This window comes from Acomys russatus, chromosome 14, assembly GCF_903995435.1.
Source record: "Acomys russatus chromosome 14, mAcoRus1.1, whole genome shotgun sequence".
Lineage (NCBI taxonomy): Eukaryota > Metazoa > Chordata > Mammalia > Rodentia > Muridae > Acomys > Acomys russatus.
The window spans coordinates 15081120-15201345 of record NC_067150.1 but is presented as its reverse complement, the minus strand read 5'-3'; the positions used below and the strand labels follow the sequence as shown (position 1 = coordinate 15201345).

The 120226-nt window shown below is 50.5% G+C and overlaps 3 protein-coding genes across 4 annotated transcripts in view; 2 read left to right on the top strand and 1 right to left on the bottom strand.

Annotated features, from left to right (window-relative positions):
* Positions 1 to 13512: 13512 nt before the first annotated feature.
* Positions 13513 to 20549, bottom strand: Rdh8 (retinol dehydrogenase 8). The gene is made up of 6 exons (XM_051155781.1): positions 20447 to 20549; positions 16692 to 16853; positions 15948 to 16127; positions 14678 to 14771; positions 13819 to 14002; positions 13513 to 13728 (listed from the first exon to the last, which is right to left on the bottom strand). The coding sequence occupies exons 1-6, from the start codon at positions 20547 to 20549 to the stop codon at positions 13513 to 13515; spliced, it is 939 nt and encodes a 312-aa protein (XP_051011738.1).
* Positions 20550 to 24019: 3470 nt separating this feature from the next.
* Col5a3 (collagen type V alpha 3 chain) lies at positions 24020 to 71929 on the top strand. The gene is made up of 67 exons (XM_051155963.1): positions 24020 to 24264; positions 29925 to 30080; positions 30186 to 30375; positions 30444 to 30600; positions 31999 to 32103; positions 32665 to 32811; positions 34152 to 34265; positions 34355 to 34489; positions 36308 to 36355; positions 36430 to 36471; positions 36929 to 36991; positions 38117 to 38191; positions 38283 to 38366; positions 38844 to 38900; positions 38993 to 39046; positions 39939 to 39992; positions 41010 to 41063; positions 41145 to 41198; positions 41373 to 41426; positions 41970 to 42014; positions 42125 to 42178; positions 42936 to 42980; positions 43100 to 43153; positions 43275 to 43319; positions 44524 to 44577; positions 44665 to 44709; positions 44840 to 44893; positions 46847 to 46891; positions 47087 to 47140; positions 47284 to 47391; positions 48865 to 48918; positions 53040 to 53093; positions 53701 to 53745; positions 53973 to 54026; positions 54145 to 54189; positions 54898 to 54951; positions 55050 to 55103; positions 55642 to 55695; positions 55820 to 55927; positions 56076 to 56165; positions 56629 to 56682; positions 58196 to 58303; positions 59237 to 59344; positions 59428 to 59481; positions 60076 to 60129; positions 61733 to 61840; positions 62874 to 62927; positions 63058 to 63111; positions 63194 to 63247; positions 63379 to 63432; positions 64657 to 64764; positions 65419 to 65472; positions 65633 to 65686; positions 65895 to 65948; positions 66301 to 66354; positions 66477 to 66584; positions 66736 to 66789; positions 67294 to 67347; positions 67507 to 67614; positions 67871 to 67924; positions 68009 to 68044; positions 68829 to 68882; positions 69726 to 69930; positions 70028 to 70140; positions 70666 to 70734; positions 71032 to 71271; positions 71369 to 71929. Exons 1-67 carry the CDS (start codon positions 24177 to 24179, stop codon positions 71513 to 71515), a joined length of 5214 nt encoding a protein of 1737 aa, XP_051011920.1. The 5' UTR covers positions 24020 to 24176; the 3' UTR covers positions 71516 to 71929.
* Positions 71930 to 89893: 17964 nt separating this feature from the next.
* Positions 89894 to 120226, top strand: part of Olfm2 (olfactomedin 2) — an 81559-nt gene continuing 51226 nt past the window's right edge. The window contains exon 1 of one of the 2 annotated variants that reach the window (XM_051155962.1): positions 89894 to 90013. In XM_051155962.1, the coding sequence (XP_051011919.1) occupies positions 89945 to 90013 (69 nt within the window). In that variant the 5' untranslated portion in view covers positions 89894 to 89944. Of the gene's footprint in view, positions 90014 to 111389; positions 111874 to 120226 lie in introns of those variants that run through there. The other variant, XM_051155961.1, reaches the window with a different exon arrangement.

Genomic DNA, 120226 nt, shown 5'->3' with positions numbered 1-120226 from the left:
TTCTGTTCATTGGTTTTTTTTAATCCCGCCTGGATTTCTGAGAGATTGCGTGCACTGACTCCGGGCTTCGAGATCCTTGTGATTAGCCATAGGGGACACTGGGAACCGAACTCGGGTTGTTGGGTTCTCTGCTATAAAAGGCATGTTCATAACCTCTGAGCCACGTCTTCAGCCGTGAACCTCTGTTAGTCTGTGCTTTGTTTATCGGTCGCCATGATCCAGGCCCCTAAACTGTGCCGGAAAGTTGGGAGATAGAATATAGAAGATGACTTCCTGTGCTGCTCCGCTTTGAGGGATACACGAGGCTTTTGGGGACCTGGGGAAAGATGCCCGTGTTCCTCAGGTTCTCCCTCCCTGGGAGCAAATCGTTGGGCCAGACCTTGGGAGAAGAAGCTGTTAAGGTCTCTGTTGTTGGGGGCAAGGCTGCCGTGTGCGGTTGTGCAGGTTGCCCCGTCACACAAGGACATTCCCCGGTAGAGGAATGAGGTACAGTTTACACTCAGTTCCCTAAAATACCAGCAGAGGGCGCTTCCTACCTGAGCAGTTTCAGCAGGTGGAAAGGAGACTTCTGTCTGGGTTCTTCTGCTTGCACGGGGGGGGGGGGGGGGTGTGCTTTTAGTTGTCCTCCGACAGGGTCTTGATGGCCCGTGCATCCAGCACACAGCTCAACTCCAGCTCACAAGACCCCCTTCTCCTGTCAAGGTCCACCTTGATGTCCAGTGTGAGCTATCTGGATACAGGATCCATTCCGTGGTTCATAGAAGTAAGCACTAGGACTCAGAGAGACTGGAAGACTCTGAGTATTTGACAGAGGACAGGAAGGACAGAGGTCTCAGGGGAATGGGGCAGCTCCCTCAGAGTATGGGCAGAGGAGGGAGAGCTTGGAAGCTGGTGAGGATTTTAGGGTGTTTGAGAAAGAGCTGGTGGCAGTTTGAATAAAATGACCCTTAAAGGCTTAGAGGGAGTGGCATTATTTGAAAAGATTAGGATGTGCAACCTTATTGGAGTTGTGCTACCTAATTGGAGGAAGTGTGCCATGGGGTGGTGGGGGTGGGATGGGGTGGAGGTGGGGGGATTGGGGGGGTGAGGAGGAGGCTCACTGTTTGTTCTTGCTACCTGCTGATCCAGAGGTAGAATTCTTTTTTAAAGATTTATTACTTACAGTGTCCTGCCTGCATGTACACCTGCCCACCAGAAGAGGGCACCAGATCTCATTACAGATGGTTGTGAGCTACCATGTGGTTGTTGGGAATTGATTGAACTCAGGACCTTTGGAAGAGCAGACAGTGTTCTTAACCTCTGAGCCATCTCTCCAGCCCCAGACGTAGAATTCTTGTCTTCTTCTCCAGCACCATGTCTGCCTGCATGCCACCATGCTTCCCGCCATGACGATAATGGACTAAATCTCTGAGCTGTAAGCCAGCCCCAGTTAAATGCTGTCCTTTATAAGAGTTGTTATGGTCATGGTGTCCCTTCACAGTAATAGAAACTCTTAGTTAAGACAGAGAGGGCTTCTGCCTGCAAGAGCCCAGCAGGGGTGCAGGTGGTCTCCTCTGTCTGTCAGCATGGCAAAGCTCTAACACCATCTTTTGTATGGATGAGGAGTCGGAGTTAGGAATCCAAGCCACTTGGATGATGACACGTTGTTGTCCATGTATATGTGTGTGTGTGTGTGTGTGTGTGTGTGTGTTACACCAGGCTCTCAGGGAGCTGGAGAGAGACACCCACTTCCCTCAGGTCCTGTTGGGAGTTCTCCCTCCCTATGGGTAAAGGTTTTTGCCATGTTTTTGCAAAGGACTGGGGAGATGACCCAGCAGGTAAAGTGCTTGCTGTGCAGGCATGGGACCTGAGGTCAGATCCACAGCACACCAGCAAGCCAGGCATGGTGACGCATGCCTTTGATCCCAGCACTCAGGAAGCAGAGGCAGGTGGATCTCTGTGGGTTCAAGGCCGAGCCTGGTGCAATGTCCGGGGGCAGGAGGGGCCAAGAAGATGGTTCAGTCACTAAAGTGCTTCTTGCAAAAACCTGAGGACCCGAGTTCAGATCCTGACCTCCCCACCACTCATGTACAAACCGGGCATGGTGGCGTGTGCCTGTAGTCCAGTGCTGGGGACAGAGACAGGTGGATCCCCAAGGGTTCACCATTGGCCAGCTAGTTAGTCTAAACATATCAGCAAGTCTCGGGCTCAGTGAGAGACCCTGTCTCAAAGAATGAGGTGGAGAGCAGGACGTAAATACATGTATATGCATAGGTGCACACACATGTGCATGCGCGCACACACACACACACAGGGACACACACAGACACACATACACGCAGACACACATGCACACACACAGACACACACACAGGCACACACAGACACACAGACACACATGCACACACAGACACACACAGGCGCACACACACATAGACACACAGACACACACACGCAGATACACACAGGCTCACACACACAGACACACGCACACAGGCGCACACACACAGACACACGCACACGCACGCCTCCACACTCAGCTCTTGCTGAGCTCGCCTTCAATTTCTGCACCCAGCGAGCACCCACTGGGCTCCCCCTCCTTCTAGGCAATGGTTGCTCTTGGTGAATCAGGTCCATTGTCCACTGTTCCTGACCTACTTTACCCTCCGTTTCCAGAAAGCAAATGATACATATTAAAGGCAGGGAGGAATGCACAGCACACTGGGCACATTCCTGGAAGAAGGCTTGCTCTGTCCCCAGTAAGTCCCACTGGCTGGTGCGTGTGTTAGCGAGAACGTTGATTTGGCTTAGACACAGCGGGAGTTGCAGAGAATTTCTCTCTGAGGGTTTTGTCCGGCAACTTGGAGAGTTAACTACTCCAATTATTATTTTAGTTTTGAGACAGCCTGTCATGTAGCTCAGGCTACCCTTGAACTCACTATGTAGCCAAGGATGACCTTGAACTCCTGATCCTCCTGCCTCTAACCTGGAGTTCTGGGGTTACAGGCACATCTGCTGCAGACGGTTTGTGGTGCTGGGGGTTTAACAAGGGACTTGCAGCATGGCGGGTGATCACTGCCAACTGAGCTACAGCCCAGCCTCTGCTTGACCTTGCCTCATGCATGCCAGCTGATGTCCACAAATGACTCTAATATACATTTGTCTAGGAAGCAGTTTCTCTGAGGCACACCAGGAACACGGTCATGCGTGTGACAAGCAAAATCACTCCCCTGAGCGTGGACAGTTCTTGAGAATTTAAAAGCCTGAGATGCATTTTTCCTCCTTAAATCTTACAGTTCACAGTGAGTTGGGTAAGGTGGTACAAGACTGGAATCCTGGAATTGGGGGCAGAAGGCCAGCCTAAGACGCATAAGTCCCTACCTGAAAACGAAGAAACAAACAAACAAGACAAAACAAAAAAGCAGGGCTCTGTGTGGTTGGCGTTTGCCTTTGTCTCAGCCCTCAGGAGCCAGAGGCGGGGTCTCACAAACAGAAGAAAACAAGCAAACAAAAAATTAAAACGGCATATATAAAAAAAAGAAAAAAGAAAAAAAAACCGGCATATATAAACAGGGAGCTGGGAAGATGACTTGGTGGGTAAGAGTCCTTGCTGTGAAAGCAAGAGAACCCAACTTCAAATCCTCAGCACATGTGCAAAATAGCTGGGCATGGGGCCACCCAGGTGGCTCATCAGATAAGACACTTGTCAGCAAGATGGTGAACTTAAGTTTGGATCCTGGAACTCACAAGGTGAAAGGAGCGAATCAACTCTTTTTTTTTTTTTTCAATGAGGTACTCGGTTGGTAGAGTACTTGCCTAGCCCACAGAAAATCCTGGCTGTGGTTTTGTTCTGTTTTGTTTTAAATAAAGATTTATTTATTTATCATGTATATGGTATTCTGCCTGCATGTCAGAAGAGGGCACCAGATCTCATTATAGATGGTTGTCAGCCACCGTGTGGTTGCTGGGAATTGAACTCAGGACCTCTGGAAGAACAGCCAGTGCTCTTAACCTCTGAGCCATCTCTCCAGCCTGAGAGTCGATTCTTGAAAGGCCTTCTCTGACCTCCATATGTTTGTGGGCCAGCAAGATGGCTCAGTAGGTAAAGGTGTTTGCCACCAAGACCAACAGCCTGAGGTCTGTCCTTGGGACCCTCAGTGTAGGAGAGAACCAGCCTCCACTAGTTGTCCTCTGACCTCCACCCATGTGTGGGCGTGGTTTCTCTGTGTAGCTCTGGCTGTCCTGGAACTCACTCTGTGGACCCGCCTGGCCTCGAATCACAGAGATCCGCACGCCTCTGACTCCCTGAGTGCTGGGATTAAAGGTGTGTGCCATCACACCTGGCTGCTAAGACAACACTTCTTGTCAGTTATTTTATTACAACAATGAGAAAAGTTAAGTAAGACGCCCACTTTTGAGTCACTGGACAGCCCGGAACAGGACAGAAACAAAGGGTCTTGTGGCATGGGCATTTCTGTCTTTGATTGTATCAGTCACCAAATGGAGGGGAACATCATTACCTACTCATTTTGCAGATGAGAAAACAGTGAGGCCTGCATGGAGGAACTACTCGCCATAAACTGTGTATGTGAGAAACAAGGCACAGAGAGGCTGAGCGTGTTATACAGCGTCACACAGCACGCTTGGTGATGACACTCAACTCCAGTTCCTGGCTTGAGGAGGGGCTTCATGGAGTCCAGGTGGGTAGGTGGCCTGGTCTGTTTTCTGTGCCAGGACCAAAGCAACTTTGGGAGCAAAGGGTTTAATCTTTTGGGCTACAGTCCATTATGATGGGAACGCAAGGCAGGAACCTGGAGGCAGGAACTGAGGCAGAGGAGAAACGCTGCTTAATGGCCTGATATCCATGGCTTACTTGGCCTGCTTTCTTTCTTTCTTAATGGGGTTTTCTTTTTTTAAAAAAATAATTTATTTAGTTTTATTTTATGTGTATTAGTGTGAAGGTGTCAGATCCCTTGGAACTGGAATTACAGAGAGTTGTAAGCTGCTATGTGGGTGCTGGGAATTGAACCCAGGTCCTTTGGAAGAGCAGGCAGTGCTCTTAACCAACGAGCCATCCCTCCAGCCCTCGGCGTGCTTTCTTATACACCCCAGGACCACCTGTACAGGCATGGCGCTGTCCTCAGTGGGCAGGGCCCCGTCATATCAATCATTAATCAAGAAGATGCCCCACAGACTTGACCACAGGCCAATCTGACGGCGGCAACCCCTCTTCTTCCTAGATGACTCTAGCTTGTGGCAAGTTGACAAAGCAAAAAAAAAAAAAACAAACCCCACCCAGGACAACAGTACAGCAGGAGCCTGGGAGAGGAAGGGTATAGGCTCCCCTGAGTCAGACTAAAGTCCAGGGTGTGAGCTGGTATAGAATTACTGTTTTAAAAAATACCACCCCTTCCCACCGCAAGACAGGGTTTTCTCTGTGTAGCCTTGGCTGGCCTGGACTCACTGCCTCCCAGAGATTAAGGGCGTGGTGGCACATGCCTTCAAAGAATACATTTAAAAGGTGTGTGCCTGGCCTGTGTGTGTGTGTGTGTGTGTGTGTGTGTGTGTGTGTGTGTGTGTATGAGAGAGAGAGAGAGAGAGAGAGAGAGAGAGAGAGAGAGCATGCATGTGCCACACTCATGTGAGGATCAGAGCACAGCTTGCAGGACTTGTCTTTTTTCTTCCAGCATGTGGGTTTAGAGAGCAAACTCAGGTTCTCAGCTTGGCAGCAGGTGCTCTCACCATCTTGGCCACCTCACCAACCCCTCTTTTTGTTTTGTTTTGAAGCAGGGTCTCATGTGGTCCTCAAACTCACTATCTATCCTAGGATGACCTTGGACTCCGACTCCCTGCCTTCACTTGACAAATGCTGGAATTACAGGCTGGCACTGCCTGGCCCAGTTTATGTGGTGCTGAGCATGGAACCCAGGACTTCCGGCCTACTAGGCAGGCTGTCTACCGACTGAGCCACAGCCCCTATCACCTACTTGCTGGAGTTTTGATTTTTGAGAGAAGCCTCCGCCTCTCCAGTGTTGTCAGGACAGGTGGGGGCTACAGACTTGCAAATGGTTAAGTCCAGCTGTCTCACATGCGGCCACCAGGAGGCGCCAGCGAGCCGATGACTGGTAGGGCTTCCCGCTCCTGCGCCCCGCAGGAATGCAGCTGGTGGAGCGAGGCGGCCGTGTTGGCCTCCATCCCGGAGCAGCTGCTGCTGCGGCGGCTGCCATCCAGCTCGCCTTCCCCTCCCTGGGACCTGGGGATTTGTAGCGCAGAGGCACAGGCGGGAGGAGCGGACTTGCAGGGACTTATCTGAGGCGCGATGAGTGGTCTGGAGCCTCCCGCCTCCTCCAGGGCACTCAGCCCAGGGCTTCCCGGGAAAAGGCTAGGCAGGCTTCAAGAGGCCAGAAGATATTACCAATGTCCATGTAACTGACAAGGGCTGATAATTGATTAAACACTTAGCCGGTCCAGCATGGAGCAGTGGAGTCTTCCCTAGCGACGCCATGAGCTTACAGATGAGGAACTGAGGCCAGCCTGAAAGGCTCTGTTTCTGTCCAAGTGGACCCCACGGAAAGTGCCTCAACACAAAGGTACCAAGTGCACAGTCACTCCCAGCGCCAGCCCTGTAGCTCTAAGGACATCGCCTACCTTAGGCTGGCTAGCCGAGAATGCTTGCCTCTGCCTCTACCTCTTGAGTGCTGGTATTACAGGTGTGTGTCTGCTTCATTCCTGACTTTTTAAAAATAAAGTCTTGCCGGCCCACTTTCGGGTCTTGACTCCAAGATAACCTTGCACGAACTTCGAATACTGAGTGCCAAGAACAAGGCCACTAAGGAGTTTGTCATTCGGGCTGGGGCTTGGTGGTACATGCCGAGGCAGGCCGATCTCTGTGAGTTCGAGGCTGGTCTGATCTACATAGTAAATTCCAGTATATCCAGGGCTATTACACAGGGAGACCCTATATCAACGTACAGGGAAAAAAAAAAAAAAAGAGACGTTTGTCATTTGCAACATTGTAAGGGCTGCTGTCAGGGACATATCCGAAGCAAGTGTGTCTTCAGTGCTATGTGCTTCCCAGTCTCTGTCATTCCTGTGTGAGCTGTGCCATTCATAGCAAGGCAGTCAGGAGTGATCTCGTGAAACTGGGAAAGACAGGACACTACGACCACGATTTAGACCTGCTGATGCTGCGCCTTGGCTTATCTGTGGTGGTCAGAGGTTACTGTGGTGTAGGGCACACCTCCTGCCTTGCTTTAGACGGAATCTCCTGTTCTTCATCAGCTTCTAGGCCTGGGCCTTCCATTTCAGTGAGGACTGAGGACTGGGGACTGCAGCTGCTCTCCTACTGCACCCGGCATCCTGTGGATTCTGGGAGCTGAACACTGGTCTTCAGGATTTCAGCAAGTGCTTTCTGAGAGCTGAACACTGGTCTTCAGGATTTCAGCAAGTGCTTTCTGAGCCATCTCCACAGCTCTGTTTGTATTCTGTAGCCTAGGTTGGCTTTAAACGCACCATGGAGCCCCAGCTGGCCTGGAACTTGCTATGGAGTCCAGGCTGGCTTCAAACTCACTATCCTCCTGCCTCAGCTCCCGCTGCTGGGATAACAGGAACCTACAGTTATAATGGTTCCCAGAGGGCTTTGGGTCACTGCTGCAGATGCTGGCCTGGCTTCCTCCCCTCTCTGGACACCATATGTCTCCCTGCCTCCTCTGCAAGGGGCCCCATCTAGGCCTCGAGGATGTCCATGAGGGGCTGGTGCGAGGAGAGAGGGAGAATGCAGAAGCTGACTTTGTCTGTCTGTCTGGTGTTTGTCCTTTTGGGCGTGAAAGCCTGGCAGGAGGACAGAGCTTCTCACTGCATTCGAACTGAACTTGCAGGCTGATGGTCCAGGACAGCTGTGAGATGTGTAGCAGTGGGGGCAGGAGGGACCTGCCATCTTATTGCATCTGGCCTGTCAAGGAAGGCCTCCTGGAGGAAGCAGTATTTCAGCTGCAATCAGAAAGTCATCTGCAGGCAAGTGCTTGTGGGCCCAACTATTCAGAAAGGCTGAGGCAGGAGAATGTCCCGAATCTAGGAAGTCAAGGCTATACTGGGTAACATGTGTGAGCCTTGTCACTTGGGAGACATGTTGGGAATGAGGAGATGCCTACTGGAAAGTGCTTGCTACACAGCATAAGGACCTGAGTTCAAATCCCCACAATTGACATCAAGCTAGCTGCAGTAGGATGCAGTTGGAAAGAGAAGAAATATTGTGTTATTTCACAGAGGTAATGGAAAGACCTGGAAAAGGGCTGGATGTGGTTTATTGTGAGTGCAAGGTCAGCCTGAGCCACATAGTGAGACCCTGCCTCAAAGCAGGTGGGGCTGTGGCTCAGCTGGCAGAGACTTTGCCTAGCACGCTCAAGCACTATCCTCCACACTGAGTAAACCAGGCATGGCTGTGATCTCTAGAAATGGAGGAAGGAAGATTAGGAGGTCAAGGCTATCCTCAACTATATAGTAAATTCAAGGCCAACCTGGGCTACTTGAGACCCCTGTCTTACAAAACAAATGAACAAACAAACATGCCAACAAACCTAAAGCGGGGTGGGGGGTGGGGGAAGAAGAGAGGAAAAAGAAAAAAACTGGTGTTGTGGTTCACACCTTTAACCCCAGCACTGGTGTATCTCTGAGTTTGAGGCCAGTCAAGTCTACAAAGTGAGTTCAGTGACAGCCAGGGCTACCCAGAAACACAGAGAAACCCTGTCTCACACAACAACAGCAACAACAGCAACAACAACAACACCCCCCAACCCAACCAACCAACAACCAACCAACCAACCAACAGACCAACTAAAACCAAACCAAACCAAACCAAACCCAAAACCCTAGGACCAGGGAGATGCTTCATCAGGAAAAAGCACTTGCCTTGTAAGCCTGAAGACCTGAGTTCGAGCCCCAGAGCTCATGTGAAAATCCAGATGCAGAGGTGCCCATCTGTGCTCAGCACTTCTCCGGTGAGGTGGGAGGCAGAGACTAGAGAATTGCCCAGAAGTTCACGGAGCAGCTGGCATGGAATATTCACACCACAGGAGCAAGAAGATGGAAGGAGAGAAGAGACTCCTGAAGTTGTCCAAAGACCTACACACACACACACACACACACACACGACACATACCACACACCCTCATGTCCCCACACACTTTCCCTCACACCCCACATCTCTCCACCCCACATCTCTCCACCCCACATACCACACACCTCACACCACACACACACACACACACACACACACCACACACTCCATACACACACCACATCCCTCCATTCCCCCTCACACCCCCACCCCCATACCACACACCTCACAAACACCTCACACACACATACCCCCCATACACTCACACACCACACACACACCACATCCCCCCACACTGCCTCATCCCCCACATCCCCCCACCCCACACATCACACACACACAAATCTAAACTCCACTCCGCGATAGTGTTTTTCAGAAGAGATTTGTTTTGTCTGTGCGTGCAGTGACGCAGTACCCTCGGTGGGTAGAAGAGGATGTGGGTCCCCCGAAGCTAGAACTGCAGTTCATTCTGCATTGCCTAATGTGGGTGTTTGGAAACCAACCTGGGTCTTCTGCGAAAGCAATGAGTGCTCTTAACTGCTGAGCCACCTCTCCAGATTTTGTTTGTAATTTTAAAAAGTAACTAAAGCTGGGGGCTGGAGAGATGGCTCAGTGATTAAGAGCACTGGCTGCTCTTCTAGAGGGCCTGGGTTCAATTCCCAGCACCCACACGGCAGCTCACAACTGTCTGTAACTCCAGTTCCAGAGAATCCAACATTCTCACACAGACAGACATACAGGCAAAACACAAACACATATAAAATAATCATTTTTTTTAAATGACTAAAAGCTGGGTATAGTGGTGCATGCCTGTAATCCCAGCACTCAGGAAAGCAGAGGCAGGTGGATCTTTGTGAGTTCAAGGCCAGTCTGGTCTACAAAGTGAGTCCAGGACACCCGAGGCTACACAGAGAAACCCTGTCTTGAAAAAACAAACAAACAAAAATGATTGAAGCTGGCTGTGGTGGCTCAGGCCTATAATCCTAGCATTTACAGGTAGAGGTGGGAGGACCAGGGATTGGAGACTAGCCTTGCCTATGTAAGACCCTGAACTCAGAAAAGAAAATTAAGATGGTAAATTTTTTTTCAAGAGAATTAAATCATTTATTGATTACACATGATAATGGATGATACACAAGCTTCATTCCCAACTGTTATTTTATCTGATACCATTATTCAATGTTGGTATTTCATAGGGTGTGCCAACACCATTCTATAAGCACACTGTGACCTTCCTTGGATGACCTTTTCAATAGTGAAACTATTGTAGACACAGCAGTAACTACACCAAGGTTTCTGAAGACAACGGCTTCTTTCCCCAAGCCACCATAAATAATTCCAAATGGAACTCGGCATCACCCTGAAGGGACTCTAATCTCACACTGTTGGGGAAGTTTACCAAGATGGCTTCAGAGTAGACTAACTTTACACAGCACATTACAAAAAAAAAAAAAAAAAAAGACACATTTATTCAGCGTCATGATCAGACTATTACATTTAGCAATCAACAGCACAGGTGAAAAAAGGTCTACAGTAAAACCCTTCATTGGAATGCTTTCCACTTTCCACAGAACAGAAACTAAAATAACCTGTTATATAGTTAGTCACAAATACAGTCCGGGAGTTCTTTTTGCCCATCCACATGAGTATTGTCTAAAAACGTGTCTTCTTTGTAGCGGCTAGGCCCTGTCACCACTGTCCTTGGCTGCATTCACAAATCTGTTGTAACCTGTAGCGTCCCTGTCACTTCTCTGGCTCTCCTCTTTCCTGCTAAGCTTTGTTTCCTGGCTGTCATGTATGTAATTTAGAACCTCCTAAGATGGTAAATTTTACACTGTACATATTTTACCATTAAAAAAAATTAGGACAGGAGGTTTTAATAAAAAAAAAAAAAAAACCCAAATATATCATTATTTTACAGCTTTTCACTGAAAGTAGCCATCTTGTTGGTCTGTTGAGTGAGTTCTTGAATACCATATCTTGAAGTGTTTTCTGCAGAAACCCAAACAGGCTTCCTCATTCTCTTTCAAGCCTGCAATGCATTCCGTCGTGTAGAGAAATGGCCATTTCTGGGGCTGGCTTGCTACTGACAGATCCCTGGGCAGTCTCCAGGGTGTATTTTGCTGTTATATAAACACTAGAAGGAATACATCATTTCACACATGTGCCAGAGCTCATGAGATAACTTGGCCGCAGTGTGTGCCTTTGTGATTACTGTATGAGCGTCCTCAAGCCCATCGCCTTCCTGAAGGGCCGCTGTCTACATGCTTGCTTGCTTCCCGGAGCATCATTGTGGGTGATACAAGACTTCTACACTGACACCAACAACTGATACCACTAGGCTCATCGGCTAAAAGCACTTGCAACTCTTACAAAGGACCTGGCTTGGGTTCCCAGGACCCTTAACGGTGGCTCAGCCACCATCTGTAAATTCAGTTCCTGATCTGGCGTCCTCTTCTGGCCTCCTCAGGTACTGCATGCAATTTGTGATCATCTACATTGTGGAAAAAGTAACAGCAGGGTAAGTGGTGGTGCACTCTTTTGATTTCAGCACTTGGAAGGCAGAGGCAGGTGGATCACTGTGAGTTCAAAGCCAGCCTGGTCTACAGGGTGAGTTCCAGATCAGCCAGGGCTACACAGAGAAATTCTGTCTCAAAAAACAAAAACAAACAAATGAGTAAAACCAAAACCAAAACAAATGAACAAAACCAAAAAGTAAATAATAAAGGATGGTAGAGTGCTGCTCAGCGTTAGAGCACAAGATTGGCACGCTGGAACCTCCTGGGAGTGGGAAGAAAAAAGAAGAGTAGGGAAAGTAAGAAGGAAGATGGGCCGAGTGGTGGTGGCGCAAGCCTTTAATTAATTAATTAATTAATCCCAGCACTCAGGAGGCAAAGGCAAGCAGATCTCTGTGAGTTCAAGGCCAGCCTGGTCTACAATGAGAGTCCAGGTCAGCCAAGGCTATACAGAGAAACCTTGTCTTGAAAAAAAAAAAACCTCCAACCTCCCCCCCAAAAAAAAGAAAGAAAGAAAGGAAAGGAAAGAAGAAGGAAGATGAAGGGAAGAGAGGAAGGGAGGAAGGAAGTCATAGCTGTACTGTCAAGATAGAAACTCAGGTGATTTTTAGCCTGAGCAGCTGCAGAATGGTTTGTCCTGGCTGAGCAGGGGACGTTCAGGGTGCAGCAAAGCAGAACCAAGTGTGGGCCTGTCTCCAGCATCGTCTGAGCTTGGGCCAGTTTCCCCGTCAAGTCAGCAGTAACATCCCGCCAGTGTCTAGCACCAGCCTCCACTTGCTGTGTTTGTTTATATAGTTACCACTCTTAACGATGGGGGCTCTTTCTTCTATGCAGCTGAGTCTGACTCAGGGTGATTTCAGCAGCCTAGGAATGTATGGTGAGTTCAGGGGCTCCCAGCCTCAGCCTCGGGAAATCCAGAGTGAAGCAAAACTGTGGCCTGAGCCCCCTCACCCCTCTCTGCCTCCCACTTGACCCCAAACTGCAAGTAATTACTCTCCCCCCCCCCCACCCCCGCTCTCTCTCTCCTTCACCTCCCACTTTCTCAGGTGGAAAGGCACAGCACACTGAAAATGGGTAATGTGGGGAGTGACGCAATCAGATGAGGACAGGGTGGAGGGACCCTTAGGGAGATGATGATGCTCAAATGGAGGTCTCAACTCCAGCTTTAATTGAGCCTAAAGATCAAAGGAATAGTTCTGAGTTCCTGGTCCTCCAGCCTCTGCATCCTGGACTGCTATGGATGGAGATGAGCGGCAACACACCTAACTCATGCGCTGCTGGGAGACCCCGCCTCAATGTGGAGAAGGAATAGAAGGATCCAGGAAGATGCCCAGTGTCAACCCCGGGCCTCCATTTGTACCCAGTGCCTATGCACATACATCCACACATAGTCATATACGTGTGCACTGACGCACAGATGAACATGCACACACACACACACACACACACACACACACACACACACACACACACACATACACACACACACACCCCTTCTCCCCCCAAAAAGGTTTGGGTTGGAGAGGCGCCTCAGTTGCCATTACCAGTACTGGGCAGTTAGTTCACACAGTATTCCAGCTCCAGGGCACCTAATGCCCCTTTCTGGCCTCTGAGGGCACCCCTGGCACCAGTGCAAACACACATATCAGCAAAGAAAGTTAGCTGGGTGTGGTGGTATATGCCTTTAATTCCAGCCCTTGGGAGACTGAGTCAGCCTGATGTCTGTGAGTTTGAGGCCAGCCTGGTCTGTAGATCGTGTTCCAACGATATATAGTGGGACCTTGTCAAAAAAAAAAAAAAAAAAGTTTCCCACTGGCCTGGCTGAGTGGAGAGGTCAGTCTGCACAAGCTAGGGGCAGAGCCGTGCTGTTCAGGCTGGGAAGGAAGGTTCTGCTCACTCTGTTTATCTAGGCCGCACACGTGTTGGGAGGCAGCCGCAGGCTAGACATCGGAGACCAAGGCTGAGAAGGCGAGGCCAGCGGAATAGGAGCCGGTGGGTAGTCCTCACATACAGGCTTCCAGAGGGGTCGATGGCCTTAAGCGCCGTCAGTGGGCGGTAGCGATGGTTGGTCTGTCTGCGGAGTGGGGGTTTGGGGGAACCGATGACCTTGGCAATGACCTGCGGGAGCAAGGGCAGCACTCTGAGTTCTGGGACTTACAGAGCTCTCCGACATCGACATCCGGAGCCACAGTGCTTGTGTCCACTTACCTGGGCCACATCCCGCGGGCTCTGTCCCACAGAGCGGAAGAGCTCCCCGGAGGCTGGGAGATACAAGTCCCGGAAGTAGCCAAGGGTGTCAGGGTCAGTGTCTGGAAACTCTGTGTTCGATACCTGAGCCAGGAGTTTTTCTTCGAATTCAGTGGTGACTGGGCCCGGCTCCACCATCGAGATGCTGGGAAGGGGGTCGGTGTCATTGTTATTGTTGTTTGTTTGTTTATCGAGACAAGGTTTTACTGTGTACGGCTGGCTGTCTCAGAACTTGCTAAGCAACTCAGGCTGGCCTTGAATTCACAGAGACCTGCCTGCCTCTGCCTCCTGAGCGCTGAGACACGCCACAACACCTACTCCCTCCTTAATACTTGTTACTGTTGTTGTCTCTATTCTGCAGCACTGGGATGGATTGGCCAAAGGTTTGAATACTCCACTGCTGAGCTGCAGGCCTCTGTGGTTGTTAGTTCATCTTTCTTCACTCCCTCTCCTCCTCATGCATTAGCATACATAACGTACCTTGATCATATGCACCCCCTCTCATCCCCTCCCACTCCTGCTGACCCTTTCCTCTTCCCAACCAGCCCTTTTATTTTCCTGTCTTTTCTTTCTTTCTTTGTTTGGTGACTCAGTGAGTTTCCTGGGGTTACCTACTATAGAGTGGGTGAGGGGCTGTTTGCAGGGCTGTGAGTTGCTCGCCAGTGGCCACATCTCTGAAAAATGTCTCTCCCTCCCCAGCAACTGTTAACTGCCTGCCAGTCCTCAGAGAGGGGCTGGTCCCCTGCTCTATTGACTTGTCTTCCATACTGTCTCCTTCACCGTCTCTCCTTCCCCCTGGCTGCCCAGGTGCCTGACTCACAAGATATTGAATTGTCTTAGCTGGATAGCCAGACTCTCGAAGAATCCTTCCAGGGCAAACTTGGAGGCCGCGTAGACGTCGTTGAACATGATGCCTGGAAGGGGAGGAGTGAGGAGGTCTCAGGGGTGTGTGTGTGTGATAGACTTTGTGGGTCCCAGGGTGATTTGGGCATCTGAATGAAGGGGTGCTCAGGGCCAGAACCACAATGTATGGAATTGTGCAACGGGCACACATAGCATCAGGACAAGGTCATTATGCACAATGTGTCACCCCTTTTCAGCTCCACCTGCCTCCAGGAAATTCCCCCATTGCCCTCCATGTATATCTGTGGTTCATTTACTCATGGCGTCCCAGGGCCCGTGGGCACAGTGATTGTTGATGCTTCCCTACAGCAGATGCAGTTGGAGGAGGGTGCCTGAGGAAGGAGCCAGATCACAGACACTGTCAGGATGTGGAAGGGAGTCTAGAAGGGTTTGAGGAGGGAGAAGATACCAGGGCCATAGATGGCATGTAAATGGCTTTTAGAGTAGGTCCACGGCAGACATCACAAATAGATCGCCTGTGTCTTTCCTGCTGAATCACCAAACAATCCACCACACATCCCTATGGCATTACAGGGCTTTTTACAAGGAGAGGGACCTCTGATGGTTCATTGGATTCCAGGGGAGTGAGTGAAAGGCTGTTTCGGGTATATCCAGAAGTGGAGTTGATTCTGGGATGTGGATGGCTGTCGATGATATGCATGCCACTGCTGCCTACTCTTACACCAGGCAGACAAGGTAAACTTCCCTTCTGAGCTTCAGAGTCCCTTTCTTTCTTCCTTTTTTAAAGATTTTATTATATATACACATATATATATATGAGTGCTCTATCTACATATGCACCTGCACACCAGAAGAGGGCATAGATGGTTGTAAGCCACCGTATAGTTGCTGAAAATTAAACTCAGGACCTCTGGAAGAGCAGACAGTGCTCTTAACTGCAGAGCCATCTCTCCAGCCCCCCAGAGTCCTTTTCTTTTCTTTTTTTTTTTGTTTTTTTGTGACAGGGTCTCTCTGTGTTAGCTTTTGCTATCCTGGACTCACTTTGTAGCCCAGGCTGGCCTCGAACTCACAGTGATCTACCTGCCTCTGCCTCTCTAGTGCTGGGATTAAAGGTGTGGGCCACCATGCCCAGCTCAGAATCCTTTTCGACGCAAGTTCATTTGAACTATGAACTAAAACCTACTTTACAACCTTCTAATCCTGGATGGGGTGGTCCCCAGACTTACCTTGGAGCCCCATAACACTGCTGACCACCACAATGTGGCCCTGACGCCTCCTCTTCATGCCTGGAAGCACAGCTTTGACCAGACGGACAGCCCCAAAAAAGTTGGTGTTGAACACGTTCTGCATAGTAGCTAGGCTGATTTCCTCCAGGGGCCCCACAAGGCCTATTCCTGCATTGTTCACTAAGGAGGTGCAAAGAGAGTGTTGTTTGAAGTCACCTCAAGATCCTGAGTCCTTAGAACAAGCCTAGGAGGAGACACGTGGAACCTAGGTGGTATTAGACAATTTGGTTTTTGAACAGGCCTCTGGTCCTGGGAGAGTGGGTGGAACAGTTCCTGGAAACCAAATCTTTGTCATACCATACACGAGCGATTCCCATCTGCCCCCAAATTGCACCAACATGGCTAGACCCACCCACCTTAGCAGGCTCCATTAGGACATGAGTGGCTGCTTCATCATCCTCTTGTCTTCAAGTGACTCACCGAAGTAATTTTCCCAACCACATATGGTTTTCTCCTTATGTGAGGATGTGTCTCCTCTGTAGTCCCTCCCCCAAAAGTTGGGCATCTCTAATTAACAGATTGGTACTTCTGACTCTTGGTCAACTGGTCTACCCTTTTATCCAGGGCTACAAATTGTCATCTTCTGATAGTGTATACTTAAGAGTCAGTGTGTGTGTGTGTGTGTGTGTGTGTGTGTGTGTGTGTGTGTGTGTGTGAGAGACCCCAGGGCCTGCCAAGTCTTACCCAGCACGTCCACTCGTCCTCCCTCGATGTGGTTGAGACAGTTAGCCACTGACTCATCACTGCAAACGTCCAGCTGGGCGACGGTTAGAGTCTTTCCAAGAGTCTCTCCAGCAGCTGCCTCCAATGGCTCCTTCTTCCCGAGGTCCCTCATGGTGGCCACCACTGGAGTCAGAGAACAGAGCTGGACAGGTGCTGGCCTCTTCTGCCCTGTGTGTTTCTTTAGGATGTGTGTGTGTGTGTGTGTGTGTGTGTGTGTGTGTGTGTGTGTGTGTGTGTACAGACCACTGGATAATCCTGGCTGTCATTTCTTAGGAGACAACTGCCCCCCCCCATGAAGTCGTGAAGTGTGTGTTGTGTGTTTATACTTGTTCGAGCATACATACACATGCGCACACACCATAGCACATGCATGGAGGCCAGAGGACAAGTGAGGAGTCAGTTTTCTTTTTACACCGTGGGTCCTGGAGTGTAAACTAAGGTTGTCAGGCTTGAGAGGCAAATGGTTTTACCTGATGAGCCATCCTGTCAGCCCCCTCTCTCCTTTGAGAAAGTCTCTCCGTGAATTTAGAACCCATCAGACAGGCTAGAGTAAGTGTCAAATGAGCTTCAGGGGCTCCTCCTCCCTCTGCCTCTCAAGTGCTGAGATTACAAGGACATGCCACTGTGCCTGGCCTTTTTACCTGGGCGTGGGATTAGAACTCAGGCCCTTGTGCTTGTATGGGGAGCACTTTATTAATCTTTCTTTCTCTCTCTCTCTCAGACCTATTGCTGTTTTACATTTTTTAATATTTATATTACTTATTTTTAATGTGTGTGTGTTTTGTCTATAAGTATGTATGTGTGTCATATGTGTATTTATGGGTAGTTGTGAGCCACCATGTGGATAAGAGGAACTAAACCCAGGTCCTCTGTAAGAACAGCAAGTACTCTTAACCGCTGAACCTTCTTTCTAGCCCTCCTATTTTTGTTTAAAGACAGGGTGTTGCTATGTACCTTGGTTGGCCTGGAACTCAATATGTAGACCAAACTGGCCTTGAGCTTTCGGAACTCTTCCTGCCTCAGTCTCCTGACTGTTGGGATGACAGCTGTGAGCCACCATGCCCAACTGTGTCTATGGTCTGACACAAACAGACCCAGATGGCGTCTCACATGTTTGTACACTTACATTTAGCACCAATCCAACAAATGCACATTTATATACCTATGTCCACAAATTCTAACAAACATATATACACACATAATTGGCCAAGGTTGATCCTCCTGCCTCCAGCTCCTGAGTGCTGGAATGGCAGATCTGAAGCTTCAGGTTTTCTTTTGTGCTAAGCGAGTCCCCAGCCTCAGACCCTCAGCTCCATTTTTAAAATAAGGAAGAAGAGAATGAGTGAGTTTCCCAGTGGGTAGGATTAAATGACAAAGTGGATTCGTTTGGAATGGTCTTAGGTACAGTTAGCTGGGCATGTCATGCCTGCCACCCTAACATTCAAGAAGATCTTGAGTTTGAGGTCATCGTGGCCTACATAGTGAGGTGATATCTAAAAAACAAGACTAGAGTTGCTGCTGAGTGGTAGAGCGACTGCCTAGCAAGCAACTGGCCCTGAGGTCTGTCTTTAGCACACACACTTCAACCAACAACAACAAAAAAACCCAACCCCCTTTAGCAATATTATATTTTAAAAATATTTTACTTTTGTGTAGTGTGTGTGTGTGTGTGTGTGTATGTGTGTGAAGACAACTTGTCGAATTGGTTTTCTTCTTTCACCATGTGATGCCAGGGATTGATCTCGGGTGGTTGGCTCTGGGGCAAGCGCCTTTCCTGCTGAGCCTTGTTGCAGGCCCCTGAGCAGTAAGTATAGCCACACACAGGGGAATTCATGCTTTCACACTCATGACTCTAACCTGCCTCTAACCCAGAAAGCTGGGAGAATCAGCTCTGCCAACTGGGGTGATGTCCTCACCCAGGCAGCTGGCTTGAAAGTGACAATGTTTGCCAGCTTCCCCTCTGGGTCAGAGGATCCAAGGATGGCTTACACACTGCAGCCACCAACTGCACAGCTGGAGAAGCTAAAGGCCCCTTTAAGGTCCCAAGGTCAGTGCACCGTAAGGCAGTAAGAGTGTCATCCTAGAGCTCTAATCAGCTTAGTGGGGGCATGGTCAGGGGCCAACTCAGATGCTGGAGCCAGCTTCCTTTGAGATGTTTTTTGTGACAGATCCTTCCTCACACTCCCCACCCCCTAAGATTTGTCTATTTATTTACTTTATGTGTGTGAGTGTTTCGTCTGCATGCGTATGCCTATAGCATGCTCTGGAACTGGGGTCCCAGATGGTTGTGAGACACCACGTGGTGCTAGAAATCGAACTCAGATCCTGCTCTTAATCACTTATGTCTCCAGCCCCTTCTCTCTCTCTCTCTCCCCCCCCCCCCCCTCTCTTTGAGACAAAGTCTTGCCATGTAGTTCTGGCTGTCCTGGTACTCATTATGTAGACCAGGCTGTCCTGAAACTCAGAGATCCACCAGCCTCTGCCCCCAGAGAGCTGGGATTATAGGTTTGTGCCACCATTCCTGGCTCCACAGTCCTTGATTTATTTCCACTGGGCATGCTCAGTCCCACCCCTCCCTCTCTTGTTTTTCTTCCTTCCTTCCTCTCTCCCTTCCTTCCTTCCTTCCTTCGAAAGAAAGATCTTGTTGTAGCCCAAGCTAGCCTTGAATTTACCATGATCCTCTTGCCTCAACTCCAGAATGCTAGGGTTACAGGTGCTTACTACAATCCCCAGTCTGCGATTTCTTTTCCTTTCCTTCCTTCCTTCCTTCCCCCCCCCCCCCGCCCTCTCTCCCCCACCCCCGGCAAAGACATGGTCTCTTTGTGTTTCCCTGGCTGTCTTAGAACTTGCTCTGAAGACCAGGTCTCGGACTTACAGAGATCTGCCTGCCTCTGCCTCTGCACACTACCCAGAGTTGAGGCTGTTTTGTTTGCTTGTCTATTTTATTTTGAGACAGGTATCTCCATGTGGCCTAGGCTGACTCTGAATTCAGAATCTTCCTGCCTCAATCTCTTGAATAGTAGAATTTCAGATGTGCCCCGTCATGGCCTGATTTGGGGCTGATTTTGTTTTTTCTCCTTTCCAGATAGGGTCTCATGTAACACAGTTTAGTCTTGAGTTTGCTGAGGCTGACCTTGAATTTCTGATTCCTCTGGCTACATCTTGAGTACTGAGGTTTCAGGCATGTGCCGCAACTAGGATTAGAATCTGGGGATTTGTGCATGCCAGGCAAGCATAGTACCAACTGGTCTATATCTACACACACACACACACACACACACACACCCTGTTTTTTGCTCATAACTTTTCCTTATCTGCCATCCAGTACTCAAGAAACACATGTGAGGGATTGGAGAGGTGGCTTAGAGGTTAGGAGTATTGGCTGCTCTTCCAGAGAACTGGGGTTTACTTCTTAGCACCCACGGGGTGGCTCACAGCTGTTTGCAACCCCAGTTCCAGGGGATCCGACAACCTCTCTGACCTCCTTGAGCACCAGGTACAGAAGTGGTACACATATTTACACACAAAACATCCACACACATAAAATAAAAATAAATAAGTCTTTAAAAGGAAAGAAAGAAATATATATGAGGTGAGTGAGAGAATTACTAAGGTAATAGAGAGCTTCCCTCAGTGTTCTTCCCCAGGCCCATGTGCCCAACCTACACCCAGGAGGCTGTGAAAATATCGAGGGTGCTAGAAGTTGTGGGCCCTACCATGGTAACGTTGTCTGGGGTCATGAGCCAGCTGAAGAGCGAGTTCAAGACCGATCCCTGAAGAACAGCCAGAGATGAGCACACTGCGAGGCTGGGAGGCCATGCTGATCCTCTCAGGAACCTGTGATGTCACCTGCACCACCCCCAACTGGGCTTAAGGCTTCAGCTCATCCCTCCCTCCTAAACCCGAGCCACCTGGTGCCCTCGCAGAGCCCAGAGGCCCAGTGACGACTTGGCTGAGGCTGATCCCGGCAGGCAGCTGCAGACTGGTCAATTCAGCAGCGTCAACTCTCATCCAGCAGATGTTTTTTCTTAGAGCAAAGCCTAGGAGCACTGGCTTGGGAAGCTGAGGCAGGAGGATAGACAGAGAGTGATTTTGGATTATTTATTTACTTACTTGCTTTTGTTTGTTTTTTGAGATAGAGTTTTTCTGTGTAGCCTTGGCTATCCTGGACTTGCTCTGTAAACCAGGCTGGCCTAGAACTCACAGCCATCCACCTGCCTCTGCCTCCCGAGTGCTGGGATTAAAGGCGTGTGCCACCACGCCCAGCCATCATCATTATTATTTTGGAGACAGGGCCTATGTAACCCTGGCTGTCTTGGAACTGATACGTAGACCAGGCTGGTCTCAAACTCAGATCTGTCTGCCTCTGCCTCCAAAGTGCTGGGATTAAAGGGGCGTGCCACCACACTTATGGGTTGTTTGTTTTCTTTTAGGCTGGGCAATTTAGTCTGAACCTGTCTCAACTAAAACAAGCAAGCAAGCAAAAAAAAAAAAAATGGAGATGTGGTTCGAGGCCCAGCCCTGATTATGCACACATGTTCATTCTTCAACTGCTGTACTTAGCCTTTTTCTTTTTAAAAAAAACTACATTTGTCTAAGTGTGTGTGTGTGTGTGTGTGTGTGTGTGTGTGTGTGTGTAAAAAATGGAGATGCGGTTTGAGGCCCAGCCCTGATTATGCACACATATTCATTCTTTAACTGCTGTACTTAGCCCTTTTCTTTAAAAAAAAAAAAAAAAAAACTACATTTGTCTAAGTGTGTGTGTGTGTGGTGTGCGCGTGCACATGGGGGTTAGAGACCAACTTGTGGAGTCTGTTCTCTCCTTCCACCGTGTGAGTTCCAAGGATGCGAGTCAGGTTGACGTGCTTGGCAGCAAGCATCTTCATCCTGTGGGCCATCTCAATGTTTTGGCTTTGGAGGCATGGTCTCCCTCTGCAGTCTAGGTGAACTTGAACTTGAGACCCTCAGCCTCTCAGGTGCTGGGGCCGCAGGCCATATCCCCGCTGCCTGGCTGCTAAGTGGTTCTAAGTGTTTCCTTATGCCGTGTCAGAGGGAATAGGTAACGCTTCTTTTCCTGACTCTGCATGTAAAACGTCTAGTTCCCCAGAGAAAGACACAGAAAGTGTATTCCTGAAGTCTTCACAGTCAGAAGTCAGTCAGAGCAAAGTGGGGACGTAAGTTGGAGGTCAAACATACACAAGGTCTGGCTTCTGTCCTAGCATCCCCTCCCCTCAAAAAAAAAAAAAAGTCAGTTAGATGTCAAGAAGTCAGATCAGGAGCAGCCAGATGTCTCAGTGGATGAAGGCAACTACTGCTAAGCCCAAGGACATGAGTTCAATTCCAGGGAGTCAAATGGAAGAAGGAGAAGCGAGAATGGACTCCCTGAGTTGACTGCTGACTCTCCTGGGGGAGCTGTGACGTCTGTGCAAGAGTGCATGCAAGCACACATATACGTGGTGCATAAATAAATGTAAAAAACAAGTTAGACTGCCAGAAGGACTTTCTACCGAAGGGTCAGGGCTAGGGCCCTGTGACAGCTTTCTATTTGGAGAAGGCAGTCTCTGGAGAGAGGAGATTCTCTTTTCTCTCCACCCCTAGGGAACCCCATCTCTTCCAGCTACATGGGGCCCCACCCTCTTCTCTTTGGAGACAGAGATTCTTTGTCTGAAGAACCCAGGCTGGGAGGGAGCAGTTTGGCACCTCCCAGTTCCCCCGGTTCCCCGTGAGGGGCATTTAGGAGCAGGCACACCACTGAGATTTCTCTCCTGACTCCTGCCTGTCTGCACTAGTCAACTGCGGAACGCTGGGCCCCTGACCCACTGGGGTTGGGTACCTGGGACGTCTCATTTGATGGTGGTTTAGGATTGGGGTGGGTATCTCCCTTGAATGATCTGAAGGTGAGGCAGAAGGAATGGAGGACAGTTCCTTTCTTTGGAGGTTTAAGAGTGCTGCCTGGGGTGTGGCTCAGTGGCATGTCACTGGGTTCCTTCTCCACTCCATAAAACTGAAAGAAAAAAAAAAAAGTTTGAGGGCTGGAGAGATGGTTCTGTTGGTCAAGTGCTTGTTGTACAAGAGTGAATCCCAGGACCCGAGTTCAGAGGTGTAGCATCCACATAAAAAGCTAAGTGTGTCGGGCCATGCCTAGAACCCAGTCACTGTGGAGGAAGAGACAGGAGGCCCCCTGGGGCTCAGTAGCCAGCTGAGCCAAACTAGAGAGCACCAGGTTCAATGAGAGGCCTTGCCACAGAGAATAAGGTGGAAGAGTGATGGAGGAAGACAGCCAATGTCTGTCTGGTCTCCAGATGTGGGTGCACACATGCGCGTGCACACACACAACACATGAACATACGCGGGAGTTGGATGGAAGGTCAGAGGTGTGTTTTTGGAGTCAGTGGTGAGAGTTTAAGGATGGTGCCAGGCACTGAATTCCAAATTTCAAGGCTCACGTAGACCAGTGGAGGTTTAGAGAAAGCCAGGACAGTTTGGGGGTTCTGGAGTAAGGATTATAGAAGAAGTGGGGTCCCAAAGGACAGGCTGGGAATCCTTCCTTTGTGGGCCTTGAGACAGAAAGTGTTAGGTACAGTTTTATATTTAACCTTAATGCCATGTCTGAGGGCAGGCAGGAGGTGCTTTGCCTTTTTAATCTGTCTGTCTGTCTGTCTGTCTGTCTGTCTATCTATCTATCTATCGAGACAGGGTCTCACTGTGTAGCTCTTGTTGTCCTGGAATTCACTATGTAGACCAGGCTGGCCTCAATCTCAGAGCATTCCTGCTGCCTCTGCCTTCTAAATTCTGGGATTAAAAGCATGCACCACTATGCCTTTAGTGTGCGTACTTTGATTTAGAATTCCATTTATTTATTTAGTGTGTGTCTAGGGTGTGGGGAGTGTGTGCGCTATGGCACTCGTATGGAAGTCAGAGGACAGTTTTTGAGTGTCAGTTCTCTTCTGCCACCATATGTCTTGGTGGTAAGTGCTTCCCTGCTTCCCTGCTGAGCTCTCTCTAGCTCTGTGGTTGAAAGGCTAAGAGCCTTTCAGAGAGTCTGTCAGGGATCAAGCCTTAGTCTGGGACTCCCCTGACCCCCTCCTCCCGCCCCGTCTCCCCGCCTGCGGCCCCCACCCCCACCCCCATTCTAGGGCTGGTAGGCGTAGCTCATCGTCCCTATCTAGAGTCCTGCAGGAATGCCCCTCTCCCCCGCCGCCGCCCGGGTCTCAGCCAGCCAATCAGCGCGTGGCTCACACTTCCCAAACTTTTTCCGTGCAGCTGTGGGTCTCCCGCCTCCGGCCCGTGCCCCGCCCGGCCAGGGCGCTGAAGCTCAGGGCGCGGCCAGGGCGGGGTCTCAGGCAGTCTCCCGTGGATCCTCACAGCCTCCGGCTGGCCTGAGTGACTGCTCCCAGGCAGCCCAATCCACATCCACCTTGGCCTTGGAGCACCAGGCCCGCTGGGATGAGAAGTTGCCGGAGATTGGACTGGCCCTGGGCCGTTCTCTGCCGGCTCCTGGTCTCCTTGCAGCTTGTGTCTTGGACGCTGGCTGGTGAGTCGGGACCAAGGGCTGGGATAGCATTTGTGGGTACAAGGGAGAGGTCATTTATAACGGGTGCCATGGTGATGTGGAGACCCTAGGGTCTAGCTCTTCTAGTTGATGAGTGCATGTGACGATTGAGGAGGGGGATGTTGCCAGGGAACGTGTTTACAAGCTGGTGTGTGAAGACGAATGCTGCTGGGTGTGGTGCAATCTCAACACTCAGGAGGCAGAGTTAAGTGGTTTGCGCATTCAAGTCTAGTCTGAGCTACGTACTGAACTCAAGGGCATCTTGGGCTGCATAAGCAGTCTCTGTCTCTAGAAAGGGACATGGTGGCTGTATGGGGCATAGGGCTGTAGTTCATTTGGTAGACCCCTTTCTAGCACGTACTCTGGGTTCCATCCTCAGTACTACATAAGAAAACGTAATGATACATGCTTCCACCTCCAGGATTGGGACTGCAGAGGCAGGAGCATAAAGAGTTGAGAGCCAGTCTGAACTATGTAGTGAGTTTGAGACCAGCAGGGTCTATATGAAAGCTTGCCGTTTAAAAACTGTATTATATTGGGGGGGGGGATTGTGTCTGTGTTTATGTGTGCACTTGGCTGTGAGGGTTGACTGGGACTGTGTAAATGTAGGTGACAGAGCAGCCTCTGGGAGGGGGTGTGTGGTCACATGTGAGAGTTCAGTGTGTCTGTGGAGCTGTAATTCTTTTTCCCCCTCTCTTCTATATCTTGTCTGTTGCATGAAGTAGGGTCTCCTGTGGCTCAGGCTGGTCTCACACTGACTGTGTAACCCAGGCTGTAGCTTTGAACTTCTACTCCTTCTGCCTCTGTTCTCCAAGTGCCGGATGACAAGTTCTGTGGTGCTGTGGATGGAACCGAGGGCTTTGGACATGCTAGGCAAGCACTCTCTCCCCCAAGGTTCGTCTCTAACCCCACAGGGGGTGGTCTTGAGAGTAATCATGTGTTACGAATGTGTTTATGTGTCTTCGGTTGGCTGTAGATGGGATTTAGGGGTTTATATTATTGGTGAGTGGAAGGGACAAATCAGGAACTCACAGTTTTCTTTTTAAAATTACATCTATGTCTCTCTCTCTCTCTCTTTCTCTCTCTCTGTGTGTGTGTGTGTGTGTGTGTGTGTGCACTTGTGCCACAAGAGCATGTGTGGAGGTCAGTCAGATAGCTTTCCTGGGTCAGATCTCTCCTTCCGCCATGTGGGCCCCCAGAATCAAACTCAGGTCATTAGGCTTGGTGGCAAGCACCCTGCTCCAGCCATCTCACTGGCCCGCACAGTTCCCTTTTGCGTTTCTCTCACGGGCTTCACACTATCCTCTCCTCTTTGTCCGAAATTGGCTCCCACTCCTCTCCTCCCCTCCCCTCCCCCACTCTGCTCTCCCTAGAGCCACAGCATCAGCACCATGGACAGGGCCCACGGGAGGGTTGCAGTGAGGGGCGAGGCTGGGTGAGGCGGGGTGGGACTGAGCGCTGGCGGGGCGGGGGTGGGTGGGGGGCGGCGAAGTGGAAGTTGCATCGCACCCCAGCTGCAGGATCCTGGGGTAATTTTTCCTGAAGAATTTCTCAGGGCCCTAAGGGGGTCCCCAGGGCTAAGGGACGGGTGAGTCACTGCTGACGCATGCCCAGCTGTGAGCATCTGGCCTGGTGCCCTAGCCACGCCTCTCAGAGTTCTGCGGGTGGTAATGGTGAGAGGACTCCGTGACTCTTTTAAGTGATGGATGACCAGGGCTTCTGTAATCTAGATCACCTCCCTGAAGTAAAGGAGGGTGCCTTCTGTCCCCCAGAGGTCACCTGCATACACTGACCCCACTTTCCCAGTTTCTGCTGAGTCTGAGGAGGTTGTGGCCCACGTGGAGAACTCTATGTTGGCCTACGCCCCATTCTCACGCTCACATAACCTCAGGGTCATGCAACCTCAGGCATTCATTCAGAATACAAGACCCCTGGGACTCCAGGAATGTGCAACTCATGGCCACACCCAGGCAACCCCATCTGCCACCCAGACAGGACCCTCCTGTGTTTTCAGATTCTCACACATGCTTCTCCATGGTCCAAAGACAAATGCTGTCATCTTCCACAGCCAGTCGCCCACTCAGTGACTTGGTCATATTTTCCCTTGCATGGTGTGGGAGCAATCTCCTGGGGGGGTTTAAAGCCTTCATGTCCAGTTGCAAGTCTGGCCTGTGGGGTATATGGTATGGAATTCTTGCTGCCAGAACACCCACTCATACTGAGCAGTGGCATCAAATTTATCCCCCCCCGTTTTACATTTATTTAGTGTGTGTGTGTGTGTGTGTGTGTGTGTGTGTGTGTGTGTGTGTGTGTATGCCACATGTGGAAGTCAGACAAGTTGAAGGAGTCAGTTTTCCACCATGTGGGTTCCTGGGATCAAGCTCAGGTTTGGCACGGGTGCCTTTACCTGCTGAGCCCTCTTGTCAATCTGCATAGATTTGCATCTAATTAACTGCCTATACCTCAACCAGTGGCAAGTGCCATGCTTGCAAAACTTCCTGCATGCATTTTTTGGGGAATTCCACCCATGATTCAGTTGGATCCCTGCCTGCCTCCCTCCACATCTTAGACTCCACCAGGCACCTCCCTAGAGGCCTTAACCAAGGCAGAGAGGGCCGAGTGTATGTCAGGGACTTTGGGTGGCTTCTGGCCCCTCCTGTGTGCTCCACAGGCTCAATGGCTTTTGTGTGCCTCCTTGTCATGGAGCCATGGGGAGAGAGAGGGCAGTCAGCCACTGAAAAGGTCAGTGCGGAGAGGGCTCAAGATTGAAGCAAGAGTCTTTTGCGTTAGAGGGTAGGAAGGACTTTTAGAATGGGAGTGAGCAGCGACCAAGGGGAGAGGCCTTTTTCTCTGCATAGAAGCTGAGGTTTGTGGGGCTGGAGAGATGGTTCAGTGGTTAAGGGCACTGATTGCTCTCCCAGAGGTTCTGAGTTTAATTCCCAGGAACCGCATGATGGCTCACAACCATCTATAATGTGATCTGATGCCCTCTTCTGACCTGTAGGTATGCATGCAGGCAGAGCACTGTATGCATAATAATAACTTAAAAAAAAAAGCTGGAGTCTGTGTTAGGAGGTAGCTCAGCCGGTGAAGCATTCATCTAGCATGCACAAATCCTTGCGTCCCATCCCAGCCTGTATAAATGGGGCATGGTGCTGGTGCATGTCTGTCATATCAGCACTCTGGATGTGGACAATCCAGGGTCAGGAGTTCAAGGCCAGCCTGGCCTACAGTAGATCTTATTACAAAAACAAAAACACATCGAGCTGGGCAGAGTCTCTCTACTGGATGATGTTATGGATCTAAATCTTCCCAGGAGCCCCCAGTTGGAGAGGATTGCTAAGATGGTCCACCGGGGAGTGGCCTTGTGGTTAGCAGAGCCTGAGAGCCCAAATCAGTCCCAAGGGTGGCTGTGACCCAAATTTTTCTTTTTCTTTTTCTTTTTTTAATTTTTATTTATTTATCCATTTACTTATTTATTTATTATGTATACATTGCTCTGCCTGCTTGTACCCCTGCAGGCCAGAAGAGGGCATCAGATCACATTATAGATGGTTGTGAGCCACCATGTGGTTGCTGGGAATTCAACTCAGGACCTCTGGAAGAGGAGTCAGTGCTCCTAACCACCGAGCCATTTCTCCAGACCCCAAATTTTTCTTTTTAAAATGTTTAAAAATTTATTTTAGCCATGCGTGGTGGCGCACGCCTTTAATCCCAGTACTCAGGAGGCAGAGGCGGGTGGATCACTGTGAGTTGGAGGCCAGTCTGGTCTACAAAGTAAGTCCAGGACAGCCAAGGCTACACAGAGAAACCCTGTCTTGAAAAACTAAAAAAAAAAAAAAAATTTTTTTTATTTCATGTGTGTTGAAGTTTTGCGTGTATATATGTCTGTGTGAGGATGTTGGAGTCTCTAGAACTAGAGTTACACACAGTTGTGAACTGCCATGAGGGTGCTGGGAGTTGAATCCGGGTCCTCTAGAAGAGCACTCAGTACTCTTAAGCACTAAGCCATCTCTCCAGCACTCCCTGCCTTCAAATACTTTTTTTTCCTTTTAAAGATTTATTCATTTATTATGTATATAGTATTTTGCCTACATGTACACTTGCAGGCCAGAAGAGGGCATCAGACCTTATTATAGATGGTTGTGAGCCACCATGTGCTTGCTGGGAATTGAACTCAGGACCTCTGGAAGAACAGTCAGTGTTCTTAACCTATGAGCCATCTCTCTAGCACCCCCAAATACTTCTTAATGACAGCCTGGCCACTGAAGAAATACTTACAGATGGTAAGGAGGAGAGACAGAGAGACAGAGAGAAGGAGGAAAAGGAAGAGGAGGAGGAGATGATACCAAGAAAGCAAGACTGACTGTTGACTAATTTCAGACCTGAGCCATGAAGTGGGTCAGAGAGAAGGTAGAAGGGACAGGGTGAGGGGGTGAGGGGTTGAGGGGGTGAGGGTACAGGGACTGGAACAGGCCTCTACAAAGTTTGGAGGGTAAAGGGGGTAGCTGGGATAGGGGTCTTTATCCAAGTCTGTTTCTCTCCAAGTCTGGTCCCCCAACCAACTTCTCAGTGGTGAGGTCAGCTGAGCCACCCTAGTGAGGTCATGGCAAATTCAGCAGAACCTGGCTTCTGCCAAGAGACTGGGTCAGGGGGTTAGTGGGACAGTTTGCTAGGGGAGAGGACAGGCCAGGGGCTTTGGGCCCAGGGGAAGCCCTCACCCGCCCTGCCCTAACCATGTGGATCCAGTTAACACTGGCCAAGCTGCCTGGGTGGGGCTGCAAGGATGGCTTGGATTAGGGGCCTTTGGGGCCAGACCTATTCTTTCTTTTCTGAGATGAGAGAGGGGGAGGGGCAGGGGGTATCAGAAATCGATGATTAGAAGGTGATGTGGGGGAGCACTGGAGAGGGAAAGGAGGAAGTCAGGGTAGAAGGTAGATGGAAGTCAGATGGAGGAGGTCAGGGGGCAGTTAGATGGGTGTCAGATGGAGGAGGTCAGCAGGGGGCGGATAAGAAGGAGAAGGCTGTGGGGCCTGGGAGTCACAGGGAGGGGGCCGTGGGGCGGAGATTATGAACCCCTTTTCTCCTTGTGGGTTTTCCCTTGCAAAGGGGCTCCATGCTGGGAAGCAGGAGCCAGTGTGGGGGCATAGGGAGAAGGGGGGGAGGGCGGGAAGGCTCGGCTCTGGGGCTCCGGCCAGGAAGCTTTGATTCATCCTATAACTAGGTCAGCTTTTTTTTTTCTCACCAAAAACTTAGGGGGAAAAAATAACCAGTCAACAGATTGATGTACCAAGAACATCTGTAGGGGAGTGGGGGGAGGTGTTGTTGCTGGTCCCAGGCCACCCAATTCTTCCTGGGCTGTTAACACACTTGTTGAGAGGAGCCCACAAAACCCATGCAAGTCTTATGGAGTTCTGGGCCTTGGTTTTTGTTTGTTTGTTTGTTTGCTTGTTTGTTTTAAACTTCTTGATTTTCAGACAGAGACTCATTAAGTTGCTCAGGCTGGCCTTGAACTCACTGTGTAGACCAGGTGGAGGATCCTCCTGCCTCATCCTTCTGAGTAGCTATCAGGACTTGGGGCTGTGCAGCCAACTCCTGTGCTGGTTCTGACCACACCTTCTCGCCTTGGCATCTCTCTACAGTGGAGCCTGTGGATGTACTGGAAACCCTGGGTGTGCATAGGGCTGGGGTTGCCGAGGTGCCTGGCTTCTGTCCCCAGAGGATTCCAGAGGGTGACCGAGCATTCAGGGTGGGCAAGTCCAGCCTGCTCAGTGCCCCCACATGGCAGCTCTTTCCAGGTGAGTCAGGACAGGAAGGCTGGGGTCGGGGTTGGGGGGGGGGCGTCCTGGAAGGGTAAAGTTACCTGGGCTGTCTAACCTGCTGTCTAACCTCTGCAAACACAGATGGGCATTTTCCTGAGGACTTTTCTGTGCTGCTCACTCTGCGGGGCCAGCCAGCCAATCAGTCTGTGCTTCTATCTGTTTATGACGAGAAGGGTGTCCGGCAGTTGGGGCTGGCATTGGGGCCAGCTCTGGGTCTCCTCGGTGACTCCTTCAGGCCCCTCCCCAAGCAGGCCAACCTTACCGATGGCAGGTGAGTATGCGAGAAGGGAAGGGAGTGCCCTATGGAAATCCTGTCACTGAGACTTGTTCCTTTTGCAGGTGGCATCGTGTGGCAGTCAGCATCAGTGGTGACAAGGTGACCCTGGTGGCTGACTGTGAACCTCAGCCCTCTATGTTCGGTCAGGGGCCTCGGTTTATCAGTACAGCTGGAGTCACCGTGATGGGAACCCTGGACAGCAAGGAGGAGACTTTTGAGGTATGGAATTCAGTGGCAGGGGAAACTGAGGCAGAGGATGAGGAGCTTTGTCTTCAGCCTAAACTAGACGAGAACAGAGAAGGAAAGTGCCCAGTTTCTGCCCAGCCCCACGGAGCTGATGGAAGGGAACACCACACAAGGGAGTGTCAGCAAATTAACAAGACATCAGGTCGCCATGCACATGGAGTAAACACTCGTGACAGGTGATTGAGACTGTCACACGATGCAGTGCTGGTTGTTAGAATAGTGTACGACCGTGTGTGTGTGTGTGTGTGTGTGTGTGTGTGTGTGTGTGTGTGAAGTGGGATAGATGTGGCAGTTTTATGTGGCTCCAGTGTGGAGATTATACTGTGTGATTTTGAGGTGTGAGGCCTCCAGGAGGCTCAGAGACCTCATCTCTCCAGTGAGCCACCTGGTGTTTAGACCTGGCACACGGTGGTGGCCTGAGAGGAAAGGGATCTTGAGCTTCAGGGGGCAGATGCTGAGTGTATTAGTCATAGTTTTCATTGCTGAGATAAACTAAAAGACAGGCCGGGCATGGTGGTGCACACCTTTGATCCCAGCACTCAGGAGGCAGAGGCAGGCAGATTGCTGTGAGTTTGAGGCCAGCCTGGTCTACAAAATGAGTCCAGGACAGCCAAGGCTAACCCAGGGAAACTCTATCTTGAAAAACAAACAAACAAACAACAACAACAAGAAACAAAATACAAAACTGGAGCATGAAGGCGTATTTGGGATGCGGATTGAGGGCACCGTCCATCATGGTGAGGAGTGTGAGGTGGCAAATCATGCTGAATCTCAAGTCCGAAAACAGAGATGGCTGCCGGCATTCAGCTCACTGACCCCAGCCCATGGCATAGTGCCAGCCACAGTTACGATGGGTCTCCCGCCTCCGTTAACTTAATGTAGATAAGGCCTCACAGGCATGGCCAGAGGCTTGTGTAGTAGGCAAATTCTGTCAAGTTGACTATCTAGGGGCCTGGTGGGATGGCTCAATCAGTAAGGGTGCTTGCTGCTAAGCCTTTTGGCCTGATTCAGACCCTGAAATGTATGTGGGGGAAAGAGAGAACTAAATCCTGTGAGTTGTCCTCTCATCTCCACATGGGAGTGACCTGGCACACTTGTGCGAGTGTGTACACACACTTTAAGTAAATAAATGTAATTTTTTAAAGAGTTGACAAGGTTAACCATCACACTGGGTGCGTTTTATCCTGTAATGTCCGAGGCTGGTGAGATCATCACTTCTCCGGGTTACAGGTGCAGGTGCCACAGGCTTTCCCGCCCTTAGGGTGCTCTGGGTAGGCAGCACCAAGGCTCCATGGCAGGAGGGGGGCAGAGATATGCTGGCAAACTAGGGTCAGAATCACCCAGCCTGTGGCTGCTTTTCCTCCTGTCTAGGGAGACATCCAAGAACTGCTGCTGATTCCAGACCCTCAGGCTGCCTTCCAGGCCTGTGACACCTACCTCCCTGGCTGTGAAACCCTGAATCCCACAACCACAGGGGTGAGTGAGGGTTTCCAGGTGGCAGGTGAGGCCTCAAGAAAGAGGGGACGATGACCCAGAAATGAGGAGTTGGGCACCTCAACTTTAGACCCTAAATGCAGGGCAGAGCGCAGAAGATGACCTTAATCTCAAGGGACATAACAAGCCAGGTGTGCTGAGGTACATAAGCACCAGGACCTGTTTGTTCCCCAGAGCCTGTGTGGAGCAGTGGGACATGGTGGCTCAATTGTAATCCCAGTGTGGGGACACTGCGGTTGGTCAGCACAGCTTAATTAGTGGGCTCTAGGCCATTCCTCTGTCTTAACAACAACAACAACCAACAAAAATGTCAACAGTGCCTGAGAAATGACACCCAAGGCTGACCTCTGGCTTCCACATGTATGTGCACACACTTCTACACACTCATACACACACTTGTATACACCCAAGCACACACACTCACAGCTAAGTGAACCACAGGGCTGAGTGACAACAACAGACCGTGTCATAGCTCTCAGTGACTCAAGTGATGGCATTTCCAACGGGGAGAGACTCTAGCCCTAACTAGAACGCTTTCCTCAGGCCCCCAAAGATGAACCAGAAACACCCGCCACCCCTCGTCGAAAGGGCAAAGGAAAGAAAAAAGGGCGGGGCCGCAAGGGCAAAGGAAGAAAGAAAAACAAGGAGACCTCAAGGCTGAATCCGACCCCTGGTGCCCCTGAGAACCAGGTAAGAGCCTGGGACATCCTGCTTTGCTCTTTGTTGCCTGATGCCCACCCATCTCTGGTCCCTCATCTTTGTACTGGTTTTCAGAGGCTGACTCCTGAGGTCTGATTCTCTCAGCCAGAGGGGATGCCATGTCCTGTGTCAGGGGCGCTCTCATGTCACTCTGCACTCATGCAAAGCTGGAGGAGGCACCTCCCAACACAAGAGGACCCACTGATTAGAAGGGTCATGATGAAGTCCCAATGAGGGGATCATCAGCTGGGGTAACCGGCTGCAGGTGCATTGGTTATTGTGTCAGTATGCAGGGTTCACAGTTGGGGGTCATGGGTGACCACAGACACTCCCATACCCCCATCAAGAAAGCTCATCCTCTTTGAGCAAAACACATGGAGCATCCAGGGAAGAAGGCGATACCAGCCTAGCCAGCAAGATCAGCCAAGTCCTGGAGATCAATGGGATCAATGGGATGACAAATGTCACATCCTTATCACCCTCACTTCCTGAGGTGGGGGGGAGGAGTTCCAGAGAGGGCTCATTATTTCAGGGATCACTAAGTAGTGATTTTTTGTTGGATGGTTCCACTGCTTGGGGTCATTGTAGGTCCCCGGATGGAAGGCAGTCTGTTTGGAGCCATTCATGGGAAACATGAAGGCAGAGCTCATGTAGCAGCCATTGGCACTTGGAATAACTTAGGCTAATTTTGTAGGTTATCGGCTAGTGTATTACTGGGAAGGGGTCTTGAGTCATTGGTTGGATCAGTGCTTGAAGTCCTTGGTTGGAAGGGGTCACGGGTTGTAACTACATGTCAGTTCCAGATCTTTCTATCCCATCGCATGAATACCAAGAAGAGTAACATGCCCTCATTAGCCCCTGGTTCTGACCTACACCCCCCGTGGGCTTTCTTTCTCTGCCTTGACCCAGTTCTTTCGCAGCTGTCCAGGCTGGAGGAGCTGCAGCCTGGCTGGCTGGCGGCTGAGCTGTCATGGGAGAAGCCATGTGGGGCTGGGCTTCCGGGAGTCTGGCCTGAGTGCTCTTGACTTTAATCACTGGGCCCTGGAGCCAATCCAGTTCTGCTCCCAGGCCTGGGAGACTTGGCCCTGCTCTGCTCCTGTGTCTGGGGACAGCCCCCCCCCCCCCCCCCACCTCTGTCCACCGCTGACCAGCTGTGCGAGGCATTTGCCTTTCCCCCTACCGGCCTCTGCACTTGGTGGGCAGCTACCTCTGTCCGCCCACCCCTGAACTGGGGGCTCCCCCAAGGGAGAGAGACCTGGCTCCTCTTTTCTTTCCTCTTTGTCTTGACTGGCCTCACCCCAGGTCTGACACTCCTTCCGTTGCTGCTGCAGACATCCCTTCACACCCCTGAGGTGGAGAAGCTGGTTCCTCAGCTGCCTCCGACTCCTACACCTTTGGCCATCACCACTACTGTGACTATTGGACGAAATGCCACTGTCTTGCAGGTTGGTGGGAAGTGGATGGTGCTGGGCCAGTGAGTGGGGGTGGCAAAGGTGACGAGAGCAGACCTTGACGGTTCCCATATGGTCCTCAGCAGGGATTGGACTCTGGTACTGAAACTGAGCTGAGGACTCCAGAGATGGAGGCTACTGAGGAGGATGAAGAAGGAGGTGGCCCCATGTTCCGGGCAGCAGAACAATCTTTACATACTGAGTTCCAGATCTTTCCTGTGAGTCTGGAGAGGCTGGACTGTTGACACATGCTTTTTCTTGACTATCTTGTGTTACTACCTTTGTGTGATCCTGGTGCAGCTGCAGTTGAAAAATGTTTACCAAGCACTTACAGTGTGACAGAGACTGGTGATGCAACTGGCTTTTAGTCTAAGAAGGGCGAGAAGACACTTGACTTCCAGGGGAGCCCTGCTTCTAGCTCACTGAGTGCCTCCCCACTGTGTGGACAGTAGGGGGAGCCAGAGAGGCGATGGGGGAAGCAATCATTTTGCTCTTGTAGGAAGTTTAGCGGCTCCTAAGCCTCTGGGCATGCCTGTAGGGCTTTGTCTCGATTAGGTTAAGTGAGGGAAGACCTACCCTAGATGCCAGTGGCACCAGCTCATGGCTGGCATCTCCTTACTACATTAAAAGGAGAAAGAGACCTGAGCAGACATCGCTCGCTCTCGCTTTGCTCTGACTGGCTGCAGCACGACCAGCTAACCTCACGGTACCCTCCCGGCTGTGGTGGACTGGGTCCCCTCAAAGTGTAAGCTGAAACAAACCCTCCATTGTTAAGTCTCTTCCTCGAGTATTTTGTCACAGCAAGGAAAGTAGTGCCGACAGCGGAGCAAGGCAGACACGGAGCCCAGTATGCCTGGGGGTCTTGAATGTGTAAAATCTGTTTGCCGGTCGAGTTAGGGTTCAAACCAGGAACTGCTGGAAGATTCTAGAATCCAGGGGAACCAATCTAAGCTGGGGAGAAAGACTTGGGACAGATTGCCAAACAGAGAGACAGTGGCCTTAGTCATAAAGCCGTGGGTGGAAGCAGCTAGGAGGGGCGGGCGGCCTGGTTCTCTTTGGTGCTAGCGGAGGAGGAGTTAGAGTTAACACTGGCTTCAGAGGGTTGCCACTGCTGCCTGGCTGAGCACTGTTTGACATCATGGACACCGGAGGATGTGGTGGAGAGGTTTCCGTTTTGGAAGGGGTTAGCAGTGAGCAGGGAAAGCCGGTTCTCTTCTGGCTTTCTCCTTCCCGCCTTTAACTCTGTCTGGAGAAGCTCCGTCATTGTTCCAGAAGCCTCCCTCAGACACACCCATCTCACCAATCTCCTAGGCGGTTCTATTTTGGTTGATTGATTGATTGATTGGCTTGTTCATTGAGACAGGGTTTGCTATGTAGCCCTGGATATCCTGAAATTTGCCATGTAGACCGTGCTGGCCTCAAACTCCCAGAGATCAACATGCCTCTGCCTCGGTGTGCTGGGATTAAAACATGAGCCAACACACCTGGCTTCTCCTAGGCAGTTTCAAATTCAGTCAGGTTAACAAGGAAGACAGGGGCTGGAGAGATGGCTTAGCAGTTAAGACCACTGACTGCTCTTCCAGAGGAGCCGGGCTCAAATCCCAGCACCCACATGGCAGCTATACCTGTCTGTAACTCCATGATCTGATGCCCTTACCCAGACACACATGCAGACAAAACACCAATGCACATAAAATAAAAATAAATGTTCAACAACAACAACAAACTTAAGGAGGATAGGCCTCCCATGCGTCAAATATTGGAACTCATTTGCCCTGTGGGTGTCACACACTCACTGACTTCCTGAGTTATGTGTGGATGGCCACAGGGTTGAGTAAGGTCCCACCATCACTGGGTAAGAGGCTCAGCCACGATAAGCTCCTTTGGAGTTCATGCCCCTCATCTTGGAGTCAGCCCTCTCCTTCCAGGGATTGAGTGAGGTCCAGGGATTGAGTTCAGGTCATCAGTCCCTTACAGCAGTCCCTCTGCCCTCATGTCTCTGTCTCTGCCTTCACGTTTTCTCTCTCCATCCCCAGGGTGCTGGAGAAAAGGGAGCAAAAGGAGAGCCTGCGAGAGTAGAGCAGGTGAGAGGTTGTGGGCCTGTGAGGAGGTTGAGGGGTCTCGTGAGAACAGGGGTCATGCTTGTTTTTCCCCCCAGGGACAGCAGTTTGAGGGGCCTGCAGGAGCTCCAGGACCCCGGGTGAGTACTGGTTCTAGCCCCACAGTCCAGGCTCTTTCTCTCCACGCCCACGCTCACTGGAGCTGTACGTCCTTCCTTCTTTTATTTTTATATAGCTCAGGCTGGTACCGAACTCACTATGTAGCCCAGGCTGGACAGTATCTCTAGATCCTTCTGCCTCAGCCCCCTGAGTGCTGGGGTTACAGACGTGCACCATGGCGCCTGACCCTCCCCCAGTTGGGAAGAAGCTTTGGATTACAGGGCTATTGCCTGGAGGTCATTGGCTACTCAATACTCAAAAGATCTAGGATGCAAAGCTAAGAGGTCACTAAACCATGGTGGGAGCTGAGCTGGATGAGTGGTAGAGTCAGAAGATCTGCTTGAAGTCAAGGCCATGGGGCGCGGGGCGCAGGTGTCAGAAGCCAGCTCAGCTCAAGTTCTGTGTCCTCTGTGACTTCTGTTTTCTCTGTCTCCGCAGGGAACATCTGGTCCCTCAGGCCCTCCTGGGCCTCCGGGCTTCCCTGGGGACCGAGGCCTACCGGTAAGAGACACCCCACTGGAGTGTGGGGTGAAGCTCAGGGATTGGGTTTCAGCTTGGGACTATGGAGGTTTGAATGTGGGGGTCGGGGCTAGAATTAGAAACACTGTCCCTGAAGTTACACTCCCCCTGTTGCTGATAGTGCCCCCATCTGTGAAGTCTCTCTGACTTCTCATCCCATTTTTCTCTTTGTGCCTGTTTTTGTGAGTCTGTAAAAAATTTTAATGATCTTTGAATTTATCTATTTGGTGTGTGTGCATGTAGCCTGGCACCAGTAGGAGTCGGTTCTCTTTTTCTACCAGGTGGGTCCTGGGAGCTCAAACTCAGGTCCTCAGGCTTGGCAGCAGGTACCCTTATCTGCTGAGCCACCCTGCACTTCAAAATACTTTATTTTATTTATTTATTCCTGTATGTGTGCAGGTATGTGAGTGTACATGTGTGCAAATGAGTGTCTGTGTATGTGCATGTGTGTCTGTATCTGTGCACATACAGAGACCCAAAGAGGGCTTTGGATCTCTGAAAGCTGGGGTTACATAGCTGTGTGGGATGCCTGGCCTGTCACATGGTGCTGGCATTTAAACTCCAGTCCTCATGATTGTGCTTAATTAATTAATTAATTTTTGGTTTTTTGAGACAGGGTCTCTCTGTGTAGCCCTGACTGTCCTGGACTCACTTTGTAGACCAGGTTGGCCTCGAACTCACAGTAGTCTGCCTGCCTCTGCCTCCCAAATGCTGGGACTAAAGGCATGTGCCACTGTGCCTGGCCAGATCAAAGGCTTTTAACTGCTGAGCCATTGCTCCAGCCCTCTATGAGTCTGTCTCCTCCATCTCTCTCTGCCTCCCTTGTTCTTCCATTTCTGTGGCTCTCTTCCTCTCTTCATCTTTCTTTTTCTTTCCTTCTTGCTTCTCTACTTTCGTGTGTCTCTTGTCACCTTGGATTCTCTGTCTCCATCTCTCTCCCCTCTCCGCCTCAGCCTCCTCAGGCCTCTTGCTCAATCTTCCTCTCACTGTTCCCCTCTCTCTCCATCTTCAAAGCTCGCCCCTCTCTCTCCCCTCTCCTTTCCCACCTCCCATCTTCTCATCTGTTTCTTCCCTTCATGCGTCCCTCTGTCTTGCTCCCTCTCTCAGGGTCCTGCTGGCCTCCCAGGAATCCCAGGCATTGATGGAGTCCGGGGCCTGCCTGGCACAGTGATTATGATGCCGGTGAGGAGGGAGAGTCTCATCCCTGGGGGTGGAGTTCTGAGTCCAAGGACACTTCCCCGGGGACCTCTACTTATTGCTGCTTGTCCCTCAGTTCCATTTTGCAGGCAGCTCAATGAAAGGACCACCAGTCTCCTTCCAGCAGGCCCAGGCACAGGCAGTGCTGCAGCAGGCCCAGGTGAGTGGGATGAAGGGAGCGTGTTTATGTGAGGGATGGCAGAAGCAAAGGTTCCTGCAGCACAACCTGGGAGACCGAAGACTTCTCTTTCCTGAAGATGCTTGCCATGAATTTCTGTTGCTATAGTTAAGATCCTGAACCTGGGTGGTTTATGGAGAACAGACGAGTCAGGGCCAATGGTTCTGGAGGCTGGGATGTCCCAGAGCAGCCTGCTGCCACCTCCTTGGGTGCACTGTAACTGGTGGAGGGCAGTCCAAGGGGAGATAGGAAATGTACTAGGAAGAGCCATTACTGATTGGCATTATGGGGACCCCACCCTTCCAGTCTCATCTAATCCCAATCATCTTCCCAAAGGCTCCCCTCAAAGTGTTATCAACATATGAATCAAATTGGCCACATGTGGCAGGGACACACCCCTAGCTACAGCAGTGCCTCTGTGCTATTGAGGGGAACTCTTGCTTCTGTCTATCTTTCCAGCTCTCCATGAAAGGCCCTCCTGGTCCAGTGGGGCTCACGGGGCGCCCAGGCCCTGTGGTGAGTAAGGGGTCTGCATTGGGGAGAGGGCTACATCCACGCCAGACAGCCACATTGCTCAAACCATGCTCCCTCACCTCTCTTCCTCCAAGGGCCTCCCTGGATATCCAGGCCTGAAAGGTGAATTGGGAGAAGCAGGGCCACAGGTGAGTTCCGAGGGATCCAGGGAAATGGATGAGATGCCAAAAGTTTCCTCCAAAGGATACAGGGTAAAATGCCGGTCGGGGAAAAATAGCAAAAGGAATTAAAATATGCTTTTGAAATGTCTGCCCCTCCTGGGGATAAGATAGGCCCCGAGGCAGCTGGGAAGATGGCTGAATGGTTAGGGGCACTGGCTGCTTTTCCAGAGGACTTGGGTTCAAATCCCAGCACCCACTTGGCAGCTCACAGCTGTCTGTAACTCCAGTTCCACAGGCTCCCTCATACAGACATGTATGCAGGCAAAAGACCAATGTACCGGAAATAAGGATAAATAAGATAGGACCTGGGCTGGCAGCCGGTTCAGCCGGTAAAGCCCTTGCCTAGCTCATATACATGGAGCCCTGGGTTCCAACCCCAGCACCATGTAACCCTGCAGGATCATGGCCATCCTCACTTACTTAGATACTTAGCTTGGGCTACATAGGCCCCTGTCTCAAAAATAAAAATAAGTAAAATAAGCTGGGGGGGGTGGTGGTGGTGTGGTTTTTGTTTTGTTTTGTTTTCAATCCAGGGTGTAGCCCTGGCTGTCCTGGAACTCACTTTGTAGACCAGGCTGGACTCAAACTCCCACCTGCCTCTGCCTCTCAAGTGCTGGGATTAAAGGTGTGTGTCCCTATCATGGTGGTAGTGCGCATCTTTAATCCTAGCACTTGGGAGGTGGAGGCAGCCAGATCTCTGTGATTCAAGGCCAGACCAGTCTATATAGTGAGTTCTAGGCCAGCCAGAGTCATATGGTAAGCCCTTATCTCAACGCAAAACAAAATAAAACAACAACAACAACAACAAAACCCACATAAGCCTTCCCTTTTAATTCTTCCTTCTTGTTACTCCCCTTAGGGTCCCCGAGGATTACAGGGCCCACCTGGGCCTCCTGGCCGGGAAGGCAAGTCAGTGAGTAACTTCTAGGTTCCTAAGTTATGCTTTGCTCACCGCCAGCACCCAGCACAAACCCTGGCTTTGTTCCCGCTGGTCTTCTTGTGTTATCAGAGGGACCTGAGCATTGAAGGCAGCAGTGGGTGCTCTATCGGGTGTACAATGAAGGGATGTGGCAGGTCGCAGCTTCGGGGGCACTTGAGGACAGGGGCAATGCTTGGCCTGGGATCTGAAGTGTAGTCAGCAGCGGATAAAAAGCAACCTAAGCAGCACAACATGTAAAAAAGAATCCTGAGCTGGGCGTGGTGGCCCACGCCTTTAATCCCAACACTAGCTAGCTAGCGGATTGCTGTAAATTCAAGGCCAGCCTGGTCTACAAAGTGAGACCATGATAGCCAAGGTTACACAGAGAAACCCTGTCTCGAAAAAACCAGGGGGGAAAAAAAAAGAAGGAAAGAAAAAGAAAAAGAAGAAAAAGAATTCTTAAGCTCTGAAGCTGCCAGTACGTGCCTGTAATCCCAGAATTTGGGGGACGAGGCAGGAGAATTAGCAATTCAGGGTCATCCTTTAACTCCTGCATAGGGTAACGTTCTTGCAGTCAAGCCTGGTGACTCTTGTTCGGTCCTGAGAGTCACCTGATGGGAGGAGAGAATTGACTTCTGTAAGTTGTCTTCTGACCTCCACATATGTGCCATGGTGAACACCACACAGGCTAAATACTTTTAAATTAAAACACCAGCCCCATGTGGTGGCCCAGGACTTTAATTCCAACACTCAGGAGTCAGAGCCAGGTAGATGTCTGTGCAGGCCTGTCTGTGATGCTAGTATACATAGTGAATACCAGGCCAACCAGGAGACCCTGTCTCCTCCTCCTCCTCAACAACAACAACAACAACAACACCTTAAGAAAGGGCCTATGGGAAAGGAGTCAGTAAAAGGCAGGGCACACCTATCCTAATGGGTGACGCTTGCCTCGTTCAGAGGGAAGGGCGCTGGGGAACCCCATCCTTGACTTTAGCTCTGCTTTCTTGATAGGGCCGAGCTGGAGCAGATGGCGCTCGGGGTCTCCCAGGAGACACAGGACCTAAGGTGGGTGATGGGCCCAGGACTGGTTTTGGGTGGGCCCTGTCAAGGTCAAGGGTTCGAGGCAGCTGCTGTGTCTTCCAACAGGGTGACCGGGGCTTTGATGGGCTGCCAGGGCTGCCTGGTGAGAAGGGCCAGAGGGTGAGTTGCCCCCCACACCTGCACCCTTGCTTCAGTGTCTAAAGTTTCAGTGACATCAGCACTTCATACATTGTGCCTGAGCCTTCATGTCCCCACAGTGAGCTTCCTTTCCAAAGTGAGTGGCTCCTGCATATGCTAACCTATTCAAATGTCCTCCTCCTCCTCCTCTGACAGGGTGACTTTGGACCTGTAGGGAAACCTGGTCCCCCAGGAGAAGATGGTGGAAAGGTAAGTTGGAGGGAGGTATAGCAACAAGGCTGGTTTGGAGGCTCAGAAACCTAAGAACCGAGGGCTTGGGTCATGGCTCAGCAGGAAGGCTCTTGGCTAGAAAGCCTCAGTGCGCTGGGAGAGTAACTCATTTAGTGACCCTGCATAGAATCCTTCAATGAGAGGCTGAGGGCACAGCTCAGTGGCAAAGCATTTGCCTACCGTATATGAAGGCCTGACTTCTATCCTTAACACTGAAACAAAACAAAAACAAAAACAAAAAAACAAAACAACAACAGCAAAGACCCAGAAACAGGCTGAAATGGTATCTGGGACTGGGGTCTGCACTAGAGGCGCAGGAAGCCTCAGGGTCCCCTCGAGGACAGCACTGGACATGAAAGGCAGCTCCAGGGTTAGGTGTGGGATGGTAAGTTGGAGCTCAGCCTGCAGCAATGTGGACACACCGGGTTGACTCTGGAGAAACTCTGACTCCCCTAGAAGAGGGGAAGTGGTACCCCGGGGGCTGTGCCTCCCCACTCCAAATAATGATGACACTTTTCACAGGGCATGCAGGGACCTCCAGGGCCCACCGGCCAAGCTGGAGAGCCGGTAAGTACTGGGAGACCCTTTTTGAGGGGAAGGGAGAACCCTGTTTAAGCCATAAGTCTTGCACGTGTATAAACCTCCGATGCTGGGATTATATGGCCCTTTCCTTGCAGGGTCCCCGAGGTCCGATTGGCCCCAGAGGCCTCCCCGGCCCCCTGGGACGCCCGGTAAGAATCTTGTTGGCTCCATGTCTGTATTTTATTCTTACCTGTCTTCTCCTTGTAAGTCTCCCGCCCCCATATTTGGTGTGTGTGTGTGTGTGTGTGTGTTTGCGTGGCCCACATGTGGAGATCAGGTTTTCTTCTTTCATCTCGTGTGTCCCAAACTCAGGTCATCAGGCTTAGGAGCAAGTGCTGTCACCCACTGAGTGATCTCACCGTCCCTTTCCTCTCTCACACCCTCTTTCCCTTGCTGTGTGTGAACATGACTGCCCGCTCCTCAACGCAAGTGAAGTGTGGAAACTAGAGGGCACTTACAGGAATTGGTCTTGCTTGAGGGTTTTTGTTTTTTGAGACAGGCTTTCTCTGTGTAGCCCTGGCTGTCCTGGAATTCACTCTGTAAACCAGGCTGGCCTCAAACTCACTGCCTCTGCCTCCTGAGTGTTGGGATTAATTGAGGGTTTTTCTGTTGTTCTTCCACTTTGTTCCTGGGCCTAGCTGTCCTGCAAGATTTTCAGGGAAATCTGTCTCTATCTCTCATCTCCCTGTAGTGGATTACAAATGTTAATGCTACCAATGAGGCTTCTGCATGGGTTCTGGGGATTTGAACTCAGGCCTTCATGCTTGTGCAGCAGGTGCCTTTACTCACCAGCATCTCCCGGCCAGAACATACTTTCTGTTGCTGGCATTTCCTTTTCAACATGTTCCTCAGCAGCTGACACCCCGATCCTGATCTGTCCTGGTCTCACATCCTCTGTCCTCACAGGGTGTGACCGGGAGTGATGGTGCACCAGGTGCCAAAGGCAATGTGGTAAGTGCCGACCATCGGTTCTCTCAATGATCATCTATAACCTTGTCTGCTTGGAACTTTCCTTACCCTCCACATCCTGACCCCTTCTGGCTTTGCTGAACCTACCCCTTTCCCCACAGGGTCCTCCTGGAGAACCAGGTCCCCCAGGACAGCAAGGAAACCATGGCTCCCAGGTTCAAGCCCTCTGTCCTCACAGTGGGGGTGTGGTGGTCAGCTGAGCCACAGGCCTCCCTTGCCCAGTTTTACTATCCATTTTTCTTCTCATGACTGCCTTACCCTCTTTTTATGTCCCAGGGAATTCCAGGCCCTCAGGGGCCCATTGGCACTCCCGGAGAAAAGGTAAGTGACGTTCTCATGTCATCAGGAGAAGGTTCTCTCAGGGGCCCCTTACAGGGACTTCCTGCTGATGAATAGTCACTTTCCAGAAGCCAGTCCAGAGTGACAGAGTGGCATTGTTGGGGGAGGGTGTCCAGGAGAATCCCAACAAGGCTGGCAGACAGAGGCGACATTGTTAGTACAAAGGCCTTCACAGAAGGGACTCCCAGGATGCCAGCAAAGGACAGCCCTTCCTCAGAGTGCGCTCATCTTTGTCTCTCTGCACATCTGTGGCTTGCTTCCTTGGCAGATACACTGTGTGTGTGTGTGTGTGTGCACATATGTGTGCATACACTTGCATGTGTGTGTTTCCTAGTGTGCCTTTCTGTTGCTGTAATAAAACACTGGCCTAAGCCAACATAAGGAAGAAAGGGCTCATTTGACCTTTGCTTTTGTGTTACTGAGGAAAGTAAAGGCAGGAACCTAGAAGCAGGAACTTAAGCCTCATGTCTTACCGGGTATGGCGACAAACCCTGCAGTCCCAGTAACTGACAAGTATGAGCCAGCCTGGACTATACTGCAGAACCTTGCCTCAATAAATAAGTAAATAAATGAATGAAATAAAATGAAGCAATGAAACAAAACAAAAGGGTATGGGTGAGAAGCTCCCAACTGCGCCATATTCCACACTGGTTTTACTCTTCTGTGGTACCTGGCATAGAACCTGGGCTTTGTGCATGATAGGCAAGCACTATACTACAGAGCTGCACTCCCAGCTTCTTACTAGGGGACTCTGGGAAGGAGATCTACCACTGAGGTGTGAGGTATACCCCTCCTTCTCATATTGGGGTTTTTTGTTGTTGTTGTTTTTGTTTTGAGTTTTCTGAGACAGGGTTAGAGAAACCCTGTAGCCCTGGCTGTCCTGGAACTCACTCTGTAGACCAGGCTGGCCTTGAACTCAGAGATCTACCTGCCTCTATCTCCTGTTTTCTGGGATTACAGGCACGTGGTCACAGCACCCAGGCTCTCATGTTGTTTTTACATTTCTCCTTGATGAGGAGGGTTTCTGACGCTCAGGGAGGGCAGGCTGGTTTGCAGGCATCTCATAGCAAACACTGGCAGAGCTGGGACAGACGCTTGTGGTGCAGACTCACTGAGCTGCCTGGGTAGAGCCTCCTGTCCAGGCTCTGGGACTCTCAGGCTACTCTGACTGTTCCTCTTTTTTCAGGGTCCCCCAGGAAACCCCGGAATTCCAGGTGTCCCAGGAGCTGAGGGTCCCCCGGTGAGAACCAGAAGCTGGGACAGGGGGAAGGTGGGAATTTGTATGGCAAATTTTAGCCTTTGATGAGTTGATGTGTTTCTTCATCAGGGTCACCCTGGTCCCGAGGGTCCCACAGGAGAGAAAGGGGCCCAGGTGAGTGACCAGGAGGGGAGCAAGGCTGGGGAGAGGAGTAGGAAGTAGCTATGGGCCAGTGAGGAGGCAGAGTGTACTGGGAACAGGGAGAGGGTGGAACAGAATGGCACTGACTTTATTTTCCTTTCAGGGTCCACCAGGGTCAGCTGGCCCTCAAGGCTATCCTGGACCTCGGGGTGTGAAGGTAGGGAGGAACACTTAAGGGCTTGAAGGTAGGGTAGTTTGTTAGTGTTGGTGTCAGAACACCAGCAGTGTGCCAGGCATCGTGCACCTGTCTGTGGTCCCAGTATTTGGGAGGTAGGGTGGGAAGATTGCCGCAAGTTTGAGGCTAGCCTGGGCTATCTAGTAAGTTCTCTGCCAGGCAGGCTGCATTGCATTATTGTATTATCAGACCCTGTCTCACAAACCAAACATTAAGAAAACAGACAGGGGGCTGGAGAGATGGCTCAGAGGTTAAGAGCACTGACTGCTCTTCCAGAGGTCCTGAGTTCGATTCCCAGCAACCACATGGTGATCCACAACCATTAATAATGTGATCTGATGGCCTCTTCTGGTGTGCAGGTGTACATGCAAGCAGAGAACTGTATACATTAAAAGAAAGAAAGAAAGAAAGAAAGAAAGGAAGAAAACAGACAGGCACACAGGCACACAGGCACACAAACGCGCGCGTGTGCGCGCGCACATACACACACACACACACACCCCTATAATCACACAATTGAGAGAGAAGAATCAGGAATTTAAGATCAGCCTCAGCTGTATAAGTCTGAAGCCAGCCTGTCTCAAAGTAAGAATTAAAAAGAAGGCTGAGGCAGATACGGTGGCACACGCCTGTAATCCCAGCACTTGGGAGGCAGAGGCAGGAGGATCTTTGAGTTCAAGGCCAGCCTGGTCTCTAAAGGGAGGGCAGGCAAGGCTACACAGAGAAACCTTAAGAAGACAGCTGGGGCTGGAGCTTGGTTGGTCTATGGCTAGAATGCTGAGTTCCATCCCCAGCGCTCCATAAACTCAGCATGTTGGTACATAGTTGTGTCCTAGTGTTGAGGTGGTGGAGGCAAGGGCATTGGAAGCCCAGAGTCATCTTTAGCTATGTAATGAACTGAAATCAGCCTGGGTTTCATGAGACCCTGTCTCAAAAAGAAAATAAATAGAGAAAACCACACCAGCACTTGGGAGGCAAAGGCAGGAGACCTCTGTGCTTTCCAGGCCATACTGGTCTACATAGTGAACTCCAGGCTAGGTGGGTCTGTTTTTGTCTCAAAAACAAAACAAGAGTCGCTGTCTCAAACCAAAACAAACAGAAAATAAGCAAACAAATGAAAAAAAAAGTATACTAGTTTTATTGTTAGTTGCTTTTTTTTTCATGTTTTTCTTTGCTTAACTTATACATCGGATTTTATCATAGTTTGATGTGTACACAGAGGAGGCAAGATAAAAGCTGGATCTTATCCCTTCTGGCAACCCCTAGGGGTCCCAGCTTATTTTGCAGATAAGTGGAAGGCTGGGGCTGAAGCCTGCCTTGTATCTGAATCTAGTTATTTTGTAGCCAAGGGAGGGAATAGCCGCAGCCAAAAGCGCTCTTTACTGTGGTCCAGTGAATTACTGCGGGGCTGCAGAAGGCCCTGCTGTTTCCAAGCACATAGTTGCATCTGCTCCAACTGCTGGTTCATTCTTCAGCTGAGCTCAGTGCCCGGCTGAGCCAAGCGCAGTTTGTCAGTTGTAGTGCAGGCCGGAAGTCAGCCCCGGGTATGCACGAGATGGTCATGCTGTCACCAGGCACAGAGTCTCCTTGTGGCTAGCACAATGGGAGAAACTCTCCCCGGCCTTTGGAATGAGGCTAGGCTCTGGAATGTTCTTTCTGCTGCCAGAAGGGACTGCGGACACTGTGTCCTCGGGAAGTGGAAATGAATGGCACAGACTCATCTTTCCCTGTCCTCCCCACGCACGTGAACTTGGCAGGGGTGGGGGGTGGGGGTGGCTACCAGGCGTGCAATATGTAGGGGAAGCTAAGCAAGCACACTGAGGGGCTCTGGGAGACAGGGCTGTTCTCATAATTTTAGGTCAAGGGAGAAAGTCTAGAAACTTCCTTAAGAGGTTGAGAGCGCTCTAATTTTTTTGTTTTGTTTTTTGTTTTTAGGGTACCTCCGGTAACCGAGGTCTCCAAGGAGAGAAAGGAGAAAGGGTAAGAAGGAAGGGGGTTCATTTGGAGGAAAGGGAGCCCCCAATTAGTGGCTCTGGCTATGTCTCTTCCCTAAAGCCCTGACTTCTGAGTTGTGCCTTCCTTCCTCCATCCCTTTTTCCTCTTCTACTGCTCCTCCCTTCCTTCCTTCTTCTCTCTTCTCTATCTCCATTTCTATGTCTCCCCCCCCCCCCGCAGGGAGAGGATGGCTTTCCTGGCTTCAAGGGTGATGAAGGACCAAAAGGCGACCGGGTAAGACCAGCTCCACATGAAGGGCTACGTAGGGAAGATACAGGGCGGGGCGGGTGGGTGGGTGGTGAATGACGGTTAAACAGAAGATGGACAGAGTAGGAAGAACAAATGACTGATTTTAATTCCCTTCTTTTCTATTTTAGGGAAGCCCAGGGCTCCAAGGTCCCAGAGGAGAGGATGGTCCAGAAGGACAGAAGGGGCCCGAGGGACTTCCTGGTGATGAGGGTCCCCCAGGAGCAGCGGGGGAGAAGGTGAGTAGATGGGGTTCACTTACGTTGTTCACTACCCATCTCTGAGCCTTGCTGCCGCCTCACTCTCCAATCTGGAGATGGAACCAGGGATCTCACATGTTAGAAAACAGTTGTGAAGCCACACCCCAGCCCCTCACTGGGGGATTCTAGGCAGAGGCTCTGCCACTGAGCTCCACCCCAGCCCCTCACTGGGGGATTCTAGGCAGAGGCTCTGCCACTGAGCCACACCCCAGCCCCTCACTGGGGGATTCTGGGCAGGGGTTCCGCCATTGACCCACACCCCAGCCCCTCACTGGGGGATTCTAGGCAGAGACTCTGCCACTGAGCCATACCCCAGGCCCTCACTGGGGGATTCTGGACAGGGATAAAAGGCTGAGCTAAGCCCCGTCATACTTAATTTCTTTGATGAGCATTGTAGAGCAATTCCTCACAGTAGCTTTGTGTAATAGACAGTCTTAAAAATTTATTTTAAAGTCAAGAAGTGGTGGCGTATGCCTTTAATCCCAGCACTCAGGAGGTAGAGGCAGGCGGATTGCTGTGAATTCGAGGCCAGCCTGGTCTACAAAGTGAGTCCAGGACAGCCAAGGCTACACAGAGAAACCCTGTCTCGAAAAACAAAAACAAAAAATATTTTATTTTCTTTTTATCATGGTTGTGCATTCATTTAACTCTAGTGCTGGTGGGGCGGGGGTGGAGGTGGACCAAAGGTACGTGGCTCACTATGAGTTTGAGGCCAGCCATGTCTACATAGCGAGTTCTAGGACAGCCAGAGCTACACAGTGAGACTGTGTCTTGTTTGTTTGTTCTGAGACAGGTTTTCTCTGTGTAACAGCCCTGGCTGTCCTGGAACATAGTTTGTAGACCAGGCTGGCCTTGAACTCACTGAAATCCGCCAACTCACTGAAATCCGCCTGCGTCTGCCTCCCAAGTGCTGGGATTAAAGGCCTGCGGCACCATGCTCTGCTGAGGCCCTGTCTTTAAAAGGGGGTGGGGTTTACTTTTGTTTTTAACTTTGTGTCTCTCGATGTGAGTCATGCACATGCGAGTGCAGGTGCTTCTTTGAGCTGCCTGACGTGGGTGCTGGGAACCAGACTGCCAAGCCTTCTCTTCAGTTCCTGTAGGAAACATTTTATCTCCCACCTTAGAGATGAGGACACTGGTTCACACTGATTAATGAGCTTCTCACACACTTCTTTTTTTTTTTTAAATATTTATTTATTATTATGCATACAGTGCTGAAAAGGGCATCAGATCACATCATAGATGGTTGTGAGCCACCATGTGGTTGCTGGGAATTGAACTCATGACCTCTGGAAGAGCAATCAGTGCTCTTAACCGCTGAGCCATCTCTCCAGCCCCTCACACACTTCTTGTATGTTTTTACTCTGCTGTGCCGACATTTTGACCTTTCCTCCCCTGGCCTCCGGCTTATGGTATATGACCTTTGTTCTACAATCTTTTTTTTTTCTGCAGGGGAAGCTTGGGGTGCCAGGTCTCCCAGGTTACCCAGGACGCCCAGGACCCAAGGTAAGAGGCCATGGAACTGAAGGTGGGCAGGGGAAAGGTGGGCAGGCCAGGCTGTGATCTGAGGCGGGAGCTGCCCAGCTCATGTCATTGAGGGATAGGACCTTGGCACCATGGACTTTTTCTCACATGGTCACTGCTCATGACCTACATAAACTTGAGTGAGGTTCTTGAGCATGTTTTCTTACCTGCTAAATGGAGGTACCTGTGATGTCTGGCTTATTGACTTGATGATTTTTGGTATGTTTCTTTGTTTCATCATCCAGAGAGGTGTATTAGACTGTTCTCTATTGCTATAACCAAACATTTGAAGCTGGACGTTTTGTGAAGAAAAGAGGTTTTGTTAGCATAGTTGTAGCCCTGAGTTACTTTATTAGGGGATGGGGTCACAGCAAAAGCAGGTATGAGTTAGAGTGACCCCACAGCAGCACAGGAAGACGGGACAGCCATACTTATTCCTTAATAACAGCCCTCTGAAGTCTGGCCAGGTTGCTGCCAGCGCAGAGCTTGCCATGCGTTTGAGTCCCAGCACCCATGTGAGAAGCCATGTGTGGTGGTATACATCCATAACCTCGGCACCGGGGAGGTGGGGACAGGAGGGTCTCTCATGCTCAATGGTCAGCCAGCCTAGCCATTGAGCAAGCTCCATGTTCAGTGAGAGACTTTATCTCAAAGAGTTAAGGAGGAGGTGCCAAAGAACTGGGTCAGTGGAGAGAGAGCTTGCTGTAACAATCACAAGGACCCGAGTTCAAATTTCCACCACCCACTTACACATCCAGGCTGGAGAAATGGCCGAACAGCTCAGGTCTCCACATCCACGTTGGCAGCTTACAACTGCCTATAACCTCAGCTCCAGGGGATCTGACATGGTCTGTTCTCTGCCAGCAATCCCAGTCACCCCTCTCTCTCTCTCTCACACACACACACTAAGTCAAAACAGAGTTCCTTTAAATACGAAGGGGAAAAAACAAGTCAGACCTGTAACCCCAGAGATGTGGGGGGGCTGAGTCAGGAGGATCACTCGCTGGCCACCAGACTAACTCCATGTTTAGTGAGAAACCCTGTCTCAAAGGAATATGATGGAGAGAGATAGAGGAAGACGTTGAGTATTATGTTCTGGCCTCTTCTTGGACACGTCCTTTTCATATACCACACAAACCTGTGAGCATACATGCACACACTAACAGGAACTACAGTCAAAGAAGACACCCAGCACTGACTGCCACGGGCATGTGCACACACAAAAACACACGTACAACAAACAAAAGCCCTCTTGGATGAGTAAGATAACGGCAGTAGATAAAGGTCCTGACCTCCAAATCTGATGACCCGACTTTGACCCCTAGCACCATGTGGCAGAAGGAGAGAACTGACTCCTGCAAGTTGTTTTCTGACCACCACATGTATGCTGTGGCACACATGCTTAAACATAATAAAATGCCTGGGTCTTACTGAGACAGAGTCTCGCTGTATAGAACAGACTGGTCTTGAACACACCGAGATCCACCTGCCAAAACTTCCTGAGTATTGGTCATCAAAATGTTAAAAAAAAAAAAAAAAAAGCGGGGCGTGGTGGCACAGGGCCTTTAATCCCAGCACTCAGGAGGCAGAGGCAGGTGGATTGTTGTGAGTTCGAGGCTAGCCTGGTCTACAAAGCGACTCCAGGACAGTCAAGGCTACATAGAAAGACCCTATCTCAAAAAACAAAAAACAAACAAACAAAAAACAAAACAAAACAAAAAACAAAAATCAAGCCAGGCAGTGGTGGCACATGCCTTTAATCTCAGCACTCGGGAGGCAGAGGCAGGCAGATCTCTGTGAGTTCAAGGTTAGCTTGGTTTACCAAGTGAATCTAGGACAGCCAAGGCTACATGGAAAACCCTGTTTTAAAACAAAACAAACAACCAACCCAAAAAACCAAACCAACCAACCAAAAACAAACAAACAAAAAATCTTCTGAATGTTTTTTGAGATTTTATTTATGTTTATTTTATTTTATTGGTGTTTTGCCTGCATATATGTCTGTGGATCACAGATGCATGCAATGCCTGCAGAGACCAGAAGAGATTGTCAGGTCCCCCGGAACTGGAGTTACAGATAGCTGTTCTTCTGACATGTGGGTGCTGGAGGAAGCAAACCCAGGTCCTCTGGAAGAATAGCCATTTCTCCAGCCTCCTTTAAAAACCCTCTCATGGGGGGTGTGGGGGCGGTGGGGAGTGGGTGTGGGTGGGGCTGGAGAGATGGCTCAGAGGTTAAGAGCACTGTCTGCTCTTTCAGAGGTCCTGAGTTCAATTCCCAGCAACCATATGGTGGCTCACAACCATCTACACTGAGATCTGGTGCCCTCTTCTGGCATGCAGACACACATGCAAGCAGAATACATAATAAATAAATCTTAAAAAAAGAAAAACAAACAAAAAACCAACCCTCTCACAGGATCTCACTGGGTCCCATGAGAGCTATGTTAATCCCTTCCTGTTGGTCCTTATGACCTAAAGACCTCCTACTGTACTATGCCCCTTAAAGGTACCCCATCCAGTATCCCACACTAAGAATCAAGCTGCCGGCACAGACCAGGGGGCGGGGCACACAAAGACACTGGAATCCTAACAGAGAGGAAACTCACAAAAATGAGATCTTTTCAATCTTGAATTCATTATAACCTAACACGGTGTACTTATACAGAGATGTGGCTATGTAGAAACACAGTGCCAGCGCTGTGAGGGATAAGCATGCGTGCGAGACTGTGCTTTCTGTCTGAGCCACATCCCAGACTGCATCTTGGATGAGCACGTCTGTTTACGTAAAGTCACTTGGGAACTTGAAGATATATGGGAGCAAATCTGAGTGAGGAATTCTCTTTTGAAAATTACATTTATGGGCTGGAGAGATGGCGCAGAGACTGAGCACTCTTGCTGCTCTCGCAGAGAACCTGGGGTCAGTTCTCAGTACCCACATAGTAATTCCAGCTCCAGGGGACCCAGTGTCCTTATCTGTACACACAGATATAGGTAAAGGCCAACCTGTGGGGGGGGTCAGGCCTCTCCTCCTTCACGTGGGTGCTGTGGATCAAGCTCGCATCACTAGGACTGGGAGCGGGTACCTTTACCCACTGAGCTGTCTCACCAGAAACAGAATTCTTCCCGAGTTCCATATTTTTGCTGTTCGGAGTTGACATGGCTGGTTTTGCCTGTGCCTTACTGGAGACCAGCCTTGGCAGACAAGTCATATTTGGCTCATGGTCTTGAGTGGCCCTGTGATGTGACTTTCAGCTTCTGGTGGCGGATGGTAGTAATAGGACAAGGGTGGCAGATAGGAGCCACTCACTCATGAAGCGGGAGAATGGGGGTGGAGGAGAGAAGTGGGAGACAGAAGGGACAAGGGAGAAATGGAGAGGAAGAGAGAGAAAAGGGAGAGAGACAGAGAGACAGAGAGACAGAGAGAGAGAGAGAGAGAGAGATGGAGAAGAGGAGAGAGACCAAAGTACCTGATCCCATTCAAAGACACACTCCCAATAACCTGACTTCCTACAAAGTCCCATCCCTTTTGGTTGACCTTTGAGTTGCTTGGTGTGTGTGTGTGTGTGTGTGTGTGTGTGTGTGTGTGTGTTCAGATATACCTGAGTGTGGACACTGGAGGTTGGTATTTACTATCTTTCCCCCATCACTCCTACCTTATATATGGAGGCAGGGTCTCTCGCTTGGACCAGAGATAACTGATTCTAGCTGTTTGACTAGCCAGCTTGTTCCTTTGGGGACTCCCTGTTTCTACATCCCATCCAGAGTGCTGGGATTACAGGTGGGCTGCCACACCCACCCACCCACCCACCAGCCAGCCCTTCTTCTTGTTGTTGTTGAGACAGGGTCTCATGTACCTCACACTTGGTACCTGAGAGAAGAACATTTAAGGTGAAGGGAGGGGCCTGTGCAAAGGCTCTGAGGCAGGAGCATGCTAGCGTACCTGGGGGGTTTGGAGGAGGGCGGTGTGGCTGCTGTGGGGTAGGAATCAGGAAATGAGGTGGGGAGGAGGGTGGTGGTGATGTAGCCTCAAAGGGTGGAGCCAGCGGCCAGTTCTGCCTAATGCTGACTCACCCCCAAATCTCATGTCTAATTCTCTCTGTTCAGGGATCTACCGGATTTCCGGGACCCCTAGGACCACTGGGAGAGAAAGGCAGAAGGGTAAGTTGTGTGCCAGACGTATGCAGAGGGGTGGCCTGGCCCCGGGGAAGCAGCATGTGCTTGTGAGTGCCTGGAGGTGGGTGTTGGGGCGGCTTGTCTGTGCTTGTTACAGTAAGTCTTTCCCTGTCAAAGCAATTGAGACAATCCCCGCCGACATTTGCTCCTGCAGGCTAACCTGGTGTAGACAATCGCTCATTGAGACTGTCTTCCTAGATGCTTCTAGATTGCCTCAATCTGACAATTAAAACTACCACAGCCAGGGTTGGAGGGCTGGTTCAGCGGTTAAGAGCACGGGCTGCTCTTCCAGGGGCCTGGAGTTTGGTTCTTAGCACTGTCTGTGCCTCTGGCTCCATGGGATCTGATGCCCTCTGCTGGCCTCTGGGAGCACCTGCCCTTTTGACACTGACACAGACACAGATACACACACACACACACACACACACACACACAAAAATAAGTCTTACAAAAAGAAACCTAGCTAGCACAGTCCTGCCTCTTGTCAACAGGACACACAAGCATATTGGTTTAAAACAATAACCTTCCAGTCAGGTGTGTCTCATGATGCACAAGGCAACTCTCACTTTCTCTTGTTTGACTTGCTTTCCAGGGCAAAGCAGGGCAGCCAGGGGAGGAAGGAGAACGGGGCACACCGGTAAGGAAGTGATGACTGCTCCACACAGGGGAAGGGGGCTACGGGGAGATGGGATAGTGCGGACACGAGCAGACAGGAAAGGACAGGTCCTGTCCCTGGAGGAACCCTAGGGGATTTTGGAGGAAGGAACCTGTGTGTGGCGTCCTCTCCCAGGCCCACCCTGCCACTCACTTCGGTTATTTGAGGGGTTTTTTGTTCTTGCTTTTTAAAAATTTCTTTCTGTGCAGGGCACCCGTGGAGACAGAGGACAGCCCGGGGCCACAGGCCAGCCTGGCCCCAAGGTATGGGAGCGAGTGGGGGATGGGATGACTCTCTGTCTATCTCAGACTAACTCCCCTATCTGCCTAGCCCTCCCAGTTGGGTGTGTTCTGGGTTTGAAGCTGATTCCTTCTGTTCTAGGGTGATGTGGGCCAGAGCGGGTCTCCTGGGGCCCCTGGAGAAAAGGTGAGTGTGTGTGTGTGTGTGTGTGTGTGTGTGTGTGTGTGTGTGTAAGAGTGAGTATAATTATGAGCAGTGTGTGAGTGTGTCTGAATGAGTACGTGAATGTGCATGTATGAATGTCTGTGTGTGTGTGTGTGTGTGTGCGCGCGCGCGTGTGTGTGTGCGTGTGACACTGAGAGGGGACAAGCCATGAGCTGACAGCATCTTATATATAATGCAATAGAAAGAGCTCAGTCTCCAAGGTCAGAGATCTGTGAGTTCAATCCCCAGTTGTGGCTCTTGCCTGCTGTGTGGCCTTGGCAAGTTGCTTACCTTCTCTTTGCTTCAATTTCCTCTTTTATAAACTAGGATAATCTCGATGGGCTGCAGTGGTGAATAGGGTTACACAGTATGAGTGAGTGCTCAGCAACATACCTTGCGCACAGTAGCTACTCAATGTGTGCTGGCCTTAAAGAAAAAAACCCACAAACCTCTCTTTGTCTTCGGGTGGTTGTGGAGGTCAGAAGACAACTCAAAGGAGTTGGTTCACGCCATCCACCATCTGGGATCTGGGAATGAAACTGGGGTCACAGGCCTTATCTGAGTAAGCACAAGCGTCTTTACCCACTGGGCCATCTTGCCAGCGCTGTGCTGGCTTTAAGGTCATTTTTGTGAGTCTTAGGTGCGAAACACTCAGGAGGGATGAGGGAATGATTTTTGCTTTCATTTCAGGGTCTCCCTGGTCTGCAAGGTCCCCCAGGATTCCCTGGACCTAAGGGCCCCCCAGTGAGTGATGTTACCCTGATTCTGAGTCAGTGGGGGAAGGGTACAGGCAGGGTGGGGTGGCTCCAGTTATCAATCTTCATTCCCACTTTGCTCCCCAGGGTCCTCAGGGGAAAGATGGGATACCTGGTCACCCTGGGCAAAGAGGAGAATTGGTAAGTGACCCTTGACCTCTGATTCCTGACCCTTTTGTGTATGGAGTGGAATGCGTGCGCATGTAGGTGTACATGTGGAAGCCAGAAAAGGATGCTGGGACCCTCTTCTATCTCTTGCCGTCTTACTTTTTAGGACCGAAACCAGAAGCTTTCCATTTTGGCTAGGCTGGTTGGCCAGCAATTCCCAAGATCCACCTGTCTCTGCTCTGCGGTGCTGGGGTTCTAGGCATGGGAACTGTGCATGGCTTTTATGTGGGTGCTGGGGATTCGGACTCAGGTTCTCTGGTTTGAATAGCCATCTCCCTGGCTCCCACCTAATTGTTTGAGACAGAGTCTCTCCCTGGAATATGGGAGATTAGATTAGACTGGCTGGCCAGGGCACTGGTCTCTGCTGTAGCACAACTGGCTTTTGGCATGGACGCTGGAAAGCTGAACTCTTGCTTGCATGGGATGCTCTACCTACTGAGCTGTCTCTCCCAGTCCCCTGGGCTCTCCTTTCTTCTTCCCAAGTGACACCCCTTTCTGTTTCTCTCCTTAGGGCTTCCAAGGTCAGACGGGCCCCCCTGGACCAGCTGGTGTCCTTGGTCCTCAGGTCAGAGTGGCCCCCTCAGCCTTCCTCCATTTTTCATTACCGAAGAAACACACAGAGTTGGAGCTGGAGGTTCGGCGTCTTCTCTGCCCCCAGGCCGCTCAATATGTCCCTTGCTTGTTTCCAGGGAAAGGTAGGGGACGTGGGGCCTCTAGGCGAGAGGGGTCCCCCAGGGCCCCCTGGACCTCCTGGTGAACAAGGGCTGCCAGGTGTAGAAGGCAGAGAAGGGGCCAAGGTAAGAACTTGAATAAACGGCCCCCAAATCATCACCCAATCCCTTTCCCCCCCACCCCTACATTGTGTGGGGAGCAGCTGGGAGTAGTCAGAGACTGGGAGAGGCATCCCGTTTCTGAGGCTAACTCACCCCCCTTGGCTCCCTGCAGGGTGAGCTAGGACCCCTAGGACCCCTTGGGAAGGAGGGGCCACCTGGGCCCATGGGCTTCCCTGGCCCTCAAGGAGCCCCTGGAGACCCAGTGAGTATCTTTGGGGAACCCATTGGAGTGTGGTGCTGTGGGGGCAGAGATGAGCAAGCACCTCAAGACTGGCTACAGCGATGGCAAAGAGGAGGGGCCCTGGATAAAGATGTTAGTGGTGGCCAGTGAGAGACAGAGAGGGCTCAGCAAGTGAGGAGGCTTGCTGCCCGATGATCTGAGTTCAGTCTCCAGGGCCCACATGATAGATGAAGAGAGCCAACTCTTGCTAATTGTCCTCTGACCTTGACATGTGTGCCATGGAAGGTGTGAGCACACACATACATGCACACATGCACACATGCACACACACACACACACACAGACATGGTAGTGGCAGACACCTGGAGTGGTCCAATCTACAGAACTCAGGGCCACCTGCTAGCAATGGTGAGGGTCCCCCAAAGTGAAGGCAAACCCTTGGGAGTCCCTGGGAGATTCTCTGACTGGTCATTTCTTCCCCCAGGGACCCATTGGTTTGAAGGGTGACAAGGGTCCCCCTGGCCCTGTTGGAGCAAATGTAAGTATAAACACACTGGCTGGGTGAGGAGAGGGCTGGAGGGGACTGCGTCTTCAGAGCTTGATGTCCTCAGGATGCGGCCTGTGCTTTAGGGGAAGATGGGCCTGGGATGCACTCAGTCCTGACCCCCACGGCCTGAGTCTCAGCCGGCAAGCTTCCTCCTCTAGAATAGCTGTCATAGGACTGGGTGGGGAGCTGGATCAGTGGGTAAGTGCTGACCACACAAGCATGAGGACCTGAGCTTAGATCCTGATTGAGTGACGGGTGTGTGCGGTGGCCCACCTTCAATTCCAGCCTGGGAAGCCTGGCTGTCCCCAGAGGAACTTGGTGAGGCCGGCTGAGCCATGTCAGCAAGGTCTGGTTTGATTGAGAGACCCTGCCTCAGTAGACATGGTGGAAGACCGAGGATGATTCTTAACATCAACCTCAGACTTCCACATGTACACATGTACCCACACATGTGCCCACATACACACACACACACACACACACATGTTACAGTATTTTGTATCCTACAAAGCAAATAACTGATACAGAGAGACTGAAACATACTTTAAAGCTGCCAGCACTTTGCCGGGCTGAGTCTGCACTGATTCTAATCTACTCGTAAACTAAACAAACTACTCTAAACCCTATAACATACATATATTCCAAACACTTGCCACTATGACCCCTGGGCCGGTCCGCGTTCAGTTCCCACCATCCTCCTCCAACCGTCCAGAAAAATCCCTCTCTCCTCAACTGTCAAACTTTTCTCCTGTCTTCCAGGAAGTCCTGCCTTCCACTTCCTGTCCTTCTGCCCAGCTGATTGGCTAAACAGCGCTTTATTGCTGATTGATACATTCACTTAGCATTCCTACACACATACACACACACACACACACACACACACGCGTGTGCGCGCGCGTGCGTGCGCATGCACACAGAAAGAGAAAAACACTATCCAGACTGCACGTGGTGTTGCAGGACTGTCCCCCTGGCATGTGAGAGGCTGAGGAGGAAGGATTGTGGATTTGAGGCTAGCCTGGTCTACTTACTGAAGACCTGTTAAAAGGAAGGCATGGAAGGGAGGAAAGGAAGAAGAGAGAGGGGTAGGAAGAAAGGAGGGAAGAAAGGATTTTAAGCAGGCTGGTTGGGGACGGCATCTCTGAGAGGTCACATTGGAGCCACGACCTGGAGGAGATACTCATGGGTCCTGTGGATACCCGGGGGATGGTTTTCCAGGTAGAAGCAACAGCGTATGTAAAGGACCTGGGGGCAGGACCATGTCCTGCAGGTTTGAGGAAGAGTGTGTAGCTGGCTGAGTGAGTGAGGAGAGGATGAGGGATGGTGATGGGGCCAGTTCATGCAGGGCTATGTGGTCCTCAAGTTGAGGAAGGTGGGAGCCTTTGAGGTTTGTGGAGAGGATCATACCCTAGTGCTCATGGGTGCCCTGTGGCTGTGTATAAGATATGGTACTGCTACCCAACACCCTGTCACTTCAATCGTTCCTGGCCCTCCACCCCTTTTCCAGGGCTCCCCAGGTGAGCGTGGTCCTGTGGGCCCCTCTGGTGGCATTGGACTTCCTGGCCAGAGTGGTGGACAAGGCCCTGTTGGTCCTGTTGGCGAGAAGGGTTCCCCGGTAAGTGTCTGTTGGCTGACTTTTTCTGGGAGAGATGTGAGCAAGCATCTACTTACTTCAGATAGGACATCAACAGCTGACAAAAGAACTATTTCTGTGGGCTGGAGAGATGATGACTCAAAGGATAAGAGCACTTACTGCTATTGCAGAGTACCTGAGATCAGTTTCCTGCATCCACATTTGGTAGGCTCACATTTGCGTGTAACTCTAGCTCCAGGTGATAGATCAGTCACCCTCTTCTGGTCTCCATGAGAAATTGCACTCACGTGCACATGCTCACCTATTCACATATACATACATATGTACATAATTAAAAAGAAAATTAAAAATTAAAAAAATCGCTTCTTAAAATTATCATTCCCAAGTCCAGCTTAATGAAGCTGTGAGTTTATTGGGATTACTTACAAGACCATGGGTGAGGAGTGACTGACAAAACAAGGCTGACTTAAAGGAAGCTGTGTCACTGAATGCCATGCCAGCCTGGCTCATGGCTCAGAAGAGCTGCATCCCTGGAGCTCCCTGTACAACTTGCAGGCAGCTTGACAGGCCAAAGACTCTCTCCCCAGTAGTTGTTAACTGTTTCTGCAGTCTTGAGGAGGAGGCCTGGTGAATGCTGTAAGTTTCAGGAATTTTATGAGACTTGCAGGTTGTTTATATCCCGAGCTTTAAGAAGCTCTCTTTAGGGGGGATAGTTTCAATTTTACAGTTCACTTATTGTGTGAGGGTGTCAAATCCCCTGGAACTGACATTATAGACCGTCGTGAGCTGCTATGTGGGAGCTCAGAATTGAACCCAGGTCCTCTGGAAGAGCAGCTAGTGCTCTTAACTGTCGAGCCATCTCCCCAGCCCTGGCTTCAATTTTCAAAATGGTGCTACACAGATGGTTTCTTCTGCGCCTCCTTTTTCTAACATCTCTCTTCCTTTCACCATCAGGGAGAACGGGGTACTCCTGGTCCCACTGGCAAAGACGGTATTCCAGGACCCCCAGGCCTTCAGGGGCCCTCTGGGGCTGCAGGGCCTTCTGGTGAGGACGGAGACAAGGTGAGAGGACCAGGGAGAGGGACAGCCTCGGGAGAGGATGAGTCTGATGGGGGCTGGAGTTTCCTAATGGGTTTGTCCTGCAGGGGGAAGTAGGCATGCCTGGTCACAAAGGAAACAAAGGAGATAAAGGAGATGCGGTGAGTGGGGACTTCAGGGAGGGTGTGGCGCTCATGGGTGGGCGGCTCTCTGCCTCACTCAGCCCAGTCTTGGCACCTAGCACTGTTAGAGCCCTAAACACACAGGAGAATAAGAGAGACTTCTCTAGGGCTGGTGGGACGGCTCAGTGGATAAAGGCTTGCCAATAAACCCAGTGACATGAATTTCATCCCCAGCGCCTTCCTGATGGAAGAAAACAATTCACTCCCCTCAGTTACTACATAAATGCATACATACATGCAAAATACACAAATGTAATAAAAATTTATGGAAAGGCCCCTCTTGGCTTAAAAATCCCCCATCCCTCCATGGTGAGAATCTACCTTGGCCTGAGGCCAGCAGCTTTCCCCTCAGAACTTAAGCTCCCGTTCCCAGGGCCAGCAGGTTCCACTCCATCCCAGGGAGAGTTTTGTCTGTTTGTTTGTTCAGATGAAAGAGTTCACGTAACCTAGGCTGGTCCCAACCTCACTCTGCAGCTGAGGCTGATCTTGACTCCTGATCCTGCGTATGGGATCACAGGCGTGCACCACCACGCTCAGCTCTGACAGAATTTCCTGTTTTGTTTCCCCATTCAGGGCCCACCCGGACCAACAGGGATAAGGGGTCCAGCGGGCCATCCAGGCCTCCCGGTGAGTGCTCCCAACTTGGTGTCTATATCCTGGGTCCTTGAAGGGAAGACAGTATGCCACTCTCCTGATTAAAATCCCAGCACCCTTACCCAGCCCTGGTCTTTCCTCAGTGCCAACACCTGCGATGAACCCAAATTCAACCGGTACTTCCGGCTGACAGCTTTGATCTTCATCCAACTCAAATACCCAAATTAAGCAAATCCTAGCTTCCTCTATCCTTGCTCTTACCATCTTCTGCAACCAGCCCTGCCTGCTCCAATGCTGCCTTCAAATGGGAATCCGAAGTTTGAATTCAACTCCAGCCTTGCCTTAGTTAATTTTCAGTTACTGTTGCGAAATCACTGAAGCTAAATGATTTGGGTGACTCACGGCTCTGGAGGGTGGGAGGTCCCTAATGGTGGTGCTGGCCTCTGGCCAGGGTCTTCTTACTTTATTATAATATAGTGTGCCAATAGCAAGTATGTAAGCTTGGGTCTTATAAAGCCACTAATACCCCACTGTGGGGCTCATGACTGCATCTTATATACTAAGTACTTTTTTAAGGCCCTGCCTCCAAATGCTATCAACAAATGAACTCGGAAGGAGGCGGGAGGTGTGATTTAGTTGGCAGAGTGCTTGCCTATCCCGCACAAAGTCCTGGGTTCCAACCCTAGCCCTCCATAGTGAAGGCATAGGAGTCCATGCCTGTCACCCAGCACTGGGGAAGCGGAAGCAGCAAGATCATCCCTCGTTACAAAATAAATTTGTTGTCAGCCTTGACTCCATGACAGCCTGCCTCAAGACAACATGTGAATTCTGGGATCAAGGTTCTAACACAGGAACTTTTGAGTGTTGTTGGTTGAGTTGGCTGATCCAAGGCTTTCTGCGAGGTCCTGACAATGTGTAGAAAGAATGTAGCTCCTCCTTTAAACCAGGAACATGGTTGGCAGAGCTGGCAGTGGCTTGGGACCTGAGACTTGAGGGAGTTGTGGCTTTGGATCCTGAGAATCCAACTCTTCCCACCCTAAGGGGCTGTGGTTGTTAATTCCAACGCTTCTGTGTGCTGGTCTCTGATGCCCCAGAGACATCCGGTGCCCCCTTCTGCAACATCAACCTTTTATCTTCTTTAGACTTTGTTCTGTGTGTGATTTTTCTTGACCTTGTCCCATTTTCCATCTCAGAAAAAAAAAAAAACCTGCATATGAGATGTTATATTTCTTAATATGCTTGCTTAGCATAAGACATAGCTGTGTAAGACCCCAACCCCAGTTCTCTGTCTTCTTTACCGTCTCATCGCCTGGCCACCTCCCTTTTAGGAGACCTATCCCTGAAGAAAGACCTGATGGTCCAGGTCACAGTATCACCAAACCATATGAGGTCATAACTTCCAACCTAGCCCTAGAGTCCATCTCAACCATCTACAAATCCTGCTCACAACTTTACCCAAGCCACAGCCCTGACTCAGCATGTGTCATTAACTCAAAATGTCACCTGAGCCCCACATCAAACTAAAATCTGACTCTCATCAAAGTTGACCCTATCCCCTGTCCCCAGTCCCAACCTTTGACTCTGTCTACAACCTTTGATCTGGACGCCAACTTGTTTGTCCCCATCTTCTTCACAGGGTGCTGATGGGGCTCAGGGTCGCCGGGGACCCCCTGGGCTCTTTGGGCAGAAGGGAGATGACGGAGTCCGAGGTTTTGTAGGTGTGATTGGTCCTCCAGGCCTGCAGGTAGGTGTGTGAGTTTGGAGGTGCCACCTTTTCATCCCCTTACCATGGGCTCGAATCTTTATTGTGTTTTGTGTGTGTGTGTGTGTGTGTGTGTGTGTGTGTGTGTGTGTTGCTATTCCTGTGTCTTAGTGATTTATAAGGATAAAAACTCAAAGGGCCAGATGTAATGGTGGACGCCTTTAGTCCCAGAACTCAAGAGGCAGAAGCAGGTGGATCTCTGTTAGTTAGAGGCCAACCTGGTGTTTGTAGCGAGTTCTAGGGCAGCAAGGGCTACACAGTGAGACTGTAGCTCAAAACATGAGGGTTGGCATGTATGCAAATATGCATGTGCATGCGGAGGAGGAAGGTTGGCATGTATGCTTGTGCATGTGGAGAGGGAGATTTGACACTGAGTGTTTTCCTCTATTGTTTGCCAACTAATATTTTTTAATATTTATTTTATTTTGTTTTTGGGGGGGATGGTTCAAGATAAGGTTTCTCTGTGTAGCCTTGGCTGTCCTGAACTCACTTTGTAGACCAGGCTGGCCTCGAACTCACAGTGATCCACCTGCCTCTGCCTCCCAAGTGCTGGAATTACAGGCGTGTGCCACTATGCCCAGCTTACTCGGCATTTTTAAACATTTATTGTGCGTGTGTGTGTGTGTGTGTGTGTGTGTGTATGTGTGTGTGTACTCACATGTTCATTTCATGTGTGTGGAAGTCAGGAGACAACTTGCAGGAGTGGCTTCTCTCCTTCCTCCATGTGAGTCCCAGGGATCAGGCTCAGGCCACCAACTTTTGTGGCAAGCACCTTTACCCATTAAGCCATTTCAACGGCCCTCTTTGCCTTATTTTTGAGGCTATGTCTCCCACTAAATCTGGAGCTCCTTGATTTGGTCACTGGCCACCTCTTGTCACTGCCTCCCAGGGCTGGGGTCACAGGCAAGCAGGGTTTTAGGATCCAGATTCAAGTCCTCACACTTGTATAGGAGGCGCTTAACCAAATGGGCCCTCTCACCACCATTTGTACTACATTTGACTTTTTATTTCACAGGGGCTGCCGGGCCCTCCTGGGGAAAAGGGCGATGTGGGAGATGTGGGATCCATGGTATGAACTCCCAGGGGGGATATGGGAGGTGGGGGGATGGGAGTGACCACTGGTCCATCTGGGAGCTCACGGGGTACACTGTCATCTAATGGGTCACACACATCTTACAGGTTCTTTGGTTCTTCCACAGGGTCCCCATGGAGCTCCAGGCCCTCGGGGTCCTCCTGGGCCCAGTGGATCAGAGGTGAGAATTCTGGGATGGGCAGAATGTCTCTATGGGTCTGCTGAACTTCTAGGGACTCACATTCCCCTCACTGTCTCTCCAGGGCCCTCCAGGGCTGCCTGGAGGAGTAGGCCAGCCTGGTGCTGTGGGTGAGAAGGTAAGGAGAGAGTTTGAACTTGCCCAGGATGGAGGGTACAAGGCCTGTCCCTATTGGCTATAGCTGTTTGGGGACCCTCCGTCCTTCCTGTCAGTGAGAAGATCTCTTTCTATTTTCTTTGCCTCTCGCAGGGTGAGCCAGGAGATGCTGGAGATGCTGGACCCCCAGGAATTCCTGGCATCCCCGTGAGTCTCTATAGAGCGTTGCCCCTGTGCCCACCACAGGGACTGCAGACCTCAAGCAGGTCTTGCTGTCATGACCCCCAGGCAGTCCTTAGAGCTTCCCTGACCCCAGACCAATTGTCTTGATGAAAGATGCTCCCCCAGGAAGATCGGAGATGCTTTGTAGATTCCCACAAGTTGCCCTCTGCACAAGGGTGCAGGGCTGAGGAGACAGCTAGGGGTTTAAATCCAAGCAACAAGCCTTGAGTTGAGGGTAAAGCTGCCCAAGAGGGGACCATTTTCTAATGCACCCGGAGACAGCACATGGGCTAGGACAGACTAATAATAGGTGACTTGGCTAGCATCCCTGACTCAGCAGGTTCTAGTTCCCTGTGACCTCTGACACTTGGGTTTACCTAGGCTACCCGACTCCGTGTGTGTGTGTGTGTGTGTGTCTGCGCGCGCACGCGTGCATGGGTGTGTGCTTGTGTGATGTGACTGCAGTGCTCACAGAGGCTAGAAGATAGCATTGGATTCTCCTGGAGCTGGAGTTACAGGTGGTTGTGAGCTGCCTAATGTGGGTGCTTGGAGCTGACTTTGGGTCCTATATAAGAGCAGTATGTGTGGGCCTGGAGAGACGGCTCAGAGATTAAGAGCACTGACTGCTCTTCCAAAGGTCATGAGTTCAATTCCCAGCACCCACATGGTGGCTCACAACCATCTATAATAAGATCTGGTGCCCTCTTCTGGCCTGCAGGCAGAATACAGTATACATTTAAAAAAAAAAAAAAGTATGTGTTGGGCGCAGGGTCACACGCCTGAAATCCTAGCACTCAGGAGGCAGAGGCAGGCAGATCTTGGTGAATTTGAGGCCAGCCTGGTCTACAAAGCAAATCCAGAAAGGCCAAGGCTACACAGAGAAATCCTGTCTCAAAAATTAAAACAATTTAAAAAGAAAGAAAAAAAAAAAAAAAAAAAAAGAAAGAGTAGTTTGTGCTCTTAATCACTTTCTAGCCCTGTTCATCTTTTAAAAATATATTTATTACTGTGTGTGAGAGAGAGTGGCACATGTGTGGAGGTCAGAGGACAACTTTGGAAGTCAGTTCTCTTCTACCATAGGGCTCTGGGGATTGAAGCCAGGTTGTCAGGCTCCCAAGGCAAGTGCCCTTATCCAAGGTGCACTCATCTTGTTCCCCAAAGAGACTGTGCCACTCTGACCTTTGACTTCTGGCCTCTGTTTCCACAAAGGGGCCCAAAGGTGAAATTGGTGAAAAGGGGGATTCGGGTCCATCAGGGGCTGCTGGACCTCCAGGCAAGAAGGGACCCCCTGGAGAGGACGGATCTAAGGGGAACATGGTAAGTCCTGGGAGGAGAGAGCAGAGGATGTGGGGCCTTTGTTATATTAAAACCTGATCCCTGTGAGAGGCCAGAGATAATCTCCTCCCCTCCCCCTTCCTCCCCCTCCTCCTCTCCTCTTTCCCCTCCTCCTCCTCTTCTTCTTTCTTTTAAAATTTTATGTGTATGGGTATTTTGCCTACACATACGTCTGTGCACCACATGTGTGCCTGGTGCCTGCAGAGATCGGAAGAGAATATTGGATCCTCTGGAATTAGAGTTACAGATGGGTGTAAGTCATCATAGGGGTGCCAGGAACAGAACCCTGCTCCTCTGGAAGAGCAGCCAGTGCTCTCAACCATGGAGCTGTCTCTTCAGCCCCACTGCTTTCTATTTTCTAATTCTCTGAGCCACTCAGATAAAGACTGAGCAGATAGATTGAACAATAACTGAATGAGACGCGGGAGGGAAATGGAGCCCTCCCTCGGGGCCCCACGCCTAGCCTCTTAGGAACGCAGCAAACACTTTACTACCTGAATATAAAATCCCAGCCCTTCATTTTGTGTTTTGTTTGTGTGACATGTACCCTGTAGCTGGTCTGAGGGCACTATCCAGTGTGTGAGGGGGTGACTTCTCACTCAGTGAGATGTGATCAGCAACCAGCTTTTATTCTAGGGTCCCACAGGACTCCCTGGAGATCTAGGACCCCCAGGAGACCCTGGAGTTCCGGTGGGTATAAACTCTCCCTGTAGCCCAGCCCTAAACGTCTCTCCAGATACCCCGTGGCCCCTAAACCTGGACAAGCTAAGAGGAGTGAAGGACTCTCTCCCTTCCAACCTCATCCTCATCTCACCTATCCCAAGACTCTCCCCCTGTCTCTCCTTCCTAGGGTATGGATGGCATCACAGGGGAGAAGGGAAATGCTGGTGATGTTGGGGGACCGGTGAGTGGGGAGCAAAGGGGTGTAGTACTTGGGAATGGCATAGAGCTGGTGATGGGAGAGTGGGGTACCTAAGGCATCCGCATGGGCCCCTGTGGTGTCTCTGACCCCATGGTTGTGAGTGGTTGGGGGGGGGTGGATGGTGCTGGGTGCTGTCTATGGGACTGTCTTCAGCTGTGAAAGGATACTGCAGCTACTCTTGACTAAACAGGGGCCACCTGGAGCCTCAGGGGAACCTGGTGCCCGTGGACTCCCTGGCAAGAGGGTGAGTGATATCTACTGCCTGAGGGTCTCATGTCAACCTCTTCTTTGGCAGTTCAATACCTTACTTTCCACACATACCTTCCTCTTCTTATAATTCTATTTGTTTACTTATTTACTCTGTGTGTGTGTGTGTGTGTGTGTGTGTGTGTGTGTGTGTGTGTGTGTGAGATGTGGTACAAAGCGATTTATAGAGATCAAAGGACACTTTGTGGGAGTCTGTTCTCTCTACCACGTGGGTCTCAGGCAAGGTCCTTTATCTGCTAGGCCAACTTGCCATCCCCCACACCCCGCTTTTGACATAAACCTGAATGCTCCACACTGGCCCTCATGACCCTCACACTTTCCCTCCTCAGGGTTCCCCTGGCCGCATGGGTCCAGAAGGCAGAGAGGGAGAGAAAGGCACCAAGGTGAGCACCCACCTAGGGATGGGCGCTGTGATGCCTGACCAGAAGGCCTGCACCTCCCCTGAGGTTTCAGTGGTCAGCAAGTGGTCCCTTGAGACTGCTTTCACCACCCCCATCCATTTCAGGGAGATGCCGGTCCTGATGGGCCCCCAGGCAGGACAGGCCCCACTGGGGCTCGAGGGCCCCCTGGACGGATTGGGCCTGATGGTCTTCCGGGGATCCCTGGCCCTGTGGTAAGTGATATGAAAATGGGGAGGGAGCAGCACGGATGGGGCTTCTAGCTTGGGACCTCATCACAGTTGAGGAGCCAACATTGGGGGACAATGGAATGTCCCCACTGGGTGCTGGTAGAGGCCAGACACCTCTGCTCTGTCTCCTCCTCAGGGTGAACCAGGCCTCCTGGGACCTCCTGGGCAGATAGGCCCTCCAGGGCCCCTGGTAAGAGACTTCTCTACCCCTGTTGTCACAGCTCTGAAAGCCACAGTAGGCATCCAGGGACATTGAGTGGGCAGTGGAGCTGGTGCTACAGGGTGGCCTCTTGCTGCCATCCACCTGTCCATACTGACTACCCTTGTAACTTATTGGGAACCCACCTTCATGATCTGCACTGACCCCACACGCTAAGCCTTCACACTGACGGCCTATACTCACCTTCTACAACAGCCCCCATCTTGGTAGTCTACATCAACCCTTATCTTGATGGTCTATGCTGACCCCCATCTTGAGGGTTTACACTGGCCACGCCCACTGGTCCTGACCCCTGGCATCCTCAACCATCCTTCCTCACACCCCGACTTTTCTCACTCCTCCTCCTGTCCCCTGACTGTTCAGTGGCCCCAGCTTTGGTCATTCACATTTGAAAACCGGCTGGCTGGTTCCCTGAGATACATCCCCACCCCCCACCTTTCAAGGAATCATAAGCTGAACTTTATCTTTTCCCAGGGCCCACCTGGCCTCCCAGGGCTGAAGGGAGATGCTGGCCTCAAGGGGGAGAAGGTAAGTCTGCCTCCCTCTCTTGGTCCCCATGTCTCCTGCCCTGGCTGGGAGGCTGGGAGAATTGAGCACTTCCTGGCCCCCATCCCAACTCATTCCTTCCAAGGCTCCAGAAGAAAAAAAAATCCCAACATGTCTGTCTCGACTGCCTTTCTCTTTCAGGGCCACATTGGGTTGATAGGCCTCATCGGTCCCCCAGGGGAGGCTGGTGAGAAAGGTGATCAAGGGTTGCCAGGTGTGCAGGGCCCTCCAGGCCCCCAGGGAGACACTGTGAGTGTGTGCCCTGTCTGGGAGTGGTTTGAAGGGTGAGGGATTTAGAATGGGGGGAGGGCTGTGTTAGGGGAGGGGGGCCTGCAATGGACTGTCATGTAAGAAGCTACATCCGGGTACTTGGGGGCCTTCTAGAGGAGTTGGGAGTTTGTGTATGGCTTCAGGGATGCTTTGGAGTGTGTAGAAAGACTTCTGGGAGGTGTTTGGGTAATAGGCCTGGGCCTTATTAAGGCTGACCCCAATGTCTCTTTTCTAGGGTCTTCCTGGTCCTGTTGGCTCATTAGGTCACCCCGGGCCCCCAGGTGTGTCGGTGAGTGTGGGTATATTGGTGGGATGGGGAGGGCACCATGACAGATGGTGTTGGGACCCCAGTATTCCCTATCTCTTCCCACAGGGCCCTCTGGGAGAGAAGGGCTCCAAGGGGTCCCCGGTGAGTGACACTGGCCCCTAGACCTGCACGCCCCAGCTACCCACCCCTTTCTGCCTCACCCTCTCAGCCTCCTTCCTTTCTTCATTCATTCTCTCACCCTGTGTTCAGCACCTATTGCTGCATTCCTGGAATCTGAGGTGCTGTGCGTTGTGTGTGTTGGTGGCGGCGGGGGGTGGGGGGGGTAGGTGATCTGTGTAAACTAGCTCTGCTGAATACGTTGTGGCTTCAGGAGACTCTATTGGTTTCAGAAGATAAGGGAAGGAAATACACAGCTTAGGTTTTATTTAGCACAGGACAGTGAGAGCCTCTTCTGGGGCCCCGTGTGTGCACATGTATGTGAATGTATGGACACATGTGTACATGTGTGTGCCCTGCTCTGGGCAGGGAGAAAAATGTTCAAAGGGGGTTGGTTTAGAGGAGGAAGACAGGTCAGGAATGATGGGACTGTGTTGGGGAAAGTGGGGGCCTGTAATGGGGATTTTAATGTGGATGTCTTTGTCTGGAGGCTTGGGGGGCAACTATAAGAGTGCATGTGCATATTTATATGTATGCATAGTTGTATATGCATGTACTAGCATGTGTATGTGTGTGCATATGTGTGGCTGTGTATGCACACACGTATGTGCAGGTAAAACTATATGTTGAGATGTGTGTGTGTGCATGTATTTGTGCATATATGTGTGTGTGTGTATGTGTGTGTGTGCATGTTGCACATGCATGTGTTTGTGTTGGTAGAACCAAGTCTCCACAGACAGGATTCATTTCAAAGTGACCTTTCCCATAGGGATCTCTTGGTCCTCGTGGAGACCCTGGACCAGCGGGTCCTCCTGGCCCCCCGGTGAGTTCCCAGAGTCTGGAGGAGGGCAGGAATCAGGCTTGGGGTGTTGCTATTGGGCTTCCCAGAGCCCAGCTCAGTCCTCCAGTCTGTGGCTCACAAACACAGTTTCTTGAAAGCCGTGGAAGGAGTGCAGTACAGTGGGCGGCTGTGTCCACCTATCATTCCAACACTGGGGACGTGAAAGCAAGATGATCGGGGCTTCAGGGCTATCCTCAGCTACATAGTGAGTTTGAGGCTAGCCTGGTGTACATGAGACCCTGCCTCAAAACAAACAAATGGGGCTGGAGAGATGGCTCAGAGGTTAAGAGCACTGGATACCTCTTCCAAAGGTCCTGAGTTCAATTCCCAGCAACCACATAGTGACTCACAACCGTCTATAATGAGATGTGGTGCCCTCTTCTGGTGTTAATGTGTACGTAGGTAGAACACTGTATAATAAATAAATAAATAAACAAATCTTTATTTATTTATTTTTTTAACAAATCTTTAAAAACAAACAAATAAACAAACAAATGCCCCCCCCAAAACATTCAATGGCAGTCTGGGCTTGGGGGCTGTAGTAGTCCCAGTGGCGCCATCTGTGGGCTCTGACCTGGGCTTCTCTCTCAAGTCTGTCTGCTCCGGTCCATCGCTCCCTCAATGCATCTCCATCTTCTTGCCCATCTCTGTCTCAATGTTTGTTGCACTTCTTTCATCCTGTACCCCCTTCCTTCCCCCTGCCACCTCCCTCTCCTTGCTCCTCTCCTTCCTCTTCTGAATCTCTCTGCCTGCCCTGGTCATCTTCTTCTCTGCCCATCTCTCTGATTCTTCCTCTCCTTTGGTCCTGTTCCGGTGTGAGTCCAGGGTCCCCCTGCTGAGCTTCACGGCCTGCGCAGACGCCGACGCCGCTCAGTGTTGGACACTGTGGAAAGTGGCCTGGAGGAGGTGGTGGCCTCACTCAATTCGCTGAGCTTGGAGCTGGACCAGTTGCAGCGGCCTCGGGGCACAGCTGAGCACCCAGGCCTCATATGCCACGAGCTCCACCGCAGCCACCCACACCTGCCAGATGGTGAGGTCTAGGCGCCCCCCTCTATGTCCCCGGGAAGGGCAAGTGAGCGTTGAGCACCCACACACCCACTGATCCACTGGGTCTGGCTCTTCGGTAGGAGAATACTGGATTGACCCCAATCAGGGCTGTGCACAGGATGCCATCAAGGTTTTCTGCAATTTCACTGCAGGAGGTGAAACTTGTCTCTATCCAGACAAGAAGTTTGAGATGGTGAGTGACCATCTTGTCTTTTTCTCATCTCCTCCTACTTTGGCCACCTGTGAGACCTTATTCTGCCTTCAAATGACCTATATCCCTCCTGTCTATGTAGTAGAGGACCCAAATCCAAACCTTCAGGCAAGGGTGCTGCTGCCCAGCTATAGAGCACTTGCCCAGCATCTATGAGGCTCTGGGTTTCATCCCCAGAACTTGCCAAGCAGGCACAGGGGCTGGGGTAGGGTGGGCGTGGCTTGATTCTATCCCCAAAGCTCAAAGAGCACGCACAGGCCCTGGCTCCAGTCTCAAGCAGTACCAAGCCTTCTGTCTTGAGTGTGGGCAGGTCCCTGGGTTCCATCCCATCACCACAGAGAACCCTGAGAGTTGCTGCATGTGGGGGTGAGGGAGCTGTGGACCCACTCACCGGCCCCGCCCCCTCTTGCTGTGCCCTTGTCAAGGGGGCATCCACAGTCCATGACACCCAGTATGAGGAGGCAGAGGGGACTTGGGTGCCTGATGACCTTTCTCATCCTCCCTCAGGTGAAACTGGCCTCCTGGTCCAGAGAAAAGCCTGGAGGCTGGTACAGCACCTTCCGCCGAGGGAAGAAGGTGCGTTGCCAAACACTGACACGGCATGAAGATTGGTGGGGACTGGGGTGGGAATTTGGGGTGTGAGGTGGACAGGGTAGACAGATAAGGACGTGCACTTCTCTATGAGGCCCTTGAGCTTTCGGAGTTCAAGACCACCCTCAGCTACATCAGGAACTTAAGACTAGTTCAGGCTACTTGGCAGTAGGTAGAAGTGCCGGGTCTGCCATGGACTGCAGGTGGATTGAGTCTGGGAGTATGTTCCTCAGCAGGAGCGTGGGGCTGATGACGCCCTCACCCTACCTTGCCCCACTGCAGTTCTCCTATGTGGATGCTGATGGCTCCCCGGTGAATGTGGTCCAGCTGACGTTCCTGAAGTTGTTGAGTGCTGCAGCCCATCAGAGGTTCACTTACTCCTGCCAAAACTCTGTGGCCTGGCTGGAAGAATCTACCGGTGACCACAGACGCGCTATCCGCTTCCTAGGGACCAATTGGGAAGAGCTGTCCTTCAACCACACAACATCAGCTACCATCAAGGTCTCCCATGATGGCTGCCGGGTAAGACTGTGGGGCCAGGGGACTGTGGGGCTGGGATGGAGTGGGGGAATCCTCCTCACCCTCCCTCTAACTCACCTCCATGCTTTCTCATGGCCAGCTCCGGAAGGGACAGGCGAAGACCCTCTTTGACTTCAGCTCTTCTCGTGCGGGTTTTCTGCCTCTGTGGGATGTGGCTGCCATTGACTTTGGCCAGACGAACCAGAAGTTTGGCTTTGAACTTGGCCCCATCTGCTTTAGCAGCTGAATTTTGGAGGCGCGAAGGAAGTTGTAGGGAGCCTCATTTGGGGCTACTTGGTGCTGAGGCTTTGAGGCCATTCTATTTATCACCAAGGACTCTGGGTCCAGGGTTGTGTGACTGTCTAGTCTTTCGCCCTTGCAGGGGTGAGGGTGGAGAGCCCAGCTCTCTCCTTCTATTCGTCCCAGGTGGCAGAACCAACTGTCTGCTGGCTTTCTCCCCTCCATCCAACCATCCACAGCCTCCCCAGACCTCCACGCAGTGAGCTTAGAACTCAGAGCTGATGAAAGCCCCGGACCTGCCTCCCCTCCCTCCATCAGTGACTCCCTCTTCACCCTTTGGTGCTAACCCTTCCCATAGTGAAGCACTGGATTCTCCCCGACCCCTGGCTGGGACCCTCCCCTCTCACTCCTAGTCTTTCTCCAGTACAGGTAAAGCAAGATCAAAGTGGGACTTCCCGCCCCTGAGACATGCCTGCCTTCTGCTTCCTTGACCCAGCTCTGCACATGTTCCTCTCTCTACTCTGTCCCACTCCTATGTCCCCAAGTTTTCTGGGGACCAAGATGTTGGGCATATATCAGGATCCTAAATGGTGCTGCCCTGTTCATAACTGGGAACTGTATGAAAAAGGGAATGAATGGTCTATGGTCGTCTATTTAATCTGCTTCCTTCTGTAGGAAGTCTGGGATATGATGAGAGATTCCAGAAGGATCTCTCCCCTCCCCCACCCACTATGCACCCCCCCTCCCCAGGCCATAGGGCAAAATTGGCATCTCAAGAATAAACCAAGAAACTGTGCTCTTCTTTTCTTTTTCTTTTTAAAAAGTTTCATTTGTTGGGGGGGCGGCAAGAGATGGGGTGGGGTGGTGGGCCATATCACAGTATGTGTGTGGAGGTCACAACATGTGTGTAGAGGTCAGAGTATGAGTGTGGAGGTCACAACATGTATGTGGAGGTTATTGGTTCTCTCCCTCTGCCAAGTAGGTTCCAGGGATTGAATTTAGGTCCTCAGGCTTGCCTGCAACATTTTACTGGCTTAACTAACTTATTCTCTCTCTCTCTCTCTCTCCCTCTCTCTCTCTCTCTCTCTCTCTCTCTCTCTCCCTCTCCCTCTCTCTCTCTCTCTCCCTCTCTCCCTCCCTCCCTTCCTTCATTCCTTCCCTCCCTCTCTTCTTTGTTTCTTTCTTTCTATTACTTTTTGTTTGTTCAAGACAGGGTTTTTCTGTGTAGCCCTGGCTATCCTGGAACTTACTCTGTAGACCAGGCTGACCTTGAACTCAGAGATCCTCCTGCCTCTGCCTCCTGAGTGCTGGGATTAAAGGCATGTGCCACCATGCCAGGCCTCCAGCTTTTTTGGTTCCGGAGGACAATTCCCAACATCGGCTTCCAGCCTCCATACATACACATGCATGCACTGAAGCACACGTGGACGCGCGCGCGCACACACGCACACACACACACACACACACACACTGGAAAAAAGAAAAGAAAAAAGCCAGGTATAATGGTGTGTGCTTATATTCCCAAAGTTGGAGAGGCAGACTCAGGAAAACCCCTGGGACTACCCGGCCATCCAGTCTAGCCCAACCAGGAAGCACCAGGTTCAGTGATTAATCAAGTCTAAAATTAGTAATAATAAAGTGGAGACTAGCCGGACATGGTGATACACTCCTTTAATCCCAGCACTAGGGAGGCAGAGGCAGGCAGATCGCTGTGAGTTCAAGGCCAGCCTGGTCTACAAAGCAAGTCCAGGACAGTCAAGACTACACAGAGAAACCCTGTCTCAAAAAACAAACAAAAAAAAGGTGGAGACTGACTAAAAGAGACATCTGACATTGACCTCTGGCCTCCACTTGCTGGGACTATGGACAAGGTCTTTGACAGATTAGGTCTTCGTTCCCATTTTGTCAGGTATTGGGGCCTGGGTGCTGGGTTTTAAGGTCAGAATGATGCCTCTAGCATGGCCTCAGTTGTACTAGGATCTGGAGGCCTATAGAGAAACCAAGACAACAGGGTTATGACTAACACCAGCCTAGGCCACATAGCAAGGCCTATCTCAGTCATAATGAGACTCATCTCACTGGTGGGATGAGCTGCTGTCTGGGATGCTGGGACCTGAGCTGAGCTTAGGCAACTTGAGGCTCAGTATAGAGCCAGCTGAGGTGAAAGTGGGGTTCCGTTCCCAGCACCACAAATAAATACATCATGTCTTGGTGACTTATAATACCTGATACCATGTTAATATTGTGTAAATAGTCACTGCTTAGGGAATAGCAGTAAGTAGACTTCCTGGAGCTCGCACCCAGCTGGAAAAAGGCTTGCCTGCATCAGTTAGACCTGGCTCCATTCCCAGCATGGGATGAGCCAGATGTCACTTGCTTGTTATCCCAGCACCTGGCTGTGATGCTCAGCTACATATTCAGTGCGGGGCCAGTCTGGGTCCATGAGACCCTATCTCAATAAAACAAAACAGAGCTCAGGCCCTAGCTTAGTCAGTGCAAGCATGAGGAAGCCCGCTGGATCTCCAGAAGCCAGGTGAAAACCATCCAGGCATGGTGCCTGTCACCTCAGAGCTGAGACGGCAGAGGGAGAGGGATCCTGGGGACTTCATGGCCAGCCCAGCCTACGTGGCAGTCTCCAGGCCAATGAGAGACCCTGTCACAGAAAACAAGACGGGGGATTGAAGAAGGACAGTGGAGGCTGTCCTCTGGCCTTCATACTAAGCTGCCCAGGAGTACAGTGCTCCGCACACACTAACACACACTTGTTTTGTGCCAGCGCACAAAAACAAGAAGCGAAACTTCATACCTCATCTGGGCTTAACGCATCACACATACTCTGTTCTCTTTATGACAGAGTCTCCTGTGGTCCAGGCTAGCCTCACACTTGTTTCCTGTGGTCCAGGCTAGCCTCATACTTGCTGAGGATGATGAGCTTGAACTCCTGATCCTCCTGCCTCTACCTCCCAAGCGCAGGGACTACAGCTGTGTGCTGCCATGATTGTACGACCTTCCTTGGTTTCGCAATTCTCCCCCTATCGCCTGGTGGCTTTATGCGGCGCTGGGGTGGACTCCCTGGATCTGCCCGTGCGAGACAAGCTCCTTACCCAGTGAGCTACATTCCTAGTCCATAGCCTCTTTCTTAATTATCATAGTTCACAGAAGATTAGGGAAGGAAACTGAGTCAAAGGTGTGAAGTTGCCTTGCCCCATGTACACACTCTTTCTTTCTAGACAGGCCAGTAGCCCGGGCTGCTCTCCAGCTTCCTATGGAGGCAAGAATGTCCTTGAACTCCCAGTCTTTCGGCTTCTGCTCCCCAGGGCCCCTTGCCCAGTTTATTCAGTGCTGGAGACAGAACTGAGGCTCGTGCATGCCAGGTCTCCACTCCCATGGCCTGGGGTCTGAGTGCAGATCTTCCTCAGTTTTGCAGTTTCACCCCACTTACCCCCAGGCTTGCCTTTTGGAGAAAAGGGATGATTGGTATATAGCTTAATGAGGATGCTTTAATTAGCCAGGAGCTTGTTAATGAATGAGCAACTCAACTTTGTAAATTTCAGATTAATTGACAAAGGTGTAAGGAGGGAATTCCAGTCAGATCTCAGTTCACAGTTTACCCAGAAGTCATTGCCAGCACTCAGGCAGCCACTGGGAAAGCCCCCAGCTGATTTGCATGTTCGGCAGCTTTAATTAATCACGTTGTTTCCTCAGCGTGTACTGATAGGCCCTGTTCCCAGCTGAGGGTGCAGGGGCCAGCAAGGGGCTGCCGGGCCGCATAGGGAGCCACTTGGGGGCGGGGTGCCCAGTAGGGATTGTGCACCTGGGCACACAGCTGAATCAGGCCAGACACACACACTGACACACATGCAGCTAGGTAGGACACACTCAACTCATCCTTGTCATTGCTGCAGCCCAGACCTGTGTTTATTGTTTTTTTTAGCTTTTTTTTGAAGTGTGTTTGTTTGTTTGTTTGTTTATATCCTTCCTTCCTCCCCTCTTTTTTGTTTTTTGTTTGTTTTTTGAGACAAGGTCTCTCTGTGTGTAGCCCTTGCTGTCCTGGACTCTCGTTGTAGACCAGGCTGGCCTCGAACTCATAGAGAAGTCGGGCGGTGGTGGCATATGCCTTTAATCCCATCACTCTAGAGGCAGAGGCCAGCCTGTAAGTTTGAGGCCAGCCTGGCCAAGGCTCCCCAGAGCAACCCTGTCTCAAAAAACAAAAACAAACAAACAACAACAACAACAACAAAACCCACACACACAAAACAACAAAAAAACCCCAAATCAAGCTCACAGAGATCCTCCTGCCTCTGCCTCTGCCTCCAGGGTGCCTGGCCTCTCCTCTCCTCCTACTCCCTCCTTTTCCTGATTGCTTTCTGCCATTTTATGCTGTGTGTGTGTGTGTGTGTGTGTGTGTGTGTGTGTGTGTGTGTGCGCGCGCATATGCGTGTGCACACGCCCTTGTTCGTGCAGGAAGAGGATGTCAAGGTCCCTGCTCCCCCTGTCTTCTTCCCATCAGACAGGATCTTCACTGAACTTGGACCTATGCTGGCAGCCAGCAAGCCCAGCATCCTCCCGTCTGCACCCCCTACAGTGCTGGGGTACAAGTGCATAGCCTCACACCTTGTCCAGAGAGCCATCGCCCCAGCCTCCCCTGCTGTCTTTCTTCCTTTTCTCCCATTCTCTTTCTGTCTTGCTTTACTCCTCTCTCCCTCCCTTTCTTGAATTTTTGACAGACTCCTATGTCACCCACAAATTCAACGACATCCCTGGCTAGCTTGGGCTATCTGTGAAACTTGGTCTAAAGCTGCCCCCTAAATAAAATGAAAAGATGCTGGTCCACTGCCCATCTCCCAGGCTGCACCTCCTCACATCCAACACATTTTTGTGTTGCTGGGGATGGAACTCAGGCTTTTGTGTGTACCGGGGAAGTGCTCTAGCCACTGAGCTACTCCCAGAGAGAGCCTGCGCTGTTGTAATTGAGGCAAGATTTGGCTGTGTAGCCCAGGCTGCCCTGGGTCTCAAGATCCTCCTGCTTTTGCTTGTACTGGGATGACAGGCATGCACCGCCACACCCGGCCGACGTATAGCCTTTTCATGTACCCACAAACCAATGCGGGCGGCAGAGCAAGGAATAAGCTCTGCCGCTCCTTGTGGCATCCATCTTGGGGAATAGAGCTCAAGGTCGCATATTCAGTTGAGCTAGAATCCTAACTCCAGCCCTTCATAGCTGTGTGACCTTGGCCAAGCAGCTTAGCTTCTCTGAGCCTCACTTTAGTCTCTGGTGAAAGCCATTCTAGAGTTACTGCAGGAGTGGAAATGAAGGAGGGAACGGAAGTGTGACTCCGCAGGGGTAGGAGCTGCTCAGTTTATAAACCGAGTTGCGAGTTCCCCCTGACCGCAGATGAGGGCTCTGTTTCCGGTTTTGGCAGAACCAGGAAGCCTTACTGGGTCTCCTTGTCCCGCCAGCTCGGACCTCAATTCCCAGGCCTTTGATGAGAAGCACATGCTCTGGCCTCCTGCCCTCCCTCCTTCCCTCCCCTGCTCCCACTGAGGCCTCCTGAATCATCCTGGCCTCCGTGGCCCCTTCTTCCAGCCTCGTTCCCACGCCTCTGGCGCGGCTGCTTGTGTGTCAGAGGGTGTTACTGTGGTTCTGTGTGTGTGTGTGTGTGTGTACGTGTGTACGTGTGTACGTGCACTCTCAGACAGTGATGGGGCCTGGGGGGAGGTGTATGTGTGTGTGTGTGTGTGTGTGTGTGTGTGACTAAGCCCAAAGTGTGGTATGTTCTCTGTTAAGGGCCTGTGCTATCTGTGCAAGTATGTTCACATGTTAACCGTGGATTTTAGTCTTTGTTCTTGAACTTTTTATATGTGTGTGAACATGTGCACACACATGGGGCGAGGCTGTGGATGTGTGTGAGCATATAATTGGGGACAGTTGCTTCATTGCCTCATTGTTTTGTAGCTCTCCGTTGACAGTTTCATTTATGTATATAATATATTGTGGTCATGTGTACCCCTTTACCGTCTCCTTCTTCTGCTGAGCCCCTTGTTTGAAACAAGACCTCCTCCTACCGTCATTAATTTTTTTTTTTAGGCAGGGTCCCTCCTTGAGCCTGGAGCTCACAGATTCACTAGGCTGTCAGGAGCCTGGGACCCAGGGACTCTCTGTCTCTGCTCCCCAGTGCTGAGACTCCAGGCTAGTGTCATCATGCCCAGCTTTTCACATGAGTTTTGAGGCTTGAACTCGGGTCTTCATGCTTCTGCACTAAGCAGTCCACTGACTGAGCCATCTCCCCAACCTCTGGCTTTATCTTTGTTTTTTGTCTGTTTGGTTTTGTTTTTCGAGACAGGGTTCTCTGGGTAGCCCTGTCTATCCCTGCAACTCTGCAGACCAGGCTGGCCTAGAACTCACAGAGATCCACCTGCCTCTGCTTCCCAAGTGCTGGGGTGTATGTATGTTTTAAAGGTGTATGCTTTCAAAGCTAAGCCCAAGGCTTTAATCCCAACACTGGGAAGCAGAGGAGTTCGAGGCCAGCCTGGTCTACAAAGCGAGTCCAGGACAGCCAAGGCTACACAGAGAAACCCTGTCTCGAAAAACCAAAAAAAAAAAAAAAAAAAAAAGGTGTATGTTTTTAAGACTGGGTCTCACATAGTTCAGGCTGGACTCAAATTCAGCTGAGGATGACCTTGAACTCTCAATCCTCCCGCTTCTGCCTTCTGAGTGCTGAGACGACAGACGTGTACCACCACACTCACTGGACTGCCCACACTGTGATGTTTGTATGTCAGTTTGCTTACGATTCTGCCAGGCCAACTGGAGGCCAAGTTCCCATCTCTGTAACTGGGTCAGCAAGCTCATGCGTGTGCCTAATGCTGGCAGGTCCCCCAGTTCCCAGGCAGCAGTGGCTAGACACTGACAAATGACCAAAGGGAGAAAGGAGTCTGTGGTGAGCCCAAGGATGTGGGTGAAACTCAAGCCTCCCTTGCGTGCCTCTGGGGACATGGATGAGGCATGTTCTCCCTGTTAGGGAGTTGGGGCTGGGAGACTCTGCTGTGAAAGGTATCTGGCAGGACTCCGAGGAGATGTCTGGTAGGAGCAGTGAGGGGGTAACTACCTCACCTGGGTGTGGACAGGCCCCATGGACATCCCTGCTACCTCCAAATCAGAGTTCGCCATAAGTCAAGGGCTAGAAAACTGGGGCTCCGTTGATAGAGAGATTGCTTAGCAAACAAGCTTTGTGCTCCATCCCCAGCACCACGTAGATGTGGGGATGCACACCTACCACCGAGCACCTGGGTCAGGGGAGGCAAGAGGATCTCAGGAGTTCACGGTCAATTCTCCCACAGTACTTGCAAGAATACAAGGGGATAAGGCTAGGGTGTAGCTCAGGTACTGTCTGTCTAGCATGCTTGAGCTATGAGTTTGAGTCTCAGCACAGCAGGAAAGAGAGTAGGGGAGGGAGAAGGGAGGAAAGGGCGGGGAGAGAGAGAGAGGGAGAGAGAGAGAGAGAGAGAGAGAGAGAGAGAGAGAGAGAGAGAGAGAGAGAGAGAATATGCAAGGGAGAAAGTGTGGGAGAATTTAGCTCGGTGCTGTGTTTATCCAAAGCTCAAGCCAGAAGGTAGTTTAAATTAAAGGGTGTTTCTGGTGTGGGCAGGAGGCCGGATAGTTAGTCACAGGCCTGAGGTATCAGGGCTGCACAAAGGGGGAGGCTCATGTCAGCTGGAAGTAATCCTGAATATTTTTTGGGAGGCAGAGGCAAGAAGCTCAAGAATTCATGGTTGCTATTTGGTTACATAGCAAGCCCTAGGCCAGCCTGGCCTACAGGATGTCCTGTCCCCAAACCAAACAACAACAAAAGCACAGCTTTTTTTTTTTTTTTTTTAAATGTGCGTTTGTGGTATTTTGTATGTGTGCTGAGTGTTTTGTGTATGGTATGTCGGGTTGTGTCTGTGTGTGGTCTCTTTTGTGTGTTGTGTGTATTGTGTTGTGTATGGTACGTGGAGTGTTAGGTGTGTTGTGTTCTGTCTAGGCTATGGTATATGTGATGTGTTTTATGTAATGCAGTGTGTGTTGTGTTCTATGTTGTGAATGTGCTGTTTGTTAGTGTAGGTATGTGTACATGTTAATGCCCGTGTGTGTGTGTGTGTGTGTGTGTGTGTGTGTGTGTGTGCGCGCGCGCATGTGGAGAGAGGCTGATATTGAGTGTTTTTTCTTGGCGCCTCCTGTTTTTGTTTTGTTTTTGAGTGAGGATCTCTCACTGAACTTGGTGCTCATTGCTTCAGCTGTGTGGTGAGCTTCAGGGATCCATCTGGCTCTGCCCCAAATCCAACCAAGTGCAGAGATTAGAGGATCAATTCAGCTAGGGAATCTGCCTGTCTCCAGCACACCCAGGTTTTCTTGTGGGTGCTGGGGGTCTGGGCTCAGTCAGGCCTTCATGCTTAGGAAGCAGGCTCTTTATCAAGTGAACCATCTCAGTAGCCCCACAAAACACATCTGTAGAGCATATCCCTGGCAAGCAAGAACCACATCACAAGCTAGGGTTTGATGTAGCTTTCCCCTCTCCCCTCACTAAAGTTTAAATAGTGGAAACTCAGTGGCGAGGAATTGGAACCTTTAAAAGGTGGGGCTTAGTGGAAGGTGAGGCAACCACTAGGGGGCGCCGAGAGATGGTAAGTAAAGAGCACTGGCTACTCTTGAAGAATAAGGGAATATATAGTTATAGGAACCTGCTTACTTTTCTTTTTCTTATTTTGTTGTTCTTGTTGTTTTTGGTTTTTAGGTTTTTTGTTTTGCTTTGTTTTGTTTTGTTGTTTTTTTGAGATAGAGTTTCTTTGTGTTATCTTGGCTGTCCTGTACTCACTTTGTAGACCAGGCTGGCTTCGAACTCACGGCATTCCACCTGCCTCTGTCTCCCAATAGCTGGGATTTGTTTTTTTGTTTGTTTGTTTGTTTGTTTGTTTGTTTTCTGAGACAGGCTTTCTCTGCATACCACTGGCCTGAACTCTCTTTGTAGACTAGACCGACCTCCAACTGTATCTGGGACTGGGTGGTAGCTGAGTTGGTCATCCTGCCAGCTCTCTTGCACCCCTACCACCAGGGGGAGTACTCTAACACCTCCCGGATTAGCTCACCCAATGCCACAGCCAGCAAGGGACAGGGCCAGCTCTCCTGCTCTCATGGTCTTGGGGCAGGCTCACCTGCACCTACACCACCAAGGCCAGCTTCATCTTGCTGCTCAGAAGAAATGCCAGGGCTGCTCTCCAGAGTGCTGCAGCTGATGAGGGGCAGGAACAGCTCTCCTGCTCTCATGACCTGGGCACTAGCTCTCCCATTTGTCACAGGATTGCCTGTACTCCCACCACCAGGATCATCTCTACTGTGCTGCCCAGATGAGGTGCTACCCAGGTAAGATGCTGCCCAGGTGAGGTGCTGCCCAGGTGAGAGCAGTATTCTGCTCTTCCGAATACTACAGTCTGCAAGAGGTGAAGTTAGCTCTTCGGAGAGCCACAGATTAGGGGGCGGTGGTTTCGCTAGTAGCTCTGCATAGCCCTTGAACATTAACACAGTCCCAGGCGGCAGTCCAGACCAGGGATTGCATGCCTTTGGTGGCTACATGCATCATGGGCATTGACATAGTCCCCTGCTGCTTCATGGCCGTGGACTCAGACATGGCCCTCAGTGGGTGGCAGCATGGGCCAGGACTTCATCATGGCCTCAGATGGCAGCATGAGCTACTCACATCAGGCTGTTCCTCTCCACCCTCACGTCTCCAGTTCTACCTCTCATTTTCAGTGCTCAGGCCATTCCGCTTCTCTTTCTCTCCCATGTGTCCACCACATTCTTTTTTTTTTTTTTTTTTTTTTAAGATTTATTTATTTATTATTATGTTTATAGTGTTCTGCCTGCATGTACACCTGCAGGCCAGAAGAGGACACCAGATCTCACTATAGACAGTTGTGAGCCACCATGTGGTTGCTGGGAATTGAACTCGTGACCTCTGGAAGAGCAGTCAGTGCTCTTAACCACTGAGCCATCTCTCCAGACCTCACCACATTCTTGAGCATCTGATGCAGTGATGCAGGTGGGCCATGTAGTGGGTTTCTAGACCTCTATTGTGTACTTTAAGTTTAAAATAATTGTGTGTGTGTGTGTGTGTGCGCGCACACGCATATGTCATGGCACACATGCAGAGGTTAAGGGGACAACTCGCAGAGTGGATCCTAGGGGTCAAACTCAGATTGCCAGAGTCGGCAGCCCGTGCTCAATGACTCTTTTCTTTCTTTCTCTAATTGCTGCCATTCTGACTGGGAAAGCCAGGATCCTTGCACAGTTTTGCTTTGCGTCTCTCTGATGACTGGTGAAGGACAGCCTTGGGTTTTGTATTACAGCAACATAAAGTGAAGTGGGACCCCAGGGAACTCCGTAGTACAAGTTGGCAGAAGGATGGGAGGATGGGACTAGAGGTGGAGGCCGGCTTGCTGGCTCACCGATGATGAGCTACTGCCTCTTCTCAACAGGGAGGCAGGAAACAGGGGGCTGTGACCCCCTCACAAGAGGGTCAGGGAGCTGACGTGAAGCCTGGCATCCTGTCTGCAAAGAGGAGGCAGACACAGATGTGCGCAGCCATCCTCAGCTGCCCAAAAACCTCCCCTACACGCTTAAGGACTCCAGCTCAGGCTACACTGACATTTATGGCTTTGACACAGAAAAGAATTTCAGGACTAGCCAGAGTCGGGGATTTTTATTGAAGATAGCTCTTTTTCCTCTGTTGGTTTGGCTGTTTTTGAGACAGTGTTTTTCTGTACTGGAACTTGCTTTGTAGACCAGGCTGGCCTTGAACTTACAGAGATCCATCTTTGCCTCTGCCTCTGTATGCTGGGATTAAAGGCACGCACCACCATTGCCTGGCTTTCTTTTTTTAAATAATTTATTTATTTTAGGGGGATGGAGAGATGGTTCAGTGGTTAGGAGTACTGGCTGCTCTTGTAGAGTTTAATCCCCAACACCCACATGTAGGCTCACAATCATCTGTAGCCTCAGTCCCAGGGGATCCCATACTCTCTTCTGGCCTTCTGGGGCACCAGGCAAACATGTGGTGCACTGAGATCCATGCAGGCTAAGCATCCATATGTATAATTTTAATTTGTTTTTATTTGTTTATGTGTGTATGCATCCATGCAGGTAACTGGAGGCCAGAAGTGGACTTCAGACCCCCTGAAGCTGGAGTTATAGGCGATTATGAGCGGCCCAACATGGATGCTGGGAACTGAACTCAGGTCTGCTGCAAGAGTAGCCAGTACTCTTAACTGCTCCGCCATCTTTCTAGGCCTCTATTCAACAATGTATGTGTGTGTGTGTATGTATGTATGTATATATATATATATATATATATATATATATTCAACAATATATATTCATATATATGTATGTATGTGTGTGTGTATACACACACACACACACACACATACATGTATTTCTTCAAGACAGAATTTCTCTGTGTAGTTTTGGCTGTCCTAGAACTTGCTCTGTAGACCAGGCTGGCCTAAAACTCAAAGATACGTCTGCCTTTGCCTCCAGAGTGCTGAGATTAAAAGCGTGGGCTACCACCACCTGGCTCTATATATTTTTTGAAAAAAAAAGTATGATTTTATTATTGCATGTATGGTTGATTTGCTGCCTGTATTGTACGTCTGTGCCTTGTGTGTGGTTCCTGAGGAGGCCAGAAGGGGGCTCCTATCCCTTAGAACTGGAGTTATAGATGGTTGTAAGCCACCATGTAGTTTTGGGGAATTGAACCTGGGTCCTCTGAAAGAGCAGCCGATGCTCTTAACCTCTGAGCCATCTCTCCAGTCGCCCTCAAGATATTTTAATATAGGCTGATGCACGTGGTTTAAGAGAAAAAGAGACCGGGCATGGTGCCGCACGACTTTAATCCCAGCACTCTGGGAGGCAGAGGCAGGCAGATTGCTGTGAGTTTGAGGCCAGCCTGGTCTACAAAGTGAGTCCAAGACAGCCAAGGCTACACAGAGAAACCCTGTCTTGGAAGAGAGAGAGAGAGAAAGAGAGAGAGAGAGACAGACAGACAGAGACAGAGAGACAGAGACAGACAGAGACAGACAGAGACAGAGACAGACAGAGACAGAGAGAGACAGAGACATCCAGGGAAAGAAAGACATGCCTGAAAATTTGAATGTGGGCTTTTCAAAGAAGAGTCACAAGGCACAGAGAGAAAGATTCACCCAAGTAGGGTACAGACTCCTCAAGACTGCTCACAAGGAAATGTCTTAGCAGTAGTCATACAGAACATTTTAGTGGCTCAAGTCAGAAGGTCACTGAGATGCCCCTCCCCCTTTCTCTCAACTATAAGTGAGATTATGGGATGGCTCAGGAGGTGCCTTTGGTGGAATTATAATTGGATCCTGTAGAACCAGAAGACACTGGTTGCACAAGCGGTTTAGGACCTGGGCTTTCCCGTAAATGGGTTTTCTGGTAAGATTCCCAGATGACTGCAGGATTGGGACTAGTGACGCTGCTGAAATCTTTGCTTCCCTGCCAGACAGAGGCTTCAACAAGACTCCCCTCTCAACCTGTCCTGCCTCAGTCCCAAGGCTAAGGCAAAGCAGCCTTGAGTTCCAGGCTAACCTGGGCTACACAGCAAGACTGTGTCTTAAGCAAAATAAGACATAAATTGACTGTGAGAACCTTGAAATAACCAGGAAGGACAGCAAGGGGCACAGCGTTGGCCCAGGCTTGTGCATGTACTGATGGCAGTGTGAGTCACCTGTTCATCGGGACCCTGACCAGACTGACTACAGATGTGGTCACTGCAATGACATTGACTACATCTGCTTTGGTCTCATCATCAACAACAACAAAAGCCCAGGCTGGGCATGTCCCAGCTGGCTGGATGCTAGCCTACCATGCACAAAGCCCTGGGTGCCATCCCAACTCTAAACTGGGTGCGAGGGCACATGCCTTCATCCCACTACTCAAGAGGTGGAGGCAGGAGGATCAGGAGCTTGAGCTGGAGACCAATCTGGGCTACATTTTTTTAAAAAGTAAAATATGAATTAAAACAATCTATGACAGTGCACTATAGGGACTTCCACATGAGGAAGGGCCAAGTCTCCATCTTCGCCAAAACAGAGGAACCAGACAAGAATTTGTTCTCAAAGTTCCAAGTGGCAGGTGCTGAGCCACAGCAGGAACTTCCTAAAGGGACTGAAATCACAGAGGTGACAACAGCCACATCTAGACACACCTATAGGAGGAGGGTGGAGAAGGAGGGAGACAGAGACTGGGAAGGGGGAGATATAGGGAGAGAGGGGAATGGAAAGATACTTTGGTTTTGCCTTTCTTCCTGTCATCTATTCTCCTCTACCTCCTAAGGTCTATCCCTGGCTATAAGCAAGGGAACCTGGGAGATGTAGTTTACAGGATTTGCGTGATGAAGACCTTGGGGAGACAGGTAAATAGAGGAATGGAGAAGTTAAGGACCACAGAAGCCATAGGTTGTCTGTGGTAGTGACCATCTCCCTGGCATTGTTCAGGGAGGATACATATTACGATCTTGATAAAATGGCCCTCACAGGCTAGTAGGTTTGAATACTTAGTCCTTAGCTGGTAGTGCTTTTTAGGAAAGCTGAGAACTGTTGCAGGATATTTAATCACACTGTGAACCTCGAGATTGTGTTGTTTGCTGGAAAAACCTGTTTCTAGTTGTGGGGTGGCTCGGGCCTAGCACACACCTTTAACCCAAGAGCTCTCGACTGGAATATTTCAAACAGGATCAAATAAAGTCAACCACAGGTCAGGAGGCAGAGCAAGCAACCGATTGACAAGAAGCGAATACAAGATTAATAAGGGAAAAACCTATAGAATAAGAGGAAGTCAGGAGGATAGAGAGTGAGACAGGCAGGAAGTAGAAGGAAGGAGCACTCAGCTTGAGGGTTTTTGAGAGGAGGGAGAGCAAGGATTCCTTTTGGGACATTGGCTGAGGTCCGCTGGGTGCTTTCTCTGCCTCTCTGAATAGCAGGCTTTCACCCCAGCATCTGGCTCCTGAGTCTTTATTGGTAAAAATCGAACAATTGAGATTTTGTTAACAAATGAACAAACAGAGAACCTAGTAGAACCAGATGGTGGGGAGTGGGCCTTGAAAGTGCTTGGCCTGAGCCTCTCCTTCCTCATTTAAAAGATGTCTGTCAGGAGACTCCGCCATGCTTTGTGGCTGCCATACGTTCCCACCACGATGGAGTGTGATCTAACTGTAAGCCAGCAGGACTGGAAAGATGGCCCAGTGGGTAGAGTGGTTGCCAAACAAGCACAGGGACCTGGGAGTGGATCTTCAGCCTGGTCTACATAGAGAGTTCCAGGACAGCCAGAGCTAACCTGTGAGACCCTGCCTCACTAGACAGAAACAGGTGCAGTGATGTGCTGGTTGTTTTTGTCCACTTGACACAAACCTAGCATACCTGGAAAGAGGGGATTTCTCTTAAGGAGTTGCCTTCACCAGATTGGCCTGTTGGGCATTTCTCCAGGGTGCTTTCCTAATTGTTGATTGATATGGAGGACCAAGCTTACCATGAACAGTGCCATCCATCAGCAGGCAGTCCTGGGCTGTATGAGAAAGCAGGCTGAGGACGCCATGGAAAGCGAGGCAGTGAGTAGCACTCCTCATGGTCTCTTCTTGCCTTGGCTTCCTCCAGTGATAGACTGTATCCTTTCTTCACCCAAGTTGGTTTTGGTCAGTGTTTTAGCACGTCAACAAAGAAGCAAGCTAGAACAACTGTCGTGTGTTTACAGTCCCAGTGCAGGAGGCAGAAGGATCCACCCCGCAGCATCCTGACCAGCCTTGCCTGAGTCAATAGGCTCCAGGTTTAGTGAGAGGTTCTGTCTCCAGAGTAAGCTGGAGAGTGATGGAGGACAGTGGACACAGACCCGAGGACCCCATAGCCTGTGAGAAGCCGCTGTGTCCTTTCAAAGGCGGCTAGCCTGCCAAGAGCCAATCTCCAAAATCCAGCTCTTCTTGTGAAACTCTCTTGTGGGGATACCTCTTTACCTACTAGCTGCCCGGTCCAGACTGGACTCCACCACAGCCTTCTCCTGCCTGCTAACTATGAATTAGCCAATCATACCAGATTGTGAGGCTGACTCCAGCCAATGGGATGAAACACAGTCATCGACTGATAAGAGTGAAAACTAAGGGACGGTTCCTAGTGTGCTTGCTCACTAGCTTTGGGTCATGACTCTCCTTTTTACAAAAAGAAATTGTATTGCCAGTTTACTTTCAATTTGTTCATATTTCTTTGTGCAACTTAGGATTTTTTTCCAACATATGCACTTGCAAGCATGTGAACAGGTGCACACACGCACATGCACACACGGTGAGCCGAAATAAATGTTTCCATAAATTTCCTCTTCCTTAACTTGGTTCTTTCTCCTACTGATGAGAAGATGGCCTTGCAGAGGTTATGGTCCTGGAATCCAGACTGGACAAAGGCGCCCCTCCCAGACCCCATCTATGCTCGTTGTACAGTACAGCTCTGCCCTCCCAGCCTAAAGAGCCCTCCAAGGACTGTCCCCTTTGGGGGACAATGGGTTAGGGGATGGCTGGAGATGCCTTCTGAGCTAAGATCCTAGAGTTCTCCAGGGCTTTGATAACAGGCTCCCAATCATCTACCTATGTGTCACTGATGCCTCTTGACAGACAACTTGGGTGAAGAAACAGGTGTCTTTGTGTGTGTGGTGATGTTGGGGTACAAACAAGGGGGCCAGAAAAAGACACTGTATGTCCTTTATCGATTTCCAGCCTACTGCCTTGAGAGAAGGTGGCTCACTCATTCCAAAGCTTGTCATCTCTACAAGCTCCCAGCATCCACCTGTCTCTGCCCCCCAGCTCCAGGGTTATAGTCACATGCAGCCATGCCCAATTTTCACATGGGTACTTAGAATCTGAACCCAGGCTTTCATGTCTTCATGGGAAACACTCCTGCCCACGGAGCCATCATCTCCCCTGCCCAGGAAAAAAAAGGGACCTTTATCAAACAGGAAACCTGTTTGGCTAAGGTCTCCTGGTGAGGTATTGGCACCAGTACCTGCTGGCCTCCTGTGCAGAACCATCCCCAGCGTGCTCACTGGCACCCGTTAGAATCTGTGAGATGAAGGCCGGCTGCGTCTTTTTTGTGGATTCGTGTGTGGCGCATGTGTGATGCGTGTGTGCATGTGCATGTGGGGATCAGAAATCAACCTTAGGTATGTGTTCCTCAATCATTCTCCACCTTAATAAGCATGTGGGTGCATGCAGACACCGGACATGGGTGTCTTCCTCTATGTCTTTCTGTCTGGCTGCCTGAGATGAGATCTCACTGAACCCACCCAACACTGGTTTCCAGTTAGGCTGGCTAGCCAATGAATGCTCAGGATCTGCTTGCCTCTGCTCCCCAATCTCCCAGGCCTCCACCGCCCTCCATTTTGTATGACCAATTTCCCTGTAATCTAACCACATTCCTGTTCCTACCTCAACCCTCCCCCTTACCACCACCCCCACAAAGAGAAAGAATGAAAGGAAGGAAGGAACAAAGGTGCCATTCAGAGACTTCAGAAAGGGAAGGTGACTGGGGACACTCCTGGCTAGTACTGAGGAGCAGACAAAGACTGCAGAGTCTCCCAGAAGAAGACCAGACAGGGATGCTTGCTATTCATATGTAAATGAGGCATGAGGGCTGGCTAATATTTTGATTCTCTTGAGAAGTCTGTCATCTTCCACCAATAAAACTGAAGAGAGATGTGGCTGAGGAGGAGGGAGAGCTTTCACCATAAGGACCTATGGAAAATGGGTGACCTGAGGGAGGGCCCATGAGATGCCCTCTTGTTTGTTTGTTTGCTTGCTTGTTTTTTTGCTTTTTGAGACAGGGTTTCTCTGTATAGCCTTGGCTGTCCTAGACTCGCTTTGTAGACCAGGCTTGGCTTGAACTCACAGCGATCTGCCTGCCTCTGCCTCCTGGGTGCTGGGATTAAAGGCGTGTGCCATCACACCCGGCTCAAGGGATGCACCCTGTTGAAGGATGGATCACCCACCTGCTCATCCCACTGCTGGTCCAAGTGTCCCTTCTGCTCATTACTCCACTCTCACCTTTTAATGTTTTTCTTACACATTAAAAAAAATTATTTTTTATGTCTGTGCATATGTGTGTGCATGTCAGAGGACAATTTCCATGAGGGTCTTGGGGACTGAATTTAGGTCATCAGCGTTGGTGGCAAGCGCTTTTACCCACTGAGCCATCTCAACAGCCCCTTTTTATGTGTTTTGTTTGTTTTTGAGATAGGGTCTCAAGTATTTCAAATTGGCCTCAAATTTGCTGAGAATGATTTTTTGTCTCAAACTTTTATTTATTTATTTATTTACTTATTTATTTATTTTTAAGCAGGGTCTCTCTTTAAACTATAAACCTGTAGGTCTCCACCGTTTGGGGTTCTAAGACCAGTGGAAAACACAGATATTTGCGTTATGACTCATAACAGTAGCAAAATTACAATTACAGAGCAGCAATGAAATAATTTTATGGGTGGGGTCACCACAATGTGAAGAACTGTATTAAAGGGTCCCAGCGTTAGGAAGGTTGAGATCCGCAGCTTTATAGCCTTGCCTGGCCTGGAACTGGCTATGTAGAACTTGCTGGCCACAGAGAGCTCCTAGTGCTGGGACTGAAGGTGTGTGCCACCATGACTGGTGTGTGTGTATGTGTGTGTGTGTGTGTGTGTGTGTTGAAATAGTGTCTTATTCTGCAGTCTTGGCTGGATAGAGACCCACCACACAGCCCAGGCTGGCCTTAAACTTCCAATCCCTCGGCCTCTGTCTGCCTAGCACTGGGTAACAGGTGTGCACCACCCCAGGCTTTGCTCTTTGGCTTCTCGCCACCTCTGCCCCACCTTCCCCCCTGACATTCACTCCCTCCCCAACTTCTAATTTCCCAGTCAGTGCCTCAGTTTTCCTGTTAATTATTGAATCTCTTTTTCTACTATCCCCCACCCCCACCCCGCAGTTCCCCTGCCCCATTTTAATCGTGGGAAAATCCTAGGAAGGTGAATTGACAAGCACGTGACAGCCCCCCTCCCCCATCTAGTGACCTTTCACACCTAGGTTTATGGAGCGGGAGAGTTGGGGGCTGCTGAATCTGGCCCCCGGCTCCCCTCGTTCACCGGTGTCAGCTCCCCACCTGCTGGCAGAGACCCCACTCTACGGCGCTGTCGCCCCGAACCGGGCTGGGGGCGGGGCTGGGGGCGGAGCCCGCGACAAAGGCTGGGCGCGGGGCGGGGGTGGGGTGGAATCCCGGCCGCGGGCGAGGCGGGGAGGAGGCGCTCGGGTCGCCCGGGCGGGCGGGCGGGGTCGCGCCTGGCGGCGGGTCCCCATTACCCAGGCGCCTGTCGGGCGGGGGGCGCGTCATGTGGCCGCTCACGGTCCCGCGGTTGTCGCTGCTGCTGTGGCTGCTCTGCCCAGGCCTCGCCGGACAGGTAGGGGCCCCGCGGGCAGGTGCAGACGCTGGGGAGCGCTGGAGGGGACCGGGGCTGGAGGGGTCCCGCGAACAAGAGCTTTAGGGTCCCACCAGCCTCCCCTTCAAACAAATGCAGGATGGCGAGGGGCGTATGGGGAAGGTCGCACGCAGCAAAGGAGGGGCTGGAACATCCACCCTCCTTTGGGGAAACCCTGGGGACACCCAATGCAACCTCAATTTGGGGAGATTGAGGAGATCCTCGTTTTGGGGTTCCAACCCCCTCGATGATCCACAGCTCACACCCCACCATGTAGGTGTGAGATTGGGGAGGGAAACTTCAGGGGGGCGTTGGGGTGTCGCCCGTTACTTGCCCATCTTGGCTAGGATGTTTAGCTTCTAAAGCTCCCCCATCCATTGCCTGCACCCCTATAGTGGGGAAGGGGGCGGGACTCACGTGTAAATGACTGACAGGGATGTGCACCAGGTGCTTGCAGCTGCCGGGTGCCAGGGAAACGTGTGTCTTTGTGTTGTGGCTGGGTGTGACCCAGGGGAGTTTGTGTGTGTGTGTTCAAATGTGAGTGAATTGGGGTGTGACTGGAAGAGGGTGCTTGTACGTGTGTGTTGGAGGGTGTGTGAGTGGCAGTGGGGGCGGGGTGACCGAGGGCCGGTGTGATGATAGATGAGAGTTGTGGGTCTGTCTGTGACTGGCTGTGTAACCTGGCATGAGGACTTGTGAATCTCTCTGGTGTGTTCAGCGGCTCCAGCTGTATGTCAATAACGGGGTGTGACAGTTGTCCTCATGGCTGTGCCCAGATGCCTGGGTTCTCCAAAACTCGAGTGGCAGTCAGGTGTGTGGCCATGTGAGGGCACTCTGTGCCTTTGGTTGAATACATCAGTCTAAAACGGGGTGTTCAGGGTGACAGGCTGTGTATGCAAACGTGACATCCAGGCCCTGTGTGTATTGCCTCTTTGCACACCGGTTCCTGGTCTGGCAGATGCAGTGGCTCCCTGTGGTATCCCGTCTTTCGGTCAAGCTTAGAGAGCTTTGCAAAACGTGGAGGGTCCAAGCTTTCTTCTAGTATTGAGAAATCTTATTCCTCCTCCATTTTAGGGATGGGAATACCCCGGAGATCTCATGTGTGAGCGAGTCAGGAAGCTGGTATCAATAAAACAGTATCATAATAGCAAACATTGTAGAAAGGCTGATGGTCAGGCTTGTACCACAAACACAGAAGGAGCTAAGGTGCTGAATCCTCTGGATGCCCTACAGTAGCGTGACAAGGTGAAGAGATGGGGAAACTGAGGCACAGAAAAGTTAGGTCAGCCGCTTAAGCCCAGACAGCGCAGGAGCAGCACAGACAGGGTAGAACAGAGGCTGTCTCTCCTGAACGTCATCGCACTTACCATTTGTTAAATAATCCACTCTACACTGCCTGGGTAGACATGACTAGGCGGGGTTTCCAGGTAGGAACTCACAATATCAAGGTCTGACCACCTTTCCTCTTCTGGCTAAGACAAGAGGGAATCAGGAGTAGTTACACGCGACTGCCTGCGCTGACAGAGACAGAGATTAGGATCCGTGTAGGATTTCTACAAGGACAGGTTGTGAGGTCACCTGCTTTCAGCCCCCATCTCAGCAGATGCACGCAGGGACTGGGGGCAGGTGCAGCTGATTGGGCCAAGTGTGCACTCAAAAGAAACTAGACACAGCACATGTAAAAGAGGAAAAAACAAAAAACCCCAACAACAATAACAACAACAACAACACACACACACGTGAAAAATGGCTGGAAAAGATGAACCAGGAGGGGAAGCAACTTTAGTTTCTGAGGGTAATTGAGTCACCTCCTAGATTTCCAACCCCATGGCCAGTTTGATGAAAGACCCCATGGATTAGAGGGTGGGAATGGGGCGGGGCTGATTGGAGATGGGGCTAATCAGAGAGCAAGGGAGGGGCCGCATGTCGGAGCACGTGGGGTGGGGGTGGGGTAGGTGGGCGAGGTGTTGAAATAGGGGTCTCTTGGGACATCAGTCACTGGCTGCACTTCTCCAGGTGTCCACTGGGGGCGCCACGTAACGGCTAAAAAATAGCCAGTGGTTAGCATGGCTTGTCTCCACAGGGGGAAGGAGAGAAAAAGGGATGGGGTTCGGAGGGAGGTGGCCCTGCCTATCCACAGGCCCAGCGGAGCCCTTTCTGAGCAATCAGTTCCTCAGCCGTATAGTCACCAGATTTGATGAAGCAGGGAGGCCCAGCCCTCCTGGAGCTGACCTTCAGCGCAGCAGACAGATGAAACCACAAAAATGTGTAAAACAGCTCCAAGAGCTGCATCTGTATATAATCCTATGCACATAGGGGGGAAAAAATCACAAGTAGGAAGCTAGGCATTGTGGTCCACATCTGTAACCCTGTGTGTGTGTCTGTGTGTGCGCGTGTGTCTGTGCCTGTGTGTATGATGTGTGTGTGTGTATGTGTATGTGCATCTGTGTGTCTGTGTCTGTGTGTGTGTGTGTGTGTGTGTGTGTGTGTGAGAGAGAGAGAGAGAGAGAGAGAGAGAGAGAGAGAGAGAGAGAGAGATTAGGAATTCAAGGTCATTCTCCCTCACATCCAGAGTTCAAGGCCAGCCTGCGCACCCCCTAAAGGAGATTAAAGAGTGGATGGAGATAGGGGTGGCGATCTGGAGCAATGGCTCAGAGGTCAGAGGTCAGAGGTCAAGAGCGCTTGGTGTTTGTTCTAGTTCGCTTTCTGTGTTGTGGTACAGCACTCTGACAAATGCCGGTTACTTGGCTTATACTTCAGGTAGCAGGCCATCACTGGGGGGGGGGGGGGCGGGCCAGCACTCAAGCGGAGACCATGGTGCACTGCTTTTTGCTCAACCAGCTTATACAGCCCGGCCTACCTGCCTACAGATGGTGCTACCCACCCTGGGCTAGTCCTTCCTATGTCAGTAAAGACCATACCTCACAGGCCTGGCCACAGATCAGCTCACAACCACCAGTAAATCCAGTTCCAGGGGACCCAACCCACTCTTCTGGCCTCCAGAAACAGGCACACACACATAAACTGAAAAATAAAAAGTAAATCTTCTGTTGTTGTCATCATCACTGTTCTATTCGAGACAGGGTTTCTCTGTGTAGCCCTGGCTGTCCTGGAACTCGCTCCGTAGACCAGGCTGGCTTCGAACTCACAGAGATCTGCCTGCCTCTGCCTCTTGAGAATGGTGTGGGCCACCACTGCTGGGCTCGTAAAAGTAAGTCTTAAAGGAATGAGAGTGGGTGCTGGGCATCCGAAGTCTGGTTCGCGAGCTGGTGTCACAAACACTTCCCTCACTGAGCCAGCTCTCCGGCCCAAGTGCAAGATATTAGAGCTGCAGAGACCCTGACAGCCCAAGCCTGCCATCTCCTCTTGGAGACTCGTCCTCTTCTTGACACCCAGAAGTCCTCCCTGAAGTCTAGCTTTGCATTACTTTAAAATATTTTAGGTTTTATTTTTGTTTTTTTGTTTTTGTTTTTTTTTTTACTCAGGACCTTTGGAAGAGCAGCCAGTGCTCTTAACCCCTGAGACATTTTATTTTATTTTGGTTTTTTTAAAGACAGGGTTTCTCTGTGTAACAGCTCTGGCTGTCCTGGAACTCGCTCTGTAGTCCAGGCTGGCCTCGAACTCACGGAGATCCGCCTGCCTCTGTCTCCCAAGTGCTGGGATTAAAGGCATGCACCACCACCACCACCTGGCAATATTTTAGGTTTTGTTAAGACAAAGTTATTTGTAGACCAGGATGGAGCTCACCATGTAGCCAAGGATAGCCTTGTACACCTGATCCTCCTCTACCTCTCGAGGTAGGGTGACAGGTGCAAACCCCACACCTACCTTAGCTTCATATTAGTGTTATCTGGGCTTGGGGCCAGTGCTTTTCCGGGGTCCTCACTGGAATGGGATGACTAGTTCAGTTTACCCATGTGTCCCGGGGCCTTTGCACGCTCCCTGCCCTCCTATGTACCTGGGTGCTGCTCCTCTAGAGACAGTTACTTCAGTGCCTCCTCCTCTTTTGGCTTAAATCACTCTCTCTAAGATGCCTGTTGTGACCAGCCATCTAAAATCATTTATTGGAGACTGTTACAATGTGAAGCAAGAGCTGCTCGGACACACCTAAGCACTGCAGGCCCCACAGCAGCCAGCCTGAGGCCCGAGGGCATTATGGGGTAACTGGCAGGAGAGAAGCACACAGAGAGTGGAAACAGTGCGTGAAGGGATGGTTTCCTCACGCTGCTAAGAAGAGTGGAAAACTGAAAACGTAAGCATTGAGGTGACTGAGGGCTGGAGGTGTGTGGACAGGATGCTTGCCTGTTGTGTAGGAAGTTCTGAGCTCCAGTCCTCCACATACACACAAAACCGAGCGTCCTGTCAAATGCCTATGATTCTAGCACTTGGGAGGTGAAGGGAATTCAAGGTCTTCCTCCACTACAGAAATTCTGAACCTGTGGGTTGTGACGTGTTGGGGGCTGAATGTCAGACATCCTGAATACCAGATGTTTGCATTATGACCCATACCAGCAAATTACAGTTATGAAATAGCAACATAGTTTTATGGTTGGGGATTGCCACAAATGAGGAACCGCATTAAAATGTCACAGCAGGGGGCTGGAGAGATGGTTCAGAGGTTAAGAGCACTGGCTGCTCTTCCAGAGGTCCTGAGTTCAATGCCCAGCAACCACATGGTGGCTCACAGCCATCTATAATGAGATCTGATGCCCTCTTCTGGCCTGCAGGTGTACATGCAGATGGAGCACTCATACATAAAATAAATAAATAAAATCTTTTTAAAAAGAAAAAAGAAAAGGCCAGGTGGTGGTACACGCCTTTAATCCCACCACTTGGGAGGCAGAAGCAGGCAGATCTTTGGGAGTTCGAGGCCAGCTTGGTCTACAGAGTGAGTTCCAGGACAGCCAGAGCTGTTACACAGAGAAATCCTGTCTTGAAAAACAAAAAAACAAAAAACAAAAAAAGAAAAAAAGGTCACAGCACTAGTAAGTTTAAGAACCTCTGCTCTATTACATAACATAGAGTGTTTGAGACTAGCTTTGGCTACATGAGACACCCTTCCCCCCCCTGCCGCCTTCCCCCCCAGACACATCCCTCCCCTGCTCTGAAAACCAAACAAATCAGGCTGGGGTATAGCTCCACCTCCTCCCATTACAAAATGGGACCCTATCACAAAACAAGACAAAACAAAATAAAATGTATGATCTACATAGTTCTGGGATTTCCCATAGAATCTTTTCTGGTTGCTGTTAACTTCAGAACGCAAACCCCCGGAGAAGTGGGGAACCCAGTACCAAGGGAGGGGCCTGAGATCATTGGTGTGAAGCCGAACCTGAAATTTCATGGAGGAACGTGCTGAACTTGCTTATCTTTTCCAAGGTGTTAATATCCCAGCTTGACTGGGGGCAGGGAAATCTGGATAAACTGCAGGAAGAGCCTCCTGGGGCTGGGCCCGGGCCCAAAACTGAGGAGCTGGGGCGACACCTAGTGGTGGAGTGAGGTTTGTGCAGGATGTGAAAGGTGTGTGTGTGTGTGTGTGTGTGTGTGTGTGTGTGTGTGTGTGTGTGTGTGTGTTCACCCATGCTTGTGTTTATGCATATATGTATGAGTGTGTGTAAGCATGTGTGCATGTGTACATATAAAAAGCAGACATGCCTCAACTGGGGCTCCTCGGAAGCACTCCACTTATTTTTTGTTTGGTTGGTTGGTTTTGATTTCTCTGTGTAGCCTTGGCTGTCCTGGAACTCTCTCTCTTTAGACCAGGCTGGCCTCGAACTCACAGAGATCTGCCTGCCTCTGCCTCCAGAGTGCTGGGATTAAAGGTGTGTGCCACCACTGCCTGGCTTTTTTATTTGTTTAAATCACGTTTATTTATTTGGGAAGAGGAGACTTCTTGGCCTGGTACTCACGTGGAAGTCAGAGGACAACTTTGGGGAGCCCTTTGGGTTCCAGGGTGGAACTCAAGTCTTCAGGTCTGGAGGCAAGCTACTTTAGTCTCGAACCTTCTCGCCCATCACATTTTGTGTTTTTGAGAGAGGATCTCTCACTGTCCTGGTGCTTATCAAGTACGGGCTGGGTACTGTCACCCCAGGGGTGACAGACTGTGCTCCCACATTCAGAGAGCCAAGAATCCACACTAACCCCCAGGACAGCAGCAGTCCTGTTACACTCGGTACATTCGTGCCTCAGGCCAATCCAAGAGGAAGCAGGAACCGTGAGAGTGGTCCTAAGGTGCGTTTGGAAAGCCCATTCACCTCAGTGCCCGGAAACCCAGGACTCTCCTGGTGCCTGCTCCTTCTTCACCCCCCACTCCCATGTGCAAGTGTGTATATGTTAGCATGTGTGTGGTGCATGTGCTTGTGAGGGCCAGAGGTTGGCATCTGTGGTCTTCCTGGGTTGCTTTCTACTTTATGTTGTGGCACTATCTCTCCATGACCTGGAGCTGCTGATTTGGTTAGTCTAGCAAGTCAGCTGTCCCTAAAGATCCAGTTTCCTCCTTGTGAGGGCTGAGATTCCAAGCAGTCCGTGTCCACGTGACATTTACGTGGGTGCTGGCAACCTGAAGTCAGGTCTCCACCCACTGAGCCATTCCCCCAGCTCCTACTTTCTCTCCTTAAAAATTTTATTTATTTATTGTGTGGGCATGTGTCTGATTCTGGAGGTCAGAGGACAGCTTGGAGGAGTCAGTTCTCTCCTACCATAAGGGTCCCAGAGCTAGAACTCAGGTCATCAGCCTTGGCAGCAGTTGCCTTTGCCGTCTTGCCATCTCTTTTTCACAGAATTCTAATGATCTGTACTACTGGGTGCCGAGTCCTACTTTGCAGACAGAACTATAAAATGTTACTGCACAAAATAAAGAAATCCAAAATTAAAGCCAGTCAAGGCCACGGAGAGGATACACAACTTTTTATCCCTGAAGTTATCATCAAGAAAAACACAGTAGGGCTGGAGAGGTGGTTCAGAGGTCAAGACCACTGAGTGCTCTTCCAGAGGACCCGGGTTCAATCCCCAGCACTGACATGACAGCTCACAACTGTCTAACTCCAAAGCATCCGACATTCTCATACAGACGTACGTGCAGGTAAAACACCAATTCAGATGAAATATGAATAAATAACTTTTTAAAAAATTTATAAAAGAAAGAAAAACACAGCAAACACACCAAGAGATGGATACTTTCTTTTACTTGTTTTTCTGGTAACTTCAGAGTGAGGCACTGGAGACACAGAAAGATGAGATACAGCTTGCTGTGGAGTGTCTGACAGTTCACAAGTCCAAGAGACAGATTTAAGCTGGTCATGGTGGTGCATGCCTGCCATCTTAGCCCTCTGAAGGCTGAGGCACGAAAACTGAAAGTTGAAGGCTGGCATGGCAACTTAGCAAGCCTTTGTTTCAAAATAAACTAAAAAGAGGCTAGGGACATGGCTCATCTGTAGAGTCTCTGCCTAGAATCCCAAGGGAGGGGCTGGGGATATGGCTCAGTGCAACACAAGTGCTGTTTATAGATGATGATTTCCCAACCTGACATGAGCTGGAAATGCATGGGTTCTGAGGATGGGAACTCGGGATGGGTAGGGATGGTACCCATGAGATGTGGATGGGAACTCAGGTCAGGTAGGAATGGTACCTATGAGATGTGGACAGGAACTCAGGATGGGTAGGGATGGTACCCATGAGGTGGATGGGAACTCAGGATGGGTAGGGATGGTACCCATGAGATGTGGACGGGAACTCAGGTCAGGTAGGGATGGTACCCATGAGATGTGGATGGGAACTCAGGTCAGGTAGGGATAGTACCTATGAGATGTGGACAGGAACTCAGGACGGGTAGGGATGGTACCCATGAGATGTGGACGGAAACTCAGGATGGGTAGGGATGGTACCCATGAGATGTGCATGGGAACTTGGGTCAGGTAGGAATGGTACCCATGAGATGAGGATGGGAACTCAGGTCAGATAGGGATGGGACCCATGAGATGTGGATGGGAACTCAGGATGGGTAGGGATGGTACCCATGAGATGAGGATGGGAACTCAGGATGGGTAGGGATGGTACCCATGAGATGTGCATGAGAACTTGGGTCAGGTAGGAATGGTTCCCATGAGATGAGGATGGGAACTCAGGATGGGTAGGGATGGTACCCATGAGATGTGCATGAGAACTTGGGTCAGGTAGGAATGGTACCCATGAGATGAGGATGGGAACTCAGGTCAGATAGGGATGGTACCCATGAGATGTGGATGGGAACTCAGGATGGGTAGGGATGGTACCCATGAGATGAGGATGGGAACTCAGGATGGGTAGGGATGGTACTCATGAGATGTAGACGGGAACTCAGGTCAGGTAGGGATGGTACCCATGAGACATGAGGTTAGAGGGGAATGTGAAAGGATGGTTGTAATCTGGCTAGAAAGACCTTGACTTCTAAGTTAAGGGTTTCAGAAGTTGTTAAGTTGTCAGAAAGCAGCACAGGGCTGGAGAGATAAGTGGCTGTTCTTCCATAGAACCCAGCTTTGGTTCCCAGCACTCACATGGCAGCTAAAAACTACCTGTAACTACAGTTCCAGAGAAACAGATGCCATTTTCTGACATACACCCCAGGCACCAGGCAAAACGCCCACGTGCGTAAAACAAACACACACACACACACACACACACACAACTGCTAAATGATCAATGCAATGAAGGATCATCATGAGTTCAAGGCCATAACAAGACCCTGTCTCTCAAAATCCAAACAAACAAAGCTCAGCATTAGTTTTGGAGATGGCTTAATTGGTACAGTGCTCAGGAGCCACAGAAGATGGGTGTGATGGAGCACTCTTGTGATGCCAGCACTGGGAGATGGAGGCAGGAGGATCAGGAGTTCAAAACCAGATTTGGCTATATAGCAAGTTTGAGGCTATCCTGAGGTATGTGACATGATGTTTTAGAAAAGCAACCAAAGTGGCGGGGGGGGGGGGGGGGGGCTGGCATCAAAATTTGGTTCTAAGTACACCAAAAGTTCATCGTTTCTGGTATGAAATTAGAAAATCCAGCATGACCTAGTTTAACCCCTGCTGGGAACTTGCACATCATCTCACTCAATATTGTGACCACAGAGGCCTCTGCAAGTCACAGCATAAACAAAGAGATAAAAAAAAAAAAAATCACATGGAGTAGATGCATTTGCCCATGAAGATTCTGAGAATCATGCAGCTGAGAGATGGCTCAGCAGAATTTTTGTCCCTCTTTCAGGGGACCCAAGTTTGGTCCCTGGCACCCACATCGGGCGGCTGACAACTGCCTATAATTATAGCCCCAGGGCATCTAACACCTGGGGTTTCTGACTTCTGTGGGCGTTACACTCACATGTGCACACACTCATATGCAGTTATACACACAAACATAAATAGAAATAAATAAAAGAGCCAGGCATGGTGGCTCACACCTTTAATCTCAGCACTCCAGAGATAGAGGCAAACAGATCTCTGAGAGTTCAAGGCCAGCCTGGTCTACAAAGCGAGTTCCAGGACAGCCAGGGCTGTTGCACAGAGAAAACCTGTCTCAAAACAAACAAATAATAAATAAATGAATAAAAGAATCTGTGAATTATGAAGATCTAATATATATGACCAGAAATGGGGTTGCTAGGTTATGTGGGAAATAAATAAAGTTTCTAGTAGATATGAAAATAAACCATTATTCTGGCTGTTTCACATCTTTCGGATTGCTGGTATGGTCTTGTTTTCCCTTCTGAGATATTCTGATGGCCACAAGATAGATTCCTTTCCCTTGAGGGGCTAATGGACACTCTAATGACTCATAATATTAAGTACCTGTTACTGGCATGTAGATAGCTCACACAGATTAAATGTCTGTTGTTGTTTGTACATGTGTAAAGGCTGTTTAAAGGCATACACCTGTGCATGGAGGTGTGTGTGTGTGTGTGTGTGTGTGTGTGTGTGTGTGCACTTGTACATGTGTGCATGTGCATTCAGAGGCCAGAGGTTGGGTGGCCTCCTGGATTGTTCTCCACCCTATACGTTGAGGGAGGACCTCTCATGGAACCCGGAGTTACTGGTGGGAGCTAGCTGGCTCCCGGTATCCCCCAGGCCCTCCTCCTGAGCACTGAAGCAGGCTAGCCAACACACCCACTGGCACCGTGTGGGTTGTGAGTCCAAACTCCCATCCTCGTGCTTGTGTAGCAGGCATTTTACTCCTTGAGAGTCCCCCCCGGCCACTCCTCCTGACTCCAGGAGATGGGGATGGGGGAGGACAGAGGCTCATATAGTCAGCATGGCCTTCAGCTTCTTGATCCTTCTGCCTCGGCCTCCAGAGTGCTGGGGTGACAGGTGTGAAGTATCACACCAAGTTTATGCGGCCTGGGGATGAAACCCAGAGCTTCACACTAGGAGAGCTCTCTGCCCACTGAGACAAATTTCCAGCCTTTTTTTTTTTTTTTTTTTTAACTTTTTATTTTGAGCTGGGCTCTCATTTTGGGGGCTGGGGTTCGAGACAGGGTTTCTCTGTGTAGCCTTGACTGTCCTGGACTCGCTTTGTAGACCAGGCTGGTGGGCTCTCATTCTTGATCTTCCTGCCTCCGCCTCCCAAGCAGCTGTTGGATAAAAGTAGTTAGGGGCAGAAGTGTTTGCTTTTACAACGCACGGTTTCTTGGTCTACAGAAACAGGGAAGTCAAGGTGTCCAGAGCTTGTAAGAGCTGGTTTCATTGAATCCATGGTCAGGCACAGAGAGTGCAGAATGCAATCTAGTGTTCAGCTGGCTTCCTTCACTTTTGGACAGTTCAGGGAGTGTGCATCTAGGGGATGGTGCTGCCCATAGTGGGCTGGGTCTTCCCATCCCAGTGAATGCACTCAAGACAGTCTTCTACTGACATATCAACAGGCCAGCCTAATCTAGACAATCCCTCATTGAGACTTGCTTCCTATGTGAACTGGACTGTATCAAGTTCACAATCAAAACTGACATCACACCCACAGAAATGAAGATAACTGTTCTGTATTTTCTAAAGATTTATTTATTTATCATATATACAGTGTTTTGCCTGCATGTACACCAGAAGAGGGAACCAGATCTCAGTATAGATGGTTGTGAGCCACTATGTGATTGCTGGGAATTGAACTCAGGACCCGTGGAAGAGCAGACAGTGCTCTTAACCTCTGAGCCATCCCTCCAGCCCCCTGTTCTGTATTTTCTTCCAAAACTTTACTGTTAGATGGATAATCCATCCAGAATTGGTTGGTGTGTGTGTGTGTGTGTGTGTGTGTGTGTGTGTGTGTGTGTGTGTGTAAGTGTGAGTATATGTATTAGTGTGGGTGTGCATGTGTGGAGTGTATGTGCACATTTGTGTAGCGGTCAAAAGTCAACCTTGAGTGTCATTCCTCAGGAGCCAGCCACTTTATTTTTGGGAGACAGTCTCCCACTGACCTGGAGTTCACCAAGTAGCCTAGCCTAGCTGGCTAGTGAGGTGCAGGGATGTCCTGCCTCCCTAGCACTGATACAGACAAACACCAGCATACGTCGCTTTTTCTTCTTCTTTTAAAAGCTATCTTATTTATTCTTTGATAAATTCATACATGTATACAACATATCTTGTTCCTAGGTGGGCAGTGGTGGCGCATGCCTTTAATCCCAGCACTCAGGAGGCAGAAGCAGGCAGATGGCTGTGAGTTTGAGGCCAGCCTGGTCTACAAGGTGTGTCCAGGATAGCCAAAGGCTACACAGAGAGACCCTGTCTCAAAAACCAAAAACCATAAAAACAAAAAATCAAAAACAAAAACACAAAACAACATGTCTTGTTCCTGCCCACTCCCAACCCCCCTGTCCGCCTCTTCCCTAACGCCCCAACACATTTCCTCTCCACGTTTATGTTCTTTCCTATTATTTGAAGCCCACCAACACCAATTAGTACTTCCTGCTGGTCTTGCTTGGGTCTTGTACAGGTAGCTGTACCTACAGTAAAGTTCATGAGTGCAGTGGCCATGCCATGTCCAGAGGCCAGCATGTCACGACATTCCTCTCCATCCTCTGCCTCTTACAGTCTTTATGCCTCCTGTCCTGTGATGATCCTGAGCCTTGGGTGTGGGGGCTGGGCGAGGAGGTTTGGTATAGATGCCCCCCAGCAGCCCCCATGTTCAGCATTCAGCAGTTATGAGTCTCTGCATTAACTGCTGCACACTGCAGAGAGATGCTTCGCTGCTTACGGCTGAGAGCAACAGTGACCTATGGGTAGAAAGGTAAATAATTAGAAGGCAGTTTGACAGCAAAACAACAGTGGTAGGTCGCCCCCTAGGAGCTACAGGCTTCAGACCATGGGCTTTGCAGAACCAGGCAGGAGTTCCTTTCTGTGCGGTAAACCTCAAATCCAACAGGAAGTGGTTGGTTACCGCCACAACCACCATTCCACTATTGCACCAGTGGCCACGCCTTAGCCAACAGGAAGTGGTTGGTTACCACCATAACCACCATTTCACTATTGCCCCAGTGGCCACTCCTTGCCCAGCAGGTTGGCAGGACTCAGCACTGAGTAAGACCATCAGGGCTTTTAAAATGCGGGTCCTAGGGGTCAAACTCAAGTCCTTGTGTGTGCACAGCAAACTTTACCCACTACCATATCTTCCCAGAACCCAAAGATTGATGTTTGTATTTACTGTGAGGTAGGAGTCCACTTCCACTCCTCCCCACTATGAATCAGTCCAAATGAATCAGCTCCATAAAGATCCTGAGACCAAATGTTGGGTGACTTTGGGAAAGTTTCTCAGCATCTCTGTCCTTCTATGCCCTCATTTGTTTTTTTCTTCTTTAATTTGCTGTTCTAGGGATTGAACATAGAGTCACATGCATTCTGGGAAAGCACCACTGAGCTCCATCCCCAGGCTTGTTAACTCATTTTTAAAAATTCTTTTAAATTTATTTATTTATTATGTATACATTGCTCTGTCTGCTTGCACCCCTGAAAGCCAGAAGAGGGCATCAGATCACATTATAGATGGTTGTGAGCCACCATGTGGTTGTTGGGAATTGTACTCAGGACCTCTGGAAGAGCAGTCAGTGCTCTTAACCACTGAGCCATCTCTCCAGCCCCACTCATTTTTATTTTTTAAAAAAGATTTATTTATTTATTGATTGATTGATTGTATATGACTGCTTTATACCTGGAGGCCAGAAGAGGGCACCAAATCTCATTATAGATGGTTGTGAGCCACCATGTGGTTGCTGGGAATTGAACTCAGGTCCTCTGGAAGAGCAGGTGGTGCTCTTAACCTCTGAGCCATCTCTCCAGCCCCTGTTTAACTCATTTTTAAAATGGAGTTTATTGCTGTGTGTGGTGGTGTACACCTTTAGTTCCAGCACTTGAGAGGCAGAGGCAAGTGAATCTCTCTGAGTTCAAGGGCAGCCTGGTCTACACAGAGAGTTCTAACCTCACTGGAACCACACAGTGAGGCCCTGACTCAAAAAGGAGATGGGGTGAGGAAATGGCTCAAAATATAAGTAGGAGCCGGGTGGTAGTGGCACACGCTTTTAATCTCAGCACTCCAAGGCAGAGGCAGGTGGATCTCTCAGTTCAAGGCCAGCTTGGTCTACAGAGTAAGTTGCAGGACAGCTAAGACTACAAAAAGAAGCTACAAAACAGAACAGAACAGAACAGAACAAAGAAAGAAAAACTCCAGGAGTCTGGCACCCACAGAGGAAGACACCTGGCCTACCTACTTGAAGCACGCGTACATGTGCATCCACACTCACAGGTGTACAGACATGAACACCCATGAGGGCTGGCTTTGGCTGTGTTTTGAGGAAAAGGATTGTGGAGGGTGGATGGATATACTCATTTATTTATTTAGGTTTATCAGAGTGGCTTACAGGCTGTGGTCCAGCTAGTCCAGCAATGGCTGTCTACCAATGGAAAGTCCAACAATCCAGTAGTTGTTCAGTCTATGAGGCTGATGTCTCTGCAGGTCTTCACAGTATATGCTGGAGTCCCAATGCCAGTGGAGGAGTAAACTTGCTAGAAAGAGTGAGGGCAAGCTGGCCAAGAGCAAAATCTTCCTTCTTCTATGTCCTTTCTATAGGCTGTCACAAGAAGGTGTGGCCCAGGTTAAAGGCGGATCTTCCCATCTCAAAGGGTATGGATTAAAAGCGAGTTAAAAAGAAAACCCCTCACAGGGGTACCCGGCCTCTTGAATTTTAGTCAATTCCAGATGTAGCCAAGTCAGCACCCAAGAATAGGCATCAAAGGCTGGGCAGTGGTGGCTCACGCCTTTAATCCCAGCACTCGGGAGGCAGAGGCAGGCAGATCGCTGTGAGTTCAAGGCCAGCCTGGTCTCCAAAGGGAGTCCAGAACAGCCAAGGCTACACAGAGAAACACTGTCTCGAAAAACTAAAACCAAAACAAAACAAAACAAAAGAATAGGCATCACAGTGTGTAAGGATGGGAATATTTGCCAAGTGTGCGGCAGGCATGAGGCGTCATTCTAGCACTTGGATGTGGAGGCAGAAGGACTGTTGCAGGTTCAAAGCCAGTGAGGGCTGTGTGGCCAGTTCCAGCAGGGGCACGACGTCACAGTGAAACCCTGTAAAAAGAGACTGGATGCAGCCCAGTGGGTAGAACGCTTGCCTAGCTTGCACAAAGGCCTGGGTTCCACCCTGCAGCTCTGCAGAAGTCAGGGGTAGTGATGCAGGCCTCTTATCCCCAGCGCAGGAGCAGAAGGCACGAAGATCAGGATTCAGGGTCAACCTTCCTTGGCTGCATAGTGATTTCAAGGCCAGCCTGGGTTATGAGACTGTCTCAAAAAATAAAATACAAATAAAGCTGCTTCATACAGGCATGGGTTACAAACCCGAAAACAGGGCCGGGCGTGGTGGCGCAAGCCTTTAATCCCAGCACTCGGGAGGCAGAGGCAGGTGGATCACTGTGAGTTCGAGGCCAGCCTGATCTACAAAGGGAGTCCAGGACAGCCAAGGCTACACAGAGAAACCCTGTCTCAAAACACCTGAAAAAAAAAAAAAACCCACAAAACCAAAAACAAACAAACAAACCGAAAACAGCCTTGTGGAACCCCCCCCACCCCCTCCCTTGGCCCCGTTGATTCTCACTTTACTCTCCTTTTTTACCACCCATGTCAATGCCAGGAATTCACTAATCTACCGTGCCTGCCTCTGTCAATTTGTCTTTTTCTGGATATTTTATATAAATGAGATCATAAACTCTGTGGCCTTTTCTCTCCAGCTTCTTTTCCTTAGAAAAATAACTTTTATGGTCCAGGCAAGCTGGAGTGGGCATTGCTAGTTCCTCCTCTGTGGGGCAGAAGGGTCTGTTAGATCAGGGTCCGGATTTGTTTATGTATTCTCCAGGTAATGGGCAGCTGGCTTGCTCATTACTGGAGAGCCCACCGCTATGAATGTCACGTGTGTGTCTTTCTGCAAACTCACCCTTTGGTTGCTCTGGGGTGGAGGGATCCTTGGGTTTTCTGACAAGTTCCTACTTAGCTTTCTCAGAAGTTACTAAGCTGTAGCTCAAAGCAGTGGCAACATTTTACATTCCTAGTAGAAGTGTTTGGGGTATCAGAAATCTCTCTTTTTAGTCAGGGTTTCCAATTCACTATAGAGCTAAACTATGTAGTTGAGGCTGGTCTTGAACTCTTGATCCTCCTACCTCTATCTCCCAAGTGCTGGGGTTATAGGTGTGTTCCATACCTGGTCCATGCAGTGCTGGGGAGGGGACCCCAGCTTCATGCATGCAGGGAAGCACTTTACCAGCAGAGACAGCCCAGCCCTTGTGTGCGTGTACATGTGTGTGTGCGTGCATGTGTGCGTGTGTGTGTGTGTGTGCATGGGTACAGATGTATGTGGAGGTCCCAGGTTGATCTTGGGTGTTTTCCTCAATCACTTCTCTATTTCATTATTATTTTTTGAGATAGTCTCTCTCTAAACCTGAAACTCACTGATGCAGCTCTGCTGCCTGGAGAGTGGGCCCCAGTCTTCCTGTCTCTATACCCCATGCCCAGGACAGAGAGTACAGACATGGGCCACCACGTGAGGTTTTTACATGTGTTCTGAGGATGTGAACTCAGGACCTCATGTGACAAACACGTTATAGACTGGACCATCTCCTCAGCCTCTCAGATACTCTCTCTCTCTTTTGAAAATATTTATTTATTATTATGCATACAGTGCTGAAAAGGGCATCCGATCACATTATAGATGGTTGTGAGCCACCATGTCGTTGCTGGGAATTGAACTCATGACCTCTGGAAGAGCAATCAGTGCTCTTAACCGCTGAGCCATCTCTCCAGCCCCAATACTCTCTTTTTAACTATTATTAAGTGTGCACCTGATAGTACAGAAGTACACTGCATGCTAGGGTTTCTGAAAAGGCTACCGTATCCCCTAGTACTGGAATTAGACGGTTGAGAGCTGGCTTGTGGTGCTGAAACTGAACCTAGGTCCTCTGGAAGAGCAGCCGGTGTTCTGCTGAGCCAGCTCTCTAGCCCCCTCTGACATTTTTAAACGGATGCCATTGTGGTGGGCAACATGAATTATTTATCACATGAAATGCTCAAGAGGGGTGTCTGGGAAACAGGTGGATGCGGAGGTGTGTGAACTCTGAGTGGAGATTTGGACCACAAATAAGCCTTGCTCAGAGATACACTTAGCCAACCACTGATGAGCGTGTCATTCTGGCTCCAGAAGGTAGAAGTAAGAGAATCAGTTCAAGGCCACCCTTGGCCACACAGGCTAGCCTGGGCTACTACATTAGACCCTATCTAAACAAAAGGGGTGAGGGCTGGAGATGTAGCCCAGTGGTAGGGTGTTTGCCTGGCATGTCTGAGACTTTGGACTTGATCCCCAGCACTGAAGAAAGAAATCTGATAAATCCATACTTAAACAAAGCAAAGGAAGATGGTGCTAAGGGCTCTGACTTCGGGAAGTGGCCAGGGAAGTTTCTTTGGGTTATTTTCAGGCCATGTTGGAGCTAGGGCTGTGAGCCTGAAGCACATACGTGTGCTTAGCATGTGCGAGGCCTGGAGTTCCACCCCCAGCACAGAAAACAAGCAAACACGACTAAAAATAAACAAACAAACAAACAAAAAAAAACGACATTCAGGTCTGGGGACATGGCTTGCCACACAAGCATGAAGACCCAAGTTAAGAAGCCCAGGGTCCATTTTAGTCCTGGTCAGGGGACCCAAACACATGGAGCTGCCTGGTGTCTAGACTGGCAGGTTGGAAAGTTACCGGTTTAACCAAGTGACCCTGACTCAATAAATAAAGTGGAGAGCGCTGGAAGAATACACCTGATAATGACTTTGGGTACACACACACACACACACACACACACACACACACACACACACACACACACACGGGCAAGTGCGAGCCCCCACACTCTGTACCCTCCCCCACATGCCAACACACATATACATATGAATGCAGAGAAAATGATGCCCCAGTCATTCAGGGTCAAATCAGGGAGGCCTTCCCCCATGGGCCCTGAGATGACTCGGCTTTTAAAGCTTTGCTGAACAACCACAGCATTTGGACCCCAGTACTCATGTGAGAAGTCACACTGAGTCTCGTGCATGCCTGGAACTGACCCGGAGCAGAAGGAACCCTGGGGCTCTCTGGCTTCCAGTTTAGCCAAATAAACTCGAGCCCCCGGTTCAGGTAGAGACCATGCCTCAAAGAAATAGGAGGAGAGCCGGGCGGTGGTGGCGCACGCCTTTAATCCCAGTACTCGAGAGGCAGAGGCAGGGGGATCCCTGTAAGTTTGAGGCCAGCCTGGTCTACAATGCAAGCCCAGGACAGCCAAGGCTACACGGAGAAACCTTGCTTCAAAAAACCAAAAATAGATAGATAAATAAATAAATAAATAGGAGGAGAACCATAGAGGGCATCTGATGCCCCCTTCTGGCCTCCACAGGTGTACCAGGCCCCATGCTGTAGAAAAGAGAACAAACTCTCACAATACGCCCTCTGACTTCTGTGCCCCACCCATACATAAATAAACAGGTAAATAAATGCAATTAGAAAAATTGAAAAAGGAAAAAGAAAGCCCCACCCCACCCCCGGCCCCAAGCAGAAATAAAAGGAAGCCATAGTCCCACTTCTCCCTTCTGAGTCTGTTCCTTCCGAGTGCTTGGGCCCAATAGGAGGCCAGTGAGCAGAGAGGCCCAGGAAATACAATTTTCTGGAGGAGAGGGCACGTAGCTTACCCCCACCATGACAGAGACAGAGTGAAGGGCATGAGCAGCCCACCTGGGTTTCTGCAGTAAAATGTTTGTCAACTATCCGGGACACTGGGCTGGAGAGGTGGCTCAGAGGTTAAGAGCACTGTCTATTCTTCCAGAGGTTCTGGGTTCAATTTCCAGCAGCCACATGGTGGCTCACAACCATCTATAATGTGATCTGATGCCCTTTTCTGGCTTGCAGGGGTACAAGCAGGCAGAGCACTGTATATGCAATAAATCAATAAATCTTTTTTAAAAAGTATCAGGGACAGCAAGTGCAAAGGTCCTGAGGCAGGAAACAGGATGGGCCAAATACATGTGAAGAAACGGGAAATACGGGCAGGCGGAAAGATCTAGATATTTAGGGATGGAGAAGGCAGAGAGGCAGGGCCAGAGCTAGGAAATGACAAGGTGTTTTGAGGTGGGGATGAGTATGGAGACTAGAAAGTTATTGAATTGTGGTGTGTGTGTGTGTGTGTGTGTGTGTGTGTGTGTGTGTGTGTGTGTGTGTGTGTATATGCTATGGCAACCATATGGACATCAGGTGACAATTAGAGGGAGTCAGTTCTCTCCTTCCACAGTATGTGCCCTGTTGATCAAACTCGAGATTTCAGGCTTGGTGGCTAATAGCCACAGGGCAATCTTGCCAGTCCAGGAAGGATATGGACCTCTTTAGTAAGAAGAGTTTGGGAGGCATGGAGGAGGGAGAAGAGGAGTGCTTTGTAAGTGCTCTTGGTCCTTATGGAATCCTGGCTGTGTGTGCTAGGCCTGTCCCGAGTGTGTCATCCTGGAGGTCCACCACAGCCAAGCAATGCTAGAGTCTGATGTCAGACACATCTGTTTTTAAAGCATTGTAGGGTCATCCTTTTTGTTGTTGTTGTTGTTGTTGTAATTATTCAGATTACATCCCGATTGTTATCCCCTCGCTTGTATCTTCCTGTTCCCATCCTCCCTTCCTATTCTGCCCTACTCCCCTCCCCTAGACCTTAGACTGGGTCCTCCTTTCTGGAGCTCATTCCAGCTCAAGCGGTCTCTGCTTGCCCCAGGTCCTTTGCGCTGCGCTTTCCCCCATCATCTGAAAGTTTCCTGGTACTGAAATGGCTCTTTCCTTCAGCGTCTGGTGTGGCTTACCTTCCCTAGTCACCACGTTTAAAGGTATACTCGTGGGCTGGAGACACTCTACGTGCCAACCAAGCATGAGTCTCAACGTCTCAATCAAAAGTCAGATGTGACACGCCTGCACTCCCGCTGCCAGGAGCCTGAGACACGATCTCTTGGGCTTCTAGATCCCAGATTAGCTGAGTCAGGGAGCTCCAAGCTCAGTGAGAGACCTTGTCAAAAAAAAAAAAAAAAAAAAAAAAGTCCCATGCCTTTAGTCCAAGCATTAGGGAAAACAGTGGGAGCGCTGTGAGTCCGAGGCCAATCAGGGCTACACACTAAGTCTGTGTCTCAAACTAACTAAACAAAAAAGTTAAAATAAATAATTAATAAGACAAGACAAGGCAAAGAGACATCGAGAAAAACTCTCCATTTACACCTCTGGCTTCTACACACGTGCACACACATCTAAAAGGTCTCAAACAATCTACTCTTCTTTAGTCCCCAACTGCTTCTTTCTGATACCCATTTGTACTTTCCTTCCTTTATTTCTTATGCCATTTACATTTCTTTTTACACTTATTCAATGTGCTGACGAGGCAGGATGGGTGGCTGCACGGCCACCGCCTTCAGGTGGAAGTCAGGAGACACCTTGGGGGAGCCGCTATCGCCTTTCACTTCCTGGATCTTAGAGACCCAACTCAGGTTGCCAGGCTCTGTGGCAAGCACTTTTCCCCACTGAGTCATCGTTCCCCCCCCCCCCAACCTTTTGATGGTGATGGTGATGGAGTCCGGTGCTTCAGACGTGTTAGGCAAGCCTCTACCACTGAGCCACATCCCCAGCCGGTCCTCCAGTCCTTGTCTGGTCTCCCTAATGCAGTCTTCATGGACTTTGGTCTGTAGTAGTTCAGCGGCGGGATACCTCCAGCCCCTCACACCTACCTGACCCATCAGTTCCTCAGAACCACTTTACAGATGAGGAAACTGAGATAGATCGGAGTAGCCATTGCTGGAGGTCGCGTAGAGGCAGAACTTGCTTCTCAGTGGGGTCCAGACAGTTCAGAACCCCTAGCACCCCGAGGTTGATCGCTTCCGGCTCACCCCCCCAAGCGGCCGGCGCGGCAAAGGCCTGAGTCATCGCCGCCTCCAGACGGCGGCGGTGGCCGCCGGCCGAGGGAGACGGCGGCGACAGAGGGAGGTGATGCGGGGACGCCAGGAGGGGGCGTGAGTGCAAAACCAAAGCAAGGCGACCGTGCTCCTCGCCCCGCCCCGCCCCGCGGGTCGCTGCGCTTCCCCACCTCCCTCACCAGGGGACCAGCCCAGTGCGGGTCCCCGGGAGATGGAGGAGACCCGATGCTTACGTTACCCGCCTCCCACCCCAACCCAAGTTCAAGTTGTGAGTCAGACCCAGTGTTGGGACTCGCCCGCAAAAGGAACTGTCTGGGTCCGCGGCAGTCCCGAGTGGCACTGCCGCCCTTGGGTGCGCAGGGGAAACCCTCCCACTCCCCAAGTCACCCGCACTCCAGAGTCTGTACCCGCCACCCCGGGCTTCCCCGGTCCCGAATCCACAGAGGGGTACCCTTCAGAATGATCTCGGGACCAGGGAAGCCAGGAGAAAAGAGTCCCGGAGCCCCAGAGAGCACCGAAGTCCGGCCCGCACTGCTCTCTGTGGGGCGTCGCGGGCTCCGGACCCCGCTCCGCACTCGTTAGAGCAGGTGGGTGGAGACATACGACTTCCACCCCCTGTCAGTTTTGGGTGGAAGGTGTGGGGTGGATTCTTTTGGCCTGAAACGCAAGGGTTTTGAAGAGGGGGTGATTCGTGCAGGGGAGCCCGAGGGATCGTCACTAGGGTACAGAGGGGACTCGAGCGAGGATGGAGGATGTGGCGGCGGGGGGGGGGGGGCGGGGCCGGGGATGCCGCGGCGGCAGCAGGGGGTATCGGGGGGAAGGCGAAGATGTAGCTGGAAGGGGGTGTCCCCACTTCTGTAGGTGGGGGAAGGTCCGCCAGAGGCTCTGTGGGGAAGTGAGGGCGGGGTGGGTGCACCCCTATTCACCCCCCAGCCCCGCTGGCTCCAGGGCCGGAGTCGTGACGTCACGGCGGCTGGAAGTGCCCGGCGGTGGCGCGGGAGGGGGTGGCCGAGCGGGCGCCTTATAAAGCTGAGCCCGCGAGGCGCGCGGAGCCGCAGCAGCACATCCCCAGTGTCACCCCATCCCCATCCCGCCGGCCACCGCCCCCTTGGACCCAGTCACCTCGCCATCGGGACTCCCCACCTCCCCCCCCCCACCACTGGGGTGGGCAAGCGACAGCTTGAGTGCGGAGCCAAAGGGACCGAACACCTGCTTTTTGAGGTGGTGGCGCGGGGCATGAGGCGAGGGGCGCGATGTCGGTGCCGCTGCTCAAGATCGGGGCGGTGCTGAGCACCATGGCCATGGTCACTAACTGGATGTCGCAGACGCTGCCCTCGCTCGTGGGACTCAACAGCACCGTGTCCCGCGCGGGCTCCTCGGAGAAAATCGTGAGTGGCCAGACGGGCTGGGGGGCGCTCCGAAGGGGGGGCGTGGTGCCTGCAGCCCCGCGGCAGCTCCTAAGAAAGGGACCCCCTCACCCTCAAAGTGACAGAATCCGAGGTAGAGACGGGGATGTCTTCTCTGGGGGACGTGGTCTCTTGGGGGTCCTAGGCTAGACCCCGAGGCACAGGGGAGCCCTGCGCCGGGCATAGCTCTGGGTTTGACGATTGCATTTGCTGGGTTAGAGTCCTCTCTGAGGGGGACCCGCTAGGGCCACCGGGGTACCAAGCTGGCTCTAGCCCCAGGCGGAGGCGGCAGGGCTGCGGAATTGAACCGGATCCCGGCAGAGTGGGGCGGAGCTGGGCGGTTTGGGGGAGCCAAGAGGGTGTTCTGCTATGTTGGAGTGGGTAGGGGACATCTCAGAGTCTCCATACATGCTCAGCCTCTGGGACTCCGCTTGGCTGTGTCTAAGTATCACTGAGAAGTGTTCTCTCTCTCTCTCCTTCCCTGAGTCTTTTTTCCCCCTTTCTATTTCTGTCTTTCTTTCTGACTTAGTGTCTCTGGTTTTTTTTTTTTTTTTTTTGGCCTGGCTCTTTCTGTCCCCCTGCACCTGGTACTAGCGTCTCCCTTCTCATGATCTGTCTCCCAGAGTACTGAATACTGATCTCCCTAACTCCTCACCCTGAGTGATGGCGGGGGCCGTGGGGGAGGGGCGGGTGGGGAGGGCGGAGGGTCTGTCAGACCAGGGCTGTAGCTCCTTGGCCTCCCTTCTGTTTTGTCCTCCTGCTTCCCTCCTCCTGGTAGGTAACTCCCTGGGAGCCGGAGGGGCACACTCAGCCCTCTTTATTAATCACAGTGGCTCTGTGCTACTGACAGAGGAAGATGCTCTTCCGTTGAAAACTTCCCTCTTGCCCCACTCCCTGTCCCTGTGGGAGACCCTCTGACCTGCAGTCTGTAGGACCCTTCCTCTATTCTACCCGTCTGACTCCCTCACTTTTTCCCTTTCATGTTGTTACAATCTCGACAGCCCCTTAATGCATCTGTAACAACCCCTCCTTTCCCCTCCAAAAAAAGGATTTTGCTCCCAAAAGCTGCAGCTGTAGGTGTGAGGGAGTGAGGACACCAGTGCCCAGGCCAATCCCAGGCTAGGGGACATACAGTATTTGACACAAAAGTAAGCTTTCAGCCCAGGTCCTCAGACTTGCGGTCCTTTGAAACATGGTTTCTTTTCTGTGTGTCTGTGACATCAGGTGTCATTGTTTAGGTATGTCTTGGTGTGTCTGTCTGTGCCTGTGGTTTGGGGGTTCAGAGGGGGCAGTGAAGAGAAACTTTAGTCTGTCTCTGACATAAGAGTACAGGTGTATTCTCTCAAGTGTGGGTGTGTTCTCCCCGTGTGGGTGTGTCCCGGTGTGATTGTTTTTGGATGGAGGTATGTCTAACAGCGTGTCTGCAGTTGTTTGTCCCTGACCATGGGTGTGGATTCATTATGTGACATGAGTTTGCATGCACAGGTGTGACACAGCCATCTGAGTGTTGCCATCTGAGCGGAGACATTGATGGTGTCATTGAAATCTGAAGCCAAATTCAGCTTTCTTATCTGAGTGGGAGTCTGTGTGAGTGCCCATGTGCTATGTGAAAGTGTCTGTGTACACAAGGACCTATGGTATATCTGAGGGCAGGGTGTAAGATCATGTTTAGTACAGTGTGTGTGTGTGTGTGTGCACGCGTGTGCATGCCATAGTACGCATGTGAAGATCAGAGGACAACTTGCAGGAGTCAGACGTCTCCTGTCACCATCTGGGTCTTGGGGGGGTGGTCAAACTCAGGTCACCAGGCTTGGTGGCAGGTGACAACCCAGTCATGAGTTATGATTTTTGTGTATTCATACATTGAGTTTTTGTATGGTTTTTATATATACATATGTTTATCTGTGCTTGGCCAGTATGCATGTATGTTGCTTTTTGTGAACTGTGTGTTTCTATAAGTGTGGGGGGGGGCTGGGAATTGTGTTTGTGAACCCAGACAGGCCTGGCCCCTTTGTAGCTAATAGTGCCATGGTGTAGAACTCCCCTGAGCCTATCTGCTGACGCCCCTCAGTTCTCTCATCCTCATCCCAGCTTGCCTCTTTCCATGACTTTGCCAAAGTGCTCTGCAGAGTGAGTTGCTAAAGGCCTTGGGGTGATGTTGGGAGGTGGCTGTGGCCTGAGGGTGCTCTACATGGGTCCTGGAGCTGGGAGACTCCTATCTACTATAATCCCAGCAGTTGGGAGGGTGAGGCAAGAAAGTAGCTACAAGTTCCAGATCAGCCAGGCTATAGTGTGTCTCTTTCTCAAAAAGGGAGAGATGGAGGGTGGAGGATGGAGGATGGAAGATGGAGGATGGACGAGGGTGGAGGATGGAGGATGGAGGATGGAGGGTTAGCTTAGCACTGAGAGCACCAGCTACTCTTAAAGAAGAGCCAAGTTTAGTTCCCAGCGCCCATTGGATGCCTTACAATTGTCTGTAGTTCCAATGCCGGGGCCACTGCTAGCTGCTTCTGGCCCCCGAAGGCACTAGACATGCATGTGGTACACAAACATACATGTAGGCAAAACACCCACGCGCATTCAAAAATGAAAAGAGAGAAAAAACAAAAACAAAAACAAAAACAAAAGGTTATTTAGGTCTGTGTCGAATCTAAGTTCTTCCAACTTGTTCTCCAACTCCGGCCAGTGGCAGCTGAGGCATCCCGAGCTCCTGCCATTGAGAAAACCAGGAATAAGTCCTGTCTCACAGAGCTGTGGGCAACAGAGACCCATTCAGACCCCCACCCACCTCCCACCACTCACCCATCCTTTGCCCTCCCACCACTCACCCATCCTTTGCCCTCCCACCACTCACCCATCCTTTGCCCTCCCACCACTCACCCATCCTTTGCCCTCCCACCACTCACCCATCCTTTGCCCTCCCACCACTCACCCATCCTTTGCCCTCCCACCACTCACCCATCCTTTGCCCTCCCACCACTCACCCATCCTTTGCCCACCCACCACTCATTCACCCATCCATCCTTCTCGGCATGCATCTGCTCCCCTATTCCCCCCCCCCCTTTTTTTTGGTTTTTCGAGACAGAGTTTCTCTGTGTAATAGCCCTGGCTGTCCTGGAACTCTCTTTGTAGACCAGGCTCGAACTCACAGAGATCCTCCTGCCTCCGTCTCCCGAGTGCTGGGATTAAAGGTGTGCACCACCACGCCCGGCTTCCCATCTCTCTTTCTATTCACCTTCACCGCCTAGACAGTCTTTTATCAATCCATCCAACCTTCCACCCATTCTCTATCCTTTCATCTACCCATCTTCCTTTCCTTTATCCATCTTTATCCGTTCACTCATCTTTTCATCCACCCATCCTTTCATCATTCCATTCCATGCATATATATACATACATATACATATATATATGCACCCACCAATTCTTCTTCCCATACATTAACCTCCATCCAACCATCTGTTAATCTACTATCTACAAATCTCTATTTCCAACATCTATGTCTCTTTTGGTTCATTAATTCATCCCCATATCCATTTAATTTAATTTATTTAACAAAGCTACCAATTGCCTCTTCTATGGCAAGCATGTCTAGACTGAAACAGACCTCCCTGCCCTGGGTCTTTCAGAACAGATGCTTTATCAGTGGTAGGATTTAAAGTTGGAGATGTGTGAGCTTTAATTCTGGCCCTGCAACTGAACGAACCATGTGACCTTGTGGGAAATCATTGAATCTTTCCAAACACCACTTTTCTTATTAGGCAAGGAGAATTGAGAGCGACTATTAGACTGTAAGAGGCATGAAGGGGCTGGTGTTGGAGGTCAGGACTAGAGAGCTTGCCCGGTGCTCAGCCCTTCCGTTCAATGCCAGCACTATAAAGCAACATCTACAAGGGAGCCTGTGCTTTGCTCATTGCTGCACCCTATGGCCCGACGTAGCAGGTCACAGTAAATATTTGCCATGGAGCTGACTCTGCAATCATATCTGAAAGATTCTTGGATTCTGCCTTCAGATGGAAACCAATGGATATCTGTTCCATGCAAGCACATGGTGAGTTTAGAATGAGTATTTTTTCTGTGTTGCTGGAGCTGAGGAAATGGCTGAATGGGTACAGCATTTGCCTTGCAAATGTGAGGACCTGAGTTTGACTCCCCAGAACCCAGTAATGTTGGGTGCGGTAGTGTGTGTGTGTGTGTGTGTGTGTGTGTGTGTGTGTGTGTGTGTGTGTGTGTGATATCAGTACTTCTATGAAGAGATGGAGACTGGAGAGTTCCTGGAGGCGCGGGCCAGCTAGTCAGGCAGGTACAGCGGTGGACAAGAGACCTTGTTTCAAACAAGTTGAAGTGCAAGGACAGTTTTGAGGATGTCCTCTGACCTCCACATGTGCACCATGACATGCATGCTTCTGGCTACACATGATCTCACACACACACACACACACACACACACACACACATCATCATCATCATCATCATCATCATCACACTTGCACACACACACAAAAACACACCATAATTAGATATATATTCCAAGTTTTTTTAATACTTTATTTAATTTTAATTTATGTGCATGTGTTGGTGTAGGGGTGTCAGGTCTTGGAGTTACAGATAGTTGTGAGCTGCCATGTGGGTGCTGGGAATTGAACCAGGGTCCTTTGGAAGAGCAGGCAGTGCTCTTAACCACTGAGCCATCTCTCCAGCCCTGTTTTTGTTTTTTTAAGACAGGGTTTCTCTGTGTAGCCTTGGTTGTCCTGAACTTGTTTTGTAGACCAGGCTGGCCTCGAATTCACAGTGATCCGCAGGCCTCTGCCTCACAAGTGCTGGGGTTATTAAAGGCATGGTCCACCATGCCTGGCTTATTTTCCAAGTTTTAAGGTCAATTTTGTCTATATAATGAGAATAATAATTCTTTTTAAAAGTATATTTATTAAGGTAGGCAGTGGTGACCCACGCCTTTAACTTGGGAGGCAGAGACAGGCAGATCTCTGAGTTCGAGGCCATCCTGCTCTACAGATTGAGTTCCAGGACAGCCAGAGCTACACACACACACACACACACACACACACACACACACACACACACACACACACACACACACACACACACACACACACACACACTACATTTATTTAGTTAGTTTGGGTTTGCTTTTGGGGTTGGTATTTGTGTGTTACAGGACACACGTGGAGGTCCGAGGACAAACAAAACCAGTTCTCTTCTACCATGTGGATTTTGGAGAGAGAACTCTGGTCTTCAGGCTTGACAGCAGGCGCCTTTACCCACTGAACCATCTTGCCAGCCCAGAAATGGTCATTCTTACCATACAGAACTGTTGTGGATACTGGAGGCCTGATCCCCATGTCTCCGTTCATCCATATTTATAACCATTGCTTTTCCCCCATCACACCTTTTGTCTTTCCCTCTATCTCTCCATCCGTTCACCCATTTACCCATTCTTTATTTCTTCTGTTCATCCATCCTGTCATCTTTCCAACCACTGACTCCAGGGGTTGGGGAAAACAGATTGCAGACCCACAGCAGGGGCTCAGTAATGGGTTGGAGAAAAGGGGTACAACTCCAAGGATGGGAAGGCTAAGAGGGTAAACACACACACAGTGGGGATTCCTAAGCTATGGTTCGGAGGTTTGGTGTGACAGTGAGGCCTGAAGTGGGATGGGCTTGTCCTTGGGTCTATCCCACACCCCCATGCACAGAAGCAACATGGCCTTGTGTTCACAAACCGTCTCTGTGAAGGAGAAGAGGGAGGCTACCCTCTATTTCCTTTGGCTGGCTCTCAGCCGTAAACCATCCCTGGGAGATGGGAGCCTTGAGCTGAATGCCTCCTCACCTAGAGACCATAAATCCAGACTCAGGCTAAAAGCTGACATCTCTGCCATCAATGGCTATCACCATGGAGGGCCTGAAGTAAATTACCAGTATCTTGTGTGTTCTGCTCTAGTCTGACCCCCTTATTCCTACGTGTATGTGTGTGTTGTGTGTGTGTTGTGTGTGTGTTGTGTGTGTAAGCCAGCAGTCATCCTCAGATGTTATTCCTCAGGCACCACCCACCTTATTGTATTTGTTTATTTATTTATTTATTTTTCTTTCTTTCTTTTTGTTTGTTTGTTTTTGGGTTTTGTTTTGTTTTGGTTCGATTTTGCTTTTTCAAGACAGGGTTTCTCTGTGTAGCCTTGGCTGTCCTGGACTAAATTTGTAGACCAGGCTGGCCTCGACCTCACAGTGATCCGCCTGCCTCTGCCTCCCAAGTGCTGGGATTAAAGGTGTACACCACCACCACCCAGCTTTCTTGGTTTTTCTAGACAGGGTTTCTCTGTGTAGCCCTGGTTGTCCTGGAACTCACTCTGTAGACCAGGCTGGCCTCAAACTTTTAGATCCGCTGCCTCTGCCTCCCGAGTGCTGGAACTATAGGTGTGCACTAATACACCTGGCCTGTTGTGTTTATTTTTATTCTTTCATTATGTTTTATTTTATTTGTTGTCTATGTGAACAGTGTGTGTGTGTGTGTGTGTGTGTGTGTGTGTGTGTGTGTGTGTGTGTGAGAAGTCACAGGACAGATTGCAGAAGCCAGTTCTCTCCTTCTACCATGTAGATCCTCAGGACTGAGCTCAGGTGTCAGGCTGGCAGCCAGTACTATTTATCCACTGAGTCATTTTACTGGCCCTGTCCCTTCCTTTTGAAGAGCTGGAGGGCAGAAGGAGATATTAGTGAAAGGGTCCCACTTGAGGAGGACCCTTTGCCCCAAGAAGAAAAGGGAGGCTCTCAGCAGGGACCAACAGAAGGCTCTTTGGGTACTAAAGATGCCCAGCATCTATGGCTTTTTCTTGACGCTTTCACAGGAGGAGGAAGTCGAAAAAACCCAGTTTAAAGAGATCCTGCAATGTCATGGTAACCAGCATCCCCATCACTCAGCTATTAAGCTCAGACCAGGTTTATTTCTTGCTTCAGAGATGCCTCCACCCTATGCTGGCTGTGGTAAGAGGGCTCTGTCCCAGGTGGTCTCCTAGAACTCAAAATTATGGAGGCTCTCCAGTCACAGCATCATGAAAGCAGGACCCAGAGGCAGGGGCACTAAATCTTTGCCCTGATATGGCATAGATTGCTATTGCTCGCAGTCCACTGGGTCAGGGGAGAAGCCAAGGGGTATTCAGAGGTGTCTGTTTACTGCTCACTCTGTCAAGCCTTCCTCTCAACCTAAATGAGAGTTCTAAGAGACTGAGGGCTGCAGTTGAAGCTGGGGCTCGGTTGGTGGAATACTTGCCATGCCTGTACAGAACCCCAGGTTTCATCTCCTACACCAGGTAAACTGGGCACGGTGGCACATGGCTGGAGTCCCAGTGCTCAGAGGTAGAGGCAGGAGGATCAGCAGCTCAAGGTCATCCTCAGCTAGATAGCAAGTGTAAGGCTAGCCTAAGTTACAAGACAGCCTGTCCAGAAAGAAGCAAAGAAGGAGAAAAGGAAGGAGATGGGGGGGCGGGGCAACCAGGGAGGAGTGTAGCCCAAGACAGCCTAGGACTATAGTTTTAAGCATTTCTGACTTAGGGAGGGAGAAATTCTTCACTCATTCACTCGCTATTGGGCTGAGGGTGTGGTTCAATGGTAGAGCACTTGCTTAGCATGCATAAGACCCTTGGTTCTATCCTCAGTACCATAATACACACACACACACACACACACACACACACACACACACACACACACACACACACCACACGCTTGTACTTTTCCCATGCCAGACTGACATTATAAACAGAGTAGTAACAGATATATTGATAACTCTATGGTAGCTGGGGAAGAGTTACATAAAGAAACACAGAGATGTAATATGAATAAATTAATAAAATATATTTTAAAAAAAGAAGCACAGAACAAGGGGACTGAGATGATGGCTCAGTGGATAAAGGTGTTTGACACCAAGCCTGGTGACTTGAGTTCAGCCCCGAACCTTCATGGTAGAAGGAAGGAAACCAATTCCTCCAAGTTGTCCTTTAATCTCCACAGAAGCACCAAGACAAGCACACATTCTTTGGGCTTGAGGGGCCCCTCTGAATAGATGCCATTTGTGCAAAATCTGAAGGGGTTGAGGCAGACTATTGAGAGGAAACACATTGAGGGTAGAGGGAAATATCAAGACTAAAGGTCCTGAGGCAGGAATATGCTTGAAATGTTGGAAAGACACTGAGGGAGGAGGCCAGTGTGACTTGAGCAAAATGGTAGGGAGAGGAAGAGGAAGTAAGAGTGGTGGTGTAACAGGAGCTACATCGCCGGGCGTGGTGGTGCACGCCTGTAATCCCAGCACTCGGGAGGCAGAGGCGGG

Excerpts from the sequence above, each read along its gene's own strand:
- Rdh8 (XM_051155781.1), bottom strand. The coding sequence starts at position 20,549 with ATGGCCTCCCAGCCTCGCAGTGTGCTCATCTCTGGCTGTTCTTCAGGG. Across the intron at positions 14,772-15,947 it reads CAGTGTTATGGGGCTCCAAG|GCATCATGTTCAACGACGTC; the intron begins GTAAGTCTGGGG and ends CTCCCCTTCCAG. Across the intron at positions 14,003-14,677 it reads CTAAGACAATTCAATATCTT|CATCTCGATGGTGGAGCCGG; the intron begins GTGAGTCAGGCA and ends CCCCCTTCCCAG.
- Col5a3 (XM_051155963.1), top strand. The coding sequence starts at position 24,177 with ATGAGAAGTTGCCGGAGATTGGACTGGCCCTGGGCCGTTCTCTGCCGG. Across the intron at positions 44,894-46,846 it reads CTGGACCTCGGGGTGTGAAG|GGTACCTCCGGTAACCGAGG; the intron begins GTAGGGAGGAAC and ends TTTTGTTTTTAG. Across the intron at positions 66,790-67,293 it reads TAGGCCCTCCAGGGCCCCTG|GGCCCACCTGGCCTCCCAGG; the intron begins GTAAGAGACTTC and ends ATCTTTTCCCAG.